General features: G+C 35.6%; 2 protein-coding genes and 2 non-coding genes across 4 annotated transcripts; 2 read left to right on the forward strand and 2 right to left on the reverse strand.

The window, feature by feature from the left end:
- Positions 1-13,731: 13,731 nt before the first annotated feature.
- On the forward strand, positions 13,732-13,850 carry LOC139694465 (5S ribosomal RNA). Its single transcript, XR_011702143.1, has one exon. It is a non-coding gene; the product is annotated as a 5S ribosomal RNA (ribosomal RNA).
- A 2,179-nt stretch (positions 13,851-16,029) lies between these two features.
- LOC139694472 (5S ribosomal RNA) lies at positions 16,030-16,148 on the reverse strand. Its single transcript, XR_011702149.1, has one exon. It is a non-coding gene; the product is annotated as a 5S ribosomal RNA (ribosomal RNA).
- Positions 16,149-20,570: 4,422 nt separating this feature from the next.
- On the forward strand, positions 20,571-86,898 carry svr (Carboxypeptidase D svr). Its single transcript, XM_071592964.1, has 27 exons — positions 20,571-21,057; positions 22,114-22,349; positions 24,990-25,159; positions 25,870-26,031; positions 26,685-26,832; positions 27,234-27,316; positions 44,398-44,649; positions 50,942-51,145; positions 52,834-52,919; positions 54,358-54,561; positions 58,846-59,091; positions 59,258-59,424; positions 61,034-61,310; positions 63,921-64,128; positions 67,104-67,254; positions 67,379-67,484; positions 67,566-67,661; positions 69,121-69,229; positions 69,788-69,933; positions 70,072-70,262; positions 73,795-74,162; positions 75,419-75,606; positions 75,720-75,866; positions 76,862-77,012; positions 79,514-79,804; positions 84,367-84,528; positions 86,458-86,898. Exons 1-27 carry the CDS (start codon positions 20,587-20,589, stop codon positions 86,583-86,585), a joined length of 5,148 nt encoding a protein of 1,715 aa, XP_071449065.1. The 5' UTR covers positions 20,571-20,586; the 3' UTR covers positions 86,586-86,898.
- Positions 86,899-91,684: 4,786 nt separating this feature from the next.
- Positions 91,685-107,113, reverse strand: LOC139694191 (cytochrome P450 6j1-like). Its single transcript, XM_071592625.1, has 5 exons — positions 107,031-107,113; positions 101,416-102,364; positions 98,006-98,248; positions 93,079-93,363; positions 91,685-92,013 (listed from the first exon to the last, which is right to left on the reverse strand). The coding sequence occupies exons 2-5, from the start codon at positions 102,347-102,349 to the stop codon at positions 91,844-91,846; spliced, it is 1,632 nt and encodes a 543-aa protein (XP_071448726.1). The 5' UTR covers positions 102,350-102,364; positions 107,031-107,113; the 3' UTR covers positions 91,685-91,843.
- Positions 107,114-144,179: the final 37,066 nt, after the last annotated feature.

Genomic DNA, 144,179 nt, shown 5'->3' on the forward strand with positions numbered 1-144,179 from the left:
CAGCTTTTTTTGGTACATGCACAGAAAAAGTAAGTAATATTCATTTTAGCTTTATGATTACTGCAACATGTTCATAGGGTATCTTCCTTATATAAACACCAAAGCCATGGTAATACCTACCTCTGGAAGATTTTCTGAGGTCTATCTGACAAATTCAAACTAAAAACATGGAAGCCATTGTCAAAAATCATAACTAATAAATAAATGGAGATACAATGCTAAACAACCAAAATCTGGACCCTGCCAAGTCATCACCATAGGTGCAGGTTGCCGAAAGAAAATGACTTTTTTTATTTTTTTTAAATAAGCAGTCAGTTTTCTCATAATGGAAGCTTCCTTCATTTTCTGTATCAAATTCCAACCTTTATGCTGTGCAACACATTACACTGATCCAATTCAATTTTCTTAGAACTAGGAAACTATTGTTTACAGCATTCTTATCTTATCGTTATGATTGGATTCAGACCCTTTAGTAGGCAGGCACTTGAAAAATACCTAAAAAAACTGATGGTGGATTTCTATCTTACCCAAATGAATCCCTAGAATACCACCATACATAAAAGATCACTCTATGATACAAGCTTCCATCAACCCACCAAACTGTCGCTGAGGGTATACATTGTCCGTTGTCATTTATCTCCTCCAACAAAAAGGGTTTCCCTGCTTTTTTAAGGAAAGGGCATTCAAGGTTTTCTATCATTTCATCATAAAATGTACAAATAATATGTTTTAGGTATTTATGTCTGCATTATTTCTGCTTCATTCGGATACTACAAACTCTAAGCCCGTGAATTAAACATAGAATTGGGATTAAAATAATGGAACTGGTCACAGCAAAATCATTTTTTAACATAATAGAATGGGGCAGACTCGAAGTAAAATATGGTGACTGAATTACAATTTAAAATTAGCATTTAAAATGAACAACCAAGGTCAGAGGCTGAAATAGCCTCTGGAAGCCTTTGGAAATATGTTCATTATTCATTGTTAACTAGCAACAAAAAGTATCTTAGAAGATTTGAACAACTTCAAGGACTCCAAAATATGCCTTGTACATTTCACAACTTCAAACTCTGTAAAGATGTTAAATATGTGAAGAATTGCAATTAATGAGAAAAAATTAATCCATACTAAATTATGGAGTTTTGAAGTTTCAAACAGGTGTCTGTGCTTATATCCTACCCTGACATTTTCTTTCTCTGATAGAAGGAAGCAATATATTCTTAGCTCATAAGTGAACACAAGCAGTGAGGTATTGATTTATACTTCAAAGGATTACTCACTGTGATTGTGTGTGAAAGGAGGAACTCTATGACCAAGGTACTTTCTTGATTGTACTGCTACTCACAACTTCTACACTTCAGTCTTCTGGAAAGTCCCACGACAAAAACAACCATTTCAGTCAGTGTCTATCATTATATTCTTGTCTTTACTCATGAGCTTCTTGAGCAAAAAGGTGTCTGAAATAAATTTATATTGACAAATTAATGCTTGGCTGACATCCATAGTATGCCTATTTATCATGAGCAAATGTATTCAAGTGTAGCAATTATAAATGAAACTTCCTTTCAATGTCTTTTCATTGCATCATTTTGTGAATTTAACAATGATGATAACATTAGCATCAGTTTGTTACAATTAGCAGTAATTATAGCATAGATGGTAATAGCTGATACATATTCAGAATAAGGATTTCTCTGATTTACTTCTACCTCATCTATATGATGAAAGATTGAAATAATATATGTCCTAAGACTTATTACAGTCTCACTTTAATGGAGGCCACCATAATTACATGCTTTTGGAACTAGCAATTAAACATTAGAAACAAAAATTTGTTTGATACAATGCCTCCATTGTGTGTGCTTTGATGAATATTTTCTATAAATTGAATTGAGAAATGCATTTGCATACTATTTGAATTTTAGTAGCATCAGTTAAAACACTATCCAAAAAGGGATCATTATCATAATCAGTTTGTACGTTGACTTCTCAAGAGGGATGATCAGAACCCAATTGATCTAACTTCACAATCAGGAAGAAGGGGAGCTATGAAGTAGGCATTGTGCCCTAAAACCAAACTTGCTTTGACTATCCTGAAAAAGCATGATTCTCCCCATGGAGTAAAATTTCAGGTTATCAAAAAACCATTTATAGCATAGCATCAACTCCTTCTATAATGCAGCACTTGTTCAGATATTTTTGGCTATATCTGAAAATGGAAGATTTTGTCAGCAAAGCTATTCCATATTCCCCAAGTAATTGACCAGAATCTGTCATGGGCTCCTACATATAAGTATCTAAAAAAATCATCATCACTTTTTCTGCACATCTGTAACATGAAACTCTGCATTCTAGTTCTTTATAATTGTCCCCACAAATGAAAAAGTTCAATGATATTTTTCAAGGCATTTACATGAATTTAGATTTGGAATTGGGCTTGGTCCTTTTTTGGCATACTGTATATTGAGAGTGAAGTATAGCCAAGGTTTCCACTAGGTAAGCTAATCAGCTTCCTATGTTCCAATGGTTGACATTAATGTCTAGGTGCCGTGCTAAAAACACCAATGAAGAAGACAATGGGAAACCACTTTGTCAATCTTCCTAAAGAAATAAGGTAAAAGAATTTATACCAAACTCAATAATATTTATATTCAAAAAGAGGTTTCATTTGTAAGTATGAAAGGCTAACCATCCTTCACCATTGGGCATGAACATAGGGCTTAAAATAAATTAAAAAGAGAAAAATTGAGTGATATACGTATGAAGAGAGAGGGTTAAGGAATACAGACTCCTGCCCTGCAGAGTAATTAATAGTAGAATATAGAAGAGTCAACATGGGACAGCCAAGAGCTAAGCAAGAATTGTAGAGAAGTAAGCAAAGTATAGAATCATATGATAAATGAAAAAATACTGGTCCTAGAAGTAAATTAAAAAATTGATGTTATATTGAGACATGACATGAAGACAATAAATTGTCAGTGATAAGAAATACATGCCCAGGAAAATATATGAAATTTCCTCAGAAAAAAGCATCTGATGATGATAGAGGACTAGGACCAAACGTTGCACAAATAGGGTTATAACATTTAGGTAGGTAAGTGTGACCATGGGATGACTGAGAAGAGAAATTTATTTGTGGAAGAAAAATGTTGAATATTGAGAGCCTGAATTTAAAATTTCATACCGCAAAAATCATTCACGTCGATGGATTCAAACATGGATACCTGAATTTCAGTCAGAGTGATTTAGTTAGTTAAGCTATCAAAATGTGGTAACTAAGAGGTATCTGGATTCAAATCCAATTCAAGTGGAATGATTTTTATGATGCGAAATGTATCACAAATGCCTGCTCATCATGATGGAGTGACCCACTAAAGTTCCTGATTGCACCCCATCTGCAGTTTCTTTTAATTCCAATTTCTTATTACTGCAAACTACTGTGATCTGGACCCGTGCTACAGAAAGAAAAGCACTGTTGGACAGCAGTTTTTGGAAAGAGTTTCTATGCAGCAAGATCTTCGAAAGAAGAAAACAGAACTGGAAGAAGAGTTGTGCAATTGATTAGAGGCAACAGAGTTCACCTTGAACATTCTGTGGACAAAGAATTCACTCCATGATGACAGAAGAGGAAATTAATGCATTAAACAGAATACAACTCAATTGAAAGTAACTAGCATATTCCAATTTGCTGAGAGTCTGTACTTTGGCAGAAAGTCATTAACATTCTATTAAACGGGTTATGTTTTTCACAATAATAACATATTAGCATTAAGTTTTTGTTAATATTAATTTAATGATTTCAAACACAAAATGGGAAATTTTTACTTGGTTGAGGTTAGGTTGAGAAAATATTTTCCTCAAATTTCGAGGAAGGAAATCAGAAAAGGAAAAATAATGTATCATACGAGGGTCATCCGGAAAGTAGTACCCGTTCGTGCCGCATGAAGTGCTGACGACGCGAGTAGCCGCTGGACGAGGTCAGATAGCTTCAGTGGCTTGTCTGCCTTCTCTGAGCCAAGTTGCGTGACGCTAGCATTGCCTGTGTTGTTTCTGTGATTGTTTACAATGTTTAAAAAAATTGAGAACGCCGCCAGTTGTGAAGTGAGGGCAGTGATTAAATTCCTCAATGCAAGAAACGTTCGCCCATGTGATATTCATCGCCAATTAAAGGAGGTGTATGGAGACAATGTAATGGACGAGTCGTCTGTTCGGCGGTGGTGTCGCAACTTCAACATGGGGAGGGGGAACACACACGACGATGAGCGTTCGGAGAGACCGTCTGTCATTACAGACCAACTGGTGAGCTCAGTTGACGAATTCGTGAGGAACGATCGGCGCGTCACAATTGATGACATCTGTGAGCATTTTCCCAATGTTTCTCGAACAATTGTTCATGAAATTGTTAAACACCATCTGCATTATGCAAAAATTTGTGCAAGATGGGTCCCTCGCGTATCTCAATGAGCTGGCGGCGAAGGACTATGCAGCAGGAATACAGAAACTTGTCACACGTTATGACAAATGCCTTAATTTGCTTGGAGATTATGTTGAGAAGTAGTTTAAAGTATCCTCTTTCAAATAAAATTTTTTATGTTTGTTAATATTTACTTTTGTGTCTTTATTTCACGAACGGGTACTACTTTCCGGATGACCCTCGTATATTGAATTATTAGGCAAGGCCTTTCCCACTGTGAGAGAAGAAAGGTCCGGAATTGAAGAACATTTGAGATTCTACTCTCTGATTTTTTTCAAGCAGGCACCTATGCTGCAAAAATCTGCATTCATTACACCATGTAATGATCGATGTTTAGATAGTTAGATAAAATATCCTGAATAATATTTAATTCATGTCTCTTAGAAAAGATCTTGTTACCTGTAATGAAAAACTGCAATGGTAAATTCTTACATTGCATTTTGTCTTAATCATGTTACTGTTCCATGAACCTTTAAAGTCCACCTGTTACATTCTGAAACAGTTTTGTAAGGCTGCATTTCCCAGTTCAAATGTCATTCATCTAAATATTAAAATTGAATCTAATAAAACAAGCTGCCACAATTACAAAAAATTATGAAGTTCTAAAAAAATATTTTGATTAAAAATGTTTGAGTAACTAGTTTATGACATGATGAAGTGATACAGAAACAGTAGGGGAAAAAATGACCACAGCACTAACTTTTTCAGGTAGCATTCCTCCTGCAACTTAGAATAATTGATTTGAGGAAGATGATAAGAAATAACCTGCGTATGAGTGATACAAATAACAAGATTTTTCAATTGGTCTGGGAGGAAGGAGATAGAATCAATTTCTCTATTTACCTAAATTCTGGGGGCAATTCATTGTAGATTAAATTTCATGTTTGCGCATTTGTTGGTTAACTCAACAAGGTAGAGTATAGCCAAAAATAAGATTTAGTTGTAATTGTTCATATCAGAAAATCCTGACTGAAATATATTTGAATGAAATATTATTATAAATCCTCACTTTCTTTCGAGCAATGTTTTTTGGGCTAAGAATAAGAACTCAAATATGAATGCAATGACAATGTGAATTTGTCATGTAATGGGGATGAGATCATAGAACAGTGATTGAACTGTGTTTTGCTATGGATGGAGTTTGTTTGTTTTTGCTATTGTTGAGTTAAATATTTTGCCATGCATTGTATATTCTAGTAAACTATATTGTAGATTGGGCTAAAATATCCTTGCTATCCTTCTGCTAAACCAAAAGTTACTTTTTGAGTTGAAAATATCACTTTGGTCACTTTCCGCCGGTAAAATCTAGTTTTCTCAAAATCCTCAAAAATATTAAATAAACATGATTTTATTATTTATATTTGTTTAGATATGTCAAGGGATTAAACTTGCTAAAATTTTAAGTATTAAGCTTTCTCTAATCAAAGCATTCTGCTGTTATTATGCACACTACATGGTTTTAGACGTTGCAAAAGCATCAATGTCAACATTGGAAGTTATTATTCCTACAGCATTTGATGGTGAAATGAAGCATTAGCTGATGAATGCCTAAAATATAAAGACCAAATTACCTCCTAGGCATGAAGAACATATCCAAAAACTTTTCATATTGAAGAAACAAAGCACCTGATGAGAGAAAAATGGTTATTCTGAGGCATTATGTAGATAGATGGATATCAATATGGGTGATTTAGGTGATAATATGGAATATAAAGATGACAAAATGATATGAGGATGATCACAACACTAGCCAGAAATTAATGCTTATAAGTGGACCCTACTGAATTAGATAGTGAAATCAGGACTTTGCCGATGAATATTGATAGAAGGCTTACATTACCAGTTCAGGATGAACAGCACATCCAGCAATTTTATGGCTAAGAAACAGAAGTACCTAATCAGGACAAGGGGGATATAGTGAATCAGTGTGTGGATTGATTGGAGTATGAATTTGGTAGCAGATACCTTTCAACAGTGGTAACAAAAACACAGGTTGAGAATCTATGCTTAATAAGTGGCTTTGACCATAGTACACATCATATTACACTGTTATTAGGAGATATGTATCTAGATTGGGCAGTGTAGGTACCTACTTACTTAGAACCATTCAAGCTCACTATTGGGAACTTTTATATATATATATATATATATATATATATATATATATATATATATATATATATATATATATATATATATATATATATATATATATATATATAGTACAATACACAGTAACACATAATATAGAAACACAAAAAAAGAGAACACTCACACGTATTTTCTTGATATTTCGACGGAAACAATCCGTCTTCCTCTGAAGATGTAGAAGTAATGACTGCTGGAATTGTTGAGGTGAGGGGTGCGAGAGAAAGGGAAGGGGGCCAGGGGAAGGGGAGAACGGGAGGCGAAGGAGGGGTGAAAGGAATGGTTGGGGAGAGGAAAGGGAGAGGGAAGGGGTGGAAGTAACAGTTTTAGGCCACTCCCATCAGTGAACGACATTGAGGCCCGGATGGTGATAGGCCATACAGATGTAAATGAAAGCCAATTCAAGGGTTTTTAATTCTATAGGGTTATCGGATGTGGGAAGGGACGCTAGGACGGAAACATTGTAACACTGGTTGAAGGGGGTATTATGATGGGAAGCATGTTTAGGGATGGGGAGACCCGCGGACGGGGAGGAGGGATTGCACGAGGCGCGGTGGTTATTAATCCTAATGTTAAGTGGTGTGGAACATTGGCCTATGTAAAAGGACGGGCAGAGTTTACAGGTAAGAAGATAAACAACATTCTTGGAAGTGCAAGAGGAATAGGGGAAGGGCGGGAGAGAGTTGAATGGTGGGATGGAGTGGGGTGGAGTGGTGAAAATAGGGCAGGTAACCATTGCATGCATTATTTTGTGATGGCTATTATGGGCAAAATTACCTTGCATAATTCCGAGAAATTGCCGAGGAGATCCCCCGGCAATAACTTTTGATGGAGTCATCCCCTAAGTTTGTATTACAATGCAACGATAGCAGAATGTAAAAACCCTTCGCCTTGCCCGGATCCCTTGATGCCCGGCCGAGTACTTAAGCCTGTTAAGCTACCGAGGCGTCCTCTTTCTAGGGACCAGGGTTCGAATGCCGGTCAAGGCTAATCATTTTTACACTCCGAAATTGTTGCATTGTAACTTCCTTGTTTCTTTGCATTGAGTTAACATCCTGTACCGTCGCCAATTTCCTAGATCGGGCTCTTAACATGATTTCATTCACTTCTATAGCATAGCAACAGGCTCAATTTCTTGGAACAACAATAATTACCCCTTTGCAATAATCAAGAATTTCCAACACATCAAATTCTGACTTCCCCAAACTCGACGTAATATCGACATAATCTATATTTTCATGACTGAGTCACAAACTAAAATCATCGAAGCCACTGGATACTTTTTTGAGAGAAATTCGATAATTTGGAATTACGTTGTTTCTCTTACAATAATACTTGATTTCACTTAATGAGACACCACTGGCCGCGTTCATTTAATCCCGCTCAACTCACGTGCCAATATCGAAGTACAATCGCTGCGATACTTGGTCATAATTTACAAAAGTAAAGACTTTATTACATCTAAAATGTTGATATGGTGTAAATTCAATGACGTTTTAAAAATATTTTGAAAAAATAAGTTTTAATGTTTTAATTACTAACTGTAATGGACACTGGATTTTACACGGCCAATCATGTGCATGTCCGTATTGACCAATGGGATAACATCTGGAATAATAGTTGCAGTGTTTGAAATGGTCCACGTGTCTGTTATATTAAGACTTTAGCCAGTGATAGTTAAAGTTTTTCAATTGCAGAGACGCTACTACCCACAAGCTAGAATATATAGTAGTATTTGCTCCCGTATAGAACTCACTACTTTGTCAAAACAGCAGTAAACTTTTTATTAATACTAATAAATTACGAATCACAAGTTTTCGTTTTTTATTAGATAAGGAGTACATTATGTTTTTTACTTTATGCAAAATTATTTATTTTAATAACTTAGCCTGCATATACAATAATATATAATTCAAAGGCAATTGATGGTTTGGATGCTTGTGTTTATCTCAGTTTATCATGAGCTTATTCTTTGTGTTTATATTTTTGCTTTTCATGTTTATGGATAATATGGATGCAAAGTTGCGTAAGAATGAAAAATTCCTAAATCTCAAGAAATGTGTTAGGAAGAGAGGTCCACTCAGCCACTGATCCTGTTTTACATATTCTAAGTAAATTTTAACCTTTCAGCATTATTTAAATTTAACAAATAATATTGCAAGTCTGGCATCCTAAAGAAATACCTTGTAGGAATTTCCATACAAACATGAATTACTGTCACGCCATGTTCCATGAATTTCTATATTTCAACCACAAAATTTCTAACCTCAAGCATTAACCCAAAAGATACGAATATTTTATTTTTATGATCAATCTAAAAATGTAAGAGATGATAATATTAGTCTTAGACAAGGTTGACCTTGTGAAGCAATAATGGTATAGCATGACTTAGGTATTTAAAAGGAACTTCTAAAAATGTTTTTTGAGTGCAAATTACTCATCTTAATGCTGCACAGGAATAAATTAAAGAGTACAAGAATAAGTCTTTACCAGGAAACATGAAAGAATGCATATATTGTTAAATTTCACCGATTTTTACTGCCATTGAATTTTATCATTTATTTACTGTTACAACATTGTAATTCATTCATTGTTTTCTTTGTAGAAATATTATGAGAAAGTTATTTTTCCAAGTGATTGATTTCATTTAAACTGTGGTTCTATTCCTCTAATATATTCTAATTCTACAGAACCACTCCTAAAAATCGTCATAAGTAAGGTATCAGTAAGGAATTTAAAATAGTGCATAATTCCAGTACTTTATTGGTTTATATATTTATCTCAGCAATTTCTGTTTCCTCAGTTTCCCAGATTTCATGGATTTTGAGATGGCCTTTGACAAGAGTAAATTGGATTGAATTAATGTTTGTATCACAAAAGATGGAGTAGCCAGGAGGGATAAAAAACTTATCCACAGACTATTCAAGTTCATGTGGCGGATGAAAATTCAAAATTGGCAATGCTATATAGGGGAGCAATACAGCGATCACTATCACCTGTTCATGTACAAATGTATGCAAAATTCATGGTAAGGGAGGAATGGGAAGGGTTGGAGGCAAGGGTGAAAGTAGATGGGTACTTCATAAAATCAGTTAGATTTGCAGATGATCAAACTATAACTAACCAGTCAGCTATGGAGTCACAATCATTACTGAGGGCGTTAGAAAATAAGCGTGAAATGTATCGAATGAGAATTGATGTAAACAAGGCAAAGGTCATGATGCTTCCAAGAAAAAGGAAGAAGGCCAAGTTAAAAAAAAAACTAAAATAGGATGGCAAAAATTATAACGATGAGCATCACTGTCTTACACGTTTTCCTAACACTGTCCATTTCCATGATCCATCTACATGCAGCTGAACAGGAAAAATATTAGGCATAAATTGTATGGGGATGAGAAGAATATGTATTTGGAAAGGAATGAAGGGAGGTGAGGTAATACAAATTTGAAGAGGAGTTTATTGTAATGTATGATGTCAGGTGTTGACTTGTTAGGCAAGGCTAATAAATTAAACAATTTCTAATTTGTGCAAAGTCTCCATCCAAAACCCACCTAAAAAAGCAGGTTACTGTTCTTTTTGAAGAGATTTCAATCACCATTTGCTACCAACATTGGCCATTAAAATCCCTCTACAAATAATTTTGCCATTGGGTCAAAGTCGGAGGTACTTTTAATAACCAATGCGAATATACTGATAAATGATAGCAATATTAGACAAGTTTGTGCCAAAAACCTTCAAATCACAACAGAATAGTCTTCATTAAACATTAACCAATATGCAAATTGCTCTCCACTTAAAATAGAAAGATGTTGAAATGTTGCGACTCCTTACAACTAACTACAAAATGTACAGAAATCCTTGCCACTTCTACAGGTTAATTGAGCATGAGAATGAGTGGAATTCATTGCCATGAAACAGAAAACCTTTAAATTCTTCCCATTACCCTCAGTCCAAATTAGTTGTCCTCAAGAAATTGCTCTGAGGATACTCAAGGTTAATTAATGGAGGTTACCTTCTGGTAAAATATGTACCCAATGAATTGCTTTTACTTTCACTGCTACTACATTCTAGTTTAGTTCTTTATGCAGTCATAAAATATTTGGTTTACATTACCATATGGCTAAAAACCCATGTCTCATAAAAATGTAATGCATGCAATTTTTTTTTCTTAGTGCTCCCATAATTTTCATAAATTTATTTTGGGAAACTCTGGGGAACCAGAGAGTTCTTCCAGTCCAATGAGAGAGCAGACAACATAGGGTTCTCCAAATAAACATTTACTATGGCTATACATGACCAATTAGATGGTAAAGTTTGATACCTTAAAACCTTTCAAGCTGTTAAGTATGTGAAAATAATACTACTGTGGAGACATTTGTCCCAGCTAACTAATAAAGAAAAATTATGGTGTCATGTGTTTCTAAACTGATATATTTACTTGGTACAAGGACGAGAGAAGAGTATTTGAACTATCAAGTCACGTGTTTCCAACAACCGTAATTTTTTATATGGAGTACTAAAATACCTCTGCAACCTATGTAAATAACAGAAATAAATCTCTAAACTTGATTGTTCTCTTTCTATGTAACATTTTTCTACAAACTCATGTTTGCTAACAAAATAAGTTTTTTTTTATTTCCTTTATTTTATTTTGTTCAAATTACTAGCTTATATTTGGGTATAAAATGCAAACAATATTAATGCTAGCAATTTAATTGCAACTTTGTGCAACTTGATGGTTACGGATATATGACGAAAATGAGGGGTTATTTTCACTAGGTTGCCCAAAAGGAAGTTTTTTATATTGGAGTGAGAAATTTATTTCCTGGTTTAGGGTGCAAAAGAAAAGATTTCCTCAAAAATTGAAAAAACTGAATTGTGTGTGGTATTTATGAGAAATATCTTTTCCACGTGGACAGAAGATATTAAGAGCCAGGAATTCATGAACTTCTAGGATGTAATTCATCCTTTGAGTTTTTTCAATACTTCTGATGCAGAAATTCACAACTTTCAGTATGATCAGTATGTACTGATCAATGTTAGAAGAGTAAAAACAATATTAATTTAATTTCTTCTTAAAAAATAAAATCCTAATTATAATTAAAAAATGCATATTTCCATCCTTTTTACTGTTGCAAGAACTTTATATAGCACCAAAACTATTACAATCAATTCTCCTAGACTCTGTACATTGGTTTTTAATTTTCTTAAACTAGATATTGACATTAATTCCATAAAAGAATATTACAAGGTTCTAATCATATATTTCCATGAAAACCTATTGGATAAAAAAGTTTTGAAATGATACAGGGATTATGAGGAGAAAAATAACACCAGAATGAACTTTTCCAGTTAGAATTCCTGCAGGAAAATATGATCAAGGATTTCAGCACGGGAGTCAGAAAGAACCTGGAAAGGTGTGTGGCCAATAGTCTTGAAAGGTTCTGCAATTGATAATGCTAGCAGGAGAAAATGATATTCTCACATCTTCAACCATAGATAAATGAGGGATTATTTTGTGAGTTTAAACTTTTATTAGTGTGTATGTAAAATTATTAAACAAGCCAGAGAAAATATGTCCTGAAGTCATAGTAATCATTAATGAAAACAGGAAATCCTGAATAGAATATATACACTTTCTCTTGAGTTGTTTGACCATCTATAATAATGATTTACTTAGGAACTATCACTCTTACAAAACCAGTGGAAGCCTGCAAGACAAAGAGGCTTACTTGATATGCAAAAGAGATTATTATAATTCAGTTAGGCGAGCAAAAAGTAGCGCTTATAAGTATTTTATATTGAATGCAAAAAATAAACAAAAGGCAGCATGGAGAGTAATCAATGAAGAAGTTGGTCATGCTAATGGAAAGGAAAATCTTCCTTTCACCCCAGATGCTCCGAATATTTTTTTCTAAAAGGCTGTTGAAAACAATTTGTTCTCTCAAAACGTTGATGCTGCCAATATTGGCAGTTTGCTGCAAAATCTTCCTCCCAATAATTTAAATTTTAAATTCAATTTCGTTACTCCATTTGATATTACATCAACTGTTAAAAAATATAAAAAATCTAACTATAAGGATATTTGTGGTCTATCTAATTCCCTAATAAAGGACATTATTGTGTTCATTGCAGAACCATTAGCAATGTTAGTCAACTTATGTTTTGAGAGGGGAGAACTTCCAACAGCTCTAAAATATTCCAAAAAAGTAACTGTCTATAAGAAAGGCAATAAAGTGGATTTAGCTAACTATCGCCCAATCTCCATAGTCCCAGTTTTTGGTAAATTTTTTAAGATATTATGAAATATCAAATATGTAATTTTTTTGAGTCAATAATCTCTTTTCCAAATCACAGTATGGCTTTCGATCTGGGAAATCTACAATTTTGGCAGTAGAGTCCATAGTTAATTATATCATTAATGCATTTGAAGAGAAGGAGTCAGTCTCTGTAACACTATGTGATCTTAGTAAGGCTTTCAACTGCGTTAATCATTCAATATTACTAACAAAGCTAGAATATTATGGTATTAAGGGAATTGCACTGAAACTACTTGGACTGGGAGGGAGTGAGTCGAGTATTGGCCGTAGATGGGTCCAAAATTCTTAGTAGTTTCGAGTTTAATGATTGTCAAGAGCGCATTATTTATAAATAGGTAATCTATTAGATGGGTTTCGCATGTACAAAACAACGAATGAAATATGCTGTTTATCCTGACAAAACACAACCCAACATCCTACTCTACAACAAACCGTCCTTAATCTCTGTATACTTCCCTCATCCCATACAACATCCCATTGTCGATTGCCTCCTCGTCATTTCAACCATAGCGTCTCGATAGCGAAGTCAATCAAAACTAATGCATGTTTAATTGTTAAATCAGAAAGAGCTGACGCGTAAATGGAATGAGTAAATGTAAAGTGGTTTTAAAGGAGCGGAACTGAGAAGCTGACAAAAAATAAGACAACGAGAACATTTCGAGAATACTCAAGGGATCAGCCTGAATATGTGGTATTTGTTATTAACTAGATAAACCTGATGATACAAAAATGCTCGAAGAATTATAAGCTTAATATAAATACATGCAACATATCCGCCTATTATCAGCCAACGACCATACCACGATGAATACACCGGTTCTCGTCCGATCACCGAAGTTAAGCATCGTCGGGCCCGGATAGTACTTGGATGGGTGACCGCCTGGGAACACCGGGTGCTGTTGGCATCAATTTTTTTTCTCTTTTTTGCCGTTTTTCTACATTTTCATTGCTTTCAACAGTCTTCAGGACCTCATTCTCACAATTTTTGCGAGCAGCTCCAAAAATGCAAGCGCGTTGCTCTTTAATTTCTGGCATTTTCAGATTCGTCACTGTACCATTCCTTCCTTCACTGCGTCGTACTTTTAAGTGCTTCGGCGTTTTCAACAATTGAATATTTCCTTGTTTTTTCACGTGCAAACGCTTCCTAATTGTAAATCCCGATTTTTTTAAATACGTCGATGTTTCTTCATTTGCCTTGCTGAATATACCATTTTGGTTGGCCCTTTGGAATTACAACCTTTCATTTTGTACCAATGGTAAAAAAAAACTACGTTTAAAATACGAGGGCTGTTTGGAACTATCCAACCACACAAGGTTTTTAGAAAAATACTCTACCTAGAACAATGAGACCTTAGCCCCATCTAAGCACTCCTCTTTGGACCTCGCACTCTTATCCCAGGGTCTCTTCTACTTTTTAAAACAATCGGCCAAGTCCTTTTTTTGGAATGGTCATAAGCTGCCTCATAACATTCTCCTTTACCTTGTCAATCAACAAAAAATTTAATTTGAACCTCTGAGACCTTGACCAGTGTGGATCCATTTTGGCCTTAACCGACTAACAGCCGTCGGAATCCCATAACGTTGATTTCCACCCGAGCGCATTAGATTTTTCAAAATTTTTATGACTCAGGATAGCGTGTAATTCATTGCAAAATTCACGGCACTCAACGTGCAGATCAAAGTCATCTTTGAAATGACTTTTTGCCATGCCATTTTGACACCAAATAAAATCAAAGGAAGCCTAATCGTTTCGCTGCATTCATGTTATTATAGGTAATCTACTACTTAAGGTACGTTTAGGATGGACACAACCTATCAAACTTGTCCTTGGTCTCTCCCAACAAAACACAGCTCAACATCATACTTTACAACAAGCCCCTCTTCATCTCCGTATACATACTTCCTTCCTCCCTTCATCCCGTCCAAAATTCCTATCTTATTCTTGCCCCTTCATCGTTTTCCTAAAACTCTCCCCTTTATCAAAGCCTTCAACATCCCACTGCCAATCAATATGCTTTGAATCAGTTTTTCCTGTCTCCTTATAATTTCTCCCAGCAATTGCCTCTCCACCCCAATCGTGCCTAGCGCTTCCTCATTTGCTTTCCTTTCTGTTCACTTAACCTTCTCCTTTCTTCACCACACCCACATTTCAAAAGCCTCCAATCTACGTCTATTCACCTACATCATTGACCATGCTTCCACACCATACGTAACTACCCGGCATATCAAGGTTTAACGAGCCTTTTCTTAATATCCTTACGCAAGGTCCCTGCCATCTTATCCAACTCATTGTTACAACTTCTATGCCTGACGGAATTCATTTCCCTATAACCCTATTACTTAGAACATTTTGGCCCAAAGCACTTCTGATATGCGTAAAATGTTCCACCTGTTCTAGATTTTACATATTATCCTATTTTAATGTTTAGCTTTGCCTTTCTCTTTCTGGGAATCCGCATAACCTTAGTTTTGTTGCGATCATGTGAACTCCTCAATTAGACCAACCCAAATCTTTCAAAATCACAGAAGTACTGCCCAATGCGAACGCATTATGGAGTTGACGGCATTGTACTTTAAATTGCAAGAGACCCTGGGATAAGAGTGCGAGGTCCAAAGAGGAGTGCTTAGATGGGGCTAAGGTCTCATTGTTCTAGGTAGAGTATTTTTCTAAAAACCTTGTGTGGTTGGATAGTTCCAAACAGCCCTCGTATTTTAAACGTAGTTTTTTTTTACCATTGGTACAAAATGAAAGGTTGTAATTCCAAAGGGCCAACCAAAATGGTATATTCAGCAAGGCAAATGAAGAAACATCGACGTATTTAAAAAAATCGGGATTTACAATTAGGAAGCGTTTGCACGTGAAAAAACAAGGAAATATTCAATTGTTGAAAACGCCGAAGCACTTAAAAGTACGACGCAGTGAAGGAAGGAATGGTACAGTGACGAATCTGAAAATGCCAGAAATTAAAGAGCAACGCGCTTGCATTTTTGGAGCTGCTCGCAAAAATTGTGAGAATGAGGTCCTGAAGACTGTTGAAAGCAATGAAAATGTAGAAAAACGGCAAAAAAGAGAAAAAAAATTGATGCCAACAGCACCCGGTGTTCCCAGGCGGTCACCCATCCAAGTACTATCCGGGCCCGACGATGCTTAACTTCGGTGATCGGACGAGAACCGGTGTATTCATCGTGGTATGGTCGTTGGCTGATAATAGGCGGATATGTTGCATGTATTTATATTAAGCTTATAATTCTTCGAGCATTTTTGTATCATCAGGTTTATCTAGTTAATAACAAATACCACATATTCAGGCTGATCCCTTGAGTATTCTCGAAATGTTCTCGTTGTCTTATTTTTTGTCAGCTTCTCAGTTCCGCTCCATTAAAACCACTTTACATTTACTCATTCCATTTACGCGTCAGCTCTTTCTGATTTAACAATTAAACATGCATTAGTTTTGATTGACTTCGCTATCGAGACGCTATGGTTGAAATGACGAGGAGGCAATCGACAATGGGATGTTGTATGGGATGAGGGAAGTATACAGAGATTAAGGACGGTTTGTTGTAGAGTAGGATGTTGGGTTGTGTTTTGTCAGGATAAACAGCATATTTCATTCGTTGTTTTGTACATGCGAAACCCATCTAATAGAATACCTATTTATAAATAATGCGCTCTTGACAATCATTAAACTCGAAACTTCTACGAATTTTGGGCCCATCTGCGGCCAATATTGTTTAACGCTTTACCTAGCCTTCTTTCAATTTCATTTGAATTATGTTGTTGAGTTAGATGGTCATTCCCCACAATAAAACTAATTTTTCTATTACAAAAGAAAGCTATTCGCTTTTTTGCTAATATCACCGCATGATTCCTGCAAACCGTTTTTTATTATGTACGGAATCATGACTGTATTTAGTTTATTCATCTTTAAGGCTCTCATTCGTGTGATAGTCAAGTGAATGAAGTGTTTATATGTTAAGAAAGCTCAACTTTCTCATTTCCAATGAGTATCGTTTAACACTTTACCATGCCCTCTTTCAATGTAATTTGAATTATGGCGTTGAGTTATGGGGTCATTCCTCACATGTTAAAGAAATTTTACTACTACAAAAGAGAGCTATTTGCTCCCTTGCTAATATACCACCATATGATTCCTGCAAACCGTTTTTTATTAGGTACGGAATCATGACTGTATTTGGATTATATATCTTTAAGGCTCTCATTCGTGTGAAAGTCAATATAGAAACTTACCAATCAAGATCTAATATCCATAACTACTCCACAAGAGGTAAATCAAGTCTAAATACTACTTATTGTAGCTTGTCATCAACTTACAACACAATTCATAATATGAACATACGACTTTATAACTATCTGCCTACTCATTTGAAATCTGACGGTATCCAGAGTTTCAAGAAGAGAGTATATACCTGGTTACTTGCTCACCCACTTTACTCATTGGATGAATTCTTTTGTGATAATCTTCATTGCATTTGTGAACTTATGTTTATATGTTAAATAATATTTATATTGACGACAGTTAACATGGTTGTACTATTTTTCAAAATGAATAAAGTATTATTATTATATTAAACACAACTTGTAACCCAAATGCAAATTCACATTAATTCTTAATGCAAAGGGGATAATCAATCAATCCATTAATTTTGGCCAAGGATTTGTCCTACAAATTTAGGGTACATCAAAGAAAATATACAAATTATAGTTGGAGATATTCATCAACAGAGTAGAACATATTCTTTAACAGATATTTGCATTTTTTTTAAATAGAGACAATTTATTGAGATTCCTCACATTGTCAGGTAACTTAGTAAAAAGAGCAAGGCCCATATTTTCAGACCCAAGTGCTGCATTTTTAGTTCTTACAAATGACTGGTGCAGGTTTTTAGAGGTATTGTAAGTATGATAATCTTCAGAGCTATTGTAGAATGGGATGTTTTACAAATGGCGAATATTTTGAAGCAGTGTGTGGATGGATGGAAAGATGAATTATGTACCAGCTAACATTTCATTTAGCGACAAGAACGAACAGGTTGAGAATGGATGTTTATGAATAGTTTTGGCTAGACTGTACATTATAATACTCTAATTATGAGATACATACCTGGATTAGGCAAGGTAGACAGGTAAGTATTCACTTTGATGAATCCAAGTTCAGCATTTTAGCATTGTGGTATACATACCAATGGATCTCACTAGGCACTTTATATGTATGTACATATATATATATATATATATATATATATATATATATATATATATAACACAACAATGGAAACTTCATTTTGTAAAGATTACTTCCATTCTGTGCAATAAAAATGAGAATTAATTACACACATAAAAAAACTTTCATGGCACAACATGCATGCAACAAAGGATTTTCATGAAAACAAAAGGAAGCTACCATTATCCAAAGCGTGTTGTTCAACTTCCATTAGATTGACTGTATATGTGACCAGAGACAAAATAGTAACCATTCCTTTCTTTGAACTCCTTTGATGATTTGAATTGCTGGTTCTTCTCCTTCTCACTTGCAGATAACCATCTAATTACAATTCACAAATGGCAGATAATGCCAATGGATTTAAGAAACAGCCAGTTTCTACAGACAGTTAAGCTCAGTTTCCACCTATGTCAAATTATTCACGTATTCACTCTTATCCTCGGTTGGCTGGCCTCTATGTATTTGTGTGAGAAATAATAATGATCTCAGCTAGGAAGTTGAAAGTAAGAATTATTAATCAGTCCGCAATGCACACATTGTTAAAGAAATCATGAAATGTTATTACAAAGCCATGTATAATATAAAAATGTTAAAATGAGTTTTGGAAGTGTGACCTAACAAATAATTATTAAAAAATGGTTCGAAAACTAATAGCCAGTTTGCATTGAATGAGCACATTGTACCTTTGCCAAGTTTTTAGACCCCGTACATGATCAATGTGAAAGCATTAATGAACAACTTGGATGGATATTGGATAAATATTACTTCCTCTTAACAACTGGCTCTATTTTCCTGCAATACGGTAATTTCTCTCTTCCAATTATCAAGAATTTTCTCCTAAAAAAATTCTTACACCCTTAAACTCGACATAAACCTTAAGTAATATCGGTATCCTGCATATCACCATTACTGAGTCACAAACTAAAGTTGCCGAAGCCATGAGAGACTTATTTTCAAAGAAATTTTATAATTTGGAATAATGTTGTTGATCTTACACGGATACTTGATTTCACTTAATATGACACCACTGGTCGCGCTCATTAAGTCCCGCTCAACTCCCGCGCCAATGTAGAAGTACAAGCGCTGCGATATTCTGTCATAGTTAAGCAAAGTAATGGAGTTTTAATCATTTCTGTAGTATTTGATATGATGGAAATTTAAAGAAATTAGGAAACAATTCTAAAAATTTAAATTACTAACTGTAACATTTTCTTACTTCTACACGATCAATTATGCCTGTCCGTATTGACCAATGGGATATCAGCTGGTAGAGTCGTTTCCGAGTTTGAATTGCCCCGGGTTTCAGTTATGAACCTTCAATCTCTGCTATATAAGGTTGAAGAGAGACTATTACCTGCATGCTAGGATTGATAAAAGATCCTTCCGTAGCGATGAGACTTTTATATAATGACCACAGGTAGTGTGAAATAAAGTTTTTAATATATCCTAATATCAGTAATGAGGCACAATTGGTAATTTATTTACACAGTTCAGATAGCCTAATTTTATAACTAGGTTTAGCTATTACAGTTTTGTTTTCAAAATATTTTTCAAAGTTTTGAGCACCTCTATCTTAATCACTTAGTAACAAACTCTAAAAACTTTGATAAAGGTTTTGAGAGCTTGCTAAGTTTTTTGTTTGCTGAGAGAGGTTAAGAGAGACATCCTATTACTTACCGATTTACGGTTCTCATGAGAATTATACTTTCTTCCATCATTCTTTAAGTGAATAAATTTATCTTTATATTTTGTTTATATCTTGAAGCTAATTCATGCACTGCCGTGTTTATGGCTTAATAAATGTTCGGTTTCAATGCATGGGTTTTTTCTTGAATTGTATAAATTCATTACTGTAACCACTATAATATATTGTGTGTCAATGATAGGTCAATTTCTCACTTAAAATGCTGAAATTTTTAGAAGTAGAATAAAATATTCAGAAAAGGGCACGGTATCTAATTCAGTCATGAATTTAAAGAGCACATTCATGAGTCAGTATTCAAACAGCTTGGAGGTGTTATCGCACTAGCGATATCTATCAATCAAAATGTTAACCATGATGTAGTTCTATTGTAAAACAGCGTTTCATGTGAGCCCTTTTTTAACTAACGTAAAGCCGAAAGTATCGGTGATATCGTTATTCATTGGTTTTAATGTGACCAACACAACAGATAGCAATTATTATCATTCCTCCACGGGTAAACGATTGTACATTAAGTTGAACCTATCCTCTGTAATATTTCATAGACAGTATTTATCAAATACATATAGTAATAGATAATTAAGATAAAAGTTCCGTTGACGGCTCTTACCTTAATTTTATTTATCTCGCTCATATTTTATTTAGTTGGCTGCACTTGACGTTTTCTATGAAGCAGTGAAGGATAGCGTAAATATGGGGACGTGTATATTTCATGTTTTGTGTTTTAGCGTATCAACGTTTTTAATTTTATATTCGTGTAACGCCTATGATTTTAATGGAGATGGCTATCTTCACCAAAACTCAGAGAAGAACTCTACTCCATCGTATCACAACTATAAACAATTAACTAGTTTATTTCATAATTTGGCTGACACCTACCCTTCGATAGCCAAACTTCATACAATCGGGAAATCTGTTGAGGATAGAGAGTTGTGGGTGTTAGAAATAAGTGAAAATGTTGCCAATCGTAGCTTAATGAAGCCAATGTTTAAATATGTGGCGAACATGCATGGGGACGAGACTGTTGGACGAGAACTTCTTATTGCCCTTGCACAGTATTTGTTATTTAACTATGGGAAGGTTGAACGATTGACAAAACTCATCAATACGACGGATATATTTTTGATGCCATCATTAAACCCTGACGGGTTTGAAGGTTCAAAGGTAATCATAATTAAAGGCTGGTTTTACAATATTTTTTAATGTATATTATATTTCCTACAGAAAAGAGTTGTGGGATCCCATAATGCTTTAAATTATTATTATAGTTGAAATTAACTTTTGTTCATTAAATTTCGTCCGAGATAAACTCTTCCATCCAAATGTATCTCCCCATTAATTTACGGCTGTGGTGGAATTTAGTTTACTCTAACTATTTTACCCCTTGTAATGCTTTATCACAAAAATTAGGTAAAAAACTGTTTGATTTCCCCAACTTAGAGCGGTTGCCTTACGCTTCAGTGTGGTTCAATATTGTTCTGTGAATGAGGTCGACACCTCAGCTGGTACTATGCATACAAGTTCATAAATCATATTTTTAGTGCAATTCTTATCATTTTGTGTTGTACGTATCTCTACCCTCATGTGGAGAGCATGTACTTCTGATTCAACCCGATGGCAATATCGGATATCCCTATAGTTACTCATTAGTTGAAAATTCATATTTAGCGTATTAGCTGTCACATAGTGTGCCATTTTAATTATTATTTATTAGTGGTGCCTACTACATATCAAAGGATTTCATTGCCGATAATAATTTTCCATATTCTGGATTCATTTCAATAATTTCATGAAACGATTTACAATAAACTGAACAAAAGGTCTTGGTTATTCGAGATTTTATCCATGGAATTATATAGTAGCATTTTTATCTCCTTTTTAATTTTACGTCTTATGATAACAATGTTCTGTTGATTTTTGTGTGGAAATTAAATGTAGTTTTGCCTGATTGAAATTAACCAATATGCTTTAATGATGTAAGATTTCGTACGTACCTGGTAAATGCTGCTTGTAAAGTCCTCTTAGAATTTTCACCGCTTGAGGCAATGAATAACAAATGTTGTGATGGAAGAATAAGCATTGAAACATCTCCCGCCTTATTTTATGGAAATCCCATCAGTTCTTCATTAGCATGATTTGATAAATTAAAAAAGTGATTTCATGAAATATTTTGTTCGTGATGTAATTTCATTATTTAAGTATTCTCGTTCTCTCTTTTAGGAAGGAAATTGCGAATCTGAGGATAATACTGTAGGACGGGATAATTTCCATCATGTGGACCTCAATCGCAATTTTCCAGATCAGTTTGATACTGATAAAGAAGAGCATAGCCTCTATGAAGAAAGGGAGCCGGAGACATTGGCTATGATGACATGGATTGTATCAAATCCATTTGTTTTGTCAGGAAATCTACATGGAGGAGCCGTTGTTGCAAGTTACCCATATGATAACTCTAAGTAAGCATTACAATGTTGTTATAATGGCATATCATTCTTTTCTTATGAACCCAACTGGGTTTTGAGGTGACTCATTAATAATTAATTAATTTGCAATTTTTTTTATTAATACATTTTTTCATGGTGCATATTTGTTAAAGTTAAGCACTAATTATTGATGGAAAACTACCGTGAGTTTGGAGAGTGTCGGTGTCTTAACTGTGAATGGATGTGTTCAAAAGGTTATGGCACTGATTTGCTTGAGGAAGTGGGATTGAAATGAGTAGAACTATGAAAATCATTGAAGAAAGGGGTAAAAGACCGTCAGGGATACCTAATATATATCCTCTCATTTTTTAGCTTAGCCATTCACTTCTCATAACAAGATTCCTTGTCCCTGCCATGTACTCTTGATTAAAGTTAGTTTTTCTGACCCGAGTGGGACCAAGTAATATTTTCAAGTCTACTTCAGATGATCCCCTTTCCAGGGAGAGATTTGCATGCCTTAGCCATCTCTGCATCCATTTTAGAAATTTGAGATCGTCTTTTTCAACTGTGTCATATCAGTGCGATAAAACTCTGGTTAATCCTTGTATATGCCCTGTGGTCATTTCAAAACAGACCAGTAGTATAAGTGAGAGTGTTAAGGAAACAGTCGAACATCTCAGCAGGCAATCGAGGACCTGTTTCCAAGGTAAAAATTCAATTTGCTAGTCCTTGTAAGTGTGCTCACATACAGCATTCTAATGCCAATAAATCTGTCCTGAAATTTTCCATGTCAACTTTACATTTTGCTTGTGGTTGAAATACTGTGATCATGATTGCTTTTATAGGACTTTTAAATTACTTTTTAGCTTTGAGAAACTAGCTTCAAGTGGTCGTAGGTCATTTCTTGGTCCATGATTTTGACAGCGCTATCGAAGAACAAAAAGAAGGCTCGCTCCCATAAGGTGAATAACATGTACCTTCAGGCTAATGTGCCTAGGTTTTAATCTGCACAGATGTTTATCCAATATGTTTTTTACCAAATTCAATGAAATCATTACTGTCATTAAAGCTGTGAATTATCTTTTGGCATGGATTATTGCCAAAATCACATGAATATCACCATTAGCATGTATGTAAAATGAAGTAATGTAAAAGATGAGTTTTTACTTACCTCTTAGCTAACGTGCTAACTAACACAATCCCATTGACTTTGATGGGGTTGAGTGGACAACACCCGTTGATGACATTGCTATTTCTATATATTTATTTATAAAAAGGAGGAAATTGAGTCGAAAAAATTGAAATGCATCAGGGACACATGATTGGTGCCATGATACCATGTGACATGAAAACCTCAACCTTAGAGGTGCAATAGAGTCATAAAATCTACTAGTTGAAAAGTATGAGTCACTAGTGACAGCATCTTTACACCCGCTGTCTTACCCATTGCACCCATGCAACTTCATATAAGCGTTTGGAAATGGATAATTGATAGTAAACCATCCTAGTATTCTTCCATCTGTGGCCTCTATTTCACATTCATGTTTAGTTTTTCAAAAAGTCTGATGTGATAAAATTGATGTGAAAATATGACGAATGTCACAGAAAATATATGACGTGCTACATATTAGCTTCAAATAATCACAAACCAATTACTGATTATTTTAACGTATAGTCTTCTTAAAATAACCATTGATGTATTAATTATTTCTCAGTATCATGCAAATTATGAATTCTCATATCACTGTAAATCATGATAGGTGTCTGTAAAATAAGTCGCAGAAAATGCCCTTTAGTTATACAGAGATTCTTGATTTTATTGCATCCAGCAAACTGGAGAATTGTGAACGGTTACTTAGAATTTGATTTTTTTCAGATTCTACTGATTAAGGTAGGTTTTGGATAGACACAGCCGATACAATATTTCCTAATTGAAAACGCAACCTGAAATCAGGCACTACAGCAAGTCCCTCTTCAATCCCACATACTTCTTTCCTCCCTTCATTCCATCCAACATGCCTATCCAATCCCTCCCCATTTCTCATTTGCCCAGTGTTGTACCCTCTATCAGGATCTTCTTCACCAATCAAAATGCTCTGAATCTCTCTTTTCTAGCTCCTGTTGATTTCCCCCAACAATCCTCTCACCTCCCCCATCATGCCCAGTTTTTCCTCGCTTGTTTTCCTTTCAGTCCTTTTTACCTTTTCCATCCTTTTCCACTCCTACATTTTCTGAGGCCTCCAATCTATGCCTATCATCCTGTTTCAATGACCATGTTTCTTCACTGGAGAAAACCATGCTTCATATTACAGTTATAACAAGCCATTTCTTAACCTCCTTACTCATTTTACTGGTAATCATTTGCCTCTTCCTTGTGAAAGCTTCTCGGCCTAATGCAATTCTTCTCCTAATGTCCTTACTACTTTGGCAATTTTGTTCAAGATAGGAGAACTGTTCCACCAGCTCTAGTTTTTCCTCTCCTATTTTGATGTTTAACTGAGGCTTCCTCTTTCTCAAAAATCGCCTAACTTTTGTTTTGTTTACATTTTTTCTCATCCCATGCCTATCGCACTGGCTTTCCAATTTGTTCAGCAATGTTTGCATATGATCATGTATTGTTATTGTAAGTAATTATTAATATGAAGTGTTTTAATGAATTGCAATTTTCTTTAGTTCCTCAGGTGACTGCTGCACCCCTAGTTTAACCCCGGATAATGATTTGTTTAGCTTTTTGGCCAAAAAATATTCTTATGCTCATCCTACAATGCATAAAGGTACGGAGTGCAAGCCAGATAATTTTACGGATGGAATTACCAATGGTGCATTTTGGTTTTATGTCAAAGGTATGTTAACGTGGAATGGTCCTTGTGGTACCTATGATAATTCAAATATCACCTGCCTTTTGAATTATTTTTACCTTACCATTGATTGTTAGTGAATTGAATGTTATTATTTCATTGCATATATAGCTAAACTGGGGAAGAGTCTAGTGTCTGTTTCATAACCGAAACACTGTGGCCAATACATGCATATCGATTTGGCATTTTGAATAGCTAATGTCCTTAGAAAATTTATAATTAATTAAATCATGGGGAACATATCAATGATCTAAAAAATTGAAATCAATGGATGTTGAAGCCAAGTAAGCTTGCAATTTTTTCTCGTGCAATGTATTCATCAAATGTCAATGGAGTGTTGTGGTGATGTTTAAATTACTTTGCTTTTGTTAACCATTGCAAAGATTATATTACAAATAGAAATGCCCAAAAAATCTATTTCTTTTGAAAATTAAATTTTTATAGCTTTTGGGGTGTTGGAGGACTTTCTTATGTGTATGGTCAGTGAAACTGTACCCCCTCTTCCACTGATGGTCAAACACCTGAATTTTGGTGGATGATAAAATGCCTTTCAATTTCTTTTCACTGTGGAGCTACATTAAGTTGGGAAGATATGCTTGAATTGATAAAGTTTAACTTTTCAGCGTGGAATACTAAGTTTTTTTACTTCAGGTATCAATTTAAAATTTTCACCCTGGCTCTGTTTCATCCTACAGGTGGAATGCAAGACTTTAATTATTTACACTCGAACTGTTTCGAGGTAACGTTTGAGCTTAGCTGTTGTAAGTATCCAAATGCTGAAGTTTTGCCTAAGGAATGGGAAAAGAATAAAGAATCACTTTTATCTTTTATGGAATCAACACACATGGGTGTAAAAGGTAAGTGATAGTGTATAGTAATTATAGTAATTGTGGTCTTGTAACTATGGTTGTCATATTTCCCATATTTTCTGAGTTCTCCTGCATTCCAGCTGTTTATTTTTAAAATTTACCATATTTAAGAAATTGCTTCCCAAGAAGCACACTTGTTGCAATCTCAATTAAGATATAGAAGCTTTTAGAGCATACAATTAGTATTAGTATAAATTGGTATTTTTTGGGTAATCTATGTCCAGTTTCAATCAAACAACAACTTAGATATGACCCTTTAATCCATAATTCAGTGGAATTTTTCCATTTTATAGATAACCGAAAAACAGCACTTCCATAACTAATCTGGAGTTCATTATTTGTGGAATTGCTGTGCATCTGTTATCTGTGCAATGCCTTAGATAATGTACTTCTAGAAAGGTACTTATTTTTTATAGTTCTGTCAATAAGAATGTGCTGTTGAGCCAAAATGTATTGAGTTATTCAACAGTACCTGCTTTATATTAATCTGAAATATCGTGGAAGAAGAAACCATCAGAATGGATAGCAAACTAAACCAGCTGCAAAGAAAAAGAATCAAATTAAGTGTGCAGGCTAACTTATAAAATAAATGTTCTGTTTCCAGTTTTTAATAGACACTTTGGGCATTTTTCTTGTTAAAGGTTTGGTTCTTGATAAAAATGGTGAAGGAATACCAAAAGCTGAAATAATTGTCCATGGAATTGATCATAAAGTGGTGACTTCCAAAAGGGGAGAATACTGGCGTCTACTCCTGCCTGGAACTTACACCATTTCTGCATCTGCATGGAGGTAAAGATTTTTTTCAGAGGCTTTATTCTCTGATTAAATATAAACTGCTAGCAGACTGGACAGTGTGCCTGATATTTTTGTGAAAGTTTTTGCCATGTGTTTGCTCCCACTAAAATTAAACCTTTGTGTTATCTGCCTCTACCTTCGTTCTTACTTCATGTCCAGAGATGTTTTTTAAGACAGAGATATTATGTATTCTTTATGTTCAGAGATTTTCCATGAGATGTCTTGTGAGTGGTACATAAATTTGAATACTTATCCTACATGCTGCAGAAAAATGGCCTAATATTTATAACCACTGTTGACATTATGAATGAAACTTAATGACCTAGTATTATTTCATATCCCTGAATGCTGCCTGAGAAATCTAACAGTACTTCATTAATTCATATTTTTTTCAGCTACTTGCCGAGTGAACCTGTTACCATCAGAATCACAGAGAATGAAACACTGATACATCACTTCACATTGGAGCCCCTCACTGGTAATTATTGATTCATTAAGTTAAAATTGGTGGAAGTTTATCTTTAAGTAAAAGCATTTGCTCTTCTGCTGACTTCAAAAATGAGTTTACTATTGCTTGTGTTATCAGTGCTTTGCAGTGTCTTTAATGAAGTGTTGGCTTGGGCTCAATGAAACACTGTATTCTTTCAAATGCTGTGCCTTGACAAATTTTTATATATTTTTAAATGGTTCGGTTTTTGTCTTCCCTTGGATTAAGATGCCTTTGCTGTCAATTTTGGTATGAATTTATGTGTATTATATTTATTACTGAAATTGTGTAATTAAGCAGTATTATTTACCTTCTTAGTCCTGCCACTTGGTAACTCTTGGTTGTATTCATTGCTTAGTAAATTGTGCCTTTTGACTACTAAATCTCACAATGCTGTAGATATATTGTATTTTATGGTGTTTTTTTTTAAATTTTTTAATCGATTTAATTAATTTTCATGAGATGCTCCTTGATATGAAATACATTGCAAAAAGTATGCAACTTACACTGATTCATGTTGCATGATTTTGCATTACTCAGATCTGCCCTTGTGGGATATTAATGTGCTCTAGACTGTAGTTTGACCATCCCACAAGGGTCACCAGTATAGTTAGTTGCCCATCCAGTAGAGTGTACTAATTTTCCTTTAGAGATGACAGCAGCTAATTGTGTTGCTGTTGTATTACAGATGAACTTGGGACAGGAAAGAATTGAACCACGAAATAGAATCAATGGAATTGTGGAAATGGGTGGGACATTAGGATTAAATCTCACAGCAATGGATGAATATGTTAAGGGAATTGATTGGCCAAATATTTTCTTCAATTTGTCTCTATACAGTAAAGTACACATTCATGGCTTTTACATGAGACATGAATCAGTGTCAACCAGAGTTGATATACTATGCATCAAAAAGTATTGTGTATTGTAGATGATTTTATTCATTTGCAATTTGAATGCAGTAAAACCATGTATTAGCACATTTGAAATTTTCTAAATCATCAACTTTATGAAATTTTTTATAGTATGGAAAGCTCTCAATATAAGTTGACGGAGTAAAAAGCTCAAATGTATTTTTCCGAACCCCATATTTTTCCATAAATTCTCAACAAGCCAATTTTTATCTTACTACTGCCCAGCTATCTTTCATAACTGTTAATGTTGATACAGTTAAGCTGTCCTAGGTAGAATTTCAGGGGACCTCATTATATATCCAGGATGTATAGGTTTCCTATTTAAAATCTTATTAATCAATTGATGTGGATGTGTTTGCCGAATTAAAAAGCATGAAAGACATCCTCAAATTTATTTTAATTGAATAATTTACTAATGAAAAGTTAAAAAGTTCAGAAATAGATATTCTTCTAAAAAAAGAAAAGATGATAATGATTGTGGGCTAGTGTTAAATGTTTAACAACTCCCAGGCCAAGGTAGACTCTCTGAAAGAAATTCCATTTAAACTTTAATTTCTGACTTAATTGTGTTCAAGTGCAACTGACTCATAGATTAAAGCATTGCTCTATAATTTCTGTCTTCTGTTTCATGAGTCCCATTGCCCTGAAGGGCTTACCAGGGAAAAAAATGTTCATCATGAACTATGATTCCTATATTTCTGAGACAGACAGGTTTTCATCATATGCAGATTCAGCCTTTAAGAGGTTTTCATGAATGTTTCCATGCATCATAATGGTGCATTGAAAATATTTTTTATGTATAAATTCTTTATTTACGTGTATATTAACCAATTTTGAAAATGGCCGTACCTGCTCATATGGTAATCTGAACCACATGAAATATGATGTTGTTTTTCTGGTGAGAAATATCGATTGACCTTGGTTTAAAATATTATTTCATGTTGATACTGCTTTACATTGATATAAAATTGTCAAAATAAAATAGTAACGTATCCTAAATGAAGAAGAAGATGGAAATGTCATGAATAGGAGATGCAAATGCAAGGACCCTGCTAGGAATTGGAAGATTCACATTTAGGATGAGAGCCCTACATAAGAAAACGAGCACCAAAAAGTAACGAGGACCGCTGATTTTCACAAGAAATTCCTAATTTGTTAGCAAAAACGATTATTGATCACTTGAATTCTGGCAGATGTGTAATAGTTTGCCAGAATTAGTATGGTGTAAAAATAAAGACAGAGATAGTGAACGTCATTTGAGTGGTATTCAATGAAAAAATCCTGTAGTGATAAACTAATGGTTTTGAAATTTTAAATGGAACATAGATCTCTAATTTTTCATATGAGGAGTTGTCCTCAATTTTTCAGTGCCAAGATATTTTATTTAAAATTCAAGATATCTCTTTGTATAAACAAAATGTTGATGTTAATCCTGTGAAATATTTCATTTGTAAAGCATTATGCTATCCTTTTGGAATAGTTTTCCTTATGGTACACTTTGTTTCACTGGTTCGCTAAAAAAGTCAAGGTTTCACTTCATTTACGAATGTGATGATAGGCATTGTTTAGTCCAAATAATGATATCAGTACATTCTAATTTGTTTCTCTTTATAAGGTATGATAATGCAAATTGATAGTAGTATTAAAGTAGATTTTTGTGTGATCATAATTTGTTTTACATCCTGATGTGGTAACAATTTAGTGGCCGCCTAAGAAGTTGGAAATTATTTTTGTCTTTCAATCAATAAATCACTTCATGTTCTGATAGACATCTTTTGTCAAGTATTAATATGTAATAACAACATAGGTTGAAATTGAGTTAGGTATGGAAGGTTTAGAGGTTGAACTGATAGGCCAGTCATATGTATGGTTTTCTAAGTAGAGACTCAAAGCATGAACAGGATTTTTTCATTAATATTGAAGAGAGCGTGCATTTATTTTTGCGATCACTCAAAGCAATAGCCTCAGTCTAAGCCCCGGAAAATCCAGACTCCTACATCCCAGAATCTAGACATATTCTTGCCAGTGTATAGTTTAAATGGTTTATTATGGGGTAAAAAGATAACAGCACCAGTGCACTCGGTCAAAGAAATGTTTTGCAGTGAATTTTCTCAAAAAAATAATTGAAATAACCACAATATTTCAACAGCAAATAAATTTTCCAATTTTGAATTTGATATCATTGATAAACATTTTCATGATTATCTCAATGCTGCATGTTACATACACGCAGCATGTGCATTTACCTTAAATAATCATTTTGGGTTTTTATGACAGAAATACTGAAGCGAGTTTTGATAATAGCATCCAGTGTCGTGATATAAGCAAATGTGAAACATTGTTGTCAGATAAAATTTCAGGCACGGATATGCAATGATATTATGCGCATTTGAGAACAATATGGAAGAATGCATTTCATAAGCAGCTTCAAAGGAGTTAGAAAAGTATCGTAAAAAGCTTCTTTCTACTTTTTGCCTCTGGAACAGTCCAGTACAATATTGATAGGGCATTAAGTATAATTTTGGAGAGCTCCGTATTATGCGCCGTATTTCCCAACCCATTAAGTGAAATTTTTTATTCCATAATGTGCTCTTCAATCAGCCTGTGTCTAATGGGCTGAGAAATGCAGTACCTGTAAGTCTGCAAACGGTAGCAGTCATGCATTGCACCATTACAACAGATCATTACATAAGAAACCAAACACTTTTTTTTCAAGTTAAACTCTCCTTTATTTAAAGAATAACTCAATTATTCAATAATAATTTGAATTCAAGGAAATAATGAGTTGAATAATGCCATTATTGAATTAGCTAACTGCATATTGCAATTGCTTAGTTGGATTTTACTGAAGAAGTATTGCCAGCTTAATTATTGAGAATATTCTGCAATTTATTTATATGAAAATATGTATGTATAAATACTATCTTGTATATCATAGTTAAATGAACTGTTTCACACTTGTGGGATCTAATGTATCATATTAAGTCATTAGCAGTTGTTGGTGGTCAAGGACACATGAAAATAGATTGGGGAAATAGGATTATAGGTCTCTAATCCCCTTATAGTTCCAATTTCAACTTATTGGGACTTCTCTTCACCCCATATAGTCAAGGAGAAAGTTAATGGTTTCACTATATATAGCAGATCCTTAATATAATGATTATTCATTATCCCTTAAAAAAATCACCATGTCGAGCTCTCATTAATATTGATGGCAATTTATAATCACTTATCTTTGAGTGTTTATAATAGGCAATTACGTAACTTATTTTCCCGAGGTTCTTTTTTGAGGTGCTTATTAAATGTGGGTTGTTCAATAAACCCTAGGAAAAAAAATTATTTTGGGTGGATTTTTTTTTTATTTTCTACAGAATATCCTTTAAGCTTGATACACTTTTCCCGATGATTTTCAGCTTTTGAGTTGTCCAAAAAGTAGGATTTAGGAAAGTCCTCCAATAAGGCATCAATATTGACAGTGGATATTGTAGTAATTCAAACTCCTAATTCCTTAATTTTCACTGTCAAAATTGTGCGGTCGTTTAATCATGCAATGTCTCAAAAATTTGTTCTTTACCAAATGACATTTTTTTCTTGATTTCTTCGCTCAACCAGTGCAATAATGATGCATAATACTCTACATTTATCATTTGTCCTTTTTGCAATTTATCAATGTAGACGATTCTATGCATCCTAATAAACCATGCCTATCACCTAGTTGGCCGATTTCAGTCTTTGCCTTCTTCAGAGTCAAAGCTTTTAGAAACCCACTGTTTGAACTGCTCCTTTATCTCAGGAGTGTAGTAGTGTATCCATGTGTCATCCACGGTCATGTATCGGTGCAGACATTTTTCAGAATTCTAATGGAAAAGCTCCAAACCAGCCTCCAAATTGTACCCATGATTATGTTTATTCTCCTCTGAAAGCAAACTTGCCTCCCATCTTGCCGAGAGTTTTTTCACACCCAATTTTTCTTACAAAATTGAAAACACTGTACTTTGAGATATGCCTGTAGCCTTAACTTTTTTGCAAACTTTGATTTGCAGTCAATCAAAACCATTTTGTGGACTTTTTTCAATCATTTCTTTTTTTAATCAAGTCCTTTTAACTGGTTCTGAATAGTGTTCATCATTTGTGAATGTATGGCCACATTTATACTCATTTACCTGATTGTAAACAATCACAAACAAAGCAGTAGATGTGACATGTAATCTAACTCGGCTTTGACCTCTATCGAAGTTTTTGTATAGAAGTGTTTAATCAGTGTAAAAACTCATTTTTTTCCATTTCTCCAAATAGACTAAAGTTTGTTGTTTCAATCAACTATGAAAATGAAACCACGTAATGGAAATAGCTGAAATGTTAACAGCAGTCGAGTAAGTGATGAGGATTACTAAAAGCAAACCTTTTTGGAAACAATGAGCACCATCTCTTGGATTTTATAAGGAGTTATTGAATGGCCCACACATCAGGATTCCACTGTAGTAATCACTCTGCCAGAGTGAAGATGTTCTTTTAAAAAATGAAAATAATTATGGAGTAACATGAACCTTAATTCTTGAAATGGCTAGCTGGGAATAGGCATGTATTAAGTAAATGAACCAAAACAAAGAGGGGACATCAAAGATTAATGCACTTCAAAACTCTGTGCTTCCGTAATCCACTGCATATGTATTCTGAATCATTTCCCTTTTATTATTGTGGTTCTTATACAAAGAAAATATTTACTCAGCTCAAGAAATGATATAATGCTAATAATTTTAATGTGAAACTAATTAACTTCTGATAAGCAATATCAGATATCTAATTTTGACTCACGCCATGAAATTTCCTCCTCTGAAACATGATACTCTGTAATGTATCTAAAAATTTTTAGAATGTAACATATTTGTAACCAGCATGCTTAGATCAAAAGGCACAAAAGTTAATTTCAACTCAAAAAATCAGATGTGTGCAACTCATTTTTTTCTTCATCCTTGCAGTTTTTCTTTTTTTAAGCTAATCTCAAGTAGGAATGAATTGTCATTTTGCATTACCTAAGTAAAGGCAAATGTGAGGAACTGTTATTGCTTCCTACAAATTTTCTAGATCTAAGTCAGCCATTTGCATTTTCCTTTTGGTTGATTTCAATTATTTTCCTCTTCTCAAAGTTTTCTCTTGAAATTAATGATACTGTCTTATCATCTTGTTGCACAATAAACATACACACCCCCAGACATTTTCAATATTCAACACATATTGAGAGGACCAGGTTATTTTTCCATTGAAATTTCAAAATCTGTCCTTGGCATTAAAGTAATGCTTTCTCATTTCCGATGGACAGAGGAAATAAAACTCCATGCATTCCATAATTCAATGTATTTGAAAAACCTATGTATGTATTCATCATGGTTAAATGTATTTAAACTTGAGCAAATTCTTCCAGACTGTCAAAATATGTATATAATCCTTTTAAAAATATATTTTCAATGAGTTGTAATGATGAATGTTACTGCTTGTGCAATGTAATGGGTATAGAGTATTGCCCTAGTTGCTTAACCTTTGTTAGAGCATGGAAATGTGTCTTATTGCATTTTTAATCAATTTGGTTAAATTTTAAATAGAATTCATGGAGGTTGTAAAATGTTCATATTGCATGTTTCTTGCTTGGTATAATTTCTTTCATTGGAGAGGTATGCTATCTAGAGATACTTCTATCTTGGTGGTGACAGAAACTGGAATAAAAGGATAGCTCTGGGAGTTAAAAAATTCTGTGAAAATCACCTAAAATTTGGGAAGTGCGAGAAAAGATTCCAACCACCCTCACAAACTCCATTTAAAAAACTTTTTGTGGATAGTCATTACATCATGTGACACCCTTCATTCAGTCAGTAATTTTTCTATTTAAGTACCTGACTTTTTATATTTACCGTCAATTTTACCCTTATTGTGATGGATATGCTGACACTTTGAAAATTATAATGTAATGGATGTAATTTTCCTCCCAAGATCCTACATATATTTCAGTGCATAGTGGTATGTTAACAACTGTTGTGTGTGAACCAAGCCCTGTATTGCTCTTATTCAAAAAAGTCATTATTACATTGCTTATCTGTGAAAGTTTTGGAGTTTGTGAAAATTGATAACTTATCTTAATAGATTGACACTAGTTTCATCATAAAAAATTGAACCATATAGCAAAATCAGAGGAATCAAACTCAGAAATTTGGAAAAAATACTGGAATTTAGGGAAATCTCTGGGAATTTTACTTTTCAATTTCTGTCGCCACCATGTTTTAAGTGAAGTGTAAATGTCTTCAAATGCTAGAAGAACCCTTTAACAATTTCTGGAGGCAAATGAATTGGGGAACTCTTTATTCACGTATCCCCCTTATCAGATTTGAGTGTTGACCTGCTAATAGTTAAAATCTCCCTAATCAATAGGTCAAGTTTTTCTATTGTTTCAGGCTTCACTTCGTGGAAGTAATTGATATCCATTATTGAAATAGAAAGAAAGACTCGTACTTTTCCACAGATTTTATTATACGGCACGACGCGTTTCACCGACTTGCGGCAACCTGATGTACCTGATGATGCCGCAAGTCGGTGAAACGCGTCGTGCCGTATAATAAAATCTGTGGAAAAGTACGAGTCTTTCTTTCTATTTCAATAATGGAGGTCAAGTTTTACCTATTGTTATGTCTTTTATGTTAAGGAAGTTTTTTCATTGATTTTTTATGAAAGCTGTTGGTTAAATAAGATAATATGGCATTAATTTGATGTCATTCATTCAGGAGAAGAGAATATTTAATTTGACTTCAGAAGCTAAATACGAGTTCATCTTATTTTTTAAAACTATTTAATAAAACAGGAATAATAAAGCACTTAAAATTAAAGGCAAATAATGGGTGTTTGTTTTCTTATTGTTTCAAGTCACATCAATCAAAGTTTGTCTCCACTTAAGATGCAAAAGTATTCATTTGCTGATTTAATTTTATTTAACTTCGATAGTTTATCGCCGATTGCCGACCCCGGTGGCGGCGGGGTAACGTCCTCGTCTGCCATTCCAAGGGTCGCGGGTTCGATTCCCGCCTGGGTGAGTTTCCCTCCATCTAGGGCTTGGGTGTTTGTAAATGTGACCATTGTTATCGTTGTTAACAGTTCGATGTAAAGGCCAAAATGCACTGTTTTCAGACTAATACTGAATAAATAAATAAATAAAAATAAATTTACTTCCTGCCTTCCTCCTGCTGAGCTAAAGCATATTTTTCAGGTAAATTTGGGCATGCCAGACTTATGAATGGATTATGTGAATACTTGGAATGATGCATCTGAATTTGAGCATGCAATGAAACATTTTATAATAGAATGCTTAAATTAAAATTTTTCTTTGCATTTACTTCAATCATTTTGCCTCCTGAGCATAATGTGAGATGTAATATTTTGGAAGTTTTTGTAAAAAATATCGTTCATTTACTAATTTTGATGTGAATTTTACCAACTTTCACCATAGATTTTAAAAATGTAGTTAATATTGATAACTCATATCAGTTTGGTGAAATTTGTTCAATATTCAGGTAATATGTCTTACTATTATTTTTATTTAGTACTTAAAGGATGGAGGTGAACATTATGACTTCAAGAAAATTGAATGCAGTAGCCTAACTGCTAGACAATGTAATTAATGTTCATTTTGAATTTTACATTAAGAAAAACATCCCCAGTGCTCTACCATTATATTGTAGATCAATAACCAAGAATATTTTCGTAAAAAATTTCAGCTTTGAGAATTTGCACTTATATCCTTAAGTAGGAGCATTTTGTGGTTGACAATTTTACATTGGAATAAGGAATTCATAAATTTAAAACTGCACTCCCTCTCCCAAAGATGGCCTTCAATGATAGTTGATAAGTGGTGCTGAGGAAAATGCCAAAAATAATGCATTGTACACATTTGTGAACTGTTTGCCATTAAATTCTTGCATATGATTGACTTAGTCATGAAAACTTAGTTGGAGGTATGGTTTACCCATGCCTCTAACTTTTATGGTCCTGTAAGGTAATTGGAAATTCCCTGTCATGGGTTTCAATCCTGCACTCAAATGATAAAAAATCACCACAATTCAAACTTCAAAAATCGCAAAAAATTATGAAATTCCTCTGAAATCAACACCTGAGAATTTCTTTGAATGAGGTTTCCTTGCCGGGTTAGCGAAACCCTCCCCAGACTTCTCTGAAGCGTTATACTTAGCCACAATATCATAACCAGTTGATTTGGGGTACCTTAAGGATCGAAGCATTTCACTGGGCGAAAACTTTTGATACTAATGGCTCTTCGATTGTACTCCGCACGTGTATGTAACTGTATGTAACATCTCACCTATTTTAAGGTTATGACTGTTTACTAGATGCCTATAGATTTCAAAAACGCCATTCGCAACCTCCAGTGGGACTATGATATGGCGGGAAATTCTAATTGAAATTTTTCTGGAGAGAAGCGCCGCTCCCTGTAGTTATAGTTGCAAATTTCTTGAGAAAATGTTTCATTGGTTTATTCAATCTTTTTGGAATAGTCATTATCAGCGCAGGGGTGTCTTTCATCAGAATTGTCTTGTTTAATTATTTGCATTGTGGATTAATTAGAGGTAGGGCACCCAGCTAAGGTAATCCTTGTTGTTGCATCTCCTTTGATGTAGTGTTTGTGAATATTGACAGATGAAGAAACTCTCAGTAAAATATTATCACTGTCAGATGGATTATTTTTACAGATGTACGCATGAAAAACTGAGCATAATTCTTTGCCAAAGAAGAATTGGTCAAAAATATAAACATTCCATGAACATGAATATGGCTAATCTCTGTCCTTCTAATGCTAAATGAATGTAAAGAGAGACCTGAATATTGTCTTAAAATTCCTTAACTTTTGTCATTATTATAAATTTTACAACTTTTGAAAGATGTTATTTAAATTTATATGTGTATACTGTCATCTAATTATAAAATAAAATCTAAGCTTCAGGCATCTTTACAGCTTCATCGCAATCAAGTGGCTTTCCACCGCAGAAAACAGGAGACTCCATGTTGATAGTGTTTATAAGTTTCTGGTTCTTCCTACAGTTCTTGTGTGGATAAACTAACACAAACTTGGCAAATTAAGTGGTATCCCATTCTTTGGCTTCTGATTGGAAATTTGGGAAGTTAAGAAAGAGGTGTTGGGATATGAGACATTAGTATGGGTACTGTGAAATAAATGTGGTCTTTCCATTTGTATCCCATTGTATTCAAATTTTGGTGTATGTTTGATTCCCTCTATAGTAAAATATCTGTACATATTCTGTCCAATGTTGGTCAATGTGCAATTGGTGAAGTGGTGGGCTATTTGCAGATGTTTGTGCATGCACTAAGCAAATTTAGTCCTCGACAGTTTATTTGATCCATATGCAATATTTGAATGTGGCTTGGTTTTTTCAGATCCTAGTCCTAGAGTTACTAAAGTAATTGAGGTTACATTTTGTCTAGGAGAAGTTCTTCATATAACCTTACAGTACTGCTTTTCCACAAACTTTTATCCATGCCATGCAAATATTTTTGCTTGCTTTGAAAAATATACCATGCACTATCATGGTAATAAACTCTTAACTGTGAATCCTAACATCTCAAAATCTGTCACTGCAGAAATATAGAGCTGCAGTAAAACCTTTTTTATATAGCTTTTTATGGTAAGCTTATTTCTTGTGAGAGTTTAACCTCCGACCAAATTTAATATTTGTATTGGCATCCTTGTCCAAGGGCTGAAACAATTTGGCCAGCGAACAATTCATGGTAATAGTATGCCGATAATTATTATTGGTACGCAATACTCTCCAAGATTCATATTATTGGTGATAAATGTAAATTGAAACTGTTTATGGGGTAATTGAAGATTCCTGAAGATACTACCTTGATCAAAAAGTTCCCGGAATAACCACCGTGTGCCGCTCCCATCGTTCCGATTTGAGTTCTGTTTTTTTTTGTTAAATTGGTACATCTGTTGTTGATATTCCCTTTAAATCTTAGTGTCATAACTTGACATTTGCAAAAGTTACGTAGCCAAGAGTACATCTATCTCTGTGTGTGTTGGCGATTTTTTACAATTGCAGAAATGGATTTAAATTTGCAACAACGAACTTGTATTAAATTTTGCGTAAAAAACGGATTTAGTGGCGCACGGACGTTGGAAATGTTGGAAAAGTGTTACGGCAACGATTCTCTAAAAAAAACGGTCGTTTACCAGTGGCACGAGCGGTTCAGAAGTGGTCGTGAGTCAATCGAAGATGATGAACGCAGTGGCAGACCATCGACATCGAAAGTCGGTGAAAAAATTGATAAAGTAAAAGAAATGTTGGTCAATAACCGCAAATTAACCATCAGAGAAATAGCGGAGGACTTGAACATTGCCTATGGATCCGCCCAAGACATTGTGGTTAATGATTTGGGTTTCCGTCGTGTAGCAGCAAAGTACCTCAATTTCATGCAAAAAAGAGACCGTGTTGACGTCGCAAAAGACATGATTTGCGAGGCTGAATCCGATCCCACATTCATCAAAAGGATCATTACTGGAGACGAGACGTGGGTTTATGAGTACGACACGCAATCCAGACATCAGGCAAGTGAATGGCGTTCACCAAATGAGCCGAGACCAAAAAAACCACGTCGTTTTCAGTCAAAAAAGAAGGCAATGCTGACGGTTTTCATGGATTACAACGGTGTAGTGCATCATGAATTTTTGCCAGAAGGCCAGACAGTAAACAAAGAGTATTATTTGGGCGTTATGAGACGTTTGCGTGAAGCAATTCGCCGAAAGAGACCAGAAATGTGGGCAGAAAACTCGTGGATTTTGCACCATGATAACGCACCGTCGCACAGTGCTATCATTATTCGTAATTTTTTGACGAAAAATGCAACAAATACCATCCAACAGCCACCGAATTCACCTGATTTGGCTCCCTGTGACTTCTTTCTGTTCAATCGAGTTAAAAAACCATTACGGGGAACGCGTTTTAGCAGCCGAGAGGAAGTAATGGAAAAATCGCAGGAAGCACTGATGGACATACCGAAAACCGAATATAAAAAATGTTTCGAGGATTGGATCAAGCGCTGGCATAATTGTGTTGCAGTCGATGGGGATTACTTTGAAGGGGACAATATAGATTTAGATGAATAAACTTGTATTTTTAATTTTCTGAATAAATTCCGGGAAATTTTTGATCAAGGTAGTATTTTATTGTATTGAGTTCAATTAATTTTGGGTTTAAAAAGTAAACACCTTATGAACAATTAACTGTAATTTTAATGCCTATGTTATTTAGTTAAATGGGAACTTGGTAGATATTGGCTAGAGTATTTGACTATTTCTGGAAGGTCCTGGGATTGAAGGGAATACCTCTAGACACCCTTAGATGAAATTACATATGTGATTTTATGGGTTTGTGTACGGCAGATCTTAGTGACTAACTCCAGATTGCATAGGGAAAGGAACTGACCACGTTAACCTGAATGTGAGTTTTAAATATACCATGAGGCTAGGCAGGGGTTAGCTTAACCCTCATCTAGCCAAACTTTTGGTTTGAGTCCTGTCATTGATTTTCAAGGTAAATTGATAGCGTTAAGGAGAAAAGTGAACTCAACTTGTGCTTTATAGCTATGGAATCATAAGTAAACACCTCTTTCCAAATGGGCATGAATAGGTGATGACATTAAATTTAAAAAAATTTTGAAAAATGTGTAAATAGTATGTGAGAAAGGGTAGAGATAAATGAACTGAAAAGAGCAGAAAGATTTTAAAATGTGTAAAAATTTATGTGTATTGATAATATGATTTATAGTTGTAAAACAATGACGGAGCTCTGTGTTAGATATTGAAATGCCTTTTTAAAGGAATTTTATGTAAAACAATTCAAATATGGGATGAAACTTTTAGGAAAACAAAGTAACCTAGAAAGAAAATGTAATCTACATACTATATAATTATCCTTATGAAAGAAGGCAGTTAAGTCAAAGATATAGTTCAGCTTTACGCCAGTTAGTAAAATATATACAGTTCTCAATAGTATCAATCTTCTCTGCCAGTGATGTATTGCATTTGCATAAATGTTCCAAAGGACTCTCCCATGCCATTTTTACGCATTGAAAGTCAGTTTTTAGTAACATCTGAAAAGAAATTCCATGCTTGTTTTAGCCTTGCATAGCCTATTTCCAATAACAGGGTGGCCACTTAGTTAGGAAAATGTTGGGAATTACTCAATTACCTCAAAAGTTCAAGAGAAAATGAGGGAAAGCACCAATTTGATTGAAAAAAGTCTGAAATTTGATATGCAAATCTTGAGTCAATACATATTGTCCAGTTTTGTAAGCATGAAAGAAAGGTGTTAGGGAAAGTATTTTTATAATTCATTTTCAACACACCAAAGTGACATATTGGAAGAACTGTGGTCATTTTGGTTGTTTACATACCTGTATATGTGTACATTAAGCTACTGCAAAGGACTCTTTTAAGAGTGATCAGTATCATTTGTAAGATATTTACAATTTTTTGTACTATCAACATTGTTGCTGTATTTTTTATTATTAGTATTAATTTTAAGTGCATTGTGAATATTATGGGGCATTTTTTAAAGACTTCATTAATATTTCTGTGAGAATTATCTTGTGAAAAAATTTGTAGACTTTTAATTTCTAATCAGTGAAAGGTATCCAGTTTTTATAAGAGTAAAATAAGGAGAATTGCATCTTTTTGGGAAAACTATGGACATAAAGTGAATTTTAATCAGTATCAAATTATAATAAACAATTTTTGAAACTTATTGTCACTTTAAAGATGTATGAAAAATTATATTTATACCAGTTTAAACATGGCAGTCATGCATTTTCAAGTTAATGTAAGATTAATGTGATACTATTTCAAAGAATCATTTAAAGTGTACTTACGTCTGATTTTTGAACCAAATCCTATTACTCCCCTAGGTTGAATGACTCCTCCATTGTGGAATCTTACAACGCGACATCATTGTTTAGAGTAATTTCTCTGTTGGCTAGGCTTAACTTTAGAAAAATGTGGACAACTTCACTACCTTCTATTTTAAGAAGCTTTGTAAAGAATAAATGCATACTTACGGAATTCAAAAGACAAAATTGGTACTTGATTGATTGATTGATTAAAGTACATGCATGAGAGGTGTTATGAAATAGTAATCGTATTTTTATTTACATAAAATATTGTGAAGAATTTTAATTTTATGTTGCATTAGCTTTATGTGTGATGTATATGTGGTACAAGTTTCATTGACTTAACTCCAGTATTGCGTCAGCTACTGCTATTGCAAGTTGACACATGCTTAATCACATGTAGCAATGTACAATGCTGCATTGAAATTTTGCTCTTTCCTGAATAAATCATCAGTCACAGCTCATGTAATGGTACAGGAGGTTTATGGAGAGAGTGTTCCTCTCTATGCCATAGTTTTAATTTGTTTAAATAGTTTATAGAGGGGAGACAAATCAATTTCAAAGGAAGGTAGACCTGGAGCTCCAGTCACTACCCTTGCAGAAGTAAATGTTCATGCCATTGTGAAAGAAGATTATAGAATCACTTACGAAACACTAGGATAAATGATGAAATTTCACTGTGCACCATACACTCATTAAAAGAAAAATTTCTCATGTGACATGATTGTGCATGGTAGGTTATGCGAAAACCACAGTGAAATAACAATCATGTGAATCAATGCCAAGTGTGTTTCTCGTCCTCCTTTTAGGCCAAACCAAACTCCATATAACTTTTTCCTCTTCTCCGATGTGATCTTCACATCGGAGAAGAGGAACACCTTCATGGAAAGCGTGTATTTAATGACCTGAAACAGCCAGAGGCAAACTGAACGTTTCCATTGGCAATAGCTCCCGCTGATGCAATACTAGAGTCAAATCAATGAAACTGGTCCCACATGTTCATTTGTAAGAAGCTGGCAATGAAACAAAATTATATGTTTGTGCAGTAAATTATGCAGATGAAAAAATTGATGATCACTCTCCATTGAATAGTCTTTGTAAAATTGATCATTTTAATCGTGCTGGAATCAAATATATCAGCTGGACTTAATTTTTCGTTTTTACATGCATAATAACATGTTGTTTTGATAATAATTGAAGGGTATTGTGTGTTGTTCATCTCTTTTCTTTGTATTTTAAATAGTTCTTGCCAACAAATGTGAAACCTGTTGGTCTGACAGTAATAGAAGCATGTTGTTTTTGTTCATTGCTTTTCTATTATTTATAGCTCCCGTCAGCTAGCATGGAAATACATCTGAAATACTTTTTATCACAGGGTAGTCAATCAGAGGAAAGTCAAGAGTAACTCAATTGATTAACAAAATTGGTAAACAGGCTGATTTTTGTGCTAATTGGGAATACATTATGAAGATTGGAATTTCCTGATGAGGACCATGCTCCTTGTGCTCTGAATAATGTGTTGTGTTGAGTTGTGAAATAGTTAATGCTGAAGAGAGACCATCACATGAGCAAGCTGCCTCAGAAACTAAAATGCTAGTAGGATGTGCTTCATTGATACCATTAGCATTTGGAGCAGTGAATGATTATTCACTCTTTAAGTAGCTAACAGATTTCAAATATTTGGAAGAAAAAGTGGGCAAAGATTGCATATTTGTCAGTCGAGCCAGAAAAAAGTCACTGTTATTCATTGTATTTGTTGAAGTGATTGTTAATTAGCTTACTATTTTTCAACTCAACCCATTATCTCATTTTCATTAAAATGTCTAAAGGCAATTTAGATTAATATTAACTTGGTAAATATACCTGTATGTGGGTGAAAGATTTTAGCTTTATGATTTCCATGTGCATGGATACTAGGTTAAGTTTAATTAATTTAGAAACTAACAAAAACTCATTTTTTATTCATTTACTATGTACTAGATGAAAAATAAATAATGGGTATTCAGCATTTCTTAAAAATTTGGGGCTAAAGGTAACACGTTTCATACTTAAAGATATTTATGGACTGACATTCAAATAAGACCTAATATTATGGACAATTTACTAATTATTGCAGAATATTACCTATTAAGGGATTGTTTTCCCCTGTTCTGCATTCCTAATTATACCTCAAGTACATTCCATGCTATGAGTAGAGTGAAAAGTTCTATAAACTTAAGGTAAAATACATCTTTTGTTGATGAATGACCTCATCTCATTCTTGTTTAGTTTATATGTTATATGTATATTATATGCCACATATTGCATTCTAGCAATTACATTAACGGCAAGGAACTGATGATTGATAAAAAGGAATCTCTATAAATTGATATTTGATACTAGTATTAACATCATAGCAGAAGAGTATGTGCAAAAAGCCCCTTCACCTGATATGTCTCTACAATTGGCTTTTATTGTAACTCTTCTCTTATGGTTAACTAAAAAAATACTTTTAAACCTTTGAAAGTGATTGTGTAATCATTATGTTTTATGTAGATATCTGTGCTGTGCAGAAATGTAAAAATGATAGAATCTCATTGGTTTATTTTTATATATGTATTTTAAATGTCTTTCAGAGAATTAAAAATTGCCATTAAAAATTCAAAACGTTGTTTCATTTTTTTTTAATCTACAAGTTTGTTAGTGTGTTCATTTCACTTCTTAGATTGGTATAATTTATGACATGAGTACTTTTATTGAGTGATATAGCAAACAAGTATGGTGAATTTAATGCTGTATTCATTGCATCATTATGGCCATTAGAATGCCCTTTGTTGTTATGTCTATATGACATTTTTATGACTATCATGTTGTCTGAATATTAAGGAAACTTGATTATTTTGACAAATGCAGAATAGTATAAGATGAGCACTGAAAATTGAAAGAACAATATGACACCTGTAACATTTAGTTATAAAATTATGGCTTACTTTTTGCTTTAATGTGTGATCTAAACATTTTTGAATGGGATTGAACAATATTATTCATTGTGGACTTAAAATCTAATTGTATTCATAAGTTGAAATTTTGTTGCATAATATTTTAAAATAATATTCTCATTCAAGGTATAATGCTTTCTTAAGAAAGCATTAAAAAATTTGTTAGCAATTAACTAAATATATTACATATAATTAAATATTTGCAATTTGCTTTTCGTAGATGTTCCACACATTGGGCATTATGTGGAAGAGGAAATGATAAAACAGGAAAGTCGCATCATCCAAAGAGTTGACAGTTTTATATTTCCACCTGTTTACGAACATCATAATTATGATAAACTGACTACATTTCTAACAAACTTGGTTGGAAACTACCCTAACATCACTCGTCTGTATTCAGCCGGAACCAGTGCGAAAGGTCGAGAACTGTGGGTCCTAGAAATATCCGATAATCCTGGGGTACATGAGCCTGGTAAGAAATATTATGAAGTTAATTCATAAATATTAAATTATATTATAATAATGTGTAACCATCGTCTGTATAAACGTCAAGCCTAAATGCAAATATGGAATAGTAAAAACAATTCTAATGTAATAACTGTATGCATTCCTCTTGTGTCTTTTATCAGCTTAGTCTCCACTAAGATCTCTCTGGTGGAAGACCTGAGAGAAATGTATGCTGGGAAAGCACCAGATCTTAAGGATACTTAAAAAAATTGATGAACGACATATTTTGCACTATACATTATGAGTATTAGAATATGTTACTTTAATAGTGATTTTAACAATATTTCAAGCCCCCAATTAGAGCATTTATTTTTTACTAACTTTACTGTGTTAAATCCTGATTTATGCATTTGTTTCACCTGGACTACTTGTTACAAATTGAATAATTTAATTTTTTCAAGATGCCAGCATTGTTGTATTTGTGTATCATAATATCAATGAAATATTGGGTGGAGAGCTTTCCTAGCTTCAATGATGTTGAAATAATTTGTTAGTATTAAAAATCCTTGCTTGTATCCATGTATTTAGTCTTCATTAGTGAGAACTCCCATATTCCAAGAACTCTTGACCTTTGGCTTTTTTTATAATAATCCATGAAAGAAAATATGGTATGTGGTAGTCCAGTGGTTAGAGCATTGGGCTACTGACAGGAGGGCCTGGGTTTGATTCCCAGGCACACCTCAGAACCCTCAGCCTCACCCAAGCTGTGTGATTTTTTTGGTACCAGAGCTTCATGGGAAACCATAGGTGGCACAGGGAAAGGAGCTGCCCCCCCTAACCTGATGCATCAATTTCATATGCCATTGTGCATAGTACTAGATGAGCTCTACCCTCACCTGTCAAACCAACCCTCAGTTTGAAAACTGTGGTGGTGGAATGAAAATACATGTATACAAGCTGAACTTCTATGTTGCTTATTCAGCTGAATTACCCTCTCACTTTTAGTATTTGGTCAAAACCTGCTATAGACAAGTCTTTTCATAACAGACTTTGACTTCAATTATGAATTTTTTGTAAATAACAGGGAAATGCTCTTAACATTCATTCAGTTCCTGCAAGGTGTTTGTGAGAAAATAAAATTCCTTATTTGCAGTCACACATGTGAGCAATTTCTTTTTACAGAATCTTCAAGTTCAGTAAAGATGATGTTATTTCTAATTACTACTGCCAATGGAAAACAGAACACTGTTTAGTGAGAAATAAAATACCTATATTTTTCCACATTTTGAAAGTATTTGTTGTATTTAGTCCCTCAAATGTGTAACAATATAGCCTATCCTATTTCTACTTATACTCACTTGTCTAACATTCTACTCTTTATCACAGTCTTTAATGTCTCATCACCAAGCAAAATGCTTTGAATCCATCTTTCCTACTTCCTTTGGATTTTTCCCAACAATCCCCGTGCCTCTCCCACCAAGCTTAGCATGTCCACATTTGTTTTGCTTATTGTCCATTCAATCTTTTCCATTCTTCTCCACTCCCACATGCTAAAAACTTCCAATATACACCAATATTGACTCAATAACCATGTTTCCGCACTATGAAAACCACTTCATGCTCCATGTCAAAGTTTTGATGAACCTTTTGTTAATATCCTTACACAATGTCCCTGTGATCAGTTCCTTCCTCTTTGTGAAAGCTTCTTTGCCTGATGCAATTCTTCTTTTAATGCCTTCCTTATGTCCCTTGTATCCATAATACTTTTTGATCTAAATTTCTTCTGAGATAAGTAAATTGTTCTGCCTATTCCAATTAATGAACTTCTATTTTAATATTTAACGTAGCTTTCCCCTTTTCTCAAGAATGTCATAACCTTCATTATGTTTACATTGATTCTCATCCCATACCAATCACCGTGACTTTTCAATGTGCTCAGTAATGCTTGTTACCCCTTGGCCGTCTGGCTAACCAAAGCTTGGTCATCTACAAATCTGATTGATTGTATGTATTCTTCCATAACTTACTTTCAGATCGCCATTTATTCTGGTGCCTCTTTAACCATTTCCTCCATTCCTATACATTGAATAGGATAGGTGATGATGGACAACCTTGACTTACTCTTCTTCATAACACTGCCAATCCTAACTCCGTTCACCACTCACACCAGAGTAGTCAGAGACATGTACAGGCTGTATATAAATCTCTTATCCCTCCAATCTACTCCTTGCAATACATTCATTAATTCTACTCAATTCATTCTGTTGAATGCCCTCTCAAAATTTATGAAATAGGCAAATATGTCCTGATTGTATTCTGTTCCCCTCAATTGGTGTTCCCATTACTGCAATGACACCACGTGTGTCTTTTCCTTTCCTGAACCCCAACTGATCATCCCCTAAGTAATCACTTGTCTTGCTCTCCATCCTCCAATTGATATCCCTGAGAATGACTTGAGCTGATTGGGAAATCAAACTTACTGTTCTGCATTCCTTAAATATGGTTGCCTTTCCCTTTTCTGGAATAGGAACTAACACTCATCTGATGAAATCTTCCACCAAAGTAATTCATAAATGCCACTTGGAATTAGCCCATGAAAACTCTTCCTTCCACATTTTCCATAACCCTTAAGTAGTTCCATGGGGATGATATGTACCATCCTAGCCCTCTTTGGCATCAATTTTTTTAATGCCCTTTTTATCTCAGCATCAAGTATGTTTGGACGTAAGCTATCCTAATCTATGTCTTATGTACCTTCTATGTCTAAAATTGGTGGCTGTGTCTGTCTTTAAGTAAAATGTCTACCATATAGATCAACCATGTATTCTTCCCGTCTCTGTTGAATATTTTCTGGTTCAATTAATAATTTTCCCAATGTAGTTATGATTATTTTTATGTATCGTCCATTCTTTCTTCCTGACAGTGCTTTCACCTTCCTGTACAGTGTATCAATTAAAACATTTCTCTGTAAACTTTCCATATCCTTGCGCTATCCTTCACCATGCTTTTTTTGCCCTATTAGTTTCCCAGTTCAGTTTAATATTCACTTCTTTGTACTTCCTTCTACCTAATTCTTTGTTTACATTCTTCCATTTTTAAATGATAATTAATCCTGGTATACCAGATAGGTCAAAGGTTAAGAGCCAGATGAAAGGTAGTCCACGCAGCATCTGTTCATCAGTGAGGCAGCTGCAAAGGCGTCTGACCCTAGTGTGGCAACCATTGAGTGATGGTGTCACATGAAAAACTATCAAGGATGGCACTGGGAAACCAATTCAGTAATAACTCCCTTGAATTTTATGATGAACAGTGTAGAGAACATGAGTCCTGGCAACTATGGGACACAGCCCAATCAGCAGTGTGTCATCGGGAGAGGCATCAGAGGTCATCATCTCACGAAACCCTTGCAAAGGAAAACTGACAGCAGAAGGATAGAAGATGCAGAAGAAGAAGACTAAATTAGTTAGAATAGGAACTTTGAATGTTACAACAATGATGAGGACAGGAAAATTAGAGAATATTAAGCGAGAGATTGAAAGTGGAAAGTTAGATATTTTAGGTTAATGCAATGTGAGATGGAAGGATAGTGGGGATTACTGAAGTAATAGTTATATGATAATATACAGCAGCAGAGACAAGAGCCAACGAGGGGTTATAATATTGAATAAAGAGGTAGGATGAAATGTAATAAACATAGAACAAGCAAGGGATAGAAAATTACTAGTCATTGTAATGTGTCCGACGAACTTGGTCATTTTTCAGGTATACATGCCACTGCGTAATCATAAGGAGGAATAAGTCAATAAGATAAATGATCAGTCAGAGGATATAATCCGTGTGTTCCTGCAGGGAAACATTTGATGGTGATGAGGGATTAGAATGCGATGGTAGACGAAGGACGAGATGGTGATGTTGTCGGGGACTACGGTTTAGGTACGAAGAATGACCGCAGGGAGAAAGCAGTTGAGTTCTGAATGGCGCAGGGTTTAGTCATCACCAACATTTGATTTAGACACCATAAAAGGCATAGGTATACATGGAAAATGCCAGGTGACTCAGAAAGAGTTTGATTATTAAGAGTGCGGCGGGTTAGGAAATGGAATGTAGAAGCATAAAATGGATTGACCAGGAAGGAGTATCAGCAAGACGTAGAGAAAATCATGGATGAGGGTTGAGGAATTCATGGATGAGTGCTAGCGAAGAAATATGGGAATACATCAAAAAAGGAAACCGAAGACCACAAAAAGAACTATAGGAATCATAAATGGGAAAAGGACAAGGAAACCGTGGATCACGGATGAGATGATTAGAAAGAGGTATGAGAGAAGAAAATGGAAGAATGTAAACACAGAGTTAGGCAGAAGGAAGTACAAATAGGTAAATAATAAATTGAACCGGGCAACAAATAAAGTAAAAGAAGCATGGTGGAAGATAGTGCAAGGATATGGAAAGTTTGCAGAAGAAGGGTGAAATTGGTGCACTATACAGCAAGGTTAAATCACTATGGAGAAGTAAGAAGGGAAGATCTGTGCTAACAGTTAGAGATAAATTAGGTAAGATAATAGTTGACTCAGAAAAGATCCAAGAGAGATATAAGGAATATATAGAAACACTGTATGGTAAAGAACTTAGACCAACAAAGTTAGACATAGAAAGAGAACATGATGTAGAGGAAGATAGCGTAGGTCTAGGCTTATTCGACGATGAGATAGAAAGGGCATCTCGGGAGATGAAATCAAATAAGGCCATGGGGGTAGGCAACATTCCTGTGGAACTACTAAAATGTTTAGGAAAATGTGGGAGGAAGAGTCTATATGAACTGATTAGTAGTATCTATGAGGAAGGAATCTGGCAGGAAGACTTTATGATATCAGTGTTAGTTCCTATTCCGAAAAAGATAAAAGCTACATCATGTGAGGACTACAGAACAATAAGTTTACTTTCCCATGCAGCTAAAGTGGTTCTCAAGATCACCAACAAAAGGATAAAGAGTAGGGCAAATGATTACTTAGGGGATGATCAGTTTGAATTTAGGAAAGGGAGAGACACGGGTGATGCCATCGCAGTAATGAGATCGCTAATCGAGAGGAATATAGAATACAATCAGGATGTATTTTCCTGTTTCATAGATTTAAAAAGGCATTTGATGGAGTGAATTCAGAAAAACGAATGAGTATATTGCAAAAAATAGGAATTGATTGGAGGGACAGGAGGCTAAGCCGCAACCTGTACATGTCTCAGACTTCTCAGGTGCGAGTGGGGGACAGAAAGTCAGGATGGGCAGTGTCACAAATATGTGCACAGCAGGGATAATGTGCGGTGCGGTCCGTTGTTGTTCAACCTGTATGTGAAGGAAATGATTAAAGAGGCATGGGATGAACTGAAAGTAGGAATAAAAGTTGGAGGGGAATTCGTAAAATCAGTTAGGTTTGCCGATGATCAAGCTCTAGTTTGTCAGTCAGCCAAGGGGTTGCAAGCTTTGTTGAGTGAATTGGATATTCAGTACGATAGATATAGGATGAGAGTCAATATAATTAAAACAAAGGTTATGCGATTTTCTAGAAAGAAAAAGGCCAAGCTTAACATTAAAATAGGAGGGCAAAAACTAGAGCAGGGAGAGCAGTTTACGTATCTCGGTAGTGTTTTGGACCAACATGGTCAAAGTATTAGGGACACAAGGAGAAAAACTGCGCTAGGTAAAGAGGCTTTCACAAGGAGAAGGGAGTTGATGACAGGGACTTTGAGTAAGGATGTTAAGAAAAGACTCGTAAAAACTTTGATATGGAGCATAGTTATGTACGGTGTGGAAACGTGGTCACTGAAGCAGGTGGATAAAAGTAGATTAGTGGCTTTTGAAATGTGGGTGTGGAGAAGAATGGAGAAGGTGAAATGGACCGAGAAGAGAACAAATGAGGAAGTACTTGGTAAGGTGGGCAAAACGAGGGGTTTATTGGAAAAAATCCTAAGGAGGCAGGAAAAATGGATGAAGGGCGTATTGATCGGCAGTGGGATGGTGAAGACTGTAATATAGGGGAGAATGTTAGGCAGATGAAGAAAGGACAGGAACAGGATAGGGATGTTGGATAGGATGAAGGGAGGTAGGAAGTACTCAGAGATGAAGAGGGACCCGATGTAAAGTAGGTTGCTGCATTGTGTTTTGTTTTGTAAGGAGTCACAAAATATTTATTTGGTTGTTGTGTCCATTCAAAGCCTACCATAACCAGTAGATACTTAATATATATTCCTTCATCTTCCTTTCTTCACTGACAATAGATGGAAATATTTATGCATATAATGAAAATGTTTTCCCAAAACAGGTGAGCCTGAATTCAAATACGTAGCCAATATGCATGGAAACGAGGTTGTTGGCAGAGAACTACTTCTTTTGTTGGCGAAGTATCTTTGTGAGAATTATAGGACATCTGGAGCTGATGGAAACAGAGCCACATATTTAGTGGATTCCATAAGAATTCATTTAATGCCAACCATGAATCCTGATGGTTATGAGATTGCCAATGAAGGTAAGATATCTGTTATTTTCAAGTGCCTAACTGTATTTATGTGTTCAGGAAAACCTCATTATTTGAAAATTTAAGTGATTTCAAAAATTTGACAGAAAATCCAATTTTGAAAAAAAAACTAAAATGAAAACGTTGTATGATTGTGCATTTGATAGGTTAAATCACAATGGTATTTCGTCTACTCATTAAAATTCCATTTATTTAAGGTAGATTCCGCAGTCAATAACTTGTGAGGACAAGAGAATTTGTGATCAGAATGGTGTTTTCTTACACAGTGTTCTTCATACACGTTCACATATACTTCTGGCACAAAGCGGGATACATAATATGCAACATGCTCAATTTCATGAGGATATGAAGTGTCCCTCAATATTTCTGATATTGCAATCAACAATTATTAGCACATGAGCTGCATTTGCCAAAACATAGCTAGTTTAGGGATGTAAAATGTCCTGGAAAATGAGAATATCCCCTGGAAAACTCATGTAATTTCCTGGGTTAGATTGTGGACAACCTATGGCCTAGGCATGCCTGACAGTAAACTATGGAGCATCAGCCAGATTATTTTTTACTGGCTATACTGGAATGCTCTTATTACGCTAGAGACTACGACCTCTTACACTCCGAAATTTTGGAGCTTTAAATTTAGGAGTGTAACAGGACGCCTCGATAGCATAGCTGGCTAAAGCACTTGGCTGGACCTAAGAGATCCTGGTCAAGGTGAATGATTTTTATACCCTGAAATTGTTTCATTGAATTGTGGATATAGTGAATTTTATAATAATAAAAACGGTTTTGAGAAAGAATGTATTGCAATACAAATAAATGCAACATATGCTTTCTGTCACCAATGAAAGCAAACAACAATTGACTTTTTAATGTAAATCGTTAAACAAACGATAACTTTATAAGAAGAAATATTTTCATCACTGCAACATTAAGAAAATTTTAAATAACACGTTTATGTTTCCATAAATTTCACTAAAAATTGTTATTTGGGTGGTTTTTGATGATATGGATTTTTTCCATTGGTAAATACACATCAAATGAAAGACCATAAGTATAAATATTGATTGTTCAAATAGGATTTGATAGTGCATAGAACATTATGTGAGTGCTCATTGCCTCTTTCCTTTTGAATGTATTTCATATTTAATTTAATGGCTACAGTAAAAACGGAAAACTTTAATTTTATCCCTGTCATTTTTTTTAAATACCTACAGTTATCCTCATGTTCTCTGATCACCAGGATGATGAAGAAGGCAATTGGCATACTAAATGAATTTGCTTTAGACTCATTACCGTACCTCTCATTAGGAAGTCTCTTTTGTGTCATTGAAATGTTTAATGCCACCCATAAATCCATTTTGGTATCTTAGTTTGTTCCTGCTTTGTGAACCTGTACCCTGAAAATGCCTCATGCATGAATCAATAAGCTATCCAAAGCTTATTGAATGTGAAATGAATCATTTTATTGTGGGTGAAAGTATTATTAGGTTTATTGAAAGTAGAGTAAAGAATAGAGAATCACATTTCCTTTGTGGATATTGCTTAAAATGAGGAACAGAATCATATTTTGATTTATGAGTCTCCCAAGTACACCAGTATACACTAACACCTTCAAAGTATTAAGCATCAGTTGCCATTACTTCACAATTCAGTATAAACATCTATATAATGTCTTTTAGGAGACAAAGATGGGACTCAGGGGCGAGAGAATGCAAATGGAGTGGACCTAAATAGAAATTTTCCTGACCAGTACGGAATTACAAAGGTAAAGCTGGAGCAGTTTTAAATCTTATTATGTCTAGTTTATGAATTTTAATAAATGGTTCAATGTTTTGAAGACGTTATAATTTTAAATGTGTGCTTTCATGTTGATTAATGAATAATAGTGTTTTGCAGAGGTTATGTTCCCACAAGAGTTTCGCATTAATTGTAAAATAGTATGAAGGTTCAGTGTGGGATGGATACAGGAATATTATATGATGTTCGACAGTTCATCTTTGGTAGCCTCGCATTTGATAGCATGCATTTTTTTCCAGCTTAATTGATGGCATAGGAATAATGCTCACAAAGAATCCTTAGCTTTAGAAAAATTATTTACAGGTGGAAATTTGCCTGAATTTGTTAAGCAAAGTTGATTTCTAACTCTCATGTATTAAACTGATAAGGAACAAATATCATGCTTCTAACATTTAGCCGATTAATTTTACTCCTTATTGTTTTTCCTTTGATTTCGAAAAACCATTTACAAACTTCTTCTGGAAATAAAAACTCCATAAAAACTCCAATTTTGCACAGTGGAGGGTTTCTCCTCCATTATTTGCTTTGAATGAGTCCTTTTATGTTGTTCTACACATTTCCCTCATTAGTCTTAGATTTAAGGAACTATCCTATTGGAATTGAATCACAAAGATCGAACTGGAATGATGATCCCTAACCTGGGAGGCGCTAACTAACTTTGAAAGAAATTCCCCCTCTTCTTCCAGTGTGTGACAGAAGAGTGAAGCACAGAGATTCACAGAATGTTACATTAAATGAGGAAACAAAATAGTGCTGAATACATACGTATATCTCTCATGCATCAAATAGAAGTAATTAGATCTGTTGAATCTTATTTGTTAAAAAATAATGCAGATTCAACTGAAATCATTATATTATCACCAGGATGATTTTTTTCAAAAAGTCATAGAATAAAAGGTCTAGAATGAAGGGTGAATAATTTACCGTAACACAGTGAATTCTCTATCTATGCAATATGTAATGGTACTAGTGGTATAGCTGTAAAATAATAAGAAATTAGGAATATAATTGTGAGGTTGCTTTGTGCATTCCTTCTCAATTGGATAAATCTGGCAGTTAAAAGAGTTCAGTGGTGCAGCTGGGCACTGAAAAGTCAGTTATTGCTTGAGGTATTGCTAACAGCTAATTTTTTTATATATATAAATATTAGAATGATCATTTTTTAATATTACTATCCTTAGTCAATATAAAATTATTTTTTAATAATGTTTATTTAATCCTGATTATTAAATGTTACATCCTGATGAAGTTTTCAGAAATATATTCAATTTGATTTGAGAACTCAACAATAAAACTTCCATGAACCTTAAATATGTTATTATTTTCGAAATGCCTTATACTTGATGAGTGAAGGAAATTATTTTGTCTTCAATGTGTACTTTCCTCTACTCACATGTACCGTCCAGTGGAACAACGTAGCAGAGGTCGAAACAGCAGCTGTTATGAAATGGATTACTTCGTACCCATTTGTTTTGTCTGCAAATCTACATGGTGGCTCCCTGGTTGCTAATTATCCATATGATGACAATCTAGATGGGCTTAACCATGAAGTTAAAAACCCTTCTCCTGATGATGCATTGTTTGTGTATCTTGCAAAGACCTATTCTAAGGTAAGGGTTGAATTTATGTCGTAGATTTGTCATTTTATAAATTAAGTCAAATTGATAAATATCTTGTGCAATTTTTTTCAATAGAGGAATTTTTTTCCACGTTGAATATGTGGTTAATATGCTGTATGTTTCCCTGAAATTGGTCAGCTTTTGCTTGTGAATTTTTTTCCAAAGAATAGAGTACAGAATATATAATTTTTTTATATATAATAGAATAAAAGCAAGAAGAATCCTCAATAAAGACATACTCATAAACGGTAATGCAAAGCAAAACCAAGTGGTTGTAATTGTTAGAAATATCATTATCTTCTTGCGATAAATGGCTTACCTGAACTTGTCATTCCCTATTAATTCCTACGCAGCAATATGATTTTCTTGAGTAATAATTAACCTTTTTCTGACATCTTTGAGGGAACTTATTGGTTCACTGTCCTCCACCTTGGTCTCCTTTTTGAAGTACTGTATTTCCTGGCCCATAAGACTCACTTTTTTTACTCCAAAATGTGCTCTTAAATAAGCCTGCATCTTATGGGCTAAGGATATACGTATGGGTATAACTTCGACATGTAAGGGCAAGATGATTCCCCGAAAAATGCTTACTATTAAGTATTTTTTCTCCCATCAGGCATAGAAAATGGTTGCCCTCACAAATTTTGATAATATCACTGTTTTGAGTCAATAATAAGGAACAGAGCTATAATATTTCATTCAAACTACCTCCTAAAAAAATTTGCAAATAAATCGTTAATGTATAAATTGTAGGGCATTTAGTTTCATCTCAAATGTGGTGCTGGTACAAAACTCAATATGTGTTGGGCCGGGGGTCATTAGGGATGTCACCACCTGTTGATATTTACATGCTCTGTATTTGTTCCAATAAACTCAAGAGTCTAGAGGCATTTGACCTTTAGTAGTATGAGAGGCGTTGTTGAGGCATAGAAAATGATTGCTTTTAATACAAGTTTTGATTTTCTGAAAATAATGACAGGAACTAAACATCACATAAAAAGTTAAAAATGATAATAACCTCATGGGATCTTAAGAAAGAAGATTGTCATACAATGTCACATTGAAACTTGAAGTCTTGAATAATGCTTCAGAACACAGAAACAAGACAGCTTAAAGGCATATTGGCCCAGTGAATTTCTAGGATTCTATGGTGGATAAACATTGAAATATGTGTAACTGCTTATTTTTTAATACAACAATTTAATTTTATTTAACTAAGTGTTAAAATCAAAATACTTTGATCCTTTTCTGTTTGATCATAGTATTTTTCTCTAATTCTAACCTGCAAAATCAAGGCTGGGAAATATGGTAATGCACCAGTTCCTAATTTCTTTGATTGTTCCTAATTTAGAATTATGACTTCCAGGTGAGGAGCTCTTAAAAATTGTCTTCTCATTAAATTTGTAACTGCTATAAGATCTACCTATACAGTGGAACCTCACATAACGAGCACCTCGCACAGTGATTAATTCCCATAATGAGCAAAAATATTGGTCCTGAAAATGACTAGCTTAAAAAGTGACGAAAAGAGGGTAATTCCCAGATTTATTGCACACCTGCTTGCTGCAGTTTGTCTCTAGCACTCATTCCTCTAGTAATTTAGCATCGCTAGGTATCACACATTTTCCAAACTTGTGTTCAAACATATTCTTAGTAATTTTTTTGTGCTAAGTTTGATAATATTTTGTGCATAGTTTTGGAATTGACCCTGAAGAAAAATTCGTGAGAGGAAAGTCACGAGAGAATAAAAATAACAGTGAAATCATTAAAATCTGGAAAATGTTGTGAGCATGGCTGATTTAGTACTCACATCAACAAATTTGCACAAATGCGAGTGACAATTTGAAAATCTAACCCCTACTTGTTTATCATTCACAAAATCCACGAGCCTTCAAGAAGTGAGTCGAAAACAGCTGGCTAAATGAGATATGGAAGTCAGGGGAATCTTTTGCATCGTACCATGCATTCATGGTATCGCCCTAATAAGGCAGTGTTGATGCACACCATAAATTTATATAATGAACTTTCTGAGTCGCATTTTTACCAAATTTTTAGGTGTCGGTGAAAACAAATATCTCTAGATAGCTTTCTTGTATAAAATTATTAGGTACATATCATAAATGATCAATAATTTATTTCAATTCATTTTGCTTTTACAAATAGTTTGAATTCCTAGTTTCTTCATTCTGCGTTAGAAGAAAAGGTGAGCGTGATCTGCAATCCTAAACAACATGTACATAATTTTCTTTGAATTAACTTTGTACATAATTTATTTTTTTGGCATGGAATGCATTATTATATTGTACATTAATTTATATTCCAATTGTTGTTTCATTAAATGGGTGTTTCGCTTTACAAGAAAGATAACATAACGGACTATGCTCTATTATGAGGTTCCACTTTAACTGTAGGATAATGTGCTTTACTGTACATCAGTGGTGTTTTAATTGTTTTTTTTCCTGTGTGTGAAGTACCTTTCATTCCCAATATGCTTTCGATATAAGCAAACCATGTCCAAAATCACACTACAAAGTGCTCTTTTGTCATCACAGATGCTCTCATAACTCCAAAGCATGACATGCATCAATTAAGGTTAGCAAGAGCCATGTTTAACATGTATAGTTTTAACTTGTTTAGTCCTATTTTTCTTTTACATGGTTAACTTAAGAAGACTGCAGGCAGTTTTCATGTATGAGGGTGATTCGATAAGGATGGTCCCCCATTTTTTTTCAAGAAAATTTAAATTGAAATTAAATTTAAAATACTTCGCCTTTCCACATAAACCACTTTTATTACAACCTAGGTTTCGTTATGTTATCTCATCATCAGGTAAAAATACAAGTCAAATTTAATATTGTTTAATTTAATACAAATTAAATTTAATTTCAACATGAAGAATTTCCTCCAAGTGACGCCAGAAACTGTTTCATTTAAGAAAATTTAAATTTTCTCAACTTTGTGTGCATCGTTGGAAAGGTTTAGCATTTAGCTATTTTTCTACATAGTTGCCTTGACGATCAATCACTTTTTGCATCCTTGTAAGCAGCGTTTTAATGCTGGCGTTGTACCTTACTCCCGCCGTGTTGCAAAGCCAAATGACGACTGCTTCTCCGATGTAAATTCATCACCATTTAGTGGAAGTGTACCATGAGAAGTGTATGGACATCAAAAACATGCAGAAGAGGTGCAAGGAGTTTTTTGATGTCCGGGAAAACGTCCACGATGAGCAGCGGTCAGGACAGTCGAGTTTCCTGGAATCAAGAGTGACTCCAATTGACGAGATGGTGCACAATAACCAGAGAATTACCCTTGATGAAGAGAGTGGCTACTTCTCCGTGCAGAATATTGTGTCGGAGGTCCTCAGTTACAACAAGGTGTCTCACCAAAGGAGTGTGTTGGCATAATGACAATGCACGTCCACATATGTCACATCAAACGTCCACCCTACTCAATGAATTGGGCTGGGATATCATCGACCACACTACTTACAGCCCGGACGTTGCCCCCAGCGACTACCACTTGTTTTCCACTCTCAAAAAACACCTTGGAGGACAAAATTCAAGTCAGATGAGGAAGTGCAAGAAGCAGTCATCAGTTGGCTGCCTGATGCGGTGGGAGTAAGGTAGAATGCAGGTATTAAAAAGCTGGTTACAAGGATGCAAAAAGTGATAGATCATCAAGGCGACCATGTAGAAAAATAGCTAAATGCTCAGCCTTTCCTATGATGTGCACAAAGTTGAGAATAAATTTGATTTTTCATGAAAAAATATAGGAGACATTACTTTTCGAATCACCCTCATATTTTTGGCAATGTTGTTTGTAAGTGTGGATGTTTTAACCTGCAAAATGATCACAAATGACACCAGGTACTTAGGTTGAATATCTTTCTTGAGTGTATATCTGACTAGAGAGTTTAATTATAAAGCACTTATGTCTGAAGTCAGTGCATCTTCTGAAATTTTCCTTCAGTATGGTGTTGTACACTCACCAAATGTGAAAAACTATTTCCCCTTCATAGCCATTGAGTGTAGGGTTATCTTCTTGTGAGGACTTAATTATTTTTGCTTCCATTTTGTCATATCAGCACTTGAAATTCTAAAATTAAAAAATATCTGCCTCCCAAAGGCATGAGTATGAAAATAAATTAAACAAAAATTTTCAATGTGCATCTCTGATACTTAAATGTAACCATAGAAACACAAATTAATGATTTTGATAGTGTATTAGATATTTCATCTTGTGTTAATGATGTATTATTTTAATTTCAATTATCAGGCCCATAAAACGATGCATTTAGGTAGGCCTCCTTGTGCACTCACCCCCAAAGAAAATTTCAAAGATGGAATCACAAATGGTGCCGAGTGGTATGCTGTCAATGGTGGAATGCAAGACTGGAATTATTTGCATGGAAACTGTATGGAAATCACCATTGAGATGGGTTGCTACAAGTTCCCTCATGCATCTGAGTTACCCCATTTTTGGGACCTAAACAAAGATGCTCTCCTTACATTCATGGAAAAGGTAATGTTTCATCCTCCTCTTTCAAGGTAATTTTGTCCTCTTCCTCCCTATGGTCCTATTATGGAGGAATTAAAGTCCAACTCTGGTATCTGTTTACCTTAGTATAAGGTTGCTGTGATGATTTACAGAATGTTTCAATAACCATTCTTAAAATTCATTATTACAGGTTCATATTGGAGTGCAAGGCTTTGTGTCTGATTCTGAGGGGAGGATGATAGGAAATGCAACTATTTCAGTAGCAGGCATTGATCATGATATTCATGCTGCTGAATCCGGTGACTATTGGCGATTGCTGCTTCCTGGAAAATATCAAATTACAGCATTTGCCAAAGGGTGTGTACTTATTGTTTTGCTGGTAAAAGCGTAGTTGCAAACCAATATCCAGCATCCCAATAGGAGAGAGCCTCAGATGAAAGACCCTGTTCACACAAAATATTGTTTTTTTAAGTCAGTTTGAATGTAGTTATTTAGCAATTTTCAGGATAGTTCAGGCAACATGGTCATGTCTGCCCCATCATTGTAGATCTGTAGACACATTATTGAATCATTATTTATCTGGTAATGAGGGGAGTAATAGAGGGGAGAGGGGAGAATGTTAGGCAAACGAGGAAAGGGAAGGAACAGGATAGGGATGTTGGATGGGATGAAGGAAGGAAGAGAGTACTCAGAGATGAAGAGGGGTCTGATGTAAAGTAGGATACTGGATTTTGTATTTTGTTAGGAATCACAAACTATTTATTTAGTAGCTGTGTCCATCCAAAAACCTACCTTAACCGGTAGATTACCTAATAATAATAATTTATCTGGTTTCCTATTATAAATGCATTTCAAGTCAGGTATCATAAGGTGAAAATCTACTGTTCAGTTAAGATCACATCGTATCTTTTCCCCTCAGCTGATATTTTATAATGTAAAAAATATCAAATTTCTATCTGTGAAAGTTATAACGTACCATCTAGATTTGCATAGTAGGTGCCATGTAAGTCACCGAAAGGGTGTATGGCTCAGAGATGATTCAACGCCAGGTGTGAAACATCAAAAATTAGATTTTTCTTCATAATGAAATAAGGACAATTTGCACTTTTCCACAGTTTATTTAACGTACGACGCGTTTCAACTCACAGAGTCATCATCAGGTACAAGACAAGATGACTCTGTGAGTTGAAACGCGTCGTACGTTAAATAAACTGTGGAAAAGTGCAAATTGTCCTTATTTCATTATGATGAACTTCCACGACCTCAAGCCTGAATCTGTTGAACTTATTTTTCTTCATTATTAGCTGCCGTATATACAATAAGTATGTAAAATAATTTAGACAGTGATAACTGCAGTTACATACATTACGTTATCTTAGTGTTAAGAGCTGTTTGTTACTAGAAGGGTAGTAAACTATGGTTAGATGAAATAATAAAAATGTAATATTTGTGTTGGTGTTAATTTCAATGTTCCCATATGTAGCAATAGGTACATGGTAGAATAACGCCAGTAAGCTTCAATTCAAATCCCATGAAAACCTGAGAGGTACACTTTAAATTATTAAAATAATTAAGTAGTAGCAAAATTTAATGACTTTTGATAATGTTGGATATGAAAATAAATGCATATTTAACCTTTGAAAGTTAACATTTCATCTGGATACATGTATGAAAATTCATATTTTTATTTAAGAGCATCTTAAAATCTGTTGTGCGTGATCCTAAGAATTATGCATAGAGATTGAATTTTTTGATAAGACACCATAATATATCCTAATGAATTTTAATGTACTTTATGTAATTTTTTTAAGTAGCATGCAGTTGATTTCAAGTCAAAAACTTGCGTTGTAATGCTCATTTCTGATTTTAGAATTTGTGTATGAGTTTCAAAGGTTCTTGTTCCTTCAGTAAATATTTTGAAGTGATATCTTGCATTCATGCCTTATTATTTTGAATTTCATTGCAGGTACAAAAAATCAGTGATGGATGTGGTTGTCGGTCCTGAGGGATCATCTCCCACAATACTAAATTTTACCCTGCTTGGTGATGATTCAAGTCAGTGGTCAGCCATTAATGATTATCACCTTTTGGAAAATGTAGCACCTCGAGCTAGCTACTATTCCAACTCACAAATTTCTAAGTTATTTGCTGACTCTGAGAACAGTTTTCATGATATAGCCGAGTTCCAAGCCGGTGATAATTTGATTAACACAGCTCTTCACACACTCAAAATAACACATGAGGTAAGCTTTAATTTTGTTGGCCCTTTTTTATTTCTCAGTCATACTGACATACCAGATAGTACAGTCACTTAGTAATTGCAGACCCTGATTCAGCTTCAACAATCAAGATTTTTATGGTGAACTTTAATTTATTCAATTCAGCATAGAGACAAAATGTTATGTGTCAAATTTTGGCCTCATCTCAATAGAGCACATTCAAGAAAAAAAATGTCTCTATCTGGAGGCTCATTCTGCACATGCCTGTTGATTTCTGTTCACTCTTTTCTTATCTCCTATGTTCCTATTTCTTGCAGGCTAATTCCCTTACCACTCAGGTAATTTTTGAATTCATGATAGGTATCATTATTCATCAAGGTTTACTTTTGTTAAATGTAAAATGATTAACCAATAAATCTCATAAATTTTCTCTCATTCTTGTGATCTATGATTAGATTTTGATTCCAATACTTTTTTGCCTCTGGATAAAATCACGACAACAAAAGTTTTTCTTAATATAGTTGGATTGGTGGTTTTGGATTTGAAACAGAGAGATAGATCTAAATCTTGCTCATCATGGAATTTAGTCTTTATGTCATCAGTGCATTTAATGAGCCCATTCTCTTTCATTAGATCTTTCTGCAACCTCACCCAAGGAAATTATGTAATCCAAAATTCTAGTAGTAGTTTTTTGGGAAGGCGACCGACAGCTAAGGTCATTTGCGCCATAGGGGATGGACAGGAAAGGATGAAGGGTGGAGAGAAACCCGGCGTCGGCATTAGCCTAATCTTTACAAAAGGCGCCAAGGGGTCCGCAGTTTAACGTCCCATCTGACGGACGGCGTACTCACTCAAAGTGCCCTCCACAAAGCACCTCAAGTAGGGCTCGAGATACCTCTGAAAAATATTCAACACTGCCGGGATTTGAACCCGCGCCCTCAGGGTGGGAAGCCAGTACATTAGCCCCTGCACCATCTCGATCCCCTTCCAAAATTCTTTTTGACCCTTTGAACCCCAGTGTCATCCTGTAGCCACAACTGTGGATCTAATAGATGAGCATCTTAGAGTGCCGACATCTCCAACATTTACAGGACTAAGATCGAAGTGGAATTTCCTAACTTCATTGCAATCATGCCCTATCTATATTGTTGGACATACTGACATGGACAATGCAATACTCCAGTGGTTAGAGTAATAACCTATGGATTGTAGGGTCCCTGGTTTGGGTGGTTCCTTAGGCTGACTTAGGGGCATCATTTGAGGTGACCCCTGCTACCACCGATCAAAACGACATTAAATCAATTACTATAATGTGCGAGAATGTACTGATTTTTATGTTCTGTTTTTTCAACCTAGTATAATAATCATTAGATTTTTAAATTAAAAAGATTATTGTAATATTATTGGCCATAGAAATTCATTTATTTTTGTAATTTTTGAATGTATTGGAGTTACATTTATTGTAGTACCTTTTGAGGTTATATAGTTCCCATCTCATCATTGCATTTTTTTTTAAACTTCTAAGGTTATTAAACTTAAGTTTGTGCTTATTTAAGGTGTATTTCTTGTAAAGCAATATTGGCCTTCAGATAAAATAAAACAAAGGAAAAATGCAGTCAGAGTTGGACACTCTGACAGGTAAGGGTCGAGTGATACCCATTCAAACTATCATTTTTACAGCAATATTAATGCACTACATTTTATAAGAATCCAATAATTGGAAATAATCTCTTACCCTCTTTGATTGCTCCTTAAAACAATTATTTCCCCCTATTTATTAGAATTAAAAGTATCGAAAGAAATACACAGGTTCTATTGAAACCCTTCCTGGCATCATGTGGCGCATTCATGCTTCTCTCCTAATGATTTTCATGAAGGGTAATTTCTAATTTCCTTGAGGCACTGATTAAAGGTCCACCTTTCAAGCAAAACAATCATAACATTTGGCCCAAGCATAGTTACTTAATATAAAGAAATGGTTTGGCATTTAAATCAGATTAACATGAATCTCATTGTTTTAGAAAAGTAAATCTTGTTCTAAAATTTCAGTTAATCAATTTGCCACAATATACTCTACATTTGTTACTGTCCTATTATTTTCCACATCACTCATCAACTAATTCTACTGATTATTAATCATCACAGAACCAGCTGAATATTATTTTTTTTAATACTGCTTATTCCATTCAACCTCAGATAAAGTTAATGTTTATGTCTGTGATTTCATGATGTAACTAATGAGCTTCATTTAAGCTGGAGAAATATCAAGTTGGACAAAATAAAAATGCCTATGAACTTAAATTACCTGGCATTTTTATGTTATGCTTTAAGTTAGTGTCATTTCATTGTAAAATATTGGATCTAATGCTTTCACTTCGTGAACAACTCTTTTGTGTGTCAATAAGTTCTTTAATATATCAATAAGTTCTTTAATATGGCTATTCTTTAAAAACCCAATCGTAAAGTTTGAATCCGGTAGTGAAGCCTTTTCAAATTTAATGTTCTAGTGTGCTCCCAGTCTCAGTAAGAATGTATTATTAAATTTTATGAAAATGTCAAAATGTGTTCATTTTTAAACTAATTTTAGCAATGCGTAAGTTATAGAGTTACTCAATTATCTCTCATATTTCTCAGTTAGGTGCACCTGAGGAGAAAAAATTTCACATCCTACTCCTGGGTGGTGTATATGCAACACAGCCTGTTGGTAGAGAAATGCTAGTGCGGCTGGCTAAACATCTCTTAGCTGGCTATAACCATGGAGATCCCACTATTTCTGCTATCCTTCATAATGCTGTTATTCACATCATTCCTGTAGTCGACCCTGGTTTTGGTAGTTTCTCGGGTAAGATGAGTGTAATAGATTTTGCAAGAAAAAGTCCCAGTAGCATAAAGTTAATTTGGTATAAGAATTGACTCATGGAACTTCCACTTTCAAAATTAAGTAGTGCTAATTAGGAAAGTGTCTCCTCTCACCCAAAAGTAAAAAGCCTGTGGTTTGATTCCCGTCCAATTGGCCTTACAAGGCTGATGATCTACCTTGAATTTAGAGCTATTGTGAGGATTAATGTAAAAGGATCCTTTTTCTTCATAATTTATTCATTTTTTAAACCTTACTGACTGCATTGCATGCTATTTTATTAATAAGTTACTGGCTAAAACCAATTTAACATAATTTATTCATGTACATTTCTACATCCTCGAGGCTATTAGAGGTGACAGTGTATTATAATTTCAACACAGAAATACCAGAATTTCTCCCATAATAAAAAATACAGCAAAGCCTTGCTAATCCAGACCCCAGTGTATTGTGGATCGAGTTTGGTTGTGTAGAAGGGGTGGCTTATTAGGCTTATTACAGGGTCACAAAAAGCAGCACTGCTGTAATCTGCCAAACTGCAAGTTTATCTTGCAAGTTTTTATGAATATGGTTGAAAGTAGCAATAATATTTCAATCAATATTCCAGTTGTTCATATGAAATTATGAACTATTGTTATGTGAAGTATAATTCATCTAAAAAAAGGTGACTCCTGTATCAAATGGTTGGCTTATTCTTTCATGTGATTTCATGAATCTCCACAAACTTAGACATTTAATGGGTATGGGAAATATAAATGGATATTGTGGCTGAGAAACTAAAGTAACTTTTGACAGTAGCACCAAATAAGAGTGGCTGTAAAAGTTAATGTAACTTTTAACATTAAATAATGTAAAATCTCTTGAAAAACTGGATATGGAGGTTTTTATAGGGAGTTTAATATGGCTTTGCTCATCATCCGATCTGAAAAAGAAGAAGACAGGTCAATCTGTTTCCTCTTAGGTTTGACTTTAATTTCCATGAAATGGAAAATCAGGTTTAAAAAATTGTACTCACTATAAGCTGGAAGATAGCAAGAAGCCATCTATGGGTGATATGTGCATAAGCAATCACGTGGAGTAGAAATGCATGCTACTGACGTACAAATTACAGTATAAAAAACTTCATGAAGTTTTCTCGAGTCTTCCACTGTGCCAGGGGTTCCATGTTGGCCAACGTTTCGATGCCTGACTTGTGCAGGATGCCTGACTTGTGATCGTCAGGGTACATGATAGCTAGAAGGACCCTTTAGCAATGTTAACAATGTGTACTTAAAGTTGGATGAAACTTTGCTCAAAACATGGGAAACCATGAATTTATGTGAAAAGAGATCATATATTTTTTTTCTTTTTAATATTCTCTCGATTACCTGTTCCATGTTCGTTACCCTTCTCCCCAGTTGCCTATTTAATGATTTGGCTACTCCATGTTGACCCTGTTATTTATAACTCTCTGACAATCACTCCAATATTTCCCACTGTCTTTCCATATCACCTCAAACAGGCCTAGTATGTCACGTTTTCCCTCTCAAACTCTGACTTGATGTTTTCCAACTTTTCTGTCCTCAGTATTTACATAGTCATACAATTCCATATTTTCTCAGTGTTATTCCTCTCCAGTGTATTTTTTTGCTGCTGCCTTTCACACGGTTATGCAAGGATTTAATATGATGACTACCAGGAGGCCTTGCCTACCCCACTGCTAGCCATGACACATGGCCCTGTGAGCTGGGTCCCATAGCTGCCAGGACTCATTTCCATATTTGATTCCATCATATTTTCTTGAGATGAATAATTTAGGTGATATATCCACAGCTTTGCCCAATAGTATATTTAATTTAACACCATTACTGAAATGACCACCACCAGGGGCAGTAGCTTTGCTGCTACCTTATTGGGAAGTAGATGTTCCATATGTGGCTTTTCATCTGGCACCTACCCTCCTACCTATCTGGCATGGGTTACCGTACTAGTAGCAATTATCATTGCTCCCACCAGTACAGCCCTAGCTGTCATCAGAATGTAGAAACAGCTAAAAATGTGCATGAAGAAACATGTAAGTCCTTCTACCTTGTCAAGGTTTTAGTCCATAAGGAGGAGGGTTTACTCATTTGCCATTAAAATTTTTCCTTATTGGATCCTCTGTCAACTTCTTGCAGCCATAACTTTATGTGACCTTCATCTGTAATTTCTGAATTTTCAGACCCTCACTTCATCCAGACCAGATTATGGTCACTGTTGAATCTGCATCAGGATAGCTTCTACTGTCCTTAACATGATTTCTGAACTTTCCTTGGCCAGAATTAAGTAATTTGGTATCTCTTAGCATTACCTAGTTTTCCCAGTGCACACCTTGGTCTCATGTTATGTTAATGAATGAAGTCTTACTAGCACTAATATTATCTCCTGCAATATGTCTGTGGGATTTTATGAAATTCTTGCAGTTGACAAATGACCATATATTTTACAGAAGAGTGTCCTAAGTGGCTTATCAACCTAAAACCAAGGTTTAGTTGTAAGCCTTTCTTTGTTGGAAATGCTATAGTAATGCTTTGTAGTTACATTGTGCTTTATTTGTTAAAACATAGTCAAACCTGTTTAATAAAATTCATGTGTACTCCCATGGTACTATAAGGTGTGATACAAATGTTTCCAAACAATATTGTTCTTCATAAAAATAGTCTCAAATACCAGGTTTCTACAATTTTTACAACAGTTTTAATTACTTACCTAGCATTATTAAGGCTATCCAAAATTTGAAAAGTCCATGATCTTTTGTAAATTTCTTATGCAGAAAAATGATAGCCCTCTATTCGAGTATAAAATATGAGAATAACTTTTGCAAATTCAGGGCATGCATGTGCCTACTCACTGTATTATAATGATGTGTTTTATCATTTAAAAGAACTCTTCAGAAAAAATTAAGGTTATTATATTTTTAATGAAATTCATCTACTTTGCAGAAAAGTGCAACCCTGAGAGTACAGAAAAAGAAACAGGAACTTTATTTTATTCAGGCACTCCCAGCCTAGCATCTGATGCCCTTAAGATGTTGCTAAGAACAGAAAAATTTGACATGGCTCTCAGTTTAGAGGGTGGTGGATATTTTATGAGGTAAGTAATGGGTCTATATGTTGGACTACATTGGTTGATTTTACTTTTTTATTCTTGTTTTTTTTCTTTTTTCTCGTATTTTGCCTCCCTTATGTTTACTCACTTGTCTATTATGGTGTTTCAGTTATCCTGAAAACAAGCTTTCAATTCAGTTTGATAGTGGAAATTCCAGCAGCATTTTCAAAATGTATTCAAATAGATATGCCCAAGTTCACCCTGTGCTGTCTGAGGTTTGTTACAATTTGGGACTGAAATGGGCATTTTTGCTATTTAAATTATCAAGCATAAAGTTATCGACTTTTAATTTTCAGGCAGCAGATGCCTGCCCTACAGGAACATCCAATGGCTTCAAATCTTTGAGTGATAAATTTCCTGAAACAGTTTATGAAAAATATGGTGTGCCACTGGTAATATTTAGTTTTTATTTATTTTCTTTTTTTGGCTGTCCTAAGTGATTTCCATTATTTTACCTGGCAACATTTGGTCAGAGAAAGAAAAACAAATCAAATGCATCAATAATGAAATTGGCACAACCTGGATTTCACTGCATCAGTAATCTTCAGGTTTCATTATTAGTTCGCAGAATTTTTCATTTTCTTCCATAATGAAAAAATTTTTAGCCTGATATCAAGTTTTTTTTAAGTTAATGTTAAAGGAAATTTCCAAGTTTTGTCCACTAAAACATTGACATTATATTGTATATATTTGTAAAAATGATGTGTTACCTCTTTTATTAGATATTATCATAACATGTAGATACTTAAATCGAGTAATCTCAATATTTCATCCGCCTATAGTACTTCAGTACCCTTTTTTTGTTAAATTACTATTACTTTTATGAAAGGGAATCATTGAAATGTGTACTGTGTGTTAAAATAATCATCATTGGTTTCTGAAGTAGCCATAAATGAATATATTTTATTAGTATGACTACATTTTTTAAATAATTCATTGATTCATAATAATATACATATCATCACGTGTTATACTCGAGACAGTTATTCTTTTACTTTTATCTAGCATTTGATGCATGCAAAATTTTATCACATTACAGAATTAATATCTTTATTTTGTTGAATATCCCATAATATTTTAATGCATATAGATAAGTTAGATATTTCCTAATTTTGAAAGAGATAATTTGATTAGGGCCTCCTGAATGACAGCAGGTAGGCCCACATGTCAATTCTATATGTACTCCACCAATATGAAAATTTGCACATTCTGGTATTTGGGTTATGATCCACACTTTGCTGGGTGTATTTCAATCAGAATGTATGATTCAATAATTATGAAAGAGGGATTTGTTCATTTTTGTCATTTCCATGATCCTCACTTTGAAAATAAGATCTTAAACCCACCCTCTCTTTGTTAGAATTTCGTAAAGGATTTTCATCTCATCTTCTTTCCTTATTTTCTCCTTGATGAATGAGGGGCTTGCTTTGAAACCAGACTTCTAAGATACTGTTCAGTTTCCAATTGAATATTATATGTATCCAGGTAACATTGTAAAAATTATTAGCAGCATTGGAAAAAAACTTATGAAGGTTAATTAATCATTAAGTGTTCAATTGTTCCCAGCTCAACTTTGTGGAAATTCATTTTAATTAAATGAAGAATACAATGTATCTTGCCACTGTGCAGAAAAGGCAGTGGAAAGATACATTGTATTCTTCATTTAATTAATCATTAAGTGATTTGGCTGTGGCTCTCCCAGGATGCAACTCCCAAGTGTCCGCAAGGAAAATTTAAAATCATGCTTGATACTCTCTCTTTCATCTTCAAGCCCTTTAACCAATCATGTTAATTTTGTAATTAGAATTTCAACTGATGATATCATATTCATATTATTACTTTGGTTTGCAGGTGTCAGCCCATATACATTGTTGCAAGTATCCTCCATCTCGTGATTTGCCATCTCTTTGGAGGGAAAACTTGGATTCCTTGATGAATTACCTTATTGCAGTATTGCAAGGTAAAGGAGTGCATAATTAATTACAATATCATAATTTCTACTCAATATTTTCAAGCCAGAATGCATTATATAAGTGGTTCAAATATACTTGTAAATAATTCTTTTCTTTGTGTTCAGAGGAAAATTTTCAGTTTTGAATTTCTCTAAAATTGACTTGCTAATATATATTTTAACATTAATTCATTCCAATGAAGTTGGCCAATACTTAAAGTCCACTGGGTGACAACTTTCTAGCCAGCCCAGATATCTCAGATTCAAATCTTGCCTCGAGCTTGAATGACATGTTTCAGATGTTTTCACATGTTTTTGTTTTATGTTTCAAAACTAAAATTCAACTGTACAAAATTAGGAGATACCCATACTCTATGCTAAATTTTTTATAATATATTTGACAAAAATGGGTAGATAATAGTTAGTTTTCACATTTTTATTGAACTGTTATTTCTGTATTTATATGGAAACACATAATTTGAAATATTTTTGGTGTCACTGCCTCCTTCAGCAAAAGTAAGGAAAGAACTCTCACATGTAAGAGACCTTCTATTTCCAACTTTTCAGGTGTCAATGGATATGTGGTGGGTCCTGATGGTAGTGCTCTGAGAACAGCAACTGTTTGGCTTTCGGAGATGAATGCAAATATTCCTGTTAGTTCAAATCTAGCATATTTCAAAATGTCTTTACCAGCTGGAAAATATATGTTAAAGGTAAGGCCTGCCCTATACCCTATATCATTTTTTTTAGTGGTATTATTAAGATCACTTTATTTTTTTGTCCTGAGTTTTTTTTATGCAACCATAGCTTTGAGAATTTTCTTACTTTTCTGTTCCCCTCACTTATTTCAGGCATCTCATCCTGGATACGAAGATGTTATAAAGAAAGTTATCGTACAGCCAAACAAAGTGACTGAGGTTAAATTTGTCCTTCAGTTTGCTGAAAAATCCACTCTACCTGAGGGTTATCATGATTACTACAAAATTGTCAACAAATTAAGTCATTTGAATTCGGAGTATCCAAGGGAAACAAAGTTTTATTCGTGAGTCATTTTAATCTTGGAAAAATAATTTAGCAATAAACTTTTTTTTTATAAAAGAATCTTCTCATAGGTTGTTCCACTAGGTTACCTGTTGTTTTTTCAAATATTAGAATCTTACACTCTCAGTGAGATAAAGAATTTGAAATACTTCCGCGGCAATCCATTCATGCTAGTTTCTCCATATAATTTACTTGATTTTATACAGTCATATGAGTTAGTATTCTCACTATTACGGTATGCACTGTTCTAAACAATTATATACTTCTACTTATCACCAAAAATTCCTCTGGTTACCATCATTATTTCATTCTTCATTCTTCCATAACTTATGTTTGCCTTCATGCTATTAAGAAAGCTTATTTTCTTCCCTCCTTTACCCTGTTTATCCAAAATTCTGCCTGGTATCACAATCTTCAACATTCCACTACCTTTCAATATTTCCTCCACCCACTTTCTCTGGGTTTTTTTATTTCCTGAAACAACTTCCTCTTTTTATCCAACACATTTAAAACTTCAGCATTCTTTCATTCAGTATTCTTCTTCTTCTTCATCAAACATAGTTTCTCCATTCTTGTGCATACCCACGTATCAAAAGCCACAAATCTACATGCATTGAAGACTGTCCTCAAAGACCAATTTTCTCATTAGTAAAGTGCTACACTCCATATCAAGGGATTAACTAATCTTTTCTTCACATCTTAACTTAATGTATCTGTCATTGATTCTGTTCTTCTTGTTAATGTTTATTTTGGTGGTGCGATTCTTCTCCTAATGTCCCGACTACCAATCCTATTTTTCTCTAAAATACTGCCCAAACACATGGACTGCAGGACCTGCTCTACTTTAGTTTATTCCCTCCCACTTCATTGTTTAACTGAGCTTAGTTAGACTCAGACTCAGAGTTCTCATTAATTTTGTTTTCTTGTGGTCAATCTTCATCCCATACCTCTCACGTTCCTGTAAAACGCTCAACAATAATTACATTCCAATAGTCATTAGACAATTCTTAAAATGTAAATTAAATTTTTATACCATATTTAAACAAAAAGAGCATATTATATACATTTAGTTAATAGAAATAAAGCAATTGAATCAATTTACATAAGTTTTTTAATCATACTCTTAAAAAGAAGGAAAATAAAACAGCAGAAATAGAAATGGGTATGAAAATGCTCTTTACTATTTGTGCTTAACAATTAAAGCAATAACATAAAACTGCTGTATGTCGAGTGCATGGTCACTGGAAGAATGCAAGAGTTATGGTTTGATGCAATGCTACCCAGACCTCTGACTTTATTTCACCTATAGAAAAGCACAGGACATGATGTCTTTGACATTCATTTATTCTTAGCATCAAAGCTTTTATGCCCACAGATTCCTTTACAAGTGATGGAAGGATACCATTTTCGATTCCATCAGAGCATTTGTCTTGTATGATATCTTTGCTTATGTAGATGTCTCTGGTTTACAACCTTTTGCCAGGAAATTTTCGATGATCTGTGGTTCTCAGATCCTGTGTTGAGTTTAGTCCAGCCCATATTAATGCCTTCTTGCTTGTCCAGGATTTTTTTTATTACATTTGCAGCACTTATTATGTGAAAACAACTAACAATGGGTTCTATGTTAACTTAAAATGCAAGCAAACATAATGTGGTGCATAATACAAGGCTCCATTTTGTTGTCTGCTTTATTCTAGGTTGTTTGAGGAATGCTAAAAGATAAACTTTTCATCTTCCTGGTTTCTAATTAAAATTTATAATTAAAGTTTCTATTCAATGCATCAATTTCAGAGTGTAAAAATCATTTGCCTTGACTGAGATTCAAACCCAGATCCCTCAATATCCGATCGAGTGCTTTAGCCAGTTAAGCTATCGAGGCGTCCTCTTAAACTCTGAAATTTTGGGGCTTTTAAAGGAAAAAGATGTTGTGAGGAAATACCGTGCATACAATGACACGGGCATTTGTAGTCGTGCGCGACGCGCCACAGTCCACGAGGTTAAAGCCAACTTTAAACACTTATGCTTATACACTTATACTTATCTTTGGAAATTTGTTAAAGTTTCTAATTAAATTGTGTTTGACATTTAGTATTTTACATGTCTTTACATTCTTTGCCTTTAAAATTATTTAACAAATCCAAATTAAAACTTACAAGGGTCTCTATATCTAATAAAATTCCATTTACTGTGTGCCTAAATGCAGTTTTAAATGTGTGTATGGATTTCTATGAATTTGTCATCCATATTTTCTTATAAGTTGAAAAATCACAGTTTCTTGAAACTCTTGGTACTATACAACAATGAAATGGAACTCTTATCCTCTCCAGATTGTCTTACTTGCTGTGTATGTGAATAAAAAGCTAGTTGATCGTGTTAAATTTTATCAGAGCCATGAATTATCAGTAGGTTTAGTTTCCAGGATGGAAGGTCACCACATGTAATTTATCATTCTAATCTAAAGTGCCACCTTGAATGGACATATTCCTAAGCTGATTCGCTCTCAAAGGAAAAATGTCAACAACTTGTAGAGGAAGAGAATGTGTGATGAGAAAAGGAAAAGGTGGAGAGCTTCCAGAGTAATTCTGAATTATGAAAATTGATTGCATGAATAAAGATGGTATGAACAGTCAGTTCCTTGTAATGAATATGCATTTAACACTGTGATCCATTAAGTGACATCAGTTTGGTGAGCCTATGTTAGGGAATCATTGTAAATAGTGAAAACTTTTTTTTAGTAGGCACATGATACAGAATTGTGGATAGTTGTTCAGCTTGTTTGTTTTTAAAAATGTGGCATACTATGGTTGCAACAAAGTCATGTTAGAAAACTACTTGTCCAGTAGCTAGCCACACCCAAATCCTGCTAGCTAAGATGATTCTAGTAATATGAATTGAGGGCACACGTCATAAAAAATTTTATTTGTGTCCACAATTGGTTTGGTACTTAATTAAATAATTACATTAATATTTTGTGTATACATTCAAATATGAGTACATAATTTTTCTAAAAGAGGAATTAGGTCTAATGAAGATTTTGTATAACTTATTGGTAGTTGATATTATCAAGGTTTTTACATTCATTATTATTTTATTCTACAGCTACTTTTGGTTCTATTCCATTGACTAGCCCATAATATATGGAATCATAATTTAGAAACATTGGAAATCTTTTGTATTCATCCTCGCAAATTGTCATTTATAGGTAAAAGTTTATAAAAGGGTAATTACTGCATTGTAATAGTGGAAAATTCATGATTAATATTGTTGAAAATGAAAACATTTCCAGATATTTACTATAGCGTTTCATAGACCAAAGTTATTGATTATGGAAAATTATGGTGGCCATTATTATTTTTATTTTATAAGGACATAATGTATCACACTTATTCATAAATTCTGGGCCTAAATACACTCCAATTAAATTTAATACTACTTCTTTTTTGACTACCACTTGTTCATTTTGTATTTAATGATTGCTTATATTTTTATCGCTATACTTAACAAAGCTTAAGACATATTCTTTTTATCCTCAGCTTTGGACAAACAGCTAAGAAGAGGGATATTGTTGCTTTTGAAATATCTCCTGAACTTAGAGTTATGGGTGAAACAGAACACACTGAACTACCTAGAGGCCATTTTCCATCAGTTGCATTTATTAACGGCATCCAGGGTGGTTCTAAAGGAGCTGTTGGCAAAGAGATCCTGCTGCAGTTATCTGAGTATCTTCTGGGTCATCAAGCTCCTAAACTCAAAGCTACGGTACATATAATTCCAGATGCTAACCCAGATCACTCTTATATGGTCTCTTCAAAGGTTGGCAATCTATGTAACAGCACTGAAGGAAATTCAACTGCTGAGAACAGTAATCAAAATGGAGTCAATTTGGAATCCAGCTTTCCCTGTAAGTATTAATGGTGTGGAATCACTTGCGTCATCCTTCATTGCTTAAAATATGGTAGGGATGTTCAGTAAATTGTGTATCAATGTTTTCTAATTTGATCGAATTTTTATTATCTCTAAAGTAAACCGTTACCTTAATGATGAAAATATAATTCATTCATACAGGAGCAAATTATCATTTATTTACAGTTTTAGCTTGAAAAATATTTTCTTAATTTGAATGGTAAAATTAAGAAGGTTATATTATTATTCAGACTGTTTACTTTGGAGTGTATTATACACATAATATATATCATTTTCTTCAAGACCACCTGATTCAAAGTACTGAGAATGTTATATTTATCTTTTAATTTGATGCCAGATATGCTTTGTTCCCAAACATGTTACCATGCTTCATTTTGGAATTGACACAGTTTTGACACTGACTACTTAACAGAAAGATGCTAGGGAAAATGATGATTTGTTTGCTCATGAGTAGTATTTTCTTCCTCATTCCAAAAATGAATAACCCAGTTGCTCTAAGAAGTGTCAGAAATGTATTTCCAAGGCTTGTAATGGATTAAGATTTTTCAAAAATTGATATGTAGGGCTGCTGCATTCATTTGTGCAGGTTACGTACAACACAAAGGCACCACATCAATGAAGGAGCTATTCAAAGTCCCAAGCAGCACTTCTAAACGAAATTTCTGGACCCAACTGGCGGAAAAATGAACTGAAACTAATGAAATCAGAATGTGCATCCACCAGGCACCACGGATAACTTTGTACATTGAAGCATTTTAGTTTTTATGGAAGGTGACCAATAATTCAGGTCATTTGCACTGTTATGGATGAACAGGAAAGGGTGGAGGGTGGAGAGAAACCCGGCATCGGCATTAGCCTACTCTCAACGAAAAGTGCCAAGGGGTCCGCAGTTTAACATCCCATCCGACAGGCGTCGTACTCACTCAAAGTGCTCTCCACAAAGCATCTCAAGTAGGGATCGGGATACCACTGAAAAATATTTGTTGAACCCTGTTCAAATCCTGGAGACAACAAATATCCCTCTTGGTGTGAGAAGCCTGTATGTTAGCCACCAGATCCTTCGATGCATTTTATAGACAAATTAATGAATAACATTGGTACCAAGTAAAGACAACATTTTAACAAGCTTCACTATTATTTAATGAGATTTAATACCAGTTTGAATGAGGGATTTTAATTTTTTGAGAGTTTCTTGGCTCCAGGAAGAATTCTAAAGAGACTTTTTCTTGGCAGCAAACAAACAGAATGAGGTAACAAAGAGTCTTCAACCAGAAACTGAAGCCTTAATGAAGTGGATGGAGGAGCATGAGCCCAGTATAACTGTTATTTTACAGACTGGTTCCCTTCATGTTTCTCTGCCACCTTATGGGAATGGCAATGGAAAACATAGTAGGAGGAAGAATTGGATACCCTCGATTCCTGTAAGAATTTTGAAATTGCTTAACATTATAATTATTTATTTGTATAATTAGACATATGCTAGCATTTTACTTATTTTTCATTAACTAACATTGACAATATTATTTTTTGCCAGTTTCTGAAGCATTTGGGTGATATCTATGTCAGTCACCATGAAACTATGAACAAAGGTTTTCACTGCAATGATTCTTTACCCAAAGATAATTTTGAAAATGGTACTGTTATTGGTGAACTTTGGAAGCCACACGATGGCAGCTTTCTGGTAAGTATAAATAATTAAAAACTTTTATGTGTATGAATATTATTGGTATAGAAGGGAAATTTTTAATAAAATGCCTTTTTTTTTATATCTAATAAAAGTCACCATGTGAAAATCATTTAAATTTTGATGAATGTTTTTCTGCAACGAGCAAGGGATGGAATTTAAATTTTTAGGTATTTCTTTGTGTGCAAATATTTCTTGGGATACACATGTAAAAGCCCTTCAGCATATTCTCAGTTCCACTTGCTATTTATCAAGACTCTGCATGACACTACAAGCAAAACAGTATTACTTAATTTATACTCTTGGGAAATGCATTCAAATATAACCTGTAGTGTAAAGTTAGGGGCTCAGCTGCCATTTCTCTAACCATCTTTAAAATGCAAAGGAAATACTTAAGAATAATCCCTAGGAAACCTCAACATGCACCATCAAGGCTTATATTCCAGGAATCAAAATTGCTACCTCTCCCATGCATTTGTGTTATTTTTTTAATCCTGTGTGTAAGAAACAACATCAGCAACTGTTTCTTTTACTATGACTTTCATCATCTTTACACCAGAGCACAACATCCAATATGGCAATATTAGAACTAAAACATTCAAATTAGGGCCTAAGGAAATGGGTGTCAGATTATATAAAAAGTTACCCACAATTATAGAGGATAATAAGGGAACTACTGCATTCAAACATAAATTAAAAAGATGTCTACATTATATCTTGGAGTTCATTCTTCTAGTTTATAGCAATGCTCTTAATCTCATTTATATTAATGCTCCGTGATTTTCAAGGGATATTTGTGTGTATGTTACATCTAATGTGTTTGTGCTACGTTAAATGTAATCGTTAGTATCATATTGTGTATCTCATTTGAGCCTGTATGCATTTTACTCCTTTTTGATGTGCCTTATATCATATGCATACACCATCCACCTGGTATTTTTTTGTAATATGATCTGTGGGCAAATGAAATGTATTGTTGTGATTTATTATAGGACTATGCATACTCTATGACAAATACTCTGCCTATAGAAGTGTTTGTTGACTGCTGTTTGCTACCAGAAAAATCTCGACTGGCTCAAATATGGGAAGAAAACAAGCCATCTTTATTGGCCATGATAAATGAATCATGGAAGGGATTACATGGTATGTAAACCATATGGATGGCATGCATGTAAAAATAGATATTTAATGTATTAAGGGTACATTTAAACATCCATACTGCTCTGTATACAAATTTCAACATTGTGGTGACATAAAAAAACATAAGTAAGTGAACATACATCGGTAAAAGTTTTGTGAAATCAAATACCCATTTTAATTTGGGCCCAGACTTGAATTTTAGATGGTAGGGCATTTTCTCTTCTTTTTATTTTGTAATTATATGAAGTATGCAAATATACACTGAGTTCAATATAAAATTATGACATCCATAAATTGTTAGAAAAGGTAAATATATATTTATATCATTAGGGTAACCTATGTCACGTATCAATTCTCGAAGGTTTTAAAAAGTGAATTTTCGTAGATTTTCTCTATACTCCTTAAGAAAACATGAGTAAATTCTCCATGCATTTTAATTTAATATTGTATATTTTATTCAGGATGTTTCCATGACATCACTGGAACATTTAAATTTGCCCCGAAATGCATATTAAATGAGTATTCATATGCAAGATGTTATAAAACTGTAGGTACCTATTTACCTGAAGTTTCAGTTGATGTAAATCTGGTGGATTGTAAAAACTTATGTTGCTTCTAGTAGTTAGTCTAGGGATTGCAAATCAACAATTCCACACTGCCTTAGTTGATGGTCATATAGGAAATAAAAATGCACAAGTCTTAAGTTGATTTAAATAGAATGCTTTGTCATTTCTTTGTTGCTTTAATGGCTCATTCATGTTCATCTTGTAATTATTTTGTTCTGACATTCGCTTTTCACAGTTTATTTAGAAAATTTACTCCAAAAAATTGTTAGAAAAATGAAAATTATTTAATTTAAAAATTCTACTGATAGAAGTACACTTCCTGAAAGACAAGATGGCTTTTTGTTTGGTAGCATGAAGGTGAAACAGCTTTATATTCAAACCACTCTGCTTATGATATAAATTGAGGAAAAAAGTCATACATATTTGATTTACACTCATTTTGCAGCAGGGAAAATTTGGAAAACACAATGAACTTGAGTGATTACTTATCAATATTAACAATCAGACTTATTAAGTAGTACATAATGGAATATATGAAAAAAGGGATTTTAACATTGGAAAAAGGATAGAAACATCCCTGGTGTAGCAGACAGAATATCAGTTTTAGTGAATTTTCATGAAAAATTAAGTAGCCAGTTTAGTTTTAGCTGGAGAAATAACTTCTTATAAGTACACATTGTTCTTCAGATGAACAAAAATTGGATCAGAGGCAAAGCATAGTAGGAGGTCATAATCATTTCTCATTCAGAAGGCTCTTTTATAATGAGAGTAGTATTGATTGTATGACCTTATAAATGACAGTTGCTTAATTCAAAATTTATAACTGCTGCTTTGATGGTAATCACATAGTTTCACATAGTATTGTGCTGTTTATTGTGTTACGTTACATTATGTAATTTGTAAGCAAATTCCCTGAATTGGTTGTTGGAAATTTATAAGAGTTCTGGAATAATTTTACTTCAAAGTGAATGAAATGTTGTTGTTTTAAGTTAAGTTAGGTAGTATGTTGAAATGACATTTGAAAATTCATGGCCCCCAAGCTAACTCAGAAACGGCTTCATGAAAAACTTCTCTCTTCTTCTTACAGAGTGATGGGAAATTTAGGAAATGTTCCCAATTTTTAGGAAAAAGTGTTTACATGCTGTTAATTCAGAATGTTAGGATGGCCAGCTCTAATTCAGATTTCACTTTCCTCTATTCCTAGGTTTTTCCGTTATGGATTGAGCATCTGTTCTTCTCTTTTCGTATTTGCATGGGATTCAGAAAATTCCTCTGTAGCGTAGGAATAGTGTGCATTGTCATGGTCAGCAATTCTTGTAACCTACAATGCTCACTAGTAAATATCAATTGAAGTGACCAGTGGTGAAGTCCTTTTATTTTCCTTTTTTGGTAGTTGGTTCTTAAATATAATTCATACTCCATTTTCTAATGGAAGTACTTTTCAAGTTTCCATCAATTAATTCCCCTTTCCATTTATTAATTATTTATGAAGTACTATATAATAGCTATAGTAGGTCAATCTGCATCATTCAGAGGCCTAGAATAGCTGCATGAAAGAAAATACTATTCACTACTTCTTTCCCATTTATCACTAATTTTAGGCCAAATCTGGTTGATGGAGAGGTTGACACTCAAGAGGGATTCATTGCAGTTATTTAGGAAAATTTTGAGCATACCTTGGAATTGTTTTTATTGGTTCACTTATTCATCCTTTCAAAATAAATAATTAAAATTAATTTAATAATTTTTTTTTCAATGTTGTCACTATTCACCTTCTGGTTTTCATGGCACATGTAAATGCTCCCTTATGTTGTTTGCCGAGGAAGAGTTTTGGGAGGGAAGTCCTAGATGATGTTAGTTCAAGGCTGATGAATTCATTGGTATTTCACAGTCGTGCTTTAAGGTCTAGTACCTCACCTTACATTTTTTTCCTGAAAGGTTACATTGTGGATGAAGAAAATCACCCTGTAAAAGAAGCAAAGATAATCGTCAATGGAAGTGACCATGTAACCAAAGTTATATGGCAAGATGGTGAATTTTGGAGACCATTGACTCCAGGCCAATATGTATTAACTGCCTCTGCACCCAATTTTCTGCCGGCTACAAAATTGGTTTATGTGGCTGATACATCTGTTTCTAAAAGTGATAAGGTTAGCCAAGTAATCATTACTATGGTTCGTGATCAGAGAGTTCTTGGTCTTCCGAGGATGATATTCATTATGCTAACAGGTATGTGTAGATATTTTTTATTTGGTTACATTTTTGTTCATGTGTAGACAATACTGTCTTGTTACTAATTTTTTCATTGTTATGCTTCAAAGAAGTAGTATAGGACAAGGTAGTATTTTTCCTAACATTAAAATCTTCACTGGTTATCAACCTATCATGATTGGTTGGTGACAGCCCTCCATCCATCTCAATCCTCTGCCATCTTTCACCTTGGGAATGAATCGATAACATCCCATATCTATTTCTAGATCTATTTCACATGCTCCAATCTGGTACCTCTTATGGCTTTTACCTTTTATCATCCATTTCAATGGTTAGTTTGCCAGCTCCTCATGCCTTGACCCATGACGAATCCATGCATACTGTCTTCTCCGTAGGACCCTCCACAGAGTTCATTCTCAACCTGTTTTCCTCATCATTGCATGATTTATCAATTGCTATGCCCAGCTTATGTGTGACATCCTTCTGTAGCACCTTATGTCAAAAGCTTCCTGCTATTTCCTCTGTCCTCGACCAATGGTACATGTCTTGGTGCAATATTGATGGCATTAGAAGTGAAAAATCATGTTATTGTTAAAGGTAGTCTTTGCTTTGAGTATCTTACTTATTATTTCTCTTAAATTTCTTCCATCAGAAGTTATTTTGCTTCCTAAGTAGCAAATGAAGACCTTTGTCTTTTTCTGCTTCATCCACAGATTGCATTGACTATTGTAGATGTATTCAATTTATGAAAAAATCTCTGTTAAGTTCTCTTTGGTCTTTGAAACAAGTCCTAATTGAAGGGTTGGTATCCTCTGTCCCTGTAAAATCATTTACCACTATATCATTGGAGAAGTTAATCCATTGCTCTCAGCATCATAATCATAGTTAGTAAAAATTTTACCATGAAAGATCTCTGAAAGTAGTAGTATCTGGTATTACTTTATATTATTTTGTATTTCATATATTATAGGAACATAACTGTTTCCTTTCATGGAGCTCCCCCATTCATTTTCCTCATGAGAGTGATATTGTGTCAGTTTAAACTTTGAAGTCAACGAATGTTTGCTTTATATATAATAATTTTATATAAAGCATGTTAAAAGTTAACAATATATGTGGGTTGCTATCAAAGTTTTGAGGTACACAAAAACTAATCAACTTGAATCAATTTTGATGACTATATTTTCTAAAAATACTCTCCACGACATTATGCATTTTTGCATTCTCGTAAACCACTTTCTAAAACAGTTTTTCCACTCATTTTCCTCGAGTTCACTTTTGTAGGCTTCAATGGCCTCTTCAGAGCTGGAGAATCTGCTTCCACGCATGCATTTTTTGACTGTAAGGAACAGGAAATCATTACATGGGGCTAGGTCGGTAAGGTGGATGAGTCATTAGTAGTTTAACCCCTGTGGACTCAAGGAACTGCATGGTAAGGTTGGCTGTACGCACAGATGCATTATCATGGTGGAGGACACATCCTTACAGTCCTGTTTTCAGCCGTCATTCTTGAAGCTTTCCAAAAACTATTGGTAGACATACTACAGAGCAGTAACAGTTCTGGGTACTTCCAGGAGAAAAGTTGCTAAAAAAACTGCTTTTGGAGAAGAAAGATACAACCATTTTCTTTCTGAAGCCTCAAGGCTGCTTCACTTTTGTTGCTGGATGTTTCTAGGAAAAAATCCATGCAGTCGACTGGTACTTATTTTCTGAATGAAACTGATAAATCCACCAGTAACTATGTTGGAAGCATGCCTAGAGTTGCCTCTTTGACAAAGGCATAAAAGCACAGATGTGCTTTTATGCCTTTGTCAAAATATGAGGCACCCATTGAGATGAATCTTTCCTGAATCGAAGATTTTTGTGCAGGATCTTAGAGACTGCAGGCGATCCAATCTGTAGTGAAGCTTCAATATCCTTAAATGTCATGCAATTGTTTTCATGCACCAGTTTTTCCACAGCATCGATGTTTTCCTCAGTCACTGCAGTCGCCGGATGCCGGCTCCTCTCCTTGTCCTTCAATGAAGTTTGATCTCTTCTAAATTCTTGAACCAACTGCAAAATTATCACATGGGAAAGAAAGAGGGTCGTAGAAGGCCCTTCCAAATGATCAATGCTTTTAGGTTCTTTTAAACCACTTTTCAAGTCATTGCCCTCTCTTGATGGCTCCATTCTCACAAAAACTGCATGCGTGTAAACAGAAACAAAGGAAGACCGCATAGCGACAGCAATAAGCCAACCAAGTTGCAACTTGCACGCTTCACTTGGAAAGAACACTGCTTCAACCCGTCATCTTGGAAAGGCAATTATAGAATACAGCATAGTCAGTGTCAAAACTTACGTAGTGACCCACGTATGTAATGTTTACTTCTGTATTAATTATACAAAGGTATTATGTGCATGTGTCTAGGATTGCTTTCAAGTGCTTCAAAAATTACAAAAAGCTTTATTGGTAAACTTCTTGTATCAAATATTGTTGAAATCCTGCACTTATTAATTAAACATTTTTCTGGTGTATTTACTGCCTTACCTCAAAATAAATCTTGAAGTGAGGTTTTAGACCAGATTTTCATCTCCATTCCCCTGGCTTTTTGATGGGCCTTCGGTACGGATGATATTTTATTTATTTTCTGTAGTTTAACCCTCTTAGTGCGGCGGGCCGATATATCAGCTCTTGCGTAGGCTATTGTTTAAATCGCTGTAACTTATGGTTTTTTCTTTAATAATTTATGGTTTTTGTGCTATCGATAAGGTGAATTCCATACAATTATATAACACTTTTTTTTATTTTTTATTAGCAATTTTAAATGCTTTTCAAATAGTATAATTCTTACTATAATTTTAGGTTCAGTTTTGTTCATGTCGGGAAGCTCAGCCTAATTGTCTGCTTGTTTTTTTTTCTGAGTGGTCTTTACACTATGAAAAGCCACTGAAAGGCTACTAATCTGTGTTCATCTGAAATCTCTTGAATGTGTTATGGTGTCTTGATGTTGATATATAACTGCTTATTCAGACTTTGTTGATACGATGGAAATGAAAGCACTGCTTTGTAATCATTTTGGTTTCTCTTGCCGTCCATCCTATCTAATCATTCGCGCCCTGTGTATTGGATTACATTGTCAGTAGTTCTCTGAGAGTTAGAACTTCCTTTTTTCTGCCTTTAGATTGTAAGCACATTGCTGCAGTCTCAAGGAAAGGGGAAAAGTCCCAATTTGACTCAGTGAGATCAGCCTTTTCACCAAAATCGAACTATGCAGAGGCTAACAAAAAAATTTGCAATTCCCTGGTTTTTCTTTATTTATTTATAATTTTTTCTACATGTCTTTTTGATTCTTTCTCATATTTAAGTATGGTAGTTTAATGTTTTTAAAAAGTATTAGTATTGTGTCTAAAAATCGAAATATTATTGCTAAAAAAATATTCTTCAAATTCATAATACTGTAATAATTACATTTATTTTTCAGATGATGTATGTGTATTTCATCATTATTAACTACAATATTTTATTTTAAAATAAAAAACTGCTTATGGATATCTAAACAAATAATTTCATAATGTTTTTTTTCCTAAGGTGATACATTTTCTTAAATTACCCTTCGCACTTCTCACTAGTACCCCTAGAATCCCCACAGCACTAAGAGGGTTAAAATGGGCAATTTTTCCAAAAAAATTAAAAACTGTAATGAGCTCTTGTTCTACAAGCCATGCCTCTTTGTTCAATATTTTTCAATGTATCTGCCATGGAGTGATCTGCCGCCACTGTTATATCCTTTTTTTAAAGCAGATTCTCCAAAATAATAATGGCATGTTTAACTATGGGAAAAACCCATTTGAATTAATACCAAGTAATGATCATAAATTAAAAATTTAAATATTCCATCTTTTTTACATAGTGATTTTCATTTGTCATTATGGATATGAAACATTTCCATAGTAATGGCTGATACAATTTCTAATACAAAATAAGATAAGAATGATTACAGCACTGTTACAGTTCATCTGCTAAAAATATGGGTGATAATTGAAAAAGCAAACTGAATGTTTCAATGAGCAATGGCCATGGCTGATGCATCACTGGATTTAAATCTTATAATATTTCCCTTAATACATTACACAAAATATAGCATGAAATACATTTTTGAACAATGAGTTATGTGAATAAAAATATGTGATCATTCTTGATGGAACAAATCATGCATTTCCCAGTAACTGGTGCACTTTTAAGTTCCATAAAGCTTATGCAGTAATGTAATGCAAAATGTTTACTAGGCCTAAAAACTAAATATCTACTAGCAGTCGTCAGTTGTATATGAATAGGTTAGTTGTGTGTATTTCTTATTTTAATCAAAATCTTTCATAAAGTTCTTTATTTATTACATCATTATGATGTTTATTTATTCCATGCTTAAAAAAATTGTCAATTTTTGTATTTAGGTTTAGTTTCTGTTCATGTACAAATTCTCTAAAAATTATCATGGTTTATAAATCAGTATATCTACTTGCTATTAACTTAGTATCTTCTTCATTCACATGCATATGATTATATTTATTTCATATTTTAAATGTTTTTTTTACTTCAGGCTTCATTGTTATGTTTGTTATGGCAATTGCACTGGGTGGGTACACTGCTTGTCAAAGAAGGAAGAGGATTGGCAAATATGACTTTTTCCCTTTGCCTGGAAAGTTATCATTGTATGAAGAAGATGACGGGGAGTCAGAAATATTTAGAAGACCATTAAAAGGTATCTTTTTTTGTTGGTATATCACTCTTAAAAATATTTTTATGGCATATACTTAGTTTTTAATTGATAATAATTATTCATAGTCATTAATTGAACAGCTGTCAGTAGACCATGATAAAATTTCATTGAGCTAGATAATTGTGTTTACCTTAGTCTTTGTTGTCTTTTTGGTACCCTATGCAAAGAGTTTTACAGTAGTATTAACCTATCAGTTCCCCTTAAAATTGGTTAACTAATATGGCTTTGAACTACTTTTCAATATATGAATGAGGCGCATCGCAAAAATAAGGGCTGATCGGTTATAACTAGCATTGGCAGCACTGATTTCGTACATGTACGTTAGTTTTAATTGGTCTTGTGGGCATGTAACTAACATATTGTATTCAATACGTTGTAGGTTGCCCTTCAATGTGTCATAGTGCATGCAATAATAGCCCGTCCTGCCAGTTATGAAATCCAATGAGTGATTAGGTTTTGAAATAAAGAAGGTGTAATACTGGAGGAATTCACTGTGTGAAACATATGAGCCTACCATATTGTGTGAAAAATGAGAGAATGTTGTTGTGGGTTGAGGGAATGACTCTTCTAATGTTATTAATGATCAGAGGAAGGATAGGCCTAGTGTTGCAAATTAAGAATATCATTGAGCATTTAAGAGTGAGAAAAAATCATCATAAGATGATTATTGATCTTTCCATATAATTTTCAGAAGTTTCCAGTGGCGTTGTTCAGACTCATGACTGACAATCTAGGGTAATGTTAACTGTGTGCATGATAGGTGCCAAAAACTGATGTGACTAGTGCACATAGACCAGAGAACAAATGACGTCCAACTGTGATTTTTTTCACTGTTTTAACCATGGAGGAGATTGTTTTTCTTATTCAATCACTCTTTCTGAAAAGTGTATTTTGTATGTCAGTCCGCCTTGAGAACTAGCCCACGTCTCAACAATTCGAGGAAATGGAAGTTGGAAACTTGAGTTCAAAACTGGCTGAAATCCCAAGGGGGTAGAATTTAATAAGAGAGTCTGAAGAAGCTTCTCTCATGGTATTAAAAGTGCTTGGAACTAATTTGGCTAATTTATTACTAATGGCCTATCACAATGTATGATGGGAATGTGTGGCAATGGTATCTTGAGTCAGGGAGGGTTGTTTAAATGTTCTCAATGAACACTTGATTGGCAGAGGTAATTAGCATTGTTGAGCTCGTGAATGTAAAAGCTTATGATGGGGAAGGTGAACTGGACAGAAAGGAAAACAACTGAGGAAGTGCTAGGCAAGGTGGGGAGGAGATAGGATTGTTAGGTGAAATGCAAAGAATGCAGGATAGATGGATGCAGAGCATTTTGATGGGCAATGGGTTGTTGAAGACCGTGAGGGGAGAACATTAGGCAAATAAGAAAGGGTAAGGAGTAGGACAGACATTAGTATGGAAGAAACTATGTGGAATTGAAGAGGGACTTTAGTGCTGTCCGAGTTCAGGTGGTGTTTTATTTTATAGGCTGTATCCAACCTTAATCAATCTACCTTATGAGATGGTGGAAATGTTAAGTTTATTTTTACCCTCATAATGAAGGAATTCAACAAAGTTAAACCTGAAACTGTTATGTTTATCAGTCTGCCTTTACTGGTAGAATATCATTACTAATCTCTGTGTGTATTAATCTGGATTCCTATAATGATGGGATTTTTCTAAGATTTGGAGCATTACAAATTTTTCGTAAGCTGTGGAGAAATTTTTTTTGAGGCCATCTAGTGTACCTTTATAATGCATATATTATTTTGAATACCCATAAACCTTTTCTACCCAGTAATTTTTGGTTCATTCAATTTTTATTACCTAGGGACCTGGGTATTTAAAATAAATGCACTATTCAAAGGAAATTGGATTTGTAGTATAATGTTTTTGAAATTCTCATGATTTTACAGAAGATATGGAGACTGCAAGGAGGCCATTCCATGATGATGATGAAGACAGCTGTACAGATGAAGATGATGATGACGACATTGATGTACTTATGCAGGCCAACCGGGAATGGAGGAAAGTGCCACAGTGATGAAATATCTGTGATTAAGTGCAATCATTGAAGTGGAAGAATATTTTTTTTTTAATATTTGCTACTAAAGTGTACTTTTAGGTTGTGAATTCTTGGCATACTGATTTTGCCTTGTTAAATATTTTTATATGAAATCCTTGCAAAACTACTCTTGGATGGTCTGAGACTCAAGTGCCTTGTTTGAATGCTGCTAGATCACCTGTGATGAAAACAGAAATTCTCCTGCTTAGCAGAATGAAGTTATGTATAAATTTAGAATTTCTACATGGAATATACCCCAAGACAAATTTTTACTCCTAATATAAATACCAATACCCCATATTTGTATGAAATGCTTTTTAAATAAAATGTTTTATTAACATTACTTTTGTATTCTATGGTTTCTGGCTTAACTTTGTGGAAGTTCATGTTCATTAAATGAAGAACACAATATATTCTTCCACTGTTCTTTATTTTGGTACTACTAGTTTCAATGCTTAGGCGTCATCTAAGTACAAATTAGTCAAGTCACTGTCCATTTATATACCAGTCTTGTGGGGGAAGGGGGAGGGAGGAAGGGTTGTCAGCAGTGTTGATTGGAAGGAGGAGAGGGGTGTTAAGCCTCAGGGAAGGCGATTAGTAGGGTTCACAGTGGGGGAGGAAGGGTAGTTAGGTCTTTCCGTGAAGTCCCTCTTCAGAGAGTTTACAAATTTCCAACTTAAGTTACGAGTGAAAAATTCAAGAGATTTTTGTGCCCGGCTCTCCAAGAAAGGTCTCCCGCTCTCCAAACATATCCTTTGTGACTTATACCTTTTTACAAGTATCCCGGATTTAAAGCATTGTTATTAGTGAAAAAAATGCTTCAAAGTGCTGGGGCCGAACCACCCTTCCTCAATGAGTTTATGTCACTATTCAGATTGTGCGTTGAACAAAACTATTTCCAGTTCAACAATGAATACTACAAACAAGTGGAAGGATTAGCAATGTGATCTCCTTTTTCACCTCTCCTTGCTGACCTTTACATGAACAACTTTTAAGGAAAACTATTCAGCAGTCCCTCAAATTTTACAAATAAAATTCACTGTTGGTTTCTTTACATAGATGATATCTTTGCAATATGGATTGGCACTGAAAGACAATTTTGGGAACACCTTAAATTCCCAATGCAAAGAAATCAATTTCACATGTGAGAAAGAAGACAATGGAAAACTCAATTTTCTAGATATCTCAGAGTCAAAAAAGCAACTAGGTTTTAAATTTGCAATTTTTTGTAAAAGTGCCACCACAGACCATATTATCCCCTTCAACTCTTGCCATCACAATCTCAAAAGTCATTCACTTTTCATTTCCTGCTAATTAGACTGCTAGACATACCTCTCTCTAAAAGTAATTTTATTCAAGAACTAAAGATGATAAAAGATATTGATTGCAGTGAAAAAAGACAAGACAAAGAAGATTTAATAAAAAAAAATACTACACAGAAAACGTTCCCCAAGAACAAACAATCTTTTGTTTAAACCAGTTAATATGAATGTAAAAGATTGCAAATGGTGTAGACTGCCTTATTTTGGATTGATTTCACAAAAGATAGCCAACCTCTGCCCTAGGGAACAATTTCAGATAGCTTTTTACATTGTGAACAACCTAAAATCTGTAGTGATATCTACACAGGCCAAACGGGGAGATCATTAAAAACAAGAGCAGAGGAACATAAACGTTGTTTTAGGAAATGTGACCTGGCACAATCTCACATCGCCAAGCATCTATGGGACGTAAATCATTGGAGCAATTTCAACCTGGAACTGATGCACCAAATGGACAAAGGAAGGAGGATGGACAAATGGGAATAGCTGGAAATCAGAAAAAATTTGAAAAAGGGTCATTTGGTCAACGATTTATTGTTTGAATACATCTCGGCAATTCTGGAAGCATCCCTTTCCTTCACAGGAAGACCTAACTACTCTTCCCCCCCCCCTCCTACTGTGAACCCAACTAATCGCCTTTCCTAGTGCTGAACACCCTTTCCTCCTTCCCATCAACGCCCATCACAACCCCTCCTCTTCCCCCCCTCCTTCCCCTCTCTCACCCACCCCTTCCCACACAAGAATGGTATACAAATGGACTTCAACTGGACTAATTTGTACCTGATGATGATGACGCCTAAGCATTGAAACTAGTTGTACCAAAATAAAGAACAGTGGAAAAATACATTGTGTTCTTCATTTTATGAACATCATTTTCACTAGTCAAAGGTACATTATCAAATGGAAGTTTTACTGACATTTATCATTGAGTAAGAAATTTTGTCAGTGACATAGCAATCAGCAATATTCTGTTTGCTGCCCATCTCTTCACTGAGTTTCAACTAATTGAATTAATTAAATCACTAGTTTGTACTTTGCTTTTAATCTTAGACTTACCTGCAATTTTTCTCTTCCATGCCTCTTCTCTTCTTCAGAACTGCCTCTTCGATAGTTCATGATTTTAAACAATGAAATATTAAACCATTATGTTTATATGGGCCATTTCTTTGTTAATGCCTATGGTGTCATTGTTATAAGTACAAGTTTGTTGTGAAAAGAACTTTTCTTTGTTCACACCAAGATGCCTTCTACCTTCCACTTTGTTCTTCTGATCAGTTCTGATACTTCCTCCTCTGTAAGGAGTCCTTTCAAATACTCACTTATCTATTTCCCTAATCTTATATTTAAAATTGTATTTCTTACTTTAACTATAGCCTTTTTATACGTGCTTATTTTTTGCTGTTTTATCCTTTTTACCTTGTTTTTCCATCATTCTCCAGTCACCATTGACAGTATTCCATTGCCTCTTGGAATTTTTATTTATTTTAGTACTTAGCAAGCCACCGCTGGGGTGTGTGACAAGGGGTGAATACACACAGACTAATTTTACCCTGAATATGGCCCTACCACAGTTGGACTATGTTATCATGATCCCTTATTCTTCGTGGAAAAATTGACATCTTAAATCTATCTGATCTACACCTAATCTTTAATTTTATTAGTATGATCTCTCCTACTGTAGTACCATGGGGTTAATGATACATTTTCAACATCACTGCTCAAGCGATTTCCTTCCAATTTATGCAATAGCTTCAATCTGTAATTTAACCTTCGCTCCGTGAGTAATTCCCGGCCTAGCTGCTCTAATATTTTGGATACGCTACTAAGTTTATCTTGGCAAGGTTTTACAAATCTACCTCCTCTATGCTGCATGTGATCCAATTCGGCAATCATTCCAACTTTGTGAGGATTCCATACACTTGAAGCATATTCTAAATGAGGCCTAACCAGCAAAAGATAACATTTCCCTTAGACCTTTTCATCACATTTACCCAGTACTCTTCTAATAAATCCTAATTTCTTCTAAGCTTGTCCACAAGTGTCCATGTATGTATTTCACCCAGGAGATATCATGGGTGATAGAATCTCTTATTACAGTCAAGAGCATGATTGAGGAACAAAAAGAATAGGCATTTTAGATGGAATTGAGAGGGATGGAAAGTTGCAGGGCTAAAGAATGGATTGTTGTTACATATACTGCCATGTTTATTGATATATTAATCTTATCTCTTAATTAATTATTAATCTTCTCACTTATAATTCAAAACATTTGTTAAGCAAAATAATTATTCCCACATATATTAATGTAAAATATAATGTATTCTATGCTGTCAAAATACAAGGGTATTAAGAAAGGTTCTTGGAATCACAACCAGATGACAGTGCTAGCGGAATGAGTTTCCCACATAGTAATAGGTAATCCTCTATGAGTAAACACGAAACGCATCAGTGATCTGGGGAGAGATCTGTAGTGTGGATGCCTCTCTGTTATTGTTCCTGTGTACTAATTTGTGAAGATCAAGAAAATTGAGATTTGAGCAGTGATTAAACACTTGGTAAAGAAAGGTATGAAAGCAAAGGAAATTCATGCCAACTTTTAGAACACTCGGAGAAGCTGTGCTCATTCGCATTCAACTGTTGCCAAGTGGACAAGTGACTTAATGTTTGGTTGGGACAGCTTAGATGATGATTCGCATAGTAGTCCGCCAAAATGTGCCTATAACTCAGAAATTGTTGCTAAAGTGCATAAAATCGTCATGGAGGATCGCTGACTGAAAGTGCAAGAAATTGGTGAAGCTACCGGGATGTCATCTGATTGGGCATATCACATTTTAACAGTGAAATTGGATATGAGAAAATTATCTGTTAGAAGGGTGCCAGGACTCTTGATGCAGGATCACAAATGTATCAGAATGGAAATTTCTTAACAATGTTTGACCCTTTATAAGAGCGATGAACAAGATTTTCTCTGCCAATTTATGACCACAGATGAAACTTTGGTCCGCTATTATACCCCTGAGACAAAACAGCATCAAAGAAGTGGAAACATGTTATTTCATAACCACTAAAGAAAGCAAAGCCAATTCAGTCGGCTCTAAAGGTGAGGGCTTCTGGAGTGCAAAAGGGATTCTGCTCATAGATTATCTTCCCACCTGTCAAACAATTACTGAGAAATACTACGCTAACCTGCTGGACCAACTACAGCTGGAGATACACTGAAAAAGGCCAAGTTTGACAAGGAAGAAAGTCATCTTTCATTAAGACAGTGGAAGGAGAAAGTTGCTTTACTCACTGTACCTTTTGTCTGAGAATAGTTGCTACATCCTTTTTTCTATAACTTAGTCTCCTAGTCTCTATTTCCGTCATTTCCTTTTTTTCCAGTTAACTATGCAGAAGCTACAGTTATGTATTTCATTGAAGCACAATTCAAGTAAAAATTCCAAAGTATCCTTCCGACAATATTTAAACTCAAATCATTGTCTTAAATGCTAACAATTGTATGATGTTCAAGGCTAGAGCTGAACTGTATGGAATTAGCATATTCAGATAGAGAGTGCAATTCCATTTCTTGTAAAACCCTTTTCCTGTCAATACTTTAACGTACTCAGATAATCTTGGATTTAATTTGTGGCAATCAGTAGCACATTCCTGTTTGGAGGAAATTTCTATAGATGAATAGACAGCAATTCCATGAAGTGAAGCCCTGAAAGTGTGAAGTATATTAAAAAGTAAATTTAGGTTTTTAATTTGTTCAGATTCAAAACTTTATAAAATTTTTGTATCAAAAGTAACATCTTAAAAAATAACAAAAATTCTTCATCTAATAAATCCTGAGTTTCAAAATACTGACTCCCATGCTTAAAGTAACACAAGATAACAATATTTAGCACAACAGAAAAATTTGATGTAGGAATGTCATGACTTAAGCTTTCGGATATACACATGAAGTTTATTCTTGGATGAAGTATGGAATTGGGTAGGATCAAAAGTAATTGGAAGTAATGTGTTTCCACTGGGCATAAGTTCAAAAGAAAGCACAATGGTGGCTATTGCTGCTTTGGACAGCATTAATCCAAATCTTCTTCCTGAAATAATAAGTTAAAATAATTACTTCTAACATGAAGATCTTTTTTTTAAAACAGTTAAACTCTCTGCTAAATATATATATTACATCCAAAATATTGCAAATAATATGAATATTCATATTAACCTCATTTTAATGAATATGTATCACTGATTCATATTTTTTCAAATATGTAGTCTTTGGATTGTATTTCTTAGGCTATATTTGTTGAGATTTAACACACAGAGTTACCAGAGATATGATTGAACAGCTAGACATAAAATAAACTAGGTTCTACTACCCTATAAAATGTTTGACCCATTAGTTTGTTTTGGGTTATTGATCATTTCTTCTTGTAATGCCTGTCTCTCTGTATCTTCTCTTTTCAATTATTTTTAATCTTTCCCTAAAACTGAATTTTTTTTTTTCTGCTGGTGAAAAGAGAACAAAATTGGGCATATCTGAGATTCCAACATCAATATATCGGAAAACAGTTCTGAATGATTTGGGTTTCGAGACAGATGCTCATGAATAAGAATATTACTGAGATAACTTTTCTGAATCAATTGCACTTCTTTTGTGTGGTCAGTGAACAAAAACCTAAACCACAGGCACTGCAGTGGAAGAATGTTTATGATAAGTAAAAGAAGACGTGATGAGTGCAAAGTCTATTGCTGTCGATCACTTACTTTTACTGGAACATGGCTACTGAAAATCTTTTTGCAATCAACCTTAAGGGTTCAATGCACACATTAACATGACTCCCTCACCTCCAGGAAAACCTGATCGCAACTCACTAGCTCAATCAATATATATTAGAATAGTAGTGCTAAGTAGTTCAATGCAACAATTTCAGGGTAAAAATCATTTGCCTTGACTGGGATTCAAACCCAGATCCCTCAATATCCGGTCGAGTGCTTTAGCCAGTTAAGCTATCGAGGGGTCCTCTTAAATTGTTGCATTGAAATGCAGATTAGCGGATGACTCCGTTAAAATTTACTGTTGAGGCATTTCCCGCAGTTTCTTTGGAAATTTGTGCTTAGTAGTCGCTAATACATCAAAGCTCATTTTGATTTCAAATACCTACCAACGCATACTCGAGGGCCTTCACCAAAAGGCAGAAATGTAAAAGGATCACGTTGACTGCTGACTTCTTTAGAGAATCGTTTTGGATCAAATATTTCTGGATCAGGGTAATACTTTGGATCTCTGTGCAGGCCAAGGACTGGAATCACAACAGGAATACCAACTTCTAATGTCACCAACTTTTCCTCTATGCTTTCACTTGATTTCTCCTCAGGAATAGGAAATTTGAATGGTTTAGTTGTAAGGCGTGCCAAGAAGGAAACAGGCGGGTATTTGCGGAGAGTTTCTATCCACAGTTCATGCAATACAAAATTCAAGAATTAACATAATTATAAAGCACATGCAGGCAGTATTTACATCGGTCATTGAAATTAAGTTCTTCTACATGGTAATTACAAAAATCACCCTTTAAGGAGTAATGACTATTATATTACATCATATTTTCACATATTTATTTCATTACATTATATTCTAATGTATAATCATGCATTTAAGTGTAATCATGCACAACTGGTCATTAAACTCAATTTTTTTGGAAAAACTTAAGGTTATGATCAAATTTTCTTATTTTTTCATCTGATTATAATTTAAATTTTTTAAACAAATCAGATTTCTTGTCACAATATGTAAAAGGATGGTTGGTATTAGAATTGATTCCACCACAGAAAAAGTTATATGGCCTTTTAACCCTTACACTGCAGCTCACTCTCTGGAAAACTACTCCTCACGTGTGGCAAAAAGGGAGAGTACTGTCCCTCTCCAACCTTAATTATTCCAGAAATAATAAAATAATCTAAATAATATAAATATGGCAATAATAAAAATAATTAAGGTTCTCTGTTTATTTAATGCAAACCTTTCATTTATTTATTTTGATGAGCATAATTTCAATAAAATTTCTAAGTATTATAGCACACGAGAGAGGATGAAAAGGTATGTCCACAGCCATGAAAGGGTTAAACCTTGGTTTATCATAGCCTAGATTTACACATCAAATAACTCCTAATGATGATAAATATGATACTTAGCTGTACAAACAGATATTTCTTTTCATCAGCAGGTAATAATGTGGTGCTGTCTTGAATAAGTTTTTTGTGTTTTTGTTTTTTGAGGATCCTGTCGATAATGTTTGGATTGTAACCATTTATAGCTGCGGTTCGTTTTATGTATTCCAATTCTGATTGGAATTTTTCCTTGCTCAATGGGACGTTAACGAGTCTATGTATTAGGGAATGAAACGCCGCGTGTTTGTGTGTATCGTGTTCAAGGATCAATGCTATATAGTACATCCGAGCCAGAGGGTGCGTGACTATTTTTCATTTATTATAATTTTTAATTTCATTTCACTACGTGTAATTGGTGGGCCCCTGATGCAGAGGGAAACCTCTTGTAAGCCCTGATAGAGTGTGATTGCATGCGACTAGCAAGGATCAATGCTGCATAGTACATCCAAGCTAGAGAGTGCATTATTATTTTGCTTTTATTATTATATTACGCGTGACTGACAGGCCACTGGCGCAGAGGGAACCTCTCCTAAGCCCTGATTAAATGCGAGTGCTTTTGACTAGCAAGGATCAATGCTATATAGTACATCCGAGCTAGAGGGTGCGTGATTATTTTTCATTTATTAGAATTTTTAATTTTATTTCACTACGTGCGTTTGAGTGCTTGAGACTAGCAAGGATCAATGCTGTATAGTATATCCAAGCTAGATAGTACGGGATTTATTTGCAGTCTTCCATTTCATTGTTCTAATCGTTTGCGGTATCTAATTATTTCAATTATTTTTAGTTTTTTATTATATTTATTACTGGTTTTATTTTCGGTTATTTATTTATTTTTATAATTTTTATTGATTTACTGCTTATATCTTCTCTAATTTCCCTCACCCATCCATCCTTGGCTCATTTATAAGAGTACGGCTGGGGTTGACTCTTCCCATTATATGAAATACATTATATTTTTCATTAATTTACAGATGAATCTCATTAATTGAGGTTTCACTGTATTTTCATTTAAGAATGCACAGTCTTCAGGTGTTGATTAAATACCCTCTCCTGTCAAAAGACCATCCAACCAAATGATTACAAAACCTCTAGAACACATTATCAACTTATCACAGCATGAAGTTATCTTCCCCACAATCTTAAAGTTTGAAGTTTGCCCTTGTCACTCCTAACCCTAAAAATTACACACTAAACATCTCTGACCAATCCTATTCCACCTCTATAATTTCTATTTTCTCAAAATTTTTGAGACTCGAATACATGCTACAGGATCACAGATTTTCTTGAATATAACCAGTTAATTCAATGTGGCTTTAGAAAATTCAGATCCACCAATACTGAATGAGCTCTTCCAACTTATTGAAAAGCTGAACTCTCTGTTTCAATACAAAACAGCATCCGCAAGGCATATCCTAATACCTTACAAAAGTTTTGACAGCATCAACCACAACATCTTGTCAGGCAAACTCAGAAGTCTGGGTATTGAAGGTAAATCCCTTAACTGGATGTTCTCTGACACTGGTAGAAAGGAGCTATTTAAATATCTTCGTCATCCCACACCTGGTATTGTCTAAGCAAAGTCAACACCTTTAGAAGTCAAATATAATGTCCCCTAAGTTTCAGTCCTAGGCACTTTACTTTCTACTATTTTCATGAATGATTTCCTTTTCTATGGTTAACTGTACATCGTTTCTCTATATGGATGACACCTCCTGTTTAATATCTTGAAGTAACCCAGAGATCCTGATGAAATTAGCTCAGAATATGAATACATGGTGTGTCACTGATAATTTAAATGGTGCTAAAACTAAATATCTGCTTTTTCATACAGGAAAGACTGCTGATTTCTAGCCCTTTGCTAACTTAAAACAGACTTAAAGCTTTTAGCAGCCACTACTTTCTTGGGTTTCACCATCAGTGATAATCTCATTGAAATATCATATACTACCTTGATCAAAAAGTTCCCGGAATAACCACCGTGTGGCGCTCCCATCGTTCCGATTTGAGTTCTGTTTTGTTTGTTAAATTGGTACATCTGTTGTTGATATTCCCTTTAAATCTTAGTGTCATAACTTGACATTTGCAAAAGTTACGTAGCCAAGAGTACATCTATCTCTGTGTGTGTTGGCGATTTTTTACAATTGCAGAAATGGATTTAAATTTCCAACAACGAACTTGTATTAAATTTTGCGTAAAAAACGGATTTAGTGGCGCACGGACGTTGGAAATGTTGGAAAAGTGTTTCGGCAACGATTCTCTAAAAAAAACGGTCGTTTACCAGTGGCACAAGCGGTTCAGAAGTGGTCGTGAGTCAATCGAAGATGATGAACGCAGTGGCAGACCATCGACATCGAAAGTCGGTGAAAAAATTGATAAAGTAAAAGAAATGTTGGTCAATAACCGCAAATTAACCATCAGAGAAATAGCGGAGGACTTGAACATTGCCTATGGATCCGCCCAAGACATTGTGGTTAATGATTTGGGTTTCCGTCGTGTAGCAGCAAAGTTGGTTCCAAAAGACCTCAATTTCATGCAAAAAAGAGACCGTGTTGACGTCGCAAAAGACATGATTTGCGAGGCTGAATCCGATCCCACATTCATCAAAAGGATCATTACTGGAGACGAGACGTGGGTTTATGAGTACGACACGCAATCCAGACATCAGGCAAGTGAATGGCGTTCACCAAATGAGCCGAGACCAAAAAAACCACGTCGTTTTCAGTCAAAAAAGAAGGCAATGCTGACGGTTTTCATGGATTACAACGGTGTAGTGCATCATGAATTTTTGCCAGAAGGCCAGACAGTAAACAAAGAGTATTATTTGGGCGTTATGAGACGTTTGCGTGAAGCAATTCGCCGAAAGAGACCAGAAATGTGGGCAGAAAACTCGTGGATTTTGCACCATGATAACGCACCGTCGCACAGTGCTATCATTATGCGTAATTTTTTGACGAAAAATGCAACAAATACCATCCAACAGCCACCGAATTCACCTGATTTGGCTCCCTGTGACTTCTTTCTGTTCAATCGAGTTAAAAAACCATTACGGGGAACGCGTTTTAGCAGCCGAGAGGAAGTAATGGAAAAATCGCAGGAAGCACTGATGGACATACCGAAAACCGAATATAAAAAATGTTTCGAGGATTGGATCAAGCCTTGGCATAAGTGTGTTGCAGTCGATGGGGATTACTTTGAAGGGGACAATATAGATTTAGATGAATAAACTTGTATTTTTAATTTTCTGAATAAATTCCGGGAAATTTTTGATCAAGGTAGTAATGTCAGTAATAAAGAGGAAACTTATTTTTATGATAAGAAGGCTCACTTCTCTGATCTATCTGAAATGTCTTAAGCTTATGAAGTTTGCCTAAAGTTGTTCCTTTCTCATACATGGTATTATCATCTGAGGAAACTGTACAATGTAAGACAGTTTCCTCTCTAGAAAAACAAGCTGGGAAATACATTTCTGTAATTTTAATTGGAGACATAGCCAATCATGTTTTAGATCTTAAAAAATCTTAACCTTAACATGTCTCTATATCCTGCAATTATGAACCTATTTCAAGGAAAATCCTAGTATCTCACCACCTAACATCTCTTTCCACTCCTATGTCAATCAAGATAATAATTCCAGCCACGCCAAAGATAGCCCACAATTTACTTGTGTTTGTATTTACAACCATCTTCCTCAAAACTGAAAGGCATTTCCGCAGAGAAATTCAAAAGACAAGTGAAGATTTTCCTGCAAGGGAATGCATTCCACAGCACCTCCGGATACCTGAATTGTTAATTTCATGCATGCCTGTGTTCTGTGTTTTATTTTTTGGATGCCCTACAATGCCTATATGACCTGGATGGAATTAGCAATATATTATTATCAATAATATTAAATGTCAACCTGAAACCATTAGACATTTTTACCTAAAATGACCATTTCCAGATAATGTATTTCTTCTAAAGCTTCATAGGACAATTTTCCTCCATGTTTGAACTTCACCTCGTTAATTTTCTTGCGTAATTTCTTCTGAATCTCTGGATAATGAGCCAATTCAAACAGAGCAAAACTTATCACAGTTGTACATGTTTCTAATCCACCAAAAATAAACCCAAAAGCTTGAGCTGCAACATCATCTATTGATTCAGGACCCCATGCATATGTGGAACCTAATTGAATAAAAAATGGAAATTTAAATATGCAATCATTTTTATTTGTGTGTATGTATATACACACAAATATACATACACACAAATATACATACACACAAAAATCCAAGGTTCATGAAATTCTTTTATTGTTTAAACATTATTACCTTAAACTTTATATTAGGCATCATATTTAACACTTTAATTCAAATTTGAAAATTATATCATGCCATGTATTTGAATATATATTTTATTTGTAACACATGCAACACAACACTACATTTTCATATAGACCAGAATTTTATAAATTACGTATGTATGTGTTTTTGAATATGTAGCACATATTTAAGTAAGAACCCGCCAACATATTGATTGTTTATTGGTGGTCACAACATCAAATTTTTATTGCTAATACATTATTGCCTATAAAACAGTGCAACAATACTTCTACTTACTTCTCTTCACAAAACCCAACCTGACATCTGGCACTACAATAAGCCCCTCTCCAATTCCACATATTTACTTCCCCGTTCATAATGTCCAACATGCCTTTTTTGCCTTTCCTCACTTGCTCAGGTCATTTGTGCTGTAGGGGATGGATGGGAAAGGATGAAGGGTGGAGAGAAACCTGGCATTGGCTTTAGCCTACTCTTAACAAACGGTGCCAAGGGATCTGTAGCTTAACGCCCCATCCGACAGACACCGTACTCACTCAAAAAGCCCTCCACAAAGCACCTTCAGTAGGAATCAGGACACCACTAAAAAATATCTATCGTAATGAGATTCAAACCCGGGCCCTCAGGGTGGGAAACCAATACGTTAGCCACCACATCATTCTGATCCCCTCCTCACTAGCCTAGCATTCTCCCCTCTATTACAGTCTCCAACATATAGTCACCAATCTAAATACTCTACATCTGCCTCCTTTGAATTTCTCTCAACAATCCCCTCTCCTTTCCAACCATGCCTAGCTCTTCCTCTTTTGTTTTCCTTTTGGTCTATTTCTTGCTTCAATGATCTGTTTCCTACTCTTTGTCTAACTTCAATGACCTGTTTTCCACAAAACATGTTCCATTCCTAAAGTTTTAACAAGGCTTTTCTTAACATCCTTACTCAACACCCTTGTCATCAACTCCCTCCTCCTTGTGAAAGCCTCTTTGCCTGGTGCTATTCTTCTCCTTATATCCCTATTACTTCGACCATTTTGGTCCAAAACACTTCTGACATACATACATAAACTGTGCCATCTGCTATAGTTTCTTAACTCCTATTTTAATTAAGCTTAACACTTTCTGGAAAACGTCATAAGCTTTATTTTGTTTACATTTATTTAATCCCATACCTATTGCACTGACTTTCCAATGCACTCATCAATGCCTGCAACCCCTAGGCAAACTAAAGCTTGGTCATCAGCAAACCTAACTAATTTTACGAATTCCCCCCGAATTTCATTCCTATTTCCAGTTCTTCCAGTGCCTCTTTAATCATTTCCTCTACATATGTGTTGAACAGCACTGGTGATAAATGACAACCCTGCTAACTCCTCTTCCAACGACTGCCCATCCAGACTCTTCATCCCCCACTCATGCCTGAGCAGTCCGAGACATGTACAGGTTGCTTACATGTCTTCTATCCCTCCAATCTACTTCTATTTTCATGTAATACATTCATTACTTTTTCTCAATTCCCTCTATCAAATGCCTTTTCAAAATCTACAAAACAGACAAATACTTCTTGATTGTATTCTATGTTCCTGTCAACCTCCATTGTGAGCTGAGTGACATCAATACTGCTATGGCATCACAGATGCCTCTCCCCTTCCTGAATCCAAACTGATCCCTTAAGTAAGCATTTGTTTTGCTCTCAATTCACTTATTGATGCTCTTAGCCCACTTGAGCTGCATGGGAAATCAAACTTGTTCTGCAGTCTTCACACATTGCAGCCTTTCCTTTTTTTGGAATAGCAACTATCAATGATCTGACCAAGTCTTCTGGCCAAATTCCTCTGCATAAATGCTACAAAGTAATACATATAGTATGCACTCTTCCTCCCACAGTTTCCTAAACCCTTATTTAGTTTCTCAGTAATGTGAAACTATCACTAGAGGAATGTGTGTCTACCCCTATGGCCTTGTTAAGTAGAGAAGTTTTATTGAATTATGAAAAGCTATTAATCATCATTTAGAAATGAAACACAGTGTTCCTTTTCCCATTTACTATTTTGAAGGTAAATATATTTCTCTACAAAATCCTCAATCAAATTTACACTTATTACTTAAGGGATTTTTTTATTCCCGTTTTTATAGAAAAGAGGATCATTCGCCCTGCCAATGATGAAATCCCATGGCTCACTGGATCATTGTACTCCCTCCAGTTACAAATTAGCCTCCACACATTACTACATCATTACTACATATGTAATTCTTACCTTTACACTCATAAGATGGTGTAATTCAGATTATTTCCTTCAAAATATCACATGAGATTTGAATTTTCTCATCTGATAGCATTTTCTTAAGAATAAAAATGATTGACAAGTTGATCCATACCATATAGTACCTACATAAATTGCCCCATTGAATTAACTGAGCTTGACTTAATGGGAATAGCCTTTTTGACAGTTCAAGACAAAGTTACTGCCTTTTACCTTTGACGCCAGTAGTTTATTTATTTGACATGTGATAAATAGGTTCAGTAGATTTTGAGCTGAGATTTTTATATGGTCCATCCTCTGTTAAATATTCAATTAGGACGATTGCTAACCTTTTAAAACTTAGATATCTAAACTCCACTCATTAAACAGATGCTTCTATTATGTTGGCCAGGTTTTGTGTCTTGAATTACCATTGTGTTTTATATATTTATAATTTTAAACATATCTACTAAAATTGCAATGCTGTTCAATAATAGTAAATACTCAACATTGAAATTTAAATCATGCTAAACAGCCCAATTGAAAATTGATATTCTTAATTTATAACCATGACTTGTAACCTAAGAATAGCTCTTCCTAAATAATAAATTACATACCGATAAATGTAGCCCATATCCACTGTATAGAGGATATTGACTACATACGAACACTGCTCATCCAGACCAAGTGAATTATGAATATAATGGACATGAAATTTATAGTATTCGGTGTGCTATTGGATAAAATTAAGTAAGGGAACTAATGAGAGACAAACCTTTTGTTGTTAAATTTTCCTTATTTACACCACTGACTAATCTACAATGCTTCTTTGACTTGATTCCAAGTTTCCCTTCTTTTTTCAGTTGAATAAGCACAGACATCAAATCACTTCGTTTATTGCCTTCTCGTTCCCTAAGAGTCACAACTTGATGAACACAGTAGTGGAAGAAGTTTGAAACTTTTTCAGGAAGATATGATTGAGGTAAGCAATGGAATATCCATGGAAACTGAATCAATGTCATGGTGACCACTGCTTGACATGGGGATGGGTCCAGCATTTCAAGGGCCATCTGGCGAAATTCTGAATTTGGGATATGTATAGCATCTGACTTTATCCCAAATGCACAAGATGAAATTACCTCAATGGTGAATCTGGCACACAAATCATTTAACTCTAACTCAGACCCAGTAATCCCATTCAAATATAAACAGAGATTGTAACACACATCTTCCACAAGAGGATGAATGGCCTTCATTTTATCTGGTGAAAATAATGGGAGGAGGTCTTTCCGAAGTTGCTTCCATCGTTCACCTGTGAGAGCAAAAAGGTTTTGGTTGAGCAAATCCTCTAGATCTTCATTAACAGCCAAATCATTGTCGTGAAAACTAGGGAAAGCCATTTCCAGAACACTTTTAATTAGTTTAGGATCACGGACTATAACACCAGGTTTGCAAAACTTGAGAAATCCACCATATCGTTTTCCTTCCAGTTGATTGTACATTTGCATGTATATCTCTCCTATGAACACTCTCTGTAAGACTGAGTTGGCCATGTTACCAAAGAGTGGAATGGCAGTGATATAAGGCACGCCACGTTTATGCCAGTAAAAGAGTGGCACCAGTAGGCTATGGCATAGGAGCACAATAAATATAACACCAAAAAAAATTACAAGTTCTGATGACCCAACATATGCCCAGAGGAACTCCATGTCAAGTATTAAGACCTTGAAGCACAAGAAAAAAGAGAAAATCAAAAGCATTATAATCCTTCTAATATATGTCAAAAATTAAATTACAAAAATTAATATCTCAATGCCACATGATCACAGGGAACACTTAAAAATATATGGATTGGAATGAATTTGAATAAATGGAAAAAAAGCTTAAAGAGTAATATTTAAGGTTAAGTAAGGTATTGTCTACTTACTCAATCTAGTGGCGTAGAATAATGAAATCAAATTTAATTTATCTTTCCCTTTTTAATTAGGCTGGTATTGGAAGAATTGATACACACCTTTAGTACATCCAGTAAGGAAAATCAATGGTCTTAAGAGTAGTGAAAACATGTGGACCAGTATTGGGACAGAAACTATTAATGAAGGCTGTTTTCTGTTTTAATTCCATTCAATTTAACACTACTAAAAACATTTTTCACCCAAAGTAGATGTCCTGGTGTCAGTGCACTGCATACATATATACCTCAGAGTGGTAGGGCAATTCAACAGCATGCTGGCTATCAAGGGATTCCCTTCAGAAGGTATAATAACTCATATAATAGTGAAAGCTAGCCTAGGGTAATACTAGGATTTGCTCTGATTATGGAATGCTACTGAAAATGTACCGAAACTAATCCTTAACAGTACCATTACTATTTAGAGGGAATGCTGCACATGGTATATTGAAGATTGACCTTTCAAGAAAATGGTGAGTCAGTACTTCTGAGTACTTCAGATTGGGTTAAAAGAGGTGACAATAAAAAGGACAAAAGATAGAGAATGAAACAATCAATGACCTAGAAAAGTAATAGTCGACCATTGCCGTTAATGCTGTATCCTCTTTTTTGAAATCCACAGGCCCTCTACTGTGTAGCAATCTAGTCTTTAGTATGCTATTCTCCACGAGGTCAGGGGCTCACAGAAACCAGTGCTATATACTCCAGAGTTAATGATAGTGTTCTTGTCAGTCAGGGTGCTGGGATGATTCTGCATGAAAGGTACAATGGATGTACAAAAAAGAGTTACTGCTTCCTAAGTTACTTTCGGCCTGAATGAAAGTGAGTATTGAGAGAGTTGTGAGTTGACCTTGTACGCCAGTGGATGGCAGGACCAAGTGCAGAGTTAATTCCTCCGAGGTAAATTAAGTGGGCTGGAATGAGTGAGAATATATTAAGAGGAATGAATGGGTTGGGTTGTATTAGAATAGATGCCTCAGAAAAGGTGGTAGGGTCTTTTCGTGACCCAAAAGTGAATAGTAATGGTAAAAACTTGGTTAATGGTAACCATGGATGACATGACTTGAATATATGGTTTAATTATTACTCTCTTCATTTGTATGTATGGCAGAGGAATGATTCTAAGAGTCTGACTGATTTTGTTGATTATGATAAGAGTGTAAGGATAATAATGAAGCTCAAGAGAGTAATGAGAATTGCAAAATTTGGTGCAGACCTTTACTTAGTAGTTTCAAACATAGCACGGGGGGGGGGGGGGGGGGGGGGAAAGTAGGCAACAAGGGAAATCAGAACACGAACACTATCATTAACGGTAAAAGAAAAGCTGCAAAGCAAAATGTATGAAAGGAATGTGATTTCATGATTGAGGATAAGCTGAACTTAAATCATGATGTATGGCATAAATATGGATAGCATAGCGGTGAAGGATCTATATTTGGGAAAGTTTGAAAGGGATGACTGTTGAATACATTAGAAGTCTAAATGAAAAAAAATTGGGGCTGGGAAAATGGAAGGCAATGTCTAGCGGTATGAAGAAGTGAAAGATTCTGTGAATGCAAAGAAAGAGCCATTTACAAGGTTTATTCAAAAAAAGCTCTGGAACTTCACAAATAGGGTGACTAAGCAATGTTTTGAGCGTGCTGTGTACTTACATACTTCTTAATTAACCTCCTTTTGGTCATCAAACCCTTACAACTGTTTATTCATGGGCATGTAGGGGCAAGGGTCTCACTGAAACATCGGTACCTGTTAGATCACTAAGTTAAGCAACTTTGGCCAGAGAAAGAGATGGATGACCTCCATGCCCCTATCACGGTGCTCTTGCCCCGTCATCATGTGGCTGCAAGTCAAACTTGAGTGGGCTAAATACTTTCAAAATTTCCAGATGCTAATGAAATGATAAGTTTATGGTGATCAGCACAAGTACTGCACAAGTTGTCATGAACCCCTATGCATGTATGCTGGCAGCCACAGATGTTGGCCTACAGTCTAGTAGAACCTTCAACATCATCTGATGACCATCCTGTCATCGAATTCTAATGCAAAGGTCACAAAAATTTCATCATACTGTAAAAAGGGAGCCCAGAGTCGCGTTTAAGAGGTGACATATTGAAATTGAGGGTAAACACATTCAAAACATTAGTGAACTTTTCGGATACAGAGAACGAGAAGAATAATGGAATTCCAAGTGGAAAGCCAAATAATTGAACAAGGTGATGACTCTTTCAGTATTCGCACAAAATTTTCATGAAAGACTTTTCAGTAGATAATGAGATGAAAGGTGTGCAAATAATGTCGGGAGCATAATTTGTATTATGTGGAATGAAAAAAGAATGGCAAGAGTATAAAAATGTACTCCTTATACATTATTTTAATAAATTAAATTTGGATGTCAGGATAAGCATAATATCAAATAGAACATGAGTATAGGGTGCCTGAAGTTTTTGCTGTAAAAATAGGTGAGAAAGTTTGAAGAGTGAGCAAGTCATGAAAGGGTGTGGACTGGATTTTCCTGAAATGAACAAATATAACAGAAATGAACAAGACTGGCCTGATAATGTTGAGAAGGAACGAGTCTAATCACCAGAGATAAGAGGAATAAATGTTTTGAGAGGAAGGCAAAGACGAATAAAGTGAATGTGGTTGAAGGTCTCGAGGACATAGAACATTCTATGAAATAGTATGCATGAAAAAATACATGAATGTGATAACTGTTGGAAGGATTCAGCAAGGACAGGACAGTATGGTGGTAATTAGAGAGAACAACTTCCTTTGATAACCCATTTCCAGGCTTTTCTGAGTTTGGAAAACCTAGTTATTGTGTTTGGAGCGAAATCCTCCTCACTATTAGCAGCCAAGAATTAGATCCCATTACTGAAAGCTAATAGTTTTGCTTGCATAAGAAATAAAACAAATTATTCGATGGTGGGAAACATGCTCCCAGCCAAATGTGAATAAAATAAGGGAAGGATATTTCATCATGCTCTTTTGCATATCATTTTTGAGATTATAATGCTTTAGGGTTATTTCCAATGTATTTATGCATGGTGTTTAATAAGATGGTTAAGAGAATAAAAATTATACACTTCGTTTTAAACATACCAGCACTTCATGATGTTTTTCTGTCTCCTACATTGACTTTGAAAAATAATTTTGCATCTACTGTGTGACCCAGTATACATATTCTATGTTACTTTGCCCTAAAACCTCAATATAAGGGTATTCCTTCTTTATCCCTTAGCCATAATTTATTTTAATGAAATATGTTACATCGTGAGAAAACTGTTCAAGTGCCCAACATTTAATGGCGTAGTAAGAGCATACGCATTGATATTGCTATGAAGTATTCTTACGACACAAAAATATAATAAATAAGTATACCTCAATACAAAAAAATTGCTATCTACTATCCTTCACACTATTCAGATACATTACTGAAACACCAATGTCCTAAAGCTTAAAAGTTGACTGTCGAAGTTCTTGCTGTAAATCAGATTTCCTCAATGCCCTGCAAAGCGGTCGCGACAAACGATCCAACTAAAAATCAAATAATTGGAAGCTTCTCAGCCAGCTGGCTAAAATAATACTGAAGTCAATATCACGGTAAAAACGTACACACCGGCCGACCATCTGATATTCATTCACTCCAAAGCGCACGAGGTAGGAATCGAGCTCTCAAAAACATATGCGGATAAATAGCAATTCACCGGTATTGACTTCTGGATCAACCAAGGTCAATTTGTTTGAAAAATAATAATTGAAAATTGTTCTGAGCCAAAGATTGGGATTTCATGCTTGCAATGGCCTTAGTTGCTTTGCAATGAGACAAACTGAAAGCCTGATGTATGATTTCCCTGAATTCTGCTGGTGTATCGCATCCATTGGCTTAAACGATATGGAAACCATAACGACGCGTCTGTGCTACTGCGTACGGAACTTAAATACTTGCCCTGCGCGGGGGACCGGTCTTCTTAGTCGTGTGAAACTCCGCTGGAGACATGCGCTAGCTATGTCAAATTCGCCATTGATTTCTCTTATAAAGTTTTCAACTCGGCAAATACTCCGTTAATTATCGAATAAACGTCCAGTCGAATAAAATGGGCACTGAAATTCGGGTGAACTGTTAAATGTGAAAACCTGGGAACCTTAGCACGTCCTGACCACCTGTTGTACGGATCCTTTCAAGTGACACCTTTTCGACTACTTTTAAAATGAAAGAAAACAAAGTAATTTTCTCAACCCCTCGCACAGGTAAAAGATTTGTGTATACAAATTTATACAATCGTCGGCCTTCTGGAGAATAAGTGTTACTGTATCAGGTAAGATATCCTGTACATCGAAAATTCATCTTGGTTCTCATTTGTGTAATGTTTCCATTGTGTTACTGTAATAGACATAGAGATTGCGATGAAACTTGCCTATTGGAAATATTAACTCACGTAACATCCACGAAAAGAATCCAGTAAACACAAATTCGGAAATCTCTTTAGGTAGATGAGATCGGTAGTTAAATCTTGTAACTCCTGCCTTATCACTTCCACTTAACGCACTACGGGCGTCGTATGTTTATTATTACCGTGGCGGGGTAATTAGAAAATGCTGTGCACTCATTTCCCGGTGATATTAACTGCAACAGAAAAACCCGCAAGGTTCTTGCTGAACGAAATAGTTGCTCTGATTACAGGCACCAGTTTATTCTTCATTCCTTCAATGTGTTCTCGGTTGGATCTCCTACGATTCCGCAGGTATTCCCTTATCGACGCACATGTACGGAATCATTTTTTTTACCTTTTCAAATTTTAGAAACGCTAGGGTATCAGGTGAAATAAAATATAAATTGTTTATTAATAAGGCTATTTGTTCAAATAAGGCTTATCATACGTGTGAAAATCGGAGTGGCGTGATTCTCTTCCTTCACTTACATTCATTAACGTACATTCGAGCTGTGCTGGGCAAATAAAAATTTTTACTTTCTCAATACATATATTTTCACAAGTAGGCACACTACAATTTACATGAAATAAGAAAACAAAATCCAAAAATCTTAAAATACTAATGAAGCATTAAGCAACCATCACAAAAATTGCAATTTAAGTATGGCGTTTATTGGACAGTACCAGTATTTCCATCAAACATCGCTCATTAAGGGATGACTTCACAGTAAAAAACAAAGCCATTTAAAAAACAAGGTAAAAAGACGAATGGATGGTAAAATCCGTGAATGCTAATCAATGACAGTTTAGTACAATTCAGAAATCTACTGAAGTATTATAATTCCAATTTCTCTTGGATATTTAACAAAGTCATATATAATTACGAAACTTCAAACTGTCATGTAAACCATAGATAAAGTTAAATCAAGGCCATTATAACACATTAAGCAGTTATTCTCGAAAAAATAAAATTATCTTCCCTCCAGATGAAGATATAACTTGTTTTTTATAGCGCCAATAACCTTCTTGGTGCTATTCAATTCCAACAGTACTATTATTGTCTGGATACTCTACAGACGAGTACAAAAAGGAATTTTTCAATCACTTCTCAAATGACATGTGGCCAGGATTCCTTACACACTACTCCATTGAAACATTTATGATTTCCATTACACCAAGATTTACACATATACTAAGTGCATCAAAACCACATAATTATATTTAGAATAGCTATTATCAAACAAAGATATTTCGTTTCCCTCAAGTTGGAGGCAGAATTTGTTTTGATGTCATCAGCTGAGAGCATCTTTCGGCTCTCATTCATTTCTCTTGAGTTCCCCTTTATCTCTGAATTCTCTACAGAAGTACTAGCAGACACTATGTATCTTTGTAAAATCAAATACAAGTCATGTGGACTGAGAGTTCGCTGAAATGAGCTGGATCCAGGACCTGTGAAAATTAAATTCATTGAAGTATTACCCAACAGCTTTTAACCCTAATTTATTTTTGTTTATAAGTTTTTCATTAAATGATAGGCTGTTGAGATAATACGCCCGTATTCTCATACCAAAGATGTTCAAGTAAAAAACTGGATTCGAAAAATCACATGAAAATCTAACATTAATTTTTAGGAATATCAAAAGCAAGCAAAATACTCTTTCCTACTTATTTTTAGTTTAATGATGGCCACAGAGTTTGGGTAATGTTTAAGTTTCAGCCATGATATTTACATAGTTAAAGGTGAACACACGCATGCAGAAATCAGTGCGTCCCTTAGTTCATGAATTAATTATGATAATTTGATAAATTAATGTAATGCCCATTCATCCATGGTTTGTAAAAAGATATGAAGTGAATAAGCAGTGTTTAAAGATTATAACATGTTCTAATTATTTCTGAAAACATGCTCATAAAATTTCTTTCGGACTATTTTAGAGGCACCGATTTCAGTTTTTGGCTGCCCCCCCCCCCTCCCCCTCACAAATTTATGAATGTAATTGAAACCGAAGTGGGTGGATTCTGTGATGCTTACACTATTACATTTCTAAGAATTTCTCACGTGATATTAGTTTTTTTAAGTGTGGGAGGTATTTATGCACCATTAACCCACAATTCTTTCGGTCTTAGTCCTCTAACACTGTCATGAGACATTGTATAAATCCTTGAATTTTCAATTACCAATACAATGAAATCTGACGTGGTAAGGTCCCTTTTGATTACAGTTATTTGAGTACATTAGTGACTACAAATATGGAACATTTTATCAAAATACACATGCCTGATATCTTGCTTCAACCTTTTAAATAAGGACATGTGTTAAATCAGCTCTGTAATTTAAACTTCTTTTGTTAACCAAGCTACTCAAGCTACCAAGATCATCTGGTTAAAAGAGCTACATTCCATCAAAGGAATGGGGAATAAGAAGTCGCGAGTTTTTCTTCATCCCACCATTAATTTTAACCTTATGGCATTGAAATGGTGAGGAGGTAAATTAAACAATACTAAGTGCCTAATTGATAGCATGCTATTTAATGTTAAAATGCACTAAAATCATTATATTCAGCCAGGAAGACCTGGAGAACATATCAATTTTCCAGCTAGTTTTTAAGAATTTATGAATGCAAATTTCGTGGTGCTTCATATGCTTGATTGACACACTAGTGCTTTGTGGAGCACTTGGTAGCTGACACTCATGCAAATGATTCCCTAGCCACACACTAAGTTGAAATAAAAAATGAGAAAAAATAAATGATGCATTCTGAAAAGGTGGACAAAATTTGAATTTGCATTTTTTTTTGTTTGATCCATAACTGCCAATGGCTACAACTGTCAAAAAGATAGGATGAAAAGTGCCAATTCCAAGTCATTACGAGGCACTGATAACCTTGGAATACTGAACTATATACATTAGTAGTAGTAGTAGTATTTAGGGGAGGTGACCGACAGCAGAGGTCTTTGGCGCCATTAGGGATGGACAGGGAAGGATGAAGGGTGGAGAGAAACCCGGCGTCGGCATTATCCTACGCTTAACAAAAGGCGCCAAGGGGTCCGCAATTTAAAGTCTCATCCGACGGATGGTGCACTCACTCAAAGTATCCTCCACAAAGTACCTCAAGTAGGGATCGAGATACCTCTGAAAATATTCAACACCGCCGGGATTTGAACCTGGGCCCTCTGGGTGGAAAGCCAGGACGAACTATATACATTAGTAACAATACATGCCAAGTAATACCAATTTAATATAAAATGAAATAGGACCTTTGAAAAACAATACCTGCTGCATAAAGTGGAATGCCCAGTAGAGATGATTCTGATTCAGTGTCTCTTCTGCTTCTCTCCTTGAAATTTTCATTCCCTGTTCGACTGAAATTCACACTTCCTTCATGTGTGTGCATACTTTCACTGGTACTAAGTTTTTCTTCAATGGATGGACTAGTTACTTGATTGTTGTTGACAGGTTCCTCAGCGGGGGGAAAAAAATCTTCTGTTTTCATTGTTAATGATGATGAAAAAGTAACATCACTAGGTTTGGTCTGGCTAAATTCTGAAAGACCTACTACCGACCCAGATTGCCTATCTTCTCTCTCAGGAACAGGTGGGACTTGGCTGTTGACAATACTTACCTGCATGTCATGAGAGGGCAAAGTAGCTTCTGTTGCTGTTGGCGAAACAAAATCATTACCATTATTAGTTGACATAAATTCTGTAGTCCCTAATCCAGGCCTAGGTTGTTCATGTTTTTTCTCATAAAAATTTCCTTTGGCCTTTCTGTTATTTTTTGAAGTAGAATACTTCTGAGCACTAGGAGGTTTACTATTTTCTGTGCTTGATGAAGTCCAAGACTCATTAGTAACTGTACTTCTTTCTGTTGTCACAGCAGAGCCCAGCAAACCGGGAACACTGGGAGTACTGCCTTCCATTGTGGCCAAAGATGTGCTTCCTTCACCATGCATTTTTACTACTACTACAGTAGTGGAAACTTCTTTGACAGCTGAATTTTCCCAGGGCTCATCTGTTGTTTTTAGTAAGATCATTTTAGGAGAGTTAGCATTCGATTCCAGAATGTTCTTTTGAGGAAGAACAGTTTTGGCTTGATGATTAACAGCATTACTTTGTTTTCTTTTTATTGCAGAGGAAGTTCGATTATCATTGTGTACTTTTTTTTGTCCATCATTTGTTGAAACAGAAGTGCAAAAAATCGCACTTTCTTCTATTGGTGTTACAATGACCAATGTTTCTTGTGAAAGATCTGATGACAGAAAATCTTCCATGAAGTGTGAAACCGTTTGCACATTAACCACTGGATTTCCACCATCAACTGATACCTAAAATTTAAAGAAAATATTAATTCAGTATTCACATAAACATTAGTTCATCAAATAACAACTTTGTGGTTTATAGGTCATACAAAAAATTTGCAGAAATTCTAAGAAACTGTGGGAGATGTTACCACAACAGTAATTTATTCCTCAGTCATCCACTAATTGTGCATTACATTGCAAACATTTCAGAGTATAAAAATCACCCCTGTCAAGGTGAATGATTTTTAAACTCTGAAATTGTTGCATTAATTGGTAGAAAAACTACGGACATATCTTGTTTCATTCACACTTAATACATATATTGCATAGTATTAAGGAATAGAATAAGTGGACTCTCATCTTCCAACATTCCTAGATTTTTTGTTTATTTTCTGGTGAACATCCTTTTCTTAAAATTTTTTTATTTAGTATTTTGAATCTGATAAGAAATTTGGGTATATCACCACATCACATTGCGGTATCACTGGAATTAGTAAGACTATGGTTTTGGTTTCCCCAGGGCTTGCATGCAAGATTGTCTATATTGAACATGAATTGACTTTATAAGTAAAAAGAACATCTTTCTCATAAGGAATGCCTAATAATGTATTACATATTATATAGTATATATTACATATTATATAATTACATATTATAATTCACAATCAAACATCTATTTCCAGTTTTTTTTTAATTGTTGTGTCATTTTCCACATTTTCTTACCAAACTTTGAAGGAACCAAGTAATGAAAGCATTTTCCTGAATTACCACCATGTAAATTGAACAATAAGAGGTATCTGATATAAAGGGCTAGAAATGGCTAAGAGTTAGAAAATCTGTTCATGAAGAACTTCTCATCCCACTACCAGAAACATTTCTGTTTTGAAACAAATGGCTTTCTAGAATGAGAGAATCCCTCCAATCTATAGCCATCTTCTGCCATGCACTCTTCAATTCTACCCAATTTACTACATCTAACGCTTTCTCAAAATCTAGGAACCAGAAAGAAAATCCTGATTCTGCTAACATTGATCTCAATATTGTTACATCACACATAACCCTCCTCTTCCTGAACTCAAACTGATCCTCCCTCCAGTAATCCAAAGCCCTCCTCTACAAACTTTTACCGGTGATGTAAAGTCCCACTTTTTTGAGTGCTTAATGAAATGTTTTGTTCCGTAGTCATCACAACTTTCTCTTCTTTGGGATGAGAACTAACACTGAACTGATGAAATCATCTGGCCAATTTCTCCTGAATGCCCTATATATCAAACAATCAAGTAAGCCTTGTCCTACTTTCCTGGTTCAATTAGTAATTTTCATGTAGTATCTTTAATAGTCTGCACAGTGTTAACTAAGTTTCTTCCCACCTTTTTCTTCAGCACTACTTCCACACTTTGCTGGCTCTTCACTGCATAACTATCGTTCCAATAATCCCTGCAGTCCTCTCATTTCACCTGGCACAGTTCTAAAATCTTTAATTTCTCTCTTCATCTCAACCTTTATATTTCGAATTTCCCATGATTCTAACATTCCAAGCCCCTATTGCACTGGTTTTGTCTTCTTCTGTGTCTTCCACTCTGCTGCTGGATCCATATGCACAGTTTGCACATTTTAACGATTGGTGTGCTCATGATTTTTGGTTCCTTAAAAAATATTTTCATTAGAGTCCATTGCGCGAAGAAATTACTAGTGCTCAGATTTTCCAGGGAATATTTTCAGTTAAGTTGTCCCACATCCCCAAGCAAGTTGATGTTTCAACAAAAATTACCACTAAGTGATGCTGGAATTCTCTACCTCACTGCATATATAAATTTTTCTTACTTAATAAATAGCATTTGGAAAGATTTTCTTACCACTAGAAAGAATCCATTAATATTTTTCTTGAGAGATTGAAGAACAGCTGAAATCACTTTCCTTAAGTCTTTTATGTCAACAGTCAAAATCTTATCTATAATTAAAAAGAAGACAATTAACAGAGGGAATTCAGATTAGCAATAACTCATTGAACAGGTCATATTTGATGGCATACTATCTCACCTTCCAATTCAGTTTTTTCTTTTGAAGCTGCATCTGAACCTTCTCGGAGTCCCCAAATAGACGAAGTGATGTTTAAAAAATTTGAGCTCTTCAAGTTTTCTAGTGTCTGAAATCTTTGACTGAGAAAAGGAACTTGAGCCAGAGATTCATTTGTGCTGACAGGCTCATTATTGGCAACAGAGGAATTCAATGCACTGGGATAACTTGATTCCAAGAGGGTAAATAAAATTGCAGAAGGAATCTCCAATGTAGCATTCACTGTTGTAATGAAACCTGTGAAAAATAAATTTATGTTACACGCAGTCATTCCCAAATACATAGCCAAAGAAAAATATAAAGTAAAAGGATGGTGGTATATCAAGTTATAATCCATTAAAGAACATTGCATTATTACTTATACTAATATAACTACATCACAAAGTACCGCTAAATATGAATAATTAGAGGACTCATTGAGTAAATTTGTACACACACATACTTTCAGATTAACCAGTTCTCAAATCATGGCAAATCTTAAAAAATCTCAGAATGAAACAAAAATCTTAAACCCTGATTTGGTCCTCCCTCTTACCAAGGCCATAGGCAGGCAAGCATAGCTGTCACTTAGTCGTAGAGATAGCAGGACATTTGAGTAATACATCTTAACATTAAAAATTAATGTTCCTTTGAGGTGGATAAAAATCCAAAATATTTATTATTAATAATGAATTGCAATTTTTTAGTTAGGAAATTTACCGGTTAAACATTGTCTTTGGATGGACACAACTGTCATGTAAAGATTTTGTTTCTCCTAACAAAACACTACCCAACATCCTGCTCCACAACAGGCCACCTCTTTGTGTCTGTATACTTCCTTCCTATGCCAATCATTTTGCTTACATTACCATGTTTCCATGCATAAAAAAACATGCTCCATATCAAAGTTTTCATCAGCCTTTTTTGTACATCCTTATTCTGAGTGCTTGCCATGAAATCCCTCCTTGGGAAAGCTTCTTTGCCTAATATTTCCACTCTGCTTTGACCATTTTGGTCCACAATATTTCTGAGATATGTTAACTGTTCCATCTATCCTAGTTTTTGCAATTCTATTTTTATTTGCCTTACCTTTTCTCTTTCTAGAAAACCATATAACGTTAGCTTCATTTACCAATATTTTCATCCCATACCTTACGCACTGCAGGCAGTAGTTCGCAACACCTTGGCTGACTGACCAACTAAAGCTCAATCAGACCAACTGATTTTATCAATTCCTTCAGAATTTCATGCCTATCTCCAGTTCTTCCCATGCATCTTGAACCATTTCCTCCACCTAAAATTTGACACAGCTAAGTGATAATGGAGACTGTCTTCATTTCTCTCATTAACACTGCTCATCCAGGCTTTACATTCGTCTTGCACTCTCACTTGCTCTGAGTAGGACTGCAAGGCTCTCTAGCTTCACTTGCACCTGAGCTGTCTGAGTCATGCACAGGTTGCAGTTGTCTCCTATCCCCCCAGTCAACTCTATTTTCTGCACATTCATTCATTTTACCCAATTTGTTCTATCAAATGCCATTTCAAAATCTAAGAATCTGACATACTATCAGATTGTATTCTGTGTTCATCTCTATTAGTGACCTCATTACTGCAATTGCTTCATGCATGTCTCCCTCTTTCCTAAATCAAAACTGATCATGCTTTAAGGAATTAATTACCCTGTTCTCGAACCTCTTGTTGATCATCATGAGAACCATGTTCGCTGCCTGCCAAACAAATTTTTCTGTAATTCTCACGTATGGCTACCCTTCTCTTTTATGGGATAGGAACTAATGCTGACCAGATGAAGTATTTTGGCCAAATTCATCCCTCATGAACACTATGAGTTCGCCCCTTAAAACTCTTCCTCTCACATTTTCCTAAATCTTTAAGTAGATCGACAGGAATTTGCTCTAACCCCATGGCTTTATTTGATTTCAATTGCTGTCCTTTCAATCTCACCATTGAGTAAGCCTGGACCTAAGTTATTCTCATTTATGTTATATTCTCTTTAAATTTTTTTGCCACCATACAGTTCCTCTATGCAATCAATCCATCTCTCTTGGATCTTCTGATTCACTGAATATTTTACCAGACTATGATTGCTTGCAACAATTACCTTCCTATTTCCTGACATGGTTTTATCTTCCTGAATAGCGAACCAATTTCACCCTTCTCTGCAGACTTTCCACATCCTCCCTATGTTTTCCACCACACTTCTTGCACTCTTCATTTGTTACCCACCTCAGTCAATTATAATTGTTCATAATTCTTTCTACCAAACTCCAAGTTTTATATTTTTCCATTCCCTTCTCTCATTTACCTTTCCAATCATCTCGTACCCACCTTTCCCTATTTACAATTCCTAAAATGTCATATGTGGTCCTTGATATCCCCTCTTAGATACGTTCCCATTTTCTCTCTAAACTAGAAAAATCCTCTTTGTTCAACTTATAAAACATATTATTTATTATTATTACTACTTTTTATTTGCCAAGAGATAACAGTACAAAAATACCAGGTGGCTGGTGTATGTACATTACATACGGCACGTCCAGAAGGAGCAAAGACACAGGCTCAATTAAGATACATAAAAAAGAATTGGTGCTAACAGTTACATAATATTTGGCACATACCCATGAACATTGGCTGTAACATTAACATGAAATATGTACTTGATTCAGATCACTGAGGTGAATGCCTACCAATATATTTTAATGTACATTCAAAACATTCAAAAGAACTTCAAAATCCTAGTTCATATATTACTATTGCAAAATGTGCTCGGTTGTAATCTGGCTTGGAATACAATCTTTAAAAATATTTGACTCAGCAGATTAAAATGAATAAATTGACCACAAAATTTTACCATTTTTTTCCATGGGAAAGCCTCGTGAAGGATGCCATGATTGATTCTCCGAAATGCATCACTTACACATAACCGCACAAATTTCATGAAAAATTTAGCTGAATGTAATTCATGGTTCCAGCATGTAAGAATACTCGCTCCTTAAAGGTGGATATCATGAGACTTTGGAGTATAATATCTAAATAATGAATATGAACATCCCTTGGAGTTGGATACTAAGTATATTAAATAACAATTAGATAGATATGACAATTCCCCAAGCAGTAGATAATTTCAAAAGTGATACCTCATGTGAATGAAAAACATGCAGAAATCACATGGTAATTTTGCAAAAAGCTGAATGAATCTTGAACCTTAAGATTGCTTTTTGATAGAAATTCTCAAACCTGGGCACTGGGTAGACAGAGTAGGAAAAGAACATGCTTTATAGTCTTGATTAGATGTGGGTAAAATGTACGAAGAAATGAAGGATAAAATGTTGCTCAAATGAAGAAATATCCACAAAATGTAATAATTGTAGGGGGTCAGTCTTACTAAAATTTAAACCTGCATAAACTATATTCGTAACAATGTACTGACAGCTAGCTGTTTAAGCAATTTACACAAATAATATTGTTGTTTCTAAAGAGAAACTTGTGAAAGATCATATGATCACACATGGCAGGTTGGGTAGTAATGGGATCTGGAAGAATTTGAGCCTACAGAAGAATATTCTTAAAACATTTACAGCCAAGGGTCAGATAAAATAATATGCCCTTTACAGGGAATACCAGATTACTACATTGATTCATAAGGGCTATAAAGGTCTTTCTCCTTAGTGATCCAAAGAATGATATTGTACCAATCCTCAACAGGTGTATTAGCAAAAAGTCACTTACAAATTTTCTACTCTCACCACTGCAGTAGTAGGTCTAATATTTCTGAATGAGGAACTAAAACTTGTTTTTAAGGGTCCTTGTTCAATGTACAGGACAAGGCTTGAACTATTATTATTAAGTTAATTGCATCATTCAGTGATGCTGGAAGATGGATTTACAGGTGGAAATTTATTTCCTCTTTCATCTACAATACCATAACCCTCAAATTGTCATTACCAAACCAAGCCTTTAGAAGGAAATGTTTTCTTACAAGTTCAGCTGGTTATCATCTCCATAATGAATCAATATCAATAGTATTCTACATGTGAGAAATACATATATATTTTTTTAATATCTAGACTCTTGCATCGCAAAAATAATGCAAAACCTGAAGTAGATGGTTAAATAAAAAAACTAAGATCATTGCTCATTCCAATAGCTTTTTTTATAAATATATTACGTATACAACTGCATCTTCTCCCATGATCTCCTGAAGTTTTTTATCCCTGTTTTCTTGAAAAGCTTGCTTTTATTAAGAGCTGGTAGTAGTTTTAATGGGAGGCAATCAATAGCTAAGGTTATTTGCACCATCACGGATGGATGGGAAAGGATAGGTGGAGAGAAACCTGGCATCAGCATTAAATTATTCTGGTTGAAAAACACCAAGGGGTCTGCTGCAGCTTAACGTCCCATCTGACTGATGTTGTACTCACTCTAAGTACTCAGATACTGAATATCTTCAGAATATAACTGAAAGATATTTGTTATCTCCACGATTTGACCCAGACCCTCTTGGTGGGAAGCCTGTACGTTACCAACCACAACATCCCGATCCCCTTATTAAGAGGAGCTTGTCTTTAAAAGAGTTCTGTAAACAACTCTTGATGAAATCCATAAGTTTTCTACCCATTTTCTTCAGAAGTGTCTGAGTGCTGGTGAAACACTAGAGTTATGCTTTACTTGTACCGACACATTAAAAAAATAGGTTACACTGGTATTAAAATGGCTCCAAAGAATAACTTCTCAAATAACTTTTTTCAAGTAGCTCAGCAATGTAAATGGAAGTATTGCATGGTATATGATATCAATAAGGGTTCATAATTGAAATAAACATTTTTTAATGGCCAAACTCAGGAACTATTTCTCCAGTTATCCTCTATCCAAGTAACTGTCCACTTAACTTGGTTCTATTGCATGCATTGGGAGACCACCATCTTATAGGCATTCTACACAAACCATTTTGGTTTTTTGGACCCATTAACACAATCACAGCATTCAATTTGCTGTAACTTATAAGAAGGCATAGTTTTGTAAACAAATTTTTAAAAACTTACTAATGCTAGTATTTCAGAATGACGAAATAATTGAAGGGTGCTAGGAACATCAGGATTACCAAATATGTTTGTATAGTAAAATACATTTATAAACCACGTTAATGACAGCTAGTACTATTCCAACATGGATATAAACCTAATTCAGTGAGGCAATCAAGCTTGCATGCCCTTAAGGATGCTGAAGCAGAAATATACATGTATTACTACATATTAATCCAAAAACAGTACATTAGCCCTTTACATAGATATTCAAATAAATACAACACACAGAATCACATACACTCACCACTCTGGGTTGAAGAAAAACCTACTAGGCAGGACTCAAAAAAAGGACCTCTGAATTAACGGGCAAGGGCATTTATCCCACTGACACTAAGATCAGCAAACAAATTAATGCCAGTTGGTAGCAAAGCAATGGAAACAGAATTTAATTATCTACGAGTAGTAGCCTATGAGAGGTTAACTTACCTATTTTTTTCTCAACTTGATGAGCAAGATACATCAAGTTTGATGAATGTCTTGAAGTGGGGCCAGTTTTAATTGTATCTTCCAAGTAAGGTTTGTTGAACATTATTTTCAAAGCATCAGTGTCTAATCCATAACCAGGGTTTTCACGGTTCTTTTGCTAAAATTAAATAAAATATTCAGAATGCAGACTGGTCAAATACAACAACAATTTACAGTGAGAAATATTTACCGAAATAGTTCCATGAATGGGCATATTTTCAAAAGGTATTTCATGGGATACATTGGATGGAGCACCACCCGATGACTCTTTGGCTAAGTCACTCTGAACATTGGTAATCACATCAGGAGACATACCAGCCACCAAGAATACTAAGATGTTCTTTGGCTGGCCACCTAATTCAGTCTTTTCGCCTAGAAAAGTAAGGTATGATAAGACAGGATCAAGATCAGGTCTACCTTAAAAATAGTGAAGTGCTATAATTACGTATGTACAAGTATGCTATGCATGTATGTACTTGTATATTATTATATTAACAAGTTTATTTTATCCAATTAATCCAAATGTGAACTCCATTACTTCACTATCATGGATCCATACTTAGGACATCATTTTAAGACCCAAGCTTTAAAATAAGTTTTAATACAAAATTATGAAAATCTTAAGGTTCTTAAGTTTTGATGAACAGTCTTAATACAGCTTTTGCATAATGTTGAAATTCACCAGTCCATCTTTAAAATTGTTTGAAAGCATTGGAAATTCTTTAAACGCAATCTTGATGATTCAAACATACAAAAAGGTATTCAACCTTATTGAATAACGTACCCCAAAATTTAGGAACAAAGTAAGAAACAAATGACCCTGTGGAACACAGAAGGTTCAATTATCCTTCAAGGAATTAGCCAGGTATACACGTAACAGTAAGGTAAATGAATGCTTTCCTAATGGATAAATTTAAGGGATATGGCAGGAACATTCTCTTTGTTTCTACATGTTCCCAAGGATTTACATGGACTTACTACTTTCCCTCCTATTGCTGCTGCTAACTATTCTTCTTTCTGGGCTCACATGCTTTCGTTAATGTTAAACGCTAAGAGCAGTTCCAAGAGAGTGAACAACCCCTATAACAGCAGTCCCCAACTAAAAAAAGGTCGTGGACCATTGGTGGCCTGCAGAGAAATTTCAGACTACAAGCAAATATGTATCACAATAATGATTTTATTAGTGTTAACTGCTTGGCTGACAGGTGATTGTAGGGATTTCACTGTCTCGCCAGGTCTCAATAATTGCACATAAGATGATTGAATTTATATAACTGTGGTTCTCCTACCAGCAAAAGATTTTGTTAATGAGTCAAATCTCTTGGTCTCTACTCATCTCAAGTGGAGACTGCATGTTATCTCCAATCGACTTAATTATTAGATCTTTCCTCTAACTCACGATGGAATTCTTAGGGTTCGCATCTCCCATTGTAAGACATGGTGCATGTTCCATCAATCATCAGAGCACAGTTTCCAGCTGAGTGTGACAGTAGGTTCCTTAACTATTCTTCTAAATCTCCCTCTTTATTATACAGCATTATTCACTTGATTTATTACTTCTGATAGCAAAAAGTCAGAATTTTGGTTTTGGAAATCCGCTTTCACTTACTTTTTCAACTGTAATTACTCTAGCCTGCTCCAGAAGGTTCTAATTCGGCCTTGAAGACCATTTATTTCTTTGAATGACCCCCTTGGAAAACAAAACATCTGCTTGATTTGGTACATCTTCAAGCTAACCGTAATATTGGCTTCAAACCACGTTTCATTGGTACAACATACATTTCATCCCATACCTCGGAGGGCATATGCCTCTATAGATACACGTTAATCAACAATTAGTAAGTTCCCCATACACACTTGAAATTTTGTCACATTTCCGGAACTAAAATTCAGTTAAGCTATATCAATATGCGCGTTACTGGACAGCTGATTTTGAATTAGACTGCTGACTTTGATTAGGTCATTCGGGAACTTTTCACTTCATTTTAGCTGTAGCTAGCCATAGCTGGAACTTCTACTTCCACAAAATCAGGGCACCGTTTTTTCTAATTATGCACGTTAAGCAACTGTCCATTATTACCTTTCTCCCACAGCTCTTCTTCGGTGACCATGGCACACGTAATCCTACAACACCACGTGGAGAGTTTCGATTATGACATCAGTTAAATTAATCCCAGACAGCCACGTTAATCACCTGATAAAATTCAACATTATTCGTCCCGTCTTTAATTCGTCAAAATATTTCTTAATGTTATAAATTATCGTCTTTTTTCTTCTGGAAAATGGATTATGCCCCATTCCATGTTCAGCGTTGTAGTCATCATTTCGAATGCAATCAGAAGGCGCTAATAAGAGAAGCTCCAAAGGAGACCCCTAGTAAGTTTCTTTCAAAAGTGCCATATTAATACAGAAGACTAGTTAGTGATGTGACAAGGACCAGTTGACTCAATTCTTACCCTCACGTCTCAAATATTTTCTCTGAGACTCGACCTCAAAATGCCTAATTTTGATCAAATTGATTAAATTAGAGAGATGAGTGTAGACCAGGTAGATTTGAAGATATAATTTGTTCTACAAACGATAGGGGATCTTAATTGCATTGCTAGACCGTGGTAGGGTCATGTTAGGGTAAAATTATTCTGGTGCGTATTCATCCCCCACCACACACCCCAGCGGTGGCTTGCAGGGTATATGTAAAATAAAGTGTTCCGGCATCACTTTAGGCGGGCGCTTAAGACTGTCACAAGCCATCCGCCGTTTAAACACCGAGCCATCGAAGGCTCCCTGACCGGGTGCCAAAATCATAGTTAGTGACGCAGTAAGTTAAAAAAACTAAATGATTCTGTGAACACTTAAGTCGCATTTTCACTACCATTAGCAGCATGGAGTGTAATCAATCAAAAAGTTGGTCATGGTAATGGAAAAGAAAATCTTCCTTTCACCCCAGATGCTGTAAATAATTTTTTCTTAAAAGCTGTTGAAGACAATTTGTTCTCTCGAAAAGTTGATGCTGCCAATATTGGTAATATGCTGCAAAATCTTCCTCCGAATAATTTAAATTTTAAATGGAATTTTGTTACTCCACTTGATATTATATCGACTGTTAAAAAATTTTAAAAATCCAACAGTAAGGATATTTATGGTCTTTCTAACTCCCTAATAAAGGACATTATTGTGCTCATTGCGGAACCATTAGCAATGTTAGTCAATTTATGTTTTGAGACAGGAGATTTTCCAACAGCTCTAAAATATTCCAAAACAGTACCTTTCTATAAGAAAGGTGATAAAGATGATTTAGCTAACTACCACCCCATTTCCATAGTCCCCGTTTTTGGTAAAATTTTTGAAGCTATTATGAAAGATCAAATATGTAATTTTTTTGAGTTAAATAATCTCTTTTCCAAATCCCAGTATGGCTTTCGATCTGGGAAATCTACAATTTTGGCAGTAGAGTCCATAGTTAATTATGTCATTAATGCATTTGAAGAAAAGGAATCAGTCTCAGTTCAGTATGCTCATAGTTACATAAGTGTTTGGTACAAACCCATGAACATCGGCTGTAACATGCACATACAATATCAAATTCAGAAAAATCATTGATCACAAACATGAATCAGACCATTACCATTGCTAGAAACTAAAAGTATGAACTTACTGGTCGGGAATATTGTTGAGATATTCATCAACCGAGTAAAACATATTGCGTTGTAGATATCTTTTTAGTTTATGCCTGAATACGGCAGTTCCCTGTGTATCCTTGATACTTTTGGGTAGTTTGTTAAATAATCTGATGCCCATTTCATTGGGTCCTAATTTCAATGCTTTAGTTCTTATATTCCCATAATGGAAGTCATTCCTGCCTCTGGTGTAATGATGATGATAGGCAGAGTTAAGAGAATAGTTGCCGATGTTATTTTTTATATATAGAATTAAAAACATAATGTAGATGCATGGGAGTGGTAGCAAATTTAATTCATGGAAAATAGGCATTGATGGAGCATTGTAAGATTTCCTGGCGATGATTCTAATAGCTTTCTTTTGCATTTTAAAGATGGTTTGAGAAATAGCAGCTGATCCCCATAATATTATACTGTAGGTTATATTTGAGTAAATTTCCCCATAGTACAAATTGAGTAGTACAGTTTTACTTGTAGTTTCATACAGGTGTCTTAATAAGTAGCAAGTTGAACTGAGCTTGTGTTGGAGGGCTTTTACATGAGTATCCCAAGAAATATTTGCACATAGAGAAATACCTAGAAATTTGCATTCTGTCACACGCTCAATTGATAGGTCATTGATTTTTACCAGCAGATCATCTGATATGTTCTTATTGTGTGTAAAGTTTACTATTTTACTTTTATTTACATTTAAGTCTAGAAGGTTGTCTGTACACCACTTGTTTATAGCAAGTGTGACAGACTTAGCTCAACTTTAATAAACTTTAACTTTAACTTTAGCCCAACTGTAAGAAAGCTCAACTTTATCATTTCAAATGAGTATCGTTTAACACTTTACCATGCCTTCTTTCAATGTCATTTGAATTATGGTGTTGAGTTATGGGGTCATTCCCCTTATGTTAAACAAATTTTGCTACTGCAAAAGAGAGCTATTCGCTCTCTTGCTAATATACCACCACGTGATTCCTGCAAACCTTTTTTTATTAGGTATAGAATCATGACTGTATTTTGTTTGTATATCTTTAAGGCTCTGATTCATGTGAAAGTTAATCTAGAAACTTACCAATTAAGATCCAACTTCCATAACTATTCCACAAGAGGTAAATCGAATCTAAATACTACTTATTGTAGATTGTCATTAACTTACAACACATTTCACAATATGAACATACAACTGTATAACTATCTGCCTACTCAGTTGAAATCAGTGCCTACTCAGTTGAAATCAGATGGTATCCAGAGTTTCAAGAATAGGGTGTATACCTGGTTACTTGCTCACCCACTATACTCATTGGATGAATTCTTTTGTGACAATTTTCATCACATTTAAGAAAGTATGTTTATATGTTAAATAATACTTATATTGACGACATTTAATATGGTTGTACCATTTTTAAAATGAATAAAGTATTATTATTATTATTATTATTATGTATTTATAAGGGCGTCAAAGTTAATGGCAAAAACTTAACCAGTGGAGGCTGCAGATTTAGCGTAAATATCATTAGTCCTGAATACATAAATACTTGCCCATCGTTCAAGGACTAACAATTTTGAGATCTTAATTTATGGTGACACGCGTTTCTGCTGAACGAGCCCCGAAAGCTGACAAAATGCCATTACGCAAAGTATTCCGGCCGTTTAAGCGTGGTAAGTTAAAAATTGAATATATTTTAATTTTATACTGTATAGTAGATCCATATATTTTCTTCCAGAATCCGAATTAATTTTCATTCGGCGGCATATATACCAGTTTGAAAACACCCAGTTTTTATTTTAAGTTTGAATTTTAAAACTTGGAAAACCCCAGGATTAATTACATTGGTCTCTGACAGTAACGCAACTTCACAGAGGTCCTCAATTATTTCTATAATAACTTGATCAATCAATAATTTAAATGCACGGAAATGTGGAATGTGAAATACAATGTGAAATGGAAGTACAACATAAAATTTAGTACAATGAATGGCTGTAACCGGCCATATAACAGGAATGTGGTAGTCGAGCAGCACTCCGTTGAACTGCTAAAAGGAGGGCCCGGGTTCGGTGGGTACGCCTATCACCCGATCTGTTTTACCTTTTCGGAAAATCAGTGATGCCTACTTTTTGTAACTGACCATTCAATTAGTTTTTAATCCAGCCCATGAAATTTTTAACTATCAACCCGAAGATCGGTTTCCCGGGAAATCATGTTAGTTCGAAAATTCGGGGATGGTGCTAATAATACATTTTCAGCGTCATCACTGAAGAGACATCCTCCAAATTATTCAAGATTTAATCAGTAATTTAACCTTCGCTCCGTGAGTGATTCAAAACCTAGCCTTTCTAAAAATTTTGATGCTCTATCAGTTATCATATAACATTTAACAAATCTCAATTCTCTACGCTGCACGCGATCCAATTTGCTAATCAATCTAACTTCATGAGGATCCATGTACAAGCACCATTTTCTACATGAGGCCTCGAAGTTACACCGAAGTTCCTATAATTGCCCACTCTTCCTTAAAAATGAATCATTGCTCCCGGAAAATGTTCTGAATTTAGACATTGCTTCGCGAATGCCAACATTTTCTGAATATATCTCTTATTTCTCATCTCATTTACATCTCAATCCAACTTCATGAGGATCCATATACAAGCAGCATATTCTACATGAGGCCTCGAAGCTGCATTGAAGTTCCCATTATTGCCCACTCTTCCTTAACAATGAATCATTGCTCCCGGAACGTGTTCTCAATTGTAACATTGCTTCACGAATGCAAACATTTTCTGAAAATTTATATCTCGTATATCATCTGGAAGAAACGTTCAAGTTTTGCGACTTTCACTGTCATTCGTTCCTCACCACAATACCATTACTACTACCACGATTGCACCATTATACCTATTCACTCATGACAATTACTAATATACTGCACATACAGACAAAACTTCATTTACGGCCTGCTTTCGCAGTCTTTAGGAACAATACGGCTGCCTAAGTAACCGAAACGACTGCGCGATGGAACCTACCTCAGAATTGAAACAATGTGTACCAATACACGGTTGTTTTATTGTTAAGATACGTCGGCATGTGGCCACAGCTATCGAGGCCAATTACCGGCTATTATTACTAATTGCTGCTACTCAGATTTTTAACTGATAGCAACACCGATTGCCGTTAATAGTTCCTAATGCTGTTGTAATAAAAAAAATGGAAGTTCAGAGACGAGGCCTAAACGGTGATCGTTAAAATCATGTTTCCAGCCCATTGAGTAATAAAATAAATGTGACCAGCATGGGTAACTAAATTATTACGATAATTACATGCTAAGGTAGAAGAAAACGCAATTTGAATGTGAACATGGAATTGGTACGCATACTGTAAAAAAAAATTAAATTTCTTTAATGCATAGAGACTATAAACTTTTCGTTTTCCCAGGTCCAGATTAGCCACGAGGCAACCAACCGTTGGAGTAAGGTTTCTCGCGCGCAACAACGTAAGACCAAATGGATATTTTAAAACCGACATTACATATACATACGTCGTTTACGATAAGACTTCTTTAATTATTACCATTACATAGTACCCAGAAAACCACCGCTAGGGTACCAGGCAGAGGGTGATAACAAGTTCTTCGAAGAATGTAAACTTATGAACGTACCTTGATTTATAGGAGTAAAAAGGGATAAAACGGATTCTTAAAAATTGTTTTACGCGCTTTTACGGTCTAGGCGCATCTCAATTTTGCGGAATCGACGGTCTTATTTAGTAATAAAGTACAACGAATTTCAAATCCTAATCGAGCGACATTTAAAACGAAAGTTTCTTCTCAAACTAGAATTAAGCAAGCGCGCGTTCCACAAGGGCACAAATTTCAAACATGCTTTTCTGAAGCACATATAAGAACAAAATTTACTCACTTTTACCTCCAATGGCGTTATTCAACAGGCAAAGAATGAAAATCTTGAAAAAAAGCCTCGGCTGCGCCATTCTGCTAAGCAGCGAATCCGCCTCGATCTACGCTATTCCTCCTGAGTAATCTGTCACAGCCACCGTCACTCACTCGACTAACTACTAAGGAAGGTACACGAATTCGTCTGGCCGAAACAATGTAGACTCGAATCACGCGTTTTCTAGATTGGCGCGCTAGGATCGCTAGGAAGCAACTGCCAGTTTACACGACATTGTAATTATTTGTAGCATTGTGTCTTCATTCTAGGAGGGTTTAGTTTACGATCTGGTTTGCAGTTGAAGTTTACAGTGTAGACTGTTGTTGAAAATTATTTTTTGGTTGTGAATTTTGTTCATATGTACTTCAAAGTAGGGATTCTAAGTTGTTTTATTTTGTATTTCCATATTCCACCGTTGATGAATCCGTGGAGAGGTGTTCTGGTAGGAAGTGATGCCATTGTCTGGATATATAGATATTTTAGTACTCTGCAAGCCATCGATAGGGTGTGTGGCGGAGGATGAATTTTGACCCGAATATGACCCTACCCCGGTCGCACAGTGTTATTCTGATCCCATATTGTTCATGGAAATAATGGCATATTTAATCCATCTGTTCTACACTTAATATCTCTAGTTTTATTGATATGATATCTCCTTCCGAAGTTCAATGGGGGTAATAATGCATGTAAGCATAATGGCTAAAGAGACCTCATTCCAATTTATGCAGCGATATTATTCTGGATTTGTTAGCAACGAATTTTCCCGAAAAAGTCTTTAACTATGAAAGGAATTTGTGACCAAAGGGCAGTAAACGCTAAGTTTTCGCTACATGTGGTCCGAAATAAGAAGCCTAACAGGAAAATTTACTTATCTAAACAAGAGACTACAATGCGTACTACAGAATCAATTTGCAAGTTTTAAAAAACAGTAATCACCGAAATATTGAGAATACGTAGAATCAATCCCTTGGTATCACGCGGTCAGCAAGTTCATACCCAGGAAATTCCTAAAAGAGAACCGGGAACCCAGATGGTATAACGCGGATGTTGGAAAGGTATTTTTTTTTACTTTTTATTTATATATACCCTGCAAGCCTACACCAGGGAGTGAATATACACCACAATAATTTTACCCGAACATGACACTACCGCGGTCGATCAATGTTATTATGATCCCCTATCGTTCGTGGAAAAATGACGTATAAATCTATCTGTTGTTATACATATAATTTCTCTCACTTTATTTGCATGATCTTTCCTACCGTAGTACGATGGGGGCAACAATACATTTTCAACATCAATGCTAAAGAGACCTCCTTCCAATGTATGCAAGAGTTTCAATCTTTGATTTAAACTTCGCCGCGTGAGTGATTCCAAGCCTAGCTGCTCTAATAATTTGGATACGCTACTAAGTTCATCATAACGTTTTATAAATCCAGCTCCTCTACGCAGCTCGCGATTCAATTCGTCAATTAATCCAATTTCGTGAGGATCCCATTTACTGGGAGCATATTCTAAATGAGGCATTACAAGCGACGGATAACATTTCTCTTTTACTTTTTCATTACATTTACCTAATACTCTTCAAATATATCCTAATTTTTTGTCTACTTTTTCACATATTATCCGTATGTGTTTCACCCAGGAGAGATCGTGAGTGAGTGTAACTCCTAGGTATTTAATTGAGTCTACACATCCCATTTCGGTGTTCCCATTGCAGTAGGTGTACGGGTGGGAATTGCTCTTTGTCCAAACATTTATGACTACGCAGTTTTTAATGTTTAATTCTAATTGCCAAGTGTCGCACCAGCGTTGTATAGCATTATGGTCATCTGACAAAGATGCTGTGTCCTCAGGATTACGGATATCACGGTGAGGAGAGCGTTTTATTTTGCATGTTAATGTGGTAGTGGAATTTCGCCTTCTTACTTCTCATATTCTGGCTTGCGCGTTGCTGCATGGATTTCATGCTGCATCCTGGGGTGCAATTGTTTGTTGGTTTATGGTATATGTGATTGCATGAGTGTTGGATGAAGGGATTTTTGCATGAGTGTGTACGCTACTGTGGGTGTATTTTTGCATGTATGTGTTGATTTGGCATGTGGTATTGTTCCTTGTTACGGGTGGTGACCTAACACCCCCCGCCACACGCTCTTACGGCGGCTTGCGGGGTATTATGTAGATGTAGAAACTCCTGCATCATCGGCCAATAAGCGTATCTTGCTGGTGACTACGGAGTCACTGTCGTTAACGTAAAGTAGGAATAAAAGAGGTCCGATGGCACTTCCCCGGGGAGCACCTGAAGTAACTTCTACGGAATTTGAGCTAACTCCATCTACTCTTTGAAGCCGACCATTCAAAAAGTCTTTAATCCGACCCCGGATATTTTTATCTATGCCATATGCTTCTAGCTTTGCGAGTAATTTACTATGAGGTACTTTGTGGAAGGTTTTCTTCAAATCTATAACACTTTCCTGGGGAACACCCAAAGTAACTTCTACTACAGATGAGATAACTGCATCTACGTAGGGTATAAATGAACGCTTGCTCTGGATAGTGCTGTACGTTTCAAATTGTTTTGTCTTAATAATTCTCAAAATGTGCCCCAAACTACGAAAAGAACCATAAACTAGGTGGACGAAAAATATATCTTCTAGGATAATCGTCGGTGCTTTTTCTAGTACTGCCTACATTAGCAGACGATATATATTTACTAGAGACTCAGTGCGCATCACAGCTAGAGATAAAAATGCCATCCTGAGATTTCGTCTCTGCCCGCCCAGTCGACCTACCTTACGACGAAACCTGGGTTCTCCTAAGGTAGGATCGAGGCCAAGCCAAAGGGGAAATATGGCAACACTCATCACTTCATCTTTCTCTGGTTCCCCTTTATTCTGAGTATGTAAAGCCTATGCCTTTGATAGCTACCTCGGTCTCAGCCAACGAAATCTCTTTTTCCTCCCCAACTCTCACACCCCTCCTTCTTCACCATCGTCGCCAGGGGTTAGGAAGGAGGCTGGTGTCCGATGACTTCCTGTCTACCCGGGAATGAAGGGCAGTGGAAATTGACGGGTCGGCTAGCGCATAGAATTGTAGTCATAGTATTATCTAAGCGAGCATTTCACGGTTATAAAGATAATATGAAAGAATCAAGGAGGGACTTAACCCTGGCGTCCAGGAAAATTTAATTTATTGATATCAAAACTTATTCGTGATGAATAAACATTAATTCGTTGTACAATGAATTGCGACTTCTTCCGAAGATATGATACTCCGTCAAAGAAACTCATACCATTGAGAAGTCGATCTAAAAACTCAGCGTCAAAAAACATATGAGGCACTATCATCTACTGGTAAAATGTTTTTCGTACTTCCTTTTGTCTAATTTTGGGGATCGAAAATTGGAGCAGAAATATCCAGTTGAAAATTAGCAATAAGGTATTCTTAATGTATTGTCTTTTTGACGTCAAAACGTATTCGCAAAAACTTGAATACATTTTATTTTGCCATTTACATTTTTAATTTCGTGGACTTGGTGGCTTCAATTGATTGTAATGCCATTCGTACCGCCATGGAAGAATAATTGTTCTCCCATGCATCCCTCTCATACCCGTGTCATCTTTAATTTCCGGAATGCGTGTCCCATTTAACTGGCGGTTGGGACCATTAGACCAGTATCTCTTGTGCGACCAGCCTTAACGTCCCACCCCACGTTCCGTCCCATCCCACCTGCAACGAATTCGGGGATCTCACTCTTCTGTTTTTTTATCTTTTCCCCGGCTTCCACTTGAAATTCTTGCTTTGCACGATCGACGATGAAAGGATTTCAGAAACGGCAGTGGCAACACTGGACTTCGGTCCGACCGACTGTGAAAATAATGACGGTAGGCTTCCAACTTTTCTGTATTGGCTCATTCATTGTTTTCTACATAATTTTTTCGAGCATGAACATGATTCCAAATCGTTTATAGTAATAACTTTTTTATGAAATATTAAACTTGTTTAAATAAAGATTTCAATGGTATATTTCAAGGAAGTGATCAGAAATATTGGTCATCTTTCTTTCTTCCTTCAACCCAAGCGTGGTCACTTCTAGCGATTCACATATTGATCACCAGTCAACACTACTGATTAACCTTCAAATCACGTTAATCCCTCATAGGTTCAGAAAATGCCTTAGGAGTGAGTTGATTTTTTTGTATTTCTAATACCCTCCAAGCCACAGCTAGGGTGAGTGGAAGGGAGTCAGGTTTTTAAGAACCTAAAATTTGAGTTCAATGTCGACAAAGAAAACTTAAATTTTGGGCTAGAGTTTTTATATCCTGTATGGAATCAGTTTATTCATTTGTAAGCAAAAAAAAATTTCGCTCATCACATACAGTTCAGATAATTTTTCCTATTTTTGCCGAAGTAACCAATTTCTCCTGATTGAGAGAAATACTGACTTCGCGGTACTAGTTTACCTTCTACAACTTCATAATTAATCACACACGCGTCACAAATTATTTCACCCATTCTTTGGGATTCATCCCCACTCAAACGTGTGGCGGTGTTCCCGTCCGACACCAGTATTTATTTCCATTGCCGTTTCATACTCGACCCATTTTCACGGAAGTCTCTTGGGCGGAACCTTCCCACCAACTCGTGTTTCACAGATGTTATCCGGACCTTATTAGGCAATCAGAATTTCTCGATGATGACACCTATCATGGATTTTGATGAAAAAGTTCAGGATCTTCATTATTTTCCCGTGAAAAATTCCAATCTGACCGCCTTGGGTGACTCCAAGGCCAAGGATCAGAATCCCTTTTCCCAGAAGAGCTACTTTTCTTTGAGTTGTCGAGAGGCCAGGGCTTCAGAATAATTGTGTCGTGAAAATTGTAATCAATACCCTGAAGGTGTAATACATGCAAATTATGAAAGTTTTTGAGAACGCTCCAATGACGAGAAATTAGAGTTAATTTTAAAGTTTCTTAATTTGTCATAAAATATGTTGCATAATATTTTTAAGGTAATGTCTCGAATTCCGAAGCTAATGTCGCGGTGGAATTTCTATTTTAATGATTCTACTCCCTACGAAATGTTGACAACAACCTACAAAGTGGAATAAGTATTCAAGTCGTGGAGCGGTATTTACGAATTTGCGTATCAACACACCATCGACCCCTTAGAAGGTGTCGGCAGTCATAGCACCTAATTCCACACAGTCAAGCGTTGGCTCGCCGGGTACTAGCTAAAAGAAATGAGTTTTCGTGAGTCAACTGCAGTCCCAGAAGAGGAGGCGGGTCACAATACTAATTGCCAAGGCTGGATCTCCGGTCTTACTCGTGTTTGCAGTGTACAGGCGCGCTGACCTGCCCATAGAAATAATATATTATTAATATTAATCGCAAAACAATTTTAATAAATAGCAATCGCAAAATATTTTTTCCACGAACGATAAGGGATCAGAATAGCATGGTCCCACCGCGGTAGGGGTAAAAATATTTGGTTCAAAAGTAGTCTGATGTGTATTCACCCTCCGCCACACACCCTAGCGGTGGCTCGCAAGGTACTAAAAAATACAAATGAGAATGGTCAGTGATCGGGATTAACGGCGTAGCCTACCTGAAAATCAAAATAAATAATTAATAATCTTCAGCGGCGGAACACCAATTTGTATTCGAAAAAAGTGAACTTTTTCGTTAATGTTAGAGAACTTAAGGATGGTCCTAGTGAATGTTGCCATTGCGTGTGTCTCGATTCATCGCCAATGCTGATCGATAAAATATCGGCGTAGTAACGCAGCCCATGCATCGGGAGCGGTGGCGATTGTGTGTGGGTGACAGATGCAGCTTCCGGGCGGGGGGTATCGCAGTTACGCGAAGAAGAACAGGGCTTCGCTGATGGTGGTGCGAGAAAAATGTCAGCAGCACACTTGGGTGCTCATAATGCACGACCTTAGATATGCGGACATCCATCGGGCGTAAGGACGCTTGGATGAAGTGCAAGGGGAGAGTGGTGCGCCCCGCGTCGGAGAGGGAGCATCGCTAGGGTAGTCCCGAATGCGGTTGGGGGGTCCATGCATGACGGGGGGGATGGTTTCCCGGCCTCTGCGCCAGCACGGGGCCGCCGCCTTGGCAACGGGGGCGGGCGGGGGCGGACAGATATATATCCTCTCTATCTTTCTCTCAGGAGAGGGAGAGCGCGGGGGGGGGGGCTGGACCACGCCCCGCTCGGCGGCGGTATAACTGTATATTTTGGGTCGCCCCCGCTTCGCTCGTGACTCTCACCCCCACCCCCCTTCCCTCTCGCGGCGTTGCTGCGTCCGTCGGTGCCCCGTGCCGCGGGTGGGTTCCCCGGGGGACGGGGTTCGCTTCCAGTGGTCACTCGCGGCGGCCGCATCGCAGCGAGTTCTGTTGCGGGCCGCAGGGCTGCTCAGTCACGTCTTACGCGGCGCGGTTCCTTCATTTTCATTTGTCTCTCGTCTGTTGAATGCTCCAATAGGCCCCGATTATAATTATTTCGTGGGATGACCAATAACAATCTTATACCTGAAGGTGTTCTTCGAGGCTACATATAATAATAATAGAAACATATTCATTCGGTTATTAAAATGATGGTAGTATAAAAGTTAAAGAGGGGAGATTGAGGTGGAGGAGGAAGATGCTCACCCCTCGGGTCGCTTCCCTTCAATGGCTTGTTCGAGGATTCCGTAAGGGTTTTCTATCCCTTTGCAAGCCAATCGATGATTTTCCCTTGCGTTCACTGATTTGAATGGACGATGCCTGCATTTACTATATATCTCAATACCTTCATCAACTCTCGTAAACACTTACGAAGTGAAACCCTTGTTATCTGTAGGTGCACATCCCATCCCTTGATGAGCCGAGCAGAGTTGGGCCGAATCACTCGTCCTTCGACCCTTGCCCTCTTCCGCACCGTGACCCAGGGCAGAGAAAAGCGTTGCGCATAGCAGAGATATCCAAAGGAACTATTAAAAATCTCTCAAGAAATGAACACGCTAAAATGTGGAACACTTTCAAGGTGCAGGTACTCTCTTAGTCACACAAAAACAACAGCAGCAGCCGAGGAGCAACCGCAATCAAGAAACGAACGCCATTAAAAGATCGCAGCTGTGATCACATCCGCAAAACGATAGTAATCGGCATATTTCCATTTCCGGCCAAATTTTTAAGAACTATGTACACAACGCTTTCAAGTAATGGGAACCAAAAGGATGTGCACCCTGCCTAGCAGCACCAGCACCTTGCGAAAAGGGAATGCTGCCCGGGGTCCTTGCGGCAAGGCGGACGACTTGGGAGCAAGGGACGGCCGGCATTCACACATTGACCGCAGTGGTCACAGCTGTCCGCATCGCGAAAAAAGCGCAATCAAGGAACAGAAAGGGTCACATAGTCATCTGATAATTTGAGTCGGGCGTAAAACGTTGTTATGATAAACTTAGTAGCGTATCCAAACTAATAGAGCAGCTAGGCTGGGAATCACTTGCGGAGCGAAGGTTGAATTGCAGATTGAAGCTCTTGCATAAATTGGAAGGACGTATCTTTAGCAGTGATGTTGAAAATTTATTATTACCCCCATCTTACTACGATAGGAGGGGTCATGCTAATAAAATTAGAGAGATTAAGTGTAGAACAAATAGATTTAAGATGTCATTGTTTCCACGAACAATAAGGGATCACAGTAGCATTGTCCGGCCGACCATTTTGGGTTTGACCAATATTTGGGTCAAATTAATCTGGTGTGTCTTCACCCCCCACACACCCTTGCGAGGACTTACAGGGTACTAAAAATAAAAAATAATAAAAATAAAATAAAATATTCATTCTCTGCCACATACCCTAGTGGTGGCTTTACAGGGTCCTGAAAGCAATGAAACTTTGAGATATCAAGTGTAGAACAGATAGATTTAAGAGTCACACACAGTAAGGGATCAGAATAACATTGTCCGACTCGGTAGGGTCATATTCGGGTGAAATTTAGTCTTCTGTGTATTCGCTCCCAGCCACATACCCTAGTGGTGGCTTGCAGGGTACTAAAATATAAAATATCAACATTTGAAATAGTTAGAGCTTCAAAGCTTGAAACGTTGGCCGTTAAAAAGTTGATCACCATGCTTAAATTATAATACACTCCATAATGTAATTCATCCTTTACATCCTCTGGATCGAATTCAGTGCGATAAATGATGGAAAATATACTTCCAAACCACAGCCAAATTCACTTTGGGGCATCTCAAGTTCAATTTGCATTGAATATAGGCATATTGTACCCTAATTGTTGCAGTCATGATTTACTTCTCTCATGTAGGTCTGCATGTTGGTCAAATAGTGGGTCTCTAAAGTCTTCATTGCCAAATTATGTAGCTTTAAATGAAGTGAGGTTCAGTGCTAGCAATTGTTCCTTAAACGCCAATCAGATAGTATCGGACGAAATATTTTATAAGAAATGCAACAATGATAAGAAGACAATCCTCGTTAAAAATTCAAAAAAACCGTAATGTCAAGGGAAAATTATTTGTATTGGTAGTTAAATATCGAAATTTAAAAAACAAAGTCGCAGAATATCATTATCTCATTCAAAGCACTGGCACAGATATAATTATTGGGATAGAAAGCTGGTTAACCACTGATATTATCGCGGGCGAATTTTCACCAAAATCCTTTCCCGTTTACAGAAATGACAGAACAAATAGAATCGGGGGTGGTGTCTTTAGTACAGTTACAAATTCTCGGTGGAGATTTCAATGTCCCATCTATCGACTGGAGCACATATAGCTTGAAAACTGGAGCCAAAGACCAAGATATATGTGGATCGCTATTGAATTCTTTCACGTTGAACTCATTGAATCAACTTGTCACTTCACCAACTTTGGTCGATAATATTCTTGAGTTGTGGGCAACTAATTTTCCCGAAAAAGTCCTAACAATAGAAACTATAAAAGGAATCAGTGACCACAGGGCAGTAAATGCTAAGTTTTCGCTACATGGGGTCCGAAATAAAAAGCCTAATAGGAAAATGCACTTATTTAAAGAAGGGGATTACAGGGTACGGACATTAAATCCGGACAAATGAAACGTTTATTTAAAAGCAAATTTGTTTAAACAAAATACAATTCACAATGAAAATTATTTTACATACTATTAGTGGTATCTGTTAAGGGTAACATTAACAAATGTAACCCCCTTCAGCTGCAATGACCGCCTCCAATCTTGTCCTGAATCGATCGCACGCACTCTTTAAAACAGCGCGGTCCATATTCGCGAATGCTGCTATGATAGCGGTTCGAAGAGATGCGAAATTAGAGTCCCTCGTCTTATTGGTAACTCTTTCGACTACGCTGCAAATATAATAATCGAGGGGGTTCAAGTCCGGGCTATGCGGGGGATACAACTCCTTTGACCTGAACATGTCAATGTTATCTGAGAGCCAGTTCTTGACTAAATGACTCGTATGAGCTGGCGCATCGTCCTCTTTAAAGACATATTGTCTTCTCGAGGCCACAGTTACCAGCCACGGTTTCACGGCATTCTTCAAAATTTGCAGATAGACTTAGTTTGGGATAATTTGTCCTTTTCCAGAGAAAGGTAGCGGAATTACAGGTATATCACCCTCACTGGACACAACGCCTAGGAAGTGAACACTAGCCGGAAATTTTGTGCGAGCAACAATCGGGACGCCCTCCGGGTCGTGGGCGAGCCAGCGATCATTCCTCCGGTTGATCTTCGCGTCAACGGTGAAAATGTTTTCATCAGAAAATAATGTGATTAGCCCCGCAGCTTCAATTTTTAGAGAACACCATAGCAGGTTGCAGCGAGCAATCCGCTTTGTTCTGGCAGCCTCAGATAGCATGTGTCACACCTTTATTGGGTTCGACTTGTATCGTAGGTCCTCCTATGCCATCCGACGCATAGTTCGCTCGCTAACATTCAATTCTGACGCCAACTTCCTCAGCGATCGCCCCGGGGTCCTCTGTAATCGGCGCCTGAGTCTTCGCGACGACTGACGCGAACTATTGCTCTAGGCGAACGCCCAGCGCGAACACTTTCGATAATAGCGGCTCTTCGGGTGTACTCCGCCCTTGTACGTAACAGCTCGGCCATTTTGAGGTTGTGACTGTTTACTAGATGCCTATAGCTTCCAAGAACGCCAATCGCGACCTCCAGTGGAACTACGATATGGCGAGAAATTCAAATTGAAATTTGTCCGTAGATAACCACCTCGCCCTATACAATGGCCTAAGGTGCGTGCTTCAGAATCAATTTGCTAGTTTTAAGAAAGATAATAATCACCGAGATCTGAGAACACGTGGAATCACTTCCTTTAGATCATGCGATTAGTAGTCAGCAAGTTCATTCCAAGTAAATTTTTGAAAGGTAACACGGAACCGAGATGGTACAACGCGGATGCTAAAAAGGCATTACGATATCAAAGGCTACCTAACGCCAAGATGAAAAATATTAGGGATGATATCTCTAGCTACAAAAAGAATGAAATCATTTATGAGATATCGAGGGCGAATACTAAGAATGAATTTCGGGAGGCGTTAAGTTAATTCAAAAGGAAAAGATTCGCGGAAAATTTGAAAGAGAATCTGAAAGTATTTTGGTCATACGTCAGAGAAGTTCAGGGAAATAAGTCAACTGTCAACTGTCATTTCGCTCAAAAATGATAGAGGCGAAAGAGTAATCAGCAGTTTGGAAAAGGCTAACTTATTCTATGTTAATATTATTGCTCGACCGCGGTGGGATCATGTTCGGGTACAATTATTATGGTGGGTATTCTCCCCCTGCCACACACCCTGGCGGTGGTTGCAGGGGATATATGGATAAATTAAAATTAAATTCCTTTTTTCAACCCGTCTTCACCAATATCTCACAAAATACCTCCGATAGCTTACCGAATCGTGCCGGTCAACCAATGCTCAAAATTGGAATCTCAAGTAATGGATCAATTTATTAATATACCCTAAAAGACACCGCCAGGGTATGTGGCAGGAAAAGAACGTTCGCTGAAAATATCAAACCTGATAAATCCTTTTGGCCCGATGATATACTCGCTTGTATATTTGAAGATCTAGCTTCGGAAATTGACCCATTTCTAGAAATAATATTTAAGAAGTCCCTGGTAGATCACGAGGTTCCAAGAGATTGGTAAACGGCTAACGTAACACCAATATTTAAAAACGGAGGCAAGAAGTAACCGAGCAATTACAGATGTATTTCCCTCACATCCATTTCGTGCAAGGTTATGGAACATGTAGTTGCTATTTCGATCGTGAGACACCTCGATAATCAGGAGTTATTAATGAAAACTCAGCACGGTTTCAAAAAGGTAGATCCTGCAAGACACAAATTGCGCTTTTTGTGTATTTATTTTGAAACATTCACGTACAGCAGTAGCGCAAGTTTACAGTGAAAAATATAACGAACATGAAAGAGGACAAAAGACATTGATAGCATAACAATAAACAACGAGAACCGAGCATGGACAGGGGGGAAAATTTAATTTTTGAAAGGAGGGATAAAGCTTGGGTGGTGAAATTGTTATATGATAAATTAAAAGGATCGACAGTATGGGGGAGTGAATTTAGAACGGAGGAGAGGCGAAATAAAGGTAAGCGCTTGGTGAGAGATATTCTAGGAATAGGCACATGGAGTAGGGAGTGGGTGCGGGTGGATCAAGTTGGTATCCTGAAGTTGAAGAGAGAGAGCATTTCGGGGCAATCAATAGTCGAAGTAAGGGTGTTGTGGAGGAGTTTTAGATCAGCATAAGTCTGTGGTTTTGGGGACTAGAAACGGATAAAGAAGACAGAGCAGCATTTGAGGACATATTGCGGAAATGTGGGACTCGGAGTTTGACTATTTTGGCAAAGAAGTGAGAGATTCAATCGAGGGATTTAAGATTAGTATGGGATGAGGTGGATCAAATTGGGGAGGAATATGATACTATGGGGAGAAAAATTGTTCAGAAGTATGAATGGAGTGCTATTGGATCTTTAATTTCTGTGAAGCGGTAAAGGAGGCCCAATAGGGACATTGCTTTATTTTTTACAGTCTGTGTTTGATCGGAGTAATTTAGTTTATGGTCAGTTAAAACGCCAAGGTCTTTCATGGTTGTTACTCTAATTAAGGGAGTTAAATTAATTGAGTAGTTGAACATCGGGGGTTTTTTCAGAGCATGAGTCATGATGTTGCATTTTCCAGGGTTTAAGTTAAGCTTCCAGGTATCACTCCATAGGGAAATTTGATGTAAGGCAAGTTGAAGGTGAATACAGTCAGAAGTGTTATTAATTTGCTTGTAAATCTTGCAATCATCAGCATAGAGAAGGGTATGGACCTGGGAGTAAAGTAGTCGGGAAGGAAGATCATTAACAAATGAATTGAAAAGATATGGCCCAAGGACACTGCCCTGGGGAACCCCAGACGTCACAGGAGGCCAAGAGGAAGAAGCATTCGAGAGTATCACACGCTGGGTTATGTGGGTGTTAAAGCTAGAGAGAAGGCCTCGGAGCATATCATGAATGCCGAACTCTTGACTGATTTTTATGAAGGAGGACATTGATGACATTCTCATTTCGGGAGAGAGCAATGTTCCAGTGGAGGCGATTTTTCTTGATATTAAGAAAGCCTTCGAACAAGTACCTAATTGTAAACTAATCGCAAACCTAGAAGCATATGGCATAGATAAAAATATCCAGGGGTAGGTTAAAGACTTCTTGAATGGTCGGGTGCAAAAATTAGTCATAGATGGAGTTAGCTCAATTGCAGTAGAAGTTACCTCAGGTACTCCCCAGGGAAGTGCTATCGGACCTCTTTTTATTCCTACTTAATGTTAACGACATTGACTACGTAGTCACTAGCAAGATAAATTTATTAGCCGTCGATGCAGTGGTTCACCGTGAGTGATATCCGTTATTCCGAGGGCACAGCAGCTTTATCATATGACCTTAATGCTATACAACACTGGTGCGTAACTTGGCAATTAGAATTTAGTTTTAAAAAATGCTTAGTGATAAATTTTTGGAAAAAGAGCAATTCCCTCCCGAATACCTACTGCGTCAGGAAAATCGAAATAAAAAGCGTAGGCTCAATTGGATCCTTAAGCGTTACCCTCACTCACGACCTCTCCTGGGTGAAACATTCAGGGGAATATAAGAACAAGCTCACAAAAAATCAGGGTTTATTAGAAGAGCACCGGATGAATGTGATGAAAAGATAAAAGAGATATATTTTATATTTTACTCGTTTGACCTAATTTGGAATATATACCAGAACGCGGGTAGGCCCATAAGTACCCGACCTGATTTAGAGATGACGGTAGTTGTTTGAAAAATATCACTGTCTTAGAAAGTATGCAATCTATAGAGCATAAATTTTAAGTTTGAAGAAGCCACGTTGTTTAGTATTTGTTTTGCAGCCATTAATATTGAACATTTTCAGTGAATTTGTGAAAATAGAGAAAATTGGTAATTGTTATGTGATAAAATACTTTTATTTGAAAGGCCTCAGCCCAACCAATATAAAATCTGAGCTGGATTCTACTCAGGTTGAGTCTGCTCCTTCGTTTACAACAGTTAAATATTGGGTGGCGGAGTAAAAACGAGGCCGTATGAGTAGCCAAGACGAGCACCGCATTGGTCGACCAATTGAGGTGACGACTCCAAAAACGGTGAAGAAAATTCACAAAGTGATACTTGATGATCGTCAACTGCAAGTGCGCGAGCTAGCAGACATAGTAGGCATTTCAAAAAGTGCGGTACATCGAATATTAGCTGAAAATTTGGACATGAGAAGGCTGTGTGGGAGATGGGTGCCGCGTTTGCTCACACTCGAGCAAAACCAGTGTCGTGAAGATGTTTCAATTGTGTGTTTAGCAAATTTTCACAACAACGAAGCAGAATTATTGCAACGTTTGAGCGAAGAAATCAAGCAAAAGCGGCCGCATTCGGCTAAGAAGAAAGTGTTGTTTCATCAAGACAATACACCAGCTCACAAACCCGTTGTTGCAATCGCCAGCATTCATAAATTAAAGTTGGAATTGCAACCCCATGCACCCTATTCGCCAGATTTAGCCTCCTTGAATTATTTTCTGTTCGCAAACTTGAAAAAATGACTCGGTGGCCAAAGATTTTCCAACCGTGAAGAAGTGATGTCGGCAGTTAATGGCTATTTTGAGGAGCAAGACAGTTCTTATCATAAAAAGGGTATCGAACTGATTGAAAATCGCTGGGAAAAGTGTATAGAGCTGAAAGGAGATTATGTTAATAAATAAATACATTTTTTCCAAAAATGTTGTGTTTTCTTTGTTGGGTCGGGTACTTCTGGCAATACCCTCGGATATGGATCCTCACGAAGTTGGATTAATTACCGAGTTGGGTCGCGTGCAGCGTAGAGAAGCTGGATTTGTAAAACGTTGTTATGATGAACTTAGCGTATCCAAATTATTAGAGCAGCTAGGCTTGGAATCACTCTCGGTACGAAGGTTAAATTACAGATTGAAGCTATTGCATGAACTGGAAGGTCTCCATAGCAGTGATGTTGAAAACGTATAATTACTCCCATCGTACTTCGGTAGGAGAGATCATGTCAATAAAATTAGAGAGAGTAAGTGTAGAGTAGATAGATTTAAGATGCCATTTTTTCCACAAACAATAAGGGATTATAATAACATTGTTCGACCGCGGTAGGGTCATGTTCGGGTAAAATTATTCTGGTGTGTATTCACCCCCTGCCACACACCCTGGCAGTGGCTCGCAGAGTTTACCTAAATAAAATAAAACCCCTTTTGTAAGAGATATTTTGAAATATTTGTCTCTTCGTCAACTGCTTCAAATTTGTTAGATAACTGAGAATAGAGGTTCTCTAGATTCGATCAATCTCTTGAAAATGTTGACCTGGAAAACTTACATTTAAGAATTGGTAAATTCACTCTTCCTTCGAGACTGCGAAGTAAGGATTAGGGAGTTAACATAAAAACTACTTAGTCACCAATGCATTGAAGTCGACAAATGATAGACGTGAGCTTTGATACAACGCAACAAATGTTGCGTGTATCATATTTCGTATCCAGGTGGAGACTAAGGGGCTCCATCCAGTGTGTCCCCCTTCCCCCACGCGCCGTCCCTGAGGGGAAGAGAAGCCTTCCCAGAAAGAGTCTCAGATAGCAACTGGCATCGAGAAAGCGAGCATTAACTGAGTACCCGCCCGTCCGTGAGGTCTGAGACTTTTTTACAACTTTCTGAACATCGACCTAATTGTAAATTCTGATTGAATTAGTGACATCACCCGTTGACCCTCAAGGCCTTCGCTTCACCCCGGAAAATTTTGTCGACCAGAGTGGGAGTAAGAAGAGTAAGAGTACTTCCTCCACCTTCGTTGGATCAGCCGGCTGTTTGAAAAAACATGGCACTAAAAGGAAAATCCGAAAGTAAGTGTTCAAAGTCATCGCATAAAATATGGGAATCTCCCGCAGTTTCTTTGGAATTCTATGTGTTGTAGCAAAGTCATCTGTGGCATTTGTTGTAACTACAGGCTGGTTAATTGACAACTGGCTGGCTGGCAACAGTACCTTGGACACGGCTGAAACAGTTATGCATTTTAACCTCTTTAAAAAATTTTGTTTTATTTTTACTTGCTAATTGCTATGTGGCATAGTTTCTTATCACAGTGTAGTCCATAGAATCTCTGGTGGTTGGTGAGAAATGCAGTCTTTGTTTGTTATTGGCATTATAATTGGTCATGATGTTCTAAGCGGATATTAAAAATGTGATATTTGTGGCACCGAAAATAAACAGTGTATCTTACTCCTTAAATCTATTCTCGATCATCAATTAAATTAACCTCTTAAAGTCTTGGGATTAAATTAAAAATAAACACCTTTTTGTCAGTAGGGGAATTGCCTTAATTGCGATTTTACCGTTCAGTTGGTTGGGAGTTCAGTAGAAACTCATTCTAAATCTTAGAACTATTATGTCGTGGTGATTTAACATTGAAATTCTCAAGTTCAAATTTTTAATCGGCCCTTCAATTTATACCCACCGCCAACATCAATGAGATAGTCGTGTGCAAATCCAAACAACCTTTTGGTTTGATAAACCAGCGTTGAGCCGAACTATGCCGCAACTGCGTGTCACATGAATACCCCGCATGTTCAATTTAAGCGCGTCGCGGTGTGTGAAATCCACACACGGCAGAAAAAATAATTCCCTTAATTTTACGCCTATGGTTTCCCAAGGAGATAGGATATCCTAAAAAACACGCGCTCACCTTTAGACACCTCTTTTCAGAATGTTCATTACTTAGTACCCTGCCAGCCACCGCTAAGATGTGTGGCAAGGGGTGATTAGATACCAGACTACTTTCCACGAAATACTCTCCCTTCCTAGCGCGTTCGGAAATTATTTTGACCCCTATATCGTTTGTGGGAAAAGTGACATCATTTTATTATAGGATCTGCAGGCCACCGCTGGGGCGTATAGCTGGGGGTGATTATACATCAGACTACCCTTAACCCAAAATACCTCTTCCACCTAGGGAGGTCGGACGTTATTCTGATCCCTTATCGATCGTGGGAAAAATAACAATTTAAATCTATCTCTTCTGCGCTTAATCTCTCGAATTTTATTGACATGAGCTTCTACCGTAGTAAGCCGGGACTAATAATACATTGTCAACATCATCGTTAAAGACACTTCCTTCCAATTTATGTGATATCCAATTTATCCAATGTAAGGAGGATCCCACACACTAGCAGCATGTTCCAAAATTGGCTTACTTAAAGAAAGATAACATTGCTATTTAACGTTTTAGTCATATTACCTCAATACGCTTCGTTTAGGTCCTTATCTTTTGTTATTTCCCTAAAATATTTGGTGTCTCCGGTGGCGGTGAGGTAACGTCTTCGTCTAACCACCCAGGGGTCGCGGGTTTGGGTTCCGCCCAGGTGGGCTTTGCAATTAGGGAATAAATGTGCGCTCAGCTTGCTTAGTCATAATGGCGCGGTCACCTTTTGCGAGTTAGTACTACTCTTACCTTAAAGATGGTACTAATGTCTTGAAGCTAGGGTTTAATTTTGTTCATATATGTATTCTTAATAATCTGTTTAGTGTAAATAATAAAAAGGCGCAATCTGTGTCCTTACATCTGAGGTCCTCATCATTATTGAGGAATTAGTTACATCTTCCAGCTGCATCATGCAACTTCTCCTCGTCTGCTTTTTGGGATTGGCCAAATCAGAATTAATATCAACCCCTTGTCTCACCCTTAATTGATCAGAAGTGTGTGGTCCATCTCATCCCATCCTGAGATTCCAAAATAACCACCAAACGGAAATTAAACCAGCAAAGGCGAAGGCTGGCCTGACGAAAAGTTAACAAAACAATCCAAAAGAAATTATAAATATATTTTCCATAATGCATCGCAAATTTGAAGATAAAAGATATATTTAATGCAAAGTCGAGTTTGCCTACAGCAAATTTGATTCAACTGAAAAGAGTTATTGCATCATACAGGTATACCTTGAATATAATTTTGCAGTGATTTGATGTTGACAAGTTGGTTTTCATGTGTGGTTGCATAGGTGGCATGTAGCATTTTTTTACCCTCCACTCTTCCCACG

The sequence above is a fragment of the Hetaerina americana genome, unplaced genomic scaffold, assembly GCF_022747635.1.
Source record: "Hetaerina americana unplaced genomic scaffold, ioHetAmer1.1.p SCAF_5, whole genome shotgun sequence".
Lineage (NCBI taxonomy): Eukaryota > Metazoa > Arthropoda > Insecta > Odonata > Calopterygidae > Hetaerina > Hetaerina americana.

What these genes read in the sequence shown, in the direction of transcription:
- svr (XM_071592964.1), top strand. Translation starts at nt 20,587, where the DNA reads ATGGGGACGTGTATATTTCATGTTTTGTGTTTTAGCGTATCAACGTTT. An exon ending in TCCTTACATTCATGGAAAAG is followed by an intron (nt 59,092 to 59,257) that starts GTAATGTTTCAT and finishes TCATTATTACAG; the next exon opens with GTTCATATTGGAGTGCAAGG. An exon ending in TTCACCCTGTGCTGTCTGAG is followed by an intron (nt 67,485 to 67,565) that starts GTTTGTTACAAT and finishes TTTAATTTTCAG; the next exon opens with GCAGCAGATGCCTGCCCTAC.
- LOC139694191 (XM_071592625.1), bottom strand. Translation starts at nt 102,349, where the DNA reads ATGGAGTTCCTCTGGGCATATGTTGGGTCATCAGAACTTGTAATTTTT. An exon ending in TCTGGAAATGGTCATTTTAG is followed by an intron (nt 93,364 to 98,005) that starts GTAAAAATGTCT and finishes AACTGTGGATAG; the next exon opens with AAACTCTCCGCAAATACCCG. An exon ending in AGGCCCTCGAGTATGCGTTG is followed by an intron (nt 92,014 to 93,078) that starts GTAGGTATTTGA and finishes TTATTATTTCAG; the next exon opens with GAAGAAGATTTGGATTAATG.